This window comes from Acipenser ruthenus, chromosome 1 (genome assembly GCF_902713425.1).
Source record: "Acipenser ruthenus chromosome 1, fAciRut3.2 maternal haplotype, whole genome shotgun sequence".
Classification (NCBI taxonomy): Eukaryota; Metazoa; Chordata; class Actinopteri; order Acipenseriformes; family Acipenseridae; genus Acipenser; species Acipenser ruthenus.
In genome coordinates, this window is record NC_081189.1 from 19,430,736 (window position 1) to 19,574,914 (window position 144,179).

Sequence of the window (144,179 nt, forward strand, 5' to 3'; positions counted from 1 at the left end):
ACAGCACTCACTTTGGAGTGGTGACTGTGTTTGTATATTGTGTGTGTATTTAATACCGTGTTTATTGTTTCGGGACTGAACCCCTGGGTTAACCTGTGTAGTACACAGCCTTGTGTACTACCATTCATTATTATTTATAGTGGTCAAGTGATTTTGGATTATAAAATAAAACAACATTGCACCTGGATTATCGTTGCCTGTCTGTTATTGATCACTGCATCACTCCTGCACCTACACACTGCAAACCACTTTGCCACACTTCCAAATAGGGCTCAAGTGTTAACAGTTTAAATAAAATAAAACAGTACCTGACTGGAGGGCAGTTTTACCCACCTACTGGTAAAAATGCAGATTGCATGAAACAGATAACCTGGAACTAAGTTCAGCACACCAGTATAAGCAAAATTCCCTTTCCAGTGTGCCTGCAATGTCAGAGGGGTGTCAAGATGCTCCCTGAGTTAACTTGTTCCAACCGTTGTTCATTCCCAAAAACAACTTTAAAAAGTTGACCCCTTGACCCAATTACCATCTGAGATAATGTATGTGTTGGCATGGCTGTAACTAGCTATGAGGACACTGAGGTCATGTCCTTGGTTGGTTTTTTGCATCATAAATGCTGATGCTCATATAAAAATGATGGTAAAGTACAAAAGACTCCTTAATTTTCTCTGTTGGTTTGCCATGAAACATAGATTTGTAGGTTGAATAGTAAATACCAAGCAGTCATATAAATACTGCCAGCTATAGCCTGAAACCTAAGTGTGACCTCAGTAGAATGTCAGCTCTGGTTATGGCCCTGTGTGTGGGTGATCTGCAGACAAACGGATGGTACATCAATGGTATGTTAAGAGCGACTATAAAACGTGTACCCAAAATTAAATACAACAAGGCAAAAAGAAAAGACAAAACAACAAGTTGCCATGAACACCACTGTGCGCTGCAGCCACTACCAGGGAGGTCCTGCTGGCACACTTCCTGTCTAGACGTTTTAAATGGGACTAAAAATCCCCCAAACTAATCTTTGCTCTGGATAATAATTAAAACCCTGATCCAAGTTCCACACACGGTGGGCAGAAGTTTTTAGTTTCTCTACACAAGACAGGTTTTGTTGTCCTAGTCCTTGGCTCCTAACCAGCCAGTCAAGGAACCCCAGCCATCCAATCCTCGGCTGCGATTCCCTGTAAACAAGCTCTTCTGGCAGCGCGCCTCAGGCAGAACGTCTTGTTCTTAAATAACTATTTACAAAAACACAACACACCACAGTATATACATGTGCAGGGCCTCAGCCATTTAGTTTTCTCTCATTAACAAGTAGTGAGTTGAATATAGGAGGATGTTTTACTGATAATAGAAAAGAACGGTGTGCTAGGTGGAATTTTAAGAGAGCAAATTGGGATTTGTACGCTTTTAAATGTGAGGAGGTCATTAATGATTCATTAGTTTCTAGTGATGTGGATGGTTTTTTTTTGTGAAAAGGTGACTGCAGCAATTATTAATGTGGCAAATGAGTCAATCCCAATTAATAAACCTAGGAGCGAGGATGCAGTTAGCTAGAAGTTAGAAACAGGGCCTTGGTTACAGTTAAAAATAGTAGGAATTTTGAAGACTTGATGGATTATAAAAAAAGAAGGCCATAGCACAGAGGGTTATTACAAGGGCAAAATAAAAGTAGTTGGAGAAAATGGTGTGGTGAAATCAGTGACACAACTTCCATGGGAGATGTGTGGAGGAGAATACAGTGTATGAATGGGTTACAAAGTGGTTTTAAAGAGATTCCGATACTAAAAGGGGATAAAGAGTGTGTAGAGGGCAGCAGTGTGGAGTAGTGGTTAGGGGTCTGGACTCTTGACCGGAGGGTTGTGGGTTCAATCCCTGGTAGGGGACACTGCTGCTGTACCCTTGAGCAAGGTACTTTACCTAAATTGCTCCAGTAAAAACACAACTGTATAAATGGGTAATTGTATGTAAAAATAATGTGATATCTTGTAACAAATGTAAGTCGCCCTGGATAAGGGCGTCTGCTAAGAAATAAATAATAATAATAATAAATAATAGATGATGAAGAGAAGGTGTTGGTTGAGGCTTTTGCTAAAGTTAGCAGTAGAATTGGAGGGAGGAATTTAAGGAAAGGAGGATAGAATTAATAAGGGAAAAACAAGGATATTCTGGAGAATTCAGAGGAAGTGGAAAATACTATGAATATGAAGTTTGGTATAGAAGAAATTAAAAGAGCTTTAAAAGGGAGGAAAAACTGCATCAGGATAGGATAGAATTTGTTACATGATGTTAGAAAAAATGTCAGATCGATGTTTACTGGTTGTGCTACAGCTGTTTAATTTAGTTGGGAAGACAGGTAGGATTCCTAATAGTTGGAAACATGCAGTAGTGATTCTATAGGAAAGTCAGGTAAGGATGTAAGTAAGCCAAATTCATATAGGCCAATTTCCTTGACATCTGATTTTGGAAAGATAATGGAAAGAATGATAAATTATAGATTGTTGTATTTCTTGGAAAAAAAATCAGTTGTTGGAAAAAATTCAAGGGGGATTTAGAAGTAACAGATGTACAATGGGCCAGATTTTATGTTTAGTGTCAAAGGTTCAAAAGGGGCTTGTTAATAAACAGTATATGGCAGCAGCATTGTTGGATATTGATAGAGCATTGATTTGGCCTATATTGGATTATGGATGTATGATGTACGAGGAGGTGGTCAGTAAGGATTTGGGAAAACTGGATGTGGTACAAGCTATGGCTCCTAGAGTATGTAGTGGAGCTCTGTGTTCATCTCCGGTTGCAGCATTGCAAGTAGTTACTGGGGAAATGCCACTCTATTTAAGAAGGAAAATGCTGAGAACTGGATGTTGGGTTAAGGTAATGAATGGAGATGGAAATCTTGTGCAAAGTATTTTTTAGCCTTTTTGGGAATATGAGGGAATGAAGAGAAAAAGGAATGTGTATAATAAAACTATTGGGGTGAGAATTGAAAAATATATAGAGGATGAGGAAACACTGAGATACTGTTTAGGAAGGGCGAGATTAAAAAGAGTACAATCTAATATTAGTCTGTGGTGTTTTAAATCTCCTCTGATTGATTTAAATTTATTGAAAGAAAAAGAGAAGGCAAAGGGCAGAGGTGGATTTTGTAAATGGGCATTGAGATGGGTAAATAATGATTATTGTATATCTTTTACAGATGGGTCAAAAAATACAGATAATGGCAGGATTGCAGCAGCTTATTATATACTGGAATTCGAGGTGGGAAAGCATGTTCGTATTACAGATGATGTGTCAATTATGACAGCAGAATTGATAGGGATTATATTGGCATTGGCAATGGATTGTAGATGTCAAGGTGAATAGAGCAGTCATCTTCTCAGATTCCTTATCAGGTTTACAGGCAGTAAAAATGGAGGGGAATGCTGTTTTTTTTAGGTTTGTATATAATTATAGTTTGGATTCCGGCTCATAAATGATGGCATGTGGGCAGCAGTGTGGAGTAGTGGTTAGGGCTCTGGACTCTTGACCGGAGGGTCGTGGGTTCAATCCCAGGTGGGGGACAATGCTGCTGTACCCTTGAGCAAGGTACTTTACCTAGATTGCTCCAGTAAAAAAAACCCAGCTGTATAAATGGGTAATTGTATGTAAACATAATGTTGTAACAGTTGTAAGTTCCCCTGGATAAGGGCGTCTGCTAAGAAATAAATAATAATAATAAAGGAATAGATGGGAATGAGAGGGTGGATATGTTAGCTAAAATAGCAGTGAAGAAAGAGGAAGTGGATATGGATGTGCAGTGTGGTTTAAATGACTATTATAAAATCACTGAGAAACAGATTATTAATGAATGGCAGAATATATGGGATAAAGAAAAAAGGATAGGAAGTTTTATAAGGCCTAAAGTAAGGTTACAGTTAGGGAAGGGTGGTATGGGTGGAATAGGAAGGAGGAGATAGCATTAATAAGGCTTCTTATACGACATTCAAGACTTAAAGAACACTTATATAGGATTGGAGCGCATGAGACTGGGTTATGTATGGAATGTAGTGTAAAGGAAACAGTAGAGCATATGATGGTTGAACGTGTTAGAAATTGGGAGGTGAGAGAAGATGTGTGGAAAGAATTTAGGGCTTTCAATATTTCCAGTATTTTTTTAAAGGTGATGGAGGTAAAATAGATCAAGGTATCGAGTATTGGAAAATATATTAGAAAAAACAGAAGATTTAAATATATATAACATGTAGATATTTTAAAATAAGTGTTCACAGCAGTTTTAATTGACATACCTGACCAGTAGGTGGCGACAATAAGTTTCGACAGAGACTTGTTGGACATAAACTAAATAGAAGTAGTGATCGGTTGTAAAAAAAAACAAAACAAAAACAAAAACAAACAAAAAAAAAAAAAACAAAAAAGCTCTTCCTAATTACAATTAAAATACTGGTCTGTATTCATAAAGCACGATCGTAACCACTTAAATGCTTAAGGTTGCATTGCATCGTGAATTTAATTCCACTTAAATATTTAGTATAATTGTTTGACACTGTAGCTTTAAAAGAGAATGGCGCGTAATATCTAAAAATAACTACATTACCCAGTGTTCTGTGCACCATTGGCAGCTGTGCGCCGGCGCAGTCAGTGTACAAAACTGGTGAAGTCGAGTGTTCAGTGTTTGTAAGGGAGGATGAGGTAATGTTTGAAATTATTAATTTGTTAGTGATTGTTTAACTGCATGTTTTCTACGAGTAGGAAGAGTAACAAAGCATAGGTTTATTGAATGATGATTATTTCACGTATTTTCTTTGCTGTTATTGAAGCAGCCGTGTTGTACTTACTGTGTATTCATTTCCTATTCCAGTATACGGCTGAAACTTGCCTATAAAACCCGACTGTGTTGCAGTTAGTGAAATGTGCAGTTCGGAATACCAATACAATTATGTGGTGTATAATGTATGTTTCTAATTAAAGCCCTTTGTAAAATCGTCTTTACACTTGCGGGATGTTAAGAAGAAAGAAGTGACTGATTTGACCGGTTAAAGATTGCATATTCCTGGTAATAATTTCAAGGAAATCACAACGCATTATCATTAACGTACAATTTGTTTTGGTCATGGCAGCTAAAGACCACCCTGTGTGTGAAAATATGTCGATGGTTAGGAACAAAATATGCAGCACTTCAAAGATAACACTGACAACAGCGATTCTACTTTCTGTTTTGCATTCTGTACTAAATTTGGACGATTATGAATTATTGGTTATGCAATTTATAACCTGCTGCTGCACAGCTAAACTAAATTTGCGTGTAAACAAACAATGTGGTTAACGATGTGTTCAACAAGGTCTACCTTCAGAAAAGTATAATGCGCAAAATATATGGCAAAGGAAGAAGTTACCACATTGTAATGTAAAATTGAATATGAATGTGCAACACTCGCTAGCTCAAAAATTGTTAATGTGTTTTTGTACTGTCTGTATGATATGTATGCATTGCAGAAGACGCATCTTTATAAAGTATTTAAAAGCCAGTATTTTCTCATCACTTCATTATGATACTTGCACTGTGGGTGCATGGAAGGTGTTCGCTTACTGTACCAGAACTTTGAAGACACACTGTGTTCTGTAATTGATCAGCATTCTAATACTATATCTTCAGTGTAGCAGACACTTTGAGGTGTGAAATCTTTTTTTACTTAATTCTGAGAAATAGTAAAACAGACTATACGTCTTCAAATTGCAGTGTTAATACAAGAATCAATAACTCTTAATTAAACGATCTTGTGGACACCCCTGTAAATTGTATACATTGAGACAAATTAGGATTACATGTAGTAAAGCAGAATATGTAGTCTATTAAAGAGGGCAGAGATGAATTTAAAACGTTGCATTGTAACCTAACAATGAAGAAGTCAGCTCTGTAACCTTACTGATTAATGCAAGGTTTTTCACTGCAGTCAGCTGAAATAGTTTTGCGGAGGCGTTCTTGTTAATAATGTGTTTGGAAATTGTGTACATGTAGCCTACCCTTCCAGATAGATAGTGCTTTTCTGACTCTGCTCCAGAGAGACGGCATTTCTTTGATATTTTCAACAGCATTCACTTTAACTTGTTTCCCTGGATGCTCTATTAGAAATATTTCTTGCAGCAAATACTGCAGGTATGTAGTCTGCTTTATTTAAACCATCATGCACACCTGCTGTAATATAACAGTTTAGTTTACTGTACAAAAATGTAAAGTTGCTGGAAATGCTGCCGTGATCTTGCCTATCACAATGGAGGGGGACTGGTTTATTTAAACTCAACCCTGCCCTTGTTTACAGGCATGCATTTAATGGTACGGTACATTAAACTGTTAGCTGTGTCACACACTTTTTTGCTTCGTAGGAAAGAGCTTGTAGCTGATGGAGGATACATGATAAAATATTTAATGTGTATCGCCAAAATGTTCCTGTGTGGCTTGTGGAAAGTGGTAATCCGGTCTCAGTCCTCAAGCTGCATCCACACTGGACGTGATCGTCACATCTCTTTGGCAGAGGTCGCGTCGCTTTTTTCTCTGATCATGTTTGACTTGCCCTAGATGCATAAAGTACAGTGGCAATGGGGCAAGTCAATGACAATACTATCTACAAGGCTGCGTGATCATGAAACCCACATGACTGGAGACAAGCATATATTATCTCTCTCTCTCTCAATACACACACACACACACACACACACACACACACTACATACATACACACACAAGGTATTCCATTGGTTTGTATATAATGTCTGAGCCGATATCTTTTGAAAACATGCCCTGACAACCAATGGAATACCGTGTGTGCATTTAAATAAAAAATGTGCACTTTTGCTGGCTTTTAAAAATGACACAAAAAAGGTCCCGCATTCACAAAACCTGAACATGTGAAGTTTTGTGGCGCTTCACCAACAAACAAAAATATTATCGAGGTCCTACTACACTATACGTTGTAAAACAAAGCCAGCAATACATTTGTATTCTATGTGACACATCCCAACTTTACCAAGCTCACAGTTTTGAAGATTATGAGCCATATGTGTTCACCGGACTGTTTTAAAAGGAAAAACTAAATAAAAGTAAATACTATTACTGGTATTTCCAGTCTTTTGGATCGTTTCCAAGTCGCGTCTGGTGTGGATTGACATTCGGCAACTTCGCTTGCTCGCGTCGAGTGTGGATGCAGCTTCACAGCTAAAACTATCTTTGTGAAATTTAAGCCTAAACTATATAGAACAATAAGGTAAATAGACAACAAAATCACATTTAGGTTACAGTTGACGCTGTAACTGAATAAGGCATTTTCTCCACTGAGCTTCCAGTACTATAGTTTCTGTGATTTAAAACTAAATGAGATGTATTTAATATACAATGTGTGTGTTTGTTTGGCTGGAGTGATGGTAGATTTTTACAGTTGTTACAAAACAGACTGCCTTTGTGTACATCTTGGGCTTTTATTATGTCTGTCAATGCAAGATCAAAAGTCAAGGCAGTTTTCTTCATAGAGGAATAAATCATTTTAATGGAATAAAACAACTACCCAGAAAAATAATTCCTTAAACTTGGTTCTCTCTAGTGTTCCGTTGTCCTATCCAGAAATGTGTCTTTGCCTTTATCGTAACTCTGGGGGCCGGGGAAAAAGGAAATGGAACATTAACAGCTTCACCTGTTTCTCTGAGGTTTACGCTTTTGGTAAATCTGACCGTGTGTGTGTGTCTGTGTGAGTAGAGGTCATTTCAGCTTGCCAGCACAAACAAAGGGGAATACAATGTGCAATCTGTTTCACTGCAAATATTTAACAAAGGGAATACTGTAATGTAATTTACATTACTGTAGTTTTAGGATCTTCGATTCAGAACAGGTACTTGGGAAGGAGGAATCTGGCTTCTGTAACTTTTCCCTCAGCTGTACCTTTTTGGCATCTACCCCCTAAATTTCCGGAAAACAAGAACAGAATTCTGAGCCTTTTTTTTGGGGGTGGTGGGGGGGGGGGGGGGGGGGGCTAATAATACTAGCCTAAATATGTGTGTTATCTTGTTTTGACTTGTGATTTCAATGGCTGGGCTGAAGTTTACTGTACTTGAGTGAGATGGAAACATTTAATTTTCTCATTTGTACTGTTTCTAGCATTGAAAGTTCCCACAATTTCGCCCCACTGGGAAATTGGCCCGGACAACTAGAAGTTTATTTTTTTGTTGTCTGGCCATATCTTCTATAATAGATGTTCTCAGTGTAACACTGTTCTTGAAAACAATACCCCTACTGTTGTAAATGTTTCCTGATATAATGCAGAATACATTCAACAGTACAATATGCAGTTTTTTGAGAACATGCATTACTGTGTATATCTTTAAATATTTCTAACATTTTCTGCTGTTTTTATACAGTAGTATAATTTAATTTCAAACAAATTATTGAATAGAAACCCTAATTGTAAATAAAAACCTTAAATGTTGAGCATTTTGTTGTTGCTGGTATTTGCAAGGGGTTGCAGTAAGCAACAGATACTGAACAGAACCTCCACATGTCAAGTTTCTTACCTTGGATATGCCAATGAAAAGATATATCCGGTAAATCAATTTAATACAATGTAATTAGATTGCTCAATACCCCTCCCACATGCCCTGTAACTAAAATATTGTACAGTGGGGTTGGATATGATAAGGGGATTTCATTGCAGTTGGGCTTGGCTGTTGTCATGTACTGTGTTTTTTTTTTTTAAATGTATATGGTATACTGCTACCTCATTAGTGAGTACAGTGATTAGTTTGTATAAAGATAACTGTTAATTGTCATCTTCAGTCTTCCCCTGTGACAGTTACTTGGCAGATCTTTCACACTCAATGATGTCAGTCTTGTTTCCTATCACTCTCTGTGATTACAGTAGATTTATTGAGCTTGAAAAAAGCTGATCAGTTAAGGTTTGAGATATACTCCAGTTTTCCTCTATTCTGAACAGGGAGTTACTGGCTACATATCCTTTTTAACCTTAATCTTTATCCCAAAAGTTTTGAGACACAGAATTTTCTCGTTAATGGATAAGCAGAAATGGGCCATAAATTGTGCCTGCGTCCTTAAGAATCAGAATCTGTTTTCTAGCTAGGAGATTACGAGTCTAATAAATAGTCTGATGCAAAAATGCCAGTTCAGATTTGTGGACTTGCTCTGAAGTTTTCCATTCTTTTAAAAGGGCTGCACAAAGGCAAATCATGGTTTTACAGTACTCGCAATCCATTGTCTTGTGTTTATTCCATCCCTTTCATTGACGGAACAAAGCTAAAACAGTTACACACGTTGTAACAAATAAAATCAAAGTGCTCAGCTTGTTCTATACAGACCCTGTTGGTTTACAGTCGGATCACACTCTGGAAAAGTCTGCAATGTTAAAAGCAGGCTTTTGAATTGAAGGAGAGAGGATGTCTTAAAGCCATACTTCTAACATGCTGCAGTTGTACCTGTTATGTGCAACAGTTTTTGCATGCTGCAGTTGCTTCTGTCACACTAATACAATTCTGTCAGTTAGCTGAGCAACATGCACCAAAATGGACCTGTTATGATGCTGCAAGTAGTCCAGGTGTTGCTTAAAACTGGTGTTGAAATCACTAAACCGCACAGCTTGCACCTTTCACCAGTTTCTCAACATGGAGCCAGTAAGTGCTTTGAGTGTTTGATGCTCAGCAGTTTCAATCTTATTTGTTACTGTCTCACCAGTCTTCTTGCCGTCTGTCTGTCTTCGCTTCCACAATTAGCTTAGCTATTTTTATTGCTTAAAAAATAGTCACCAAATGCAAGTGAAAAATAAACTGTTGTCATGCCCTGCATGAGGTGACAGGTGTTTTTGTTTCGTTATGCTCCTGTCTCGAGGGATATACAGTAGCATGCTTTTACTATCCGGTTAGGTGGTTGACTGTGGCTCTCCTTTCTCTTTTTCTGTGAAGGTGAAGAAACCGATTGTTGGAAATGGCTTCAGGTGACATGGTACCTGAGCATGCCAAGCAACACAAGCTGAAGGAAAAGAAGCCACAGGCAAAGTCCCTGGAAGGGGAATCGGAGGCCGATGGCGCATTCACTTTCGAGGCTCACGAAGCTTGGAAAGATTTTCACAACTCTCTGCGCCAATTTTACGAAGCAAGGGAACTTTGTGACATCACGCTAAAGGTAATAACAAAAGAACCTGCTTGCCACATTTGCTTTCACCATAGCCATGTGGGTTAGAGGTGCCTGACCCTGAAAGTGGTTTGTAGTTTGCCTTTCAACTTTACATGTATCATATCTTGTTGTCATGAATTTTATTTATACAAAATGTACTGTAACATTAAATGCATGCCCCCAGGATATTGTGGTTTTAGTGTGTTGAGCTACCTCATTTTGCTTTCTAAGTTGCTAGAGAGGGCTGTATATTTAGTGCAATGCAGGATGTTGTGGTTAAACATTTCTATAATACTGAGTCATTGCAATTCCAAATGTGTTTTTCTGTTTTGATTTTATTGAAGTTGCTGTCATAGTAAGTATGCAGTTCTGTTGTAGCATTATGTTATACAGTAGGCGAGTAAGATAATTGTATAGAAAAAACCATTATGGAATACTGGTGAGCGCAGAAACAGTTTTTGTGCCTCTGTATTAGGGATGGGAATTTTAAACGTTTAAATGTATAAACTCTAAAGAAGTGGTTAAACGTATATTAATAATATGCTAGACTTTTAACCGGTCACGTGATAAATGTCACCAAACTGACCATTACATTTGTTATAATAATGTCATAGAATGATAACAATACAGTGATTGAAGGGCAGTTTGTTGTTTTCATTGTCACAACCTTGGTATTTTTTCTCACAGTTCTTCAGGTTCCAGTAGAAATGTGCTGGTGGTAAACTATGTATATTAAGTTTATTTTTTCCCTTGTCATATGTACTGGGATCTGTAAATAGTTAGTAATGTAATACCTGAATGTACAATGCTGTTAAAATAATTGTCAATTCACCTAAGCTGCAATATTACTATGTTATTTTGTTTGTCATCATTTCTCATACCTAAACCTCCTGTAACAAAAAAGTACTGATCGTTGCTTAATTACAAGAGTCAACTTGAGTGCTTATACACTACCCTCCCTTTTATTGGTTTCTTAGTATTTATTGTATGTATAGAGATGCCCGCTTCTCATTTACTGACCCATTGTCTCATACAGATCGGCAGTAAGCTGATACCATGCCACAAGCTGGTACTGGCCTGCGTGATCCCCTACTTCAAGGCAATGTTCCTATCTGACATGGCTGAAGCCAAGCAGGACCTGGTTGAGATCAAAGACTTTGACGCAGATGCCATCAGGGACTTAGTGAAGTTTGCCTATTCTTCCAAGCTCACCCTGACTGTGGACAACGTGCAGCCGCTGCTCTATGCAGCCTGCATCCTCCAGGTGGAGCTGGTGGCCAGGGCCTGCTGCGAGTACATGAAGGCCCACTTCCACCCATCCAACTGCCTGGCTGTGCGGACCTTTGCCGAGAGCCACAACCGGGTGGATCTGATGGACATGGCGGACCGCTACGCCTGCGAGCACTTCAACGAGGTGGTGGAGTGCGAGGACTTCCCCTGCGTCTCCCCGCAGCACCTGCGCACCCTGCTCTCCTCAAGTGACCTCAGCATCGACAACGAGAAGCAGGTCTACAGCGCAGCCGTCAAGTGGCTCAAGGCCAACCCACAGCACCACGACGCCTGGCTGGATGAGATCCTTTCACAGGTAAATGCCACCTTTTGATTCCAAACACTGCTTTATTCACAGTACTTTAAACATCCATTTAAAAACTCTTGAGATACAACGGTAAGAAACGGTGTCAAAGAATTACGTGTTATTTCTCGCACAGTCCTAAATTTGCTATTTATTTTTAGTTTTGATCTTTATAGTTTTGCCTCAGTATTTTTGAAAAGCTGGATTGACAACATTTAGTAGATAGCGTCTGTCAGCTACCACTGATAACGGCAAAACACTCTAAAAGAAACTTATAGAAAGAATCAATTGTCAGAGTTAAAACGTGTTACTCACAGGTTCGTTTGCCTCTACTGCCTGTGGACTTCCTCATGGGAACTGTGGCCAAAGAAGAGATGATCAAACAAAACCTGAACTGCCGGGACCTGCTGGATGAGGCCAGAAACTACTACCTTCACCTGAGCAACACAGCTGTGCCAGACTTCGAGTACTCCATACGCACCACCCCCAGGAAACACACAGCCGGTAGGAAGGCTGGGTACTAACAAGGGGAGGGGGCGGGGAGGGAGTTGTGAGAAGGAAGAGGATTGAGACTATAGAAATATACTGTAGAAACCATGTGCTGTTGTGGTTAGACTTCAGAAGTACCTCATGAAATGCAGATGGTAAAATACTGTCTTGCAGTGTTTTCCTTGGAATGCTTAAGACAATCTTCGAGTACAGTACAAATTAGTTGTGTGGTTTGAGTTTCTTTTTTTAAATAAACAGGTGTTTTTCTCCTTTTAAAATAGGGTGTTGATTAGACTGGAGTAAGCATTTTTTTTTTTTTTTTTTTTTTTTAAATATGCCCGTGTTTCTTCCTGTCAGATTTGTATTGATCAGCTGATCGGCTATAGGTTCAGTGCTAAGCTTTGGGTCTGACAGTATCTATTTCAAGCTTGTTTTCTCTGCTCTCTCCCCTGCAGGCGTCCTGTTCTGTGTGGGCGGGAGGGGGGGATCTGGGGACCCTTTCCGCAGCATCGAATGTTACTCAGTCAGCATGAACAGCTGGTTCTTCGGCCCAGAGATGAACAGCAGACGGCGACATGTGGGCGTGATCTCAGTAGGAGGTGGGTGGTCAGAATAAGACAGCTATCAGATCCCATCTCCTGAAGATTGCTAAGTTTTAACTTCAAGGATTTATTTGTACATCTTATTGCACGTTGCTAGCTGTGTTTTCTATTTTGTTTTGATTGCTCATCTAAAATTGAAATTGCTGTGCAGTGTATTTCTAGACTATCTGTTTCCAGACTTGCCAGCTGAGTGCTCTTCTAAAGCAGCTGCCGCTTACAATAAAATATAATTATGTAGTGTCAGTTTAGTGTTGGTTTTTCAAGCTTCATTTGATTTTCATAACATTTTATTATCTCCATGCTGTTATATAAAAAAAAAAAAAATACAAACTTGATATTTATATTTAAACGTGTTAAAGTAAAGAATACAATTTTTGTTTTTATTTATTTTGTAAGTTTTCTAAACCTACCTAGCTAATGGCAAGCCCCCTTTTTTATATATGTATTTTGTTTATTTATAAATGGGTCTAAAATGCAAGTTTGATGAGACAATTGAGGAAGCTGACTCAGATTTTGTTGTACGAGTTCTGGGGGAGTGAAATGTAATCGCTTTGCTCGTCCAGCTAAGTCACATTGAAGAAAACACTAACTGTGTGACGGGCAGAACTTCATTCAAACAGCTGATTTAAATTTACTGGTCTGCAGTATTTTTATATGTAAAGAAAAAGAACAGATATGTGTTCTTGTTTAAAGTATTTGCTTTTGTTTGATGTTACTGATTGGGTAGGGCTGTGCTGTTTATTTTCTAGTACAGTAGTCTCCGTGTATAGGAACACCTCCTAAGAGAACACTTGGCTTGCTTCCCGAGGGGTGTTCTCTTAGCCGGACACTACTGTAGTATCTTGGAGCAAAAATATCTCAGTAACATGCATTGCTGCACCTGGATCAAATCTGCTTTTGTGATCATGATTTATTAGACTATTTTAAATGTATTGTTTATTTTCACAGGTAAAGTCTATGCGGTCGGGGGACATGATGGCAACGAGCATTTAGGTAGTATGGAAATGTTCGACCCGGCGAATAATAAATGGATGATGATGGCTTCAATGAACACAAAACGGTAATTATAAAACTGAAGCAATAAAGTACAACGGACACTGTACACATAGCCCTAGCTGCAGCTGAGAACCTTTAATAAAAGACTAACGCAGAGATAGTGGCGTATTGGCAGGGGCTGAGTCCCTTTACACATTTGTTCTAAGTTTGTGTTTTCAGCTGCTGTAGTTCTGCTAGGTTTATACTGTCTTGCAGCTACATCACCAGCTTTAAACAGAAGGCTTGGTAAGTCTGGCTGTACTCCACACACGAGTGATGATACTTTAAAACTATAGCAAATAAACGCATTGAGTTATAATTAGGGCTTCTGATTTTCAGTTTTAACAAAAAAAAAAAAAAATGCTGAAACACTCCAGGTACAAAAAAATGAAATCGGTGTATATGAAATAAACACGGGGAAAACACTGGAAACGGTTACTCAGTTAATTGACTTTACCCCTTTCCCTGCGAAAATAAAATAACATACAGTAACCTACAAAAAAAAGAATGATCTTTCAGTGCAGATGGGCAGTGTCCCGCCTTCCTGACTTGTATCTATCATTAATTCGTTCTAAATACTTTAAACCCACCCCAACTACTGAGTGGCAGCACATTCCTACATTTCTATTGGAGGATGGTAACACGTGTGCAAGATTTAAAACGAGATTACAATTACTAGAAGCTGAGGATTGTTCTTGCTCATGAGATTTAAAGGTATATTACAGTTCCAGCATAGGGATTATTTACACGCTTGTGAATTAAAAATGGTGTCAATGTAAAAAAAAAAAAAAAATGCCTAAAACACACACAAACTCCTGAAGAATATGCCAGTGACCATAAGGATTTTGTTGTGGAAGACAGCGAAGGAAAGAAGGTACAATTGAAGTGTGGAAGTACTGTTGAGTTCATACATATTGTGACAGAAAAAAACACCCAAGAATTTTAGAAAGTAACCGAAAACAATAATTTCATACAGTATTAAAAAGCGAAAGCCCCGAAAAAACCTGATTTACATTAAACTCGAAAATAGCTAAAAACTGAAAAACATAAGCCCTAGTTATAATACAGAGAACAGTGTTTTGGAAAAATCTGGGGATGCAGCATTATACGACAAAAATTCTAAATTCCACTTCAGTTGAAAATCTTCCTCCCCCTCACTTATTTGAACAGGAGAGGTATTGCTTTAGCTGCATTGGGAGGACCTATCTATGCAATCGGGGGACTGGATGACAATTCCTGCTTCAATGACGTGGAGAGATACGATCTTGAGTGTGACCGGTGGAGTGCTGTAGCTCCCATGAACACTCCCAGAGGGGGAGTTGGCTCTGTGGCACTGGGGGTAAGCCAGTTGATTTTAAGCAATTATTTTGAAGCGGGCATGAGTCTGATGTATCCATCAATTATCCCCCTAATTATGGTGTTCAGCATACAGCAAATTGGGCACTAGACAGTGAAGAGATTATCTCTGCAATGAATGCCAAAAACTGCCCTCAACACTACAGCAAAAACAGATTTCAAAGCAGTTGCTTTGAAAACTTAATGGTTTAGCTCTATACCAGAGTGTGATTACTCTGGATCTGTTACTAGACATTTAAAATGGCATTTATTCAATAACAAAGTTGTGAATGAACATGAGCGAGCCTTTAATATTGCCTTCTGTGTAAGGAAACTACATTTATGTATGCATTTCTCTGTATGAAGGTGTGCACCCAACAAGGATTTAAGCAGAATTTAACATGTTTCCTTTATTGATTCCAATAATCAAGTCACACTTTTACAGCTTAATCATTTTACACAATAATGAGGCCATTCGTTATTAAAAGACATTAAGCAATGATATATTAGTTACCAATTTCTGGAAGAAGCATCGGACATGGCGCTGGTGTGTGTTCATGGAGGATCTGGTTGTCTCTCAAATGCACCTCCAAGTGTCTGCTGTTTTATACAGTTTTTACACCCCTTTGCACGCAAGGCTTAATTGCTGGCTTATCTCTGTGTGTCAACCATATCTTGACCAGACAACTCTTACTTGCACCAGGTCAGGTGAGGTCAGTTCTGCTCATTTTATTGCCCATTTCTCAGGTAATAACACATTCTAGCAGCATACACTGCCCACATGCATCTGCACTCTGTCATAGTTTTGTACTTCTAACCTTTAACTCTGTATCTTGTGTATATTAATATAGACCCATGTGTATGCTGTGGGAGGAAATGACGGTGTGGCCTCCTTGTCTAGTGTAGAGCGGTATGACCCCCACCTGGACAAGTGGACAGAAGTGAAGGAGATGGGGCAGCGGAGGGCTGGCAATGGAGTTGGCGAGCTGAATGGCTGCTTGTATGTAGTGGGTAAGTGTTAACAGGGAAAGTAATGGACTCTGTTTTAAATGCAATCAAACCATTAGTTTAGATAAAAATGTGATACTTGTTTGTTAAAAGCTTTTAATGAAACACCAGTAACTGCTTTCTAAGTAAAGCATAGGTTAAACTAAATGTAGTTATAAAAAGTGTGTTGAGCAAGGAGTCCTAAAACTGATAAATATTAAACCATTTTAGATTTTCCAAGTTAATGCTATTATACTGCAACTGTTGTAAATCAAGAAAAATATTCTGTCAGATTTATGTTTTATGCCTTCTTATTATTGCAGCAAATTTTAAACATGCTTATATTTTCATAAGCTGCTCAGCTTGCCTTATACTTGTATCCCTTCATGTATGAGCAAAATCCCTTTATGAAGGCATGTCATACAGGGAAAACATGAAGCGCCCATTATTTATCTGTAGTGCAGACCAATGACTGAAGTTAAGCTATGTAGGATTTTTAAACTTTGAGATCGCTGTGCTTGTAAGAAGACTGTCCTTCAGTGCTTGTGAAATGCTGTAACTAGGCATCTTGCTGCCCTATAGGCGGGTTTGATGACAACTCCCCTCTGAGCTCTGTGGAGCGATTCGACCCTCGCACTAATTGCTGGGAGTATGTGGCAGAGCTCACCACGCCACGTGGAGGGGTTGGAGTGGCCACAATAATGGGGAAAATCTTCGCTGTGGGGGGGCATAATGGAAATGTCTACCTAAACACAGTGGAGGCCTATGATCCTGTACTTAACAGGTAAATACAGACCAGAGCGATTCTTAAGCATGCTTCCTAATACGTACATGTGCCTGTATTAACTGTATTGCCTCTAAACTGTCTATCTTAAGTTTAATATTATAGTCATTCTGCTTGTGTTTTCATCCAGAGGTTATTCATTGATCATCTGTTTTTAAGATGTCTGTTTAAGGGCGTCAGTATTTAGATCATAGTGTACTGCTCAAAATATTCTAAGGTTCATGTGGCTCAACTCAGTGGTCTCTTGATGTTGGGATGACCCAGCCTGTAGAGTTCCCTTACAACTAGCCAGCTTCTCTAAGTTTTAAGGTCATCTGTAACATTGTTGCCATGACAAAACAGATTTTTGAAGTGAGTTGTCACATGCAAATCATCTACCCTATCATCTACAGTGTAAATAAGGATTTGAGATTGGTTCCATTGCTACAGATTATAAAAGCAATCCATATAAAAATAATTACAAATTGTTTACATGTGTTTCTTTGTTCAGGAGTAAAATAAAAAGTTATATGAGCAAGGAGTGCTCCTCCTTTGCTCAGTCACAGACCTGAAAAAGCATGAATATAGACTATGATAAGTTTTTTTTTTTTTTTTTTTTAACATTTTTTAAAGCTTTTCTGCAGCAGTTCCTTCTAACGGGGCTTTCCTTTGCATTACAGGTGGGAGCTGGTTGGCTCAGTCTCTCATTGCCGGGCTGGGGCTGGCGTTGCTGCGTGCTCCTGTCATGTCAGCCAGATCCGCTTTGTGGGTCAAGGATCCAGCAATGTTGCGGACTGCATGTGAACCGGCATCCACATCCATGTCTGCTTTAGTCTTTGTTGGGGAGAATTTGCATAGTAGGGCATATCGTAATCTTTAACAACGCAATATGCTTGCCGTTGCAAAAACTAAAATAAAACACACCACTTGTAGTTTAACATAGGAAAACTCTCCACCACCTGCAAAGCGAGAGCTTCACAAATATAGAAGACATTTTGGTCTTCTGTATGAAATGTGATGCATTGATTAGGAACCTAGTGAAAAATATGTGTTCTTACAAGGACATTACGCTGGTAGTAATCGCTGCCTTTTAGATGCATGCCAATTCAGGATTGCTGGGATATTTGGCTTGCAAAAAGAGCACATTTCACAATGTGGGGGGAAATATATTTTTGTATTTTCCAAATAGTCAACACATACTGTATATATTTAGCCTGTTTGTTTTATTCTCAGAATAGATTCAGGGTCACAATAATATGTGTTTTTAAAACAATGGAAAAACTCTTTTGAATGTTTAAAATGTTTGCTGTTTTTGCCACTGCTTTAGATCTTGTATACACCCCATACATTTTTTTTTCTCTGATCTAATTCAAGCTTCGTTCCTGATCTTGCCTCTACAGTGAGACCAGTTCTAAGATACATATGAAGTGATGCTTTTTGTTTTTATTTTACATCAGCATTTTATTTGAGACTGAGAAAAGCAGGCTTGTCTATGTAAAAGAAGCTCAACACACAATGGCAAAAAGAGTATTTTTGTAAACTGCTGAAAGTGTTCTACACAATGGCTTTTGTGCTGTTTTATTTGCTGTTAGTGTTCAGGAACAGAAGAATATTTAATATATGCTTAACCTATTAATGCCACTTGCAGACAAGAATTCCATTATCGATCCTGATTTGGAATGTGTGATTTAATGATGTGATTGGGGTGATTTACCATATACTTAGGGAGATGCTGGACACCAGAACTGTAGATTATTTCAGCACAATTCACCATTGAGTTGGTTATGTCACTTTAAACAATTCCTAATTTATCAGAAAATGAACTGTGTGTGACTCAGTTTTTAGTTAGAAAACTTTCAGTTGGATTGAGTTGGTTGGGTTGGATTCAGTTCTGGGTTTGATAGTTCAGCTAAAGGATTCATATATGATACACTAGAAATATTTTAATAGTAATAAATACATTGTGGCCTCTGGCTGTAAATAAATACAACACGGTTCTTCAGATGCACTATTCCCAGTTTATTGTTTTTTTTTTAAATATGTAATTAGTTTTGTTTTTGCTTTGTGTGTGTTTTTCTTCTTTTACACAAGGTTTGGCAATGTTTTACAAAACCGGCAAATTAATTTTGGCACTAACCAGGGCACTTCTTCCCTGACTGCTTTACTGTTTGAATGGGATTGGCAGGCAGAACAGGGTGTTGTATCATGTTTTTTATGTAATAAAACCATTTCTACTTGTTGTCTTTTTCATATTCATTGGATTGATTTTTTTGTATATGTATAACTTTTTTGCAGGGTTGTGTCTTATTAGTAGTGCCGGGACGAACACAGGATTTTCATGTTCAGATATTCGCTCATAATTTAAGTATTTGTTCGGATATTTGCTCATAATTTAAATATTTGTTCAGATATTCACTCATACTTTGAATATTTGTTCGGATGTTTGTTCATTTTCGAGTAATAAAAGCCATTACATTGCTCTGAACACAGGCAGAGACGGCATAGCAGCAGGGTGTGTGTGTGCCTTTATTTTTACAGAAAGACGTTACAATATGTCACGTGTTAAAGTAGAAAAATATCCCAGGAGTAAAGAATAAGTTGTGTAGGCCTTACTTTACACCAGTGAATTAACTACAAAACAAAGGATGCCAAATAGCAGTTCAGGTTAAACGTTGTTTAGTTTATTCCTGAAATAAATTAGTAAATAAAGTTGACACCACATTTTATTTATTTTTAACTATTTTCTTTTTCTTTTCAACCATTTCTCAAGCGGGGCATGATCGTATCTTTTGCTGTTTTTTCTCTCTTCGAATGGATATTTATACAGATTCTTAATCAACACCTTTTGGCAATTTTAGCTCAACTCAAATACCAAGCACTGAGCACTGGTGTTTTTTTTATGAAATCACATGACTTGAGCTCAGTATTTTGTTATCCTAAGGAACAATACTAGTCAAACAATCAACAAACCTATCTGCTCACTATTTAAAATGTAAATAACATTATGTATGTGCCCAATTAGCTACTGATGTTAAACTTAGTTGTGTTTTCACTGTGCATCAGTGTGTGTGTGTGTGTGTGTATATATATATAGATAGATAGATAGATAGATAGAGCTATATATATATATATATATATATATATATATATATATATATATATATATATATATATATAATTGCAGACAAAAGTATTGACACACTACGCTTAATATACAATAATAATTCAAGAAAACATGTTCCATACAAGCATTAAGTGAACATTAGCCACTAATTAATATGACAGACCAAAGTACACCATTTCTGGTAGTTTAACAAACACTATTTATAATAAAACAATAGCAATTTCAAATAGTTTACTTTAAAAGTCTGTAATGTAATAGAACGAATTTAAAAACATTAATTGATTGATAACCATTACACAGTAACTAAGCTGCATTATAAAGTCCATTGCCAGAAAAAAAAGACCATTATTTCCAACATCTGTTGGTGGGTAAAAAAAAAAAAAAATGTTTTGGCAACACAGCAGATGATAGTCAAGATATTGGGAAGTAGGAGTCCAGCAACAAGCAACCAAACTAATCCAGCTGCCAAAAAGAATGAGTTATGAAGATCGGGTGAGGTAACTGAATCTATTTAGCCTAGAACAAAGGAGGGTTAAGGGAGACTTGACTGAATTTTTATCAAATCCAAAACAGATTTACCAAAGTAACCTTTGCCAGTACTTGAAGCACAGCACAGAGAACAGAACCAGAGGACATGGTTGGGTTTGAGTGGCGACAGAATAGACAGTAGTGGTGAGAAACTGGAATGGGTTACTATGACGCCACGTTGATGAGTCAGTAGAAGCAGGGGAGGTGACATGGACTACCACACTCGGTGGTACAATGCAGCAGTGTTTGTTTATGATTTTTCTAAATAAGGTTGGGTCTCATTCTGCAATGCCAGCCCATGTCTCCCAATTTTAACAGAGAATTCGGTGCAGGAGCCTCTTTAATCACAGCTTATTTAGATATGCCTCGTTATTCATTGATGATTCTTTTTTTATTTGATCTGCAGGTGACTTTTGTTGCGCTTGTTACCATTAACCTAGCACTCATAAACACAGAAAATAAAGTTAAAAAGGTAACAAAACAAGATGATAGATCCTCTATATAAAGTTTTACTGTGTCACACAATGTAGCCATGTGACCTCTTTGGACTTTGTGAAGTGACACTGTCATTCACCAAAGGGCCCATATAGTTCTTAATTCTGTACCTTAAGGTAAATATTTTACTACCAGGTATTTTTTAACACGTAATTATGTAAGCTACATGTTTGTTTGTTACCGTTATCTAAATGTAATACATTACCTGTTTTTAGAAAAACATTTTTTTTATTATTATTTTTATGGTTTAAACTATCATACTGGTTTTCAATAAAAATAAAATTGAACCAATTATGTCCTCAGTTGCAACACATTCAACCACCCTCAGAATTAAGTCCATGTTCTGCAAGTGTGGTGCATTTTGGGTTCAAATAAAACTGCCTGGTCAAACAAGCAGCTTTTGTTGCCAGCAGCATGAGGGAGACTTGTGTTGCCAGCGGGTTGCCTTGTGTGACCACGCTGGTCAACATGCTGTCCACAACTCCACGACAAGACGGCAACGTGCTGCCCAGTTTAAGCCACTCGCGTATGACCACAGTATTTACAGGACAACATGCAGGCAACAAAAAGTTCCATCTTGTGGCCGTCATCGAAAGTTGTTTGTGTGGTTAGGCCTTTATGGTTCAGTGAGTGTGAATCTTCTATCTAGCCCAATGTGTGGTTTGGATAAAAGTGTTATGACCATGTCTGTGTGCAAAGATTACACAGGTTTGAATGAAGGTCATACCTTTTTTACAGCCCCCACTCTTTGGACTTTCTGTTGTTTAAGAAAAGTCTTAAATCCCCTGCAAGCTGCCCAGTTCTGCTGAGTGGTGGCAGGGTTGGTCAGAGCACTGTTATAATATTGCAAACACAGTGGGATGTACAGAACGTATATATTACTATAGATCAGGAATTTGATGATACACAATGCAAAGTCTTCTCATTCTCTGCATGTTTTGTAGTTTGCTTAGATCTGGTAAGTGCATCATTAACTTGTACACATTATAATGACTCAGATTAAAATGTCTTTATTTTCTTATTATCAATGGTTCTATTACTTTGGGGGAAAAAGTGTGAATTCTTTACATTTCATGCTTGGTCAGTTGACATAATTGGAAAAAAGATGGTTTTGTAGAAGAGACATTGTAGTTGGACTGTGCAATTTCTGTATTTTAATTTGCAACAAAATAGTCAATAGTTTGGTCATATATGGTATTTAAAGGATAATGGTAGAATGTGGCTTTTTTGTTTAAGTTTGGAAACCAGTTTTACACTTAACAATAAAACTGTATATCTAGTGTGGGGTACTTTTTTTATTATTCCACTTAAGTGGGATAACATAAGTGGAGTATACTGGACTAGTTTCGTCTTTGCTTACATTCCAATCCAGTGGTGTGTATGTATATATATATATATATATATATATATATATATATATATATATATATATATATATAATAACTTAGATAGTTAATATACTTGTATTTTGAAGTAAATTCTAGATTCTTAACATAAAATGTTACAAAAAACTTATTTCAGACTTGTCATGTGACTGTAAAATCAATTTTGTCCTGGATGTTCATAGTTTTTTTTTTTTAAATCCAGTAGGAGTTTACCTATTAAGAGTACCACATAGTTAATGTGTAAAAGTAAATCTGTGACTCTTTCTGGCATCAGTGACAATGATGACTCAATAAATGCTCTCCATTTTTTCAAGTCCCATGTGTGTGATTCAGCAGTTCCTTGAGTTTATAATTCTTTTTTATTTATGGTCAAGATTAAATGCTCTTGGACAGATTCTCCAAACTTTTACATTTTTCTGAAAAGAAAAAAAAAAACACCAATTACTTCTGAAACCAAAAAGAAACAACAACTTAAGAATACTGACAAGCCATTGCATAACATGTCTCAGCTGTTTATTTCTGGTTTGCTAATGTTATTGGATGTATTGTTCAATTCTGAAAAACAAAAAAGTGCTACTAATGACAACAGATGTCCTGAGAATTTAGCCCAGTCCCCATTAAATATTTTAAAATGCAATTCCCAAAACCAAATGACTGTACCTTATTGACATTTTCAGCTACGGGGATGATCACATATTTTGGGTCAAGACTTAAAAATGAACATATTGTACTGTATCAGAAAAAAAAACAATAAATCCGAAAAAATACCCCATAAAACAAAAGCTTTATAGTGATCAAAAAAAAACTCTTTGCCTTTAGCACTTAGTCAGACCGAGGGGCAGTGTCAAGATCCTTGGAGACCCTATGATAACAAATGCTACTACATCTCAAGTGACGTGAAATCATGGCCGGACGCAAGAAGCGACTGCGAGATGAGAGGGGGTGATTTAATGAGCATCAGCACTGTGCAGGAAAGGGTACGTGGAAATCTCAGCACCCTTTTTGTTTGCCAAAACCCAAATTACAGAATGAATTATGTTAACCCATAGAAAACAAAATGAATACATTGACACACACACACACACACACACACACACACACACATCTATCTATCGAAAACTCAATTTTAGCAATGTCCTAAACCAGTCATTGTAATCTGGTAATATTATTATTATTTTTTATTATTCGTTTATTTAGCAGACGCCTTTATCCAAGGTGACTTACAGAGACTAGGGTGTGTGAACTATGCATCAGCTGCAGAGTCACTTACAATTACGTCTCACCCGAAAGACGGAGCATAAGGAGGTTAAGTGACTTGCTCAGGGTCACACAATGAGTCAGTGGTTGAGGTGGGATTTGAACCGGGGACCTTCTGGTTACAAGCCCTTTTCTTTAACCACTGGACCACACAGCCTCCTAATATTGTCTGTATTATATTTATTATGATGCTCTTATCTGTTGAAAATAAATATTGATACAACTCATATAATTATAATTCCGTAGTATTGACAGAAAATTAGCACTATATGGGAAAATTCAATGTTACTTTTGTATTATCTGTGTTTGTATTATTATTATTATTATTATTATTATTATTATTATTATTATTATTATTATTATCATTATTATTATTATTTTAACATATTTACTTGCAGACATGGATTAGGACTCAGATTGGGGTGTCTAATATCTATTGGATTGGTTTGAATGATGTCGTCTCTGAAGGAGTGTGGGAGTGGTCAGATGGTTCTCCTTTTCTTGAAGAGCTACAGTAAGTGAAAAGCATGTGCCGGTCTTACTTGCCAAACCCAGCGAGGGGTTTATTGTCCTTACATACACCGGTTCACCAGTTAGGACATTTGAAGGCCCCATGTTTGAACTGAATGAGATAGCTTGGTGTTGGATTCCACTCTACTCCTGGGGGTGTAGATCTTGTGATGTCACTCTATTCCACAGGAACTGGCGTCCCGGGCAACCTGATAACTGGCAGGATAACGAGGACTGTGTCCAATTTGCAGCTTCTGACTCTGCCAGGTGGAACGATGAATTCTGCACTGTCGCTCGCAATTATATCTGCAAAAGACTGACCCGTATGTTGTAGTTTCTTTTTCTTTTTTTAAAAAATAAAGCTTCGTAGTACCTTAGTCCTGACCAGAACACTGTGGTACCAATGGCTCATTCAGTCTTTCCTTCCCAATTAGAAAACCTTGTGTTGTCCTTTTAGAGCCACGACTGCTTTGCCGTTTGAAGATTAGGTGGTGGGGGATGGGGTCATATCTAATGAAACACAGAAAATTGCAGAAAAGGCTAATTTGACTAGTTCACACATTGCCTAACAATTTGTTTTAGTTGGATTGGTACACATCATCTCTGTTGGGCAAATCCTACTTTAACACAATACAGAGAGTAATGTATACAATACATACAAGCAAGATGTGAACATTGTACTGTAATTCTTGAACATTGTACTGTAATTCTTGATATGTATTTTATTTTGTATACAACTGTAAGTCATCCTGGGTAAGGGCGTCTGCTAGGAAATAAATAAATACAAAATAAAACATGTTTCCTTTCAGCAAACCCACCTACACAGTGCGATACTGCTAACGGATGGGAACTGTTTGGTTCAAACTGCTACAAACTGAAGAATGAGCCTCATAAATCCTGGTTCTCAGCAAGAAGGGACTGTGTTACAGAAGGAGGGGACCTTGTGTCCATTTTAAAAGAAGATGAGGAACACTACGTTATCAGCAAGATGGATGCTTCCTCCTTTGATGTCTGGATAGGATTTTCAACTCTGGTAACTGTTTTATCAAATGATACATGCACAGTATACCTATATGTTTGTAGTAATCACTGTGTATGGACCTCTTAGACATAAGGTGCCATTTCTCAACAGGTTTTCTATTGTAAATTAGAAATGTACAGACTGCTAACGGCACAAAACAGCTTGAACAGGTTTTGCTGAGAATTTCTTTGATGTCAATGCATGCAGGTTAAAACACATGTTGTAATACAGTAACAGCTAACTAACGAAAAAGTGATATTTAAAAAACTGTACTGTTACTGAAAACTCATCAGCAACCCTCAGCATCACTAGAGCTTATTTTAAATACATGGAAAAATCAAGCATTATCTTTAGAACACAGTTTCCATCAAAAACTGGTACAAACATTATACTGGAGTAAATGCATTGTGAATGTGCTCCATTGTTATTTATAGAATTAACTCCCATCTTGTGTTTGGTGACAGAGCTGCACACCGTTCTCCTGTGAAGTTCAGCCCAACAATGTGAATTTTCTTTGGTCAGATGGATTAAGTTCCAGTCCCAGTTTTACCAGCTGGGCAGCTGACCAGCCTGACCTAAGGTAACATATACAAATGCAGTTCTCAGTGTTATTCATTTACAGGCCAATGTAGTGGAGCTATCAGCTGTTGGAGTTTCATTGAAGCTGTTGGATGATTTGTTAAATCAAGGAAATCGGTCACACCACAATACATACCAACGTGGCCATAACAACAGCAAAACCTTTGTCAAGCAAAACATCTCAAATTCAAAGCCTGGTTTGTAATGCCATTTGTTCTAAAAAGCTATTTTACTGTAGAATACTACATTCGTTTCCCAATTTAGGCAGGATTTGTTGTTACTAAGGAACAATGGCATACGACAAAGTCAGGAAAATTATTAGTGACAAAAAACCATAGTTACTGCCAGGGAAAAGACCACTTTAATTACTCCTTTTAAAACATATGTTTGGCCATCTTGACTGAAACAGAATTGTTAACCCAGACCTGAATTCAATTAACTTTATGGCACCACCAAAACAATTATAAAAGTATAACTGCAACATGGCAGCTTTGCCATTTTCACTTTCCAGATTGACTATGGGAACAGGAGTAACCGGAGTGATCCATTTTTTAAAAATGTGTTTCTTAACAGCTTTAAGGAAACTGGGATTTGCTCTGCTGTCGTGAAAGACGAAGGGGCCGATTATGGAAAATGGAAATCCCACCTTTGCCGTCACGAACGGCCATACATGTGCAAAAGAGGACTTAACAGTAAGTTGACTGAAAAAAAACATGAAAGCATGTTCTGCCCCCAGACCACATAGAAGATCAAGCTAATTAGTTCATTTTGGGGCTACAAAGTATTTATTTTATAAATGTTGTCCCTTTCCACAAAACTTTATTTCAACATTGTTCTTTTTAAGACTGCACTTAACACAGACTGTATTACATTAACCAAAACACAGAAGGGTATTTGAGTAATGGCAATGAGAACCACTCTGAATGATTGCAAACATCACAGACAGGTAACACAGAGAAGAGGACACTAACACATACTGTATCTACTTTGAAGCTACACTACTTACTGTGTTTTGAGAAATGAGAAAAAAAATACAAACCATTTTCGAAAGCAGTCGAGGAATGTGTAAAGTATGCATTGTTATGTTTTTAATTTTGTGAATAGGGTTCAGTACTTAGATTACTTCTGCTTTCTTCTTTTCTTGTCTGACAGCGATTTGCCCTCCCGGATGGATCGGCTTTGACAGTCACTGCTACTGGGTTGTTAGTAATCCTAATCTTCTCACCACTTGGTCTGAAGCCCAGGGCGAGTGCTCACGTTTAGGGGGCAATCTGCTGATAATAAACAGGTAAACAATGCTTTAGTCTCTTTCTAATTACCAGACTAGGGCTTTGTGTCATAGAGCTTCCAAGGCACTATTGAAGACATTTTATAGCCTAGATAATTTTGTCTATCAAAGAACTACTGCCAGCACTCATATCCTGGATATGTATGGCTGATCCTAAGGGACATCTGGTGCTGCTCTTCTGGACCTTTTACCCTGCTGGAGTCAGGAGACGCTAGTAGTCTTAGGGGATGGAGCGAGACAGCTGTGGAGGGTTAGCCTTTATTGCATTTAATTTGTGTACATAATACAAAACAAGAGTTCAGGTGCAGTGGTGGCTAGGATGTGCACATTTGAATGCAATATGCAACAAAGAATTGTATATGTTCTACTATAGAGACCCAGTGCAACATACACATTTTGATTAACCTTCATGTATCCTTCAGACCAGTTCTGTTGCAGAAGCACTCAGTAGGCAAGGGAAATCTACAGATACAGTTATTTCAAAGCCATTGTTCTGATTTTGTAACCCACTTTCTTTCTGAAAACAGATGGGTTTTTTTAGCTAACTTTTTCTAATAGTTTCAAACCTTTTCTTGTCTGAATTTTGGCATCCCTGCTGTAATAAAAGATACAGTTTTAGGTACTAGTGTATAAATTACATTTGTAATGCTGGCAAAGTGTTAAAGACACCAAGTCATGTCTGCAGTGGTACAAATGCAAGCTATGTTTATTGAGCCAGTATTTCAGCATCCATGCTCCAGTGTGTCTCTTTTTGCAGCCAAGCTGAACAGTACTTCATTAATGGGTTTCTGCCAGATCTACTGCAGAGTGAAGTGCCTGACATCTGGATCGGCTTATCTGGTAGGGTACTTTTTAGGGTAATCGTCCAAACTCTAGCCTCCTCACCTATGTAGCAGATCAGTGCTTCCATGTACTGTGACTTGTAGTGGAGGAGGAGTGGCAGTAGGATTTCCTAAACTCTGCAACTGTATTTGTTATTCTTATGGCAATTTGTCAAATGTAATCCCTCTCCTGAAGTGAAAACGAATCATCTGATAAGTGGATTAGCCTGATGTGTTGAAGTAAAGGCTGCTTTTGTTTTTATGGATTGAGACTCCTGAATCACTTCCAGTTTTCTCACATGTTTGTTCACATACTGTATGCCTATGGCAGGCAGCTAGACCTAAAGAGCAGCTCCTCCGCTCATACTCAGAGCACTTAATACACAGATTTAGCAAAATAATAAAACATGCAATACATGCGTACCTGCAGTAAGAATCATTAAGAATGATTGCAAACAGTATAAAAAGGTAAGGGAACAGTAAGTTACTCTTTAAATAGTTTATTTATTGTTACTTGTTACTTTGATAGTCACCAACGCGTACAATAGCACTGTTTCTTTGTCTGGTTTTAGATCAGGATGCAGATGGCACGTTTAGATGGGTGGACAGAAAGGACATCACTTACCAGAACTGGGCTGTTTCTCATCCACACAACGTTCCGCATCTCTGGGACTGTGGGCAGATTTATACCGGTGCGGATGAATTGAATACCAGCTGTACTGCCATGCATTATAATTCACTTCATTAAGATAAGCACTTCATGACATGTGATAATACCATTCTGTTTGCTCTAGGGTTTGGGGATTTCACAGCAGACAGTTATCAGACCTTTTCTTATTCACAGGTAATGTCGAGGGAAAGTGGGAAACAGCCAACTGTTTCAGAAACTTGGGGTTTGTCTGTGAAATGGCTGGAGGCCAAAACATCCAACCCACTTCAAAGCCAGGTAAGAAGGCTTAGGGGTGTCAGTAAAACACATCCCCCACCAAGGCTGTACATTAGAGCTATCAATGTGACACAGAGGTTGATTACCATGAAGTATATCAGAAGTATAGTATAGTGTAGAATAAGAAATGGCCATTTGAGACTTGGATATCATTAGGCAAGCAGTTGTTCTTGGATATCATTAGGCAAGTGTTCTAAAGATACAAGTTAAAAAAAAAACTGTAAGGGTGATATCCAGAGGGACAGAAGTATACCCGACAATAACCAATAACTTATGATAAGTAATGTTAATACCAAATTTTGGATAAGTGTTTTTTTCAGATATATGCAAATGAATAAAGCAATGAACATATTACACAAATACCTATGTCTTACCATGTCCATGAACTTATTTACTGTACTGCATGTTGTCTGTATGTTTGCTTTTTTAATCAGATAAGCACTGTGACCCAGGGTATCTTCTCTTTGGTGATTCCTGTTATCATTTTGAAAGTGATTTTGCCAAGAACTGGCAAGATGCCAAGCAGCAGTGCCTTAATGATGGAGGAGACTTGGCAAGCATCCACAGCCCAGAAACACTGAGTTTTCTGACAGGTAAGTTCATCTCTTGTAAGCAAGCTATTTTGTATGTCTTTCAATTACTTAAATAACTGTACAACCTCATGTATAATTACAGATTTAATAATAGAAATAAGTTCAGTACATGCTTCCATAGTTTAGCCTTCTGCTGTGTACTCTACGGTAGAAAGTACTGTATCTATAGTTTCAGCAACAGACACACAAGCTGAAACAAAAAAGCTATTGAATTCATATCATATGAAATAAACATGTACATATTTGTAATATTTAATGGAGTTAAAACATTCTTTAACATGTGACAAAAAATAGAAACTATAGGACAGCTACAGTATATAATATTTGTGCTGCTAGTATAGTGTTATAGGATGGTGAATGTCTGTGTGTGTGGGTAACATCGGCACAAGTAAAAGGGAACTTGAATACAACTTAAAAAATCAAGCTATATTAGTTTATTTAGTCCATTGTCATTTTTTGAAAAGAGGGAAAAGGTTGATGAAGAGAATACCGTTAAATGCCACCGTTTTGAACTGCAGTGCCTCGGGTTGATGTCTTGAATAGGGCTTCCCCATGATGTTTCATGGAATACGGAAGGTGAACTATGCGCCTGATTGGCTGAAAGATCATGAGCAGTCTATACATTACTATAATCCTCACTTCTTGTCTTTGTAGCACACATGTCAGGTTCTTCATGGGTGGGGCTGAATGACAAACAAGCTGAGGGAACCTATGTGTGGTCCGATGGGAGCCCAAAGGTTGGTAAACACAGACAATACAGCATGTCTGTCTAACCGGCTGAAAACCCTTTTTATCTTTAGTGGGGCATGAAGTACAGTATCACATTGAATTGAACTAAGATGCCTAAAACCAAACTAAAAGGTTATTAATGTCTCAGGGCCCATTTAATGACCAGCCCCTGTATTCTGATCATGTTTGGTGTATATTCCTTCCAAGGATTTTGAAATTATCTGGTCTGAGGGTCAGCCTGATAACTGGGAGGACAATGAAGACTGTGTGCAACTCTATGGCCCTGATGCATGGACACCGGGATTCTTCAATGACCAGAACTGTGACTACTCTTACCCCTTTATATGCAAAAAAGGTGACTGTTTTATACCATCAATTAGGGTGAATTCATAGCTAACTTACTCAATCTCTTTCACAGTCTTCAGTCTTTCATAAAACTTCACTGGACATTGGGGTTAAGACTTTTGGTCAGCCATGAGTGTGATTTGAATTTAATAAGTCAATATGCTGTTTATAATAGCCCAATTCCAATAAAGTACTGTATCACCTAGAAAAAAAGAGACATTACAATATCCAAAAGATACAGGTAGGTCAAATGACAACAAAATATGTTTTTCAGGTAAAATACACATTATATAAAACAAATGGTTTTCAATAGAAAAGCAGAAGTTTTACTCTATGGACCAATAGCAGAGCAACAAGAATGGTATGTAATGTGGAACCAAAGTGGTTAACTTACATGTTAATATTTTGACAAAACAATGGTACCACACAATGGAACTACAGTTTCAGAACCACTGTGATATATAGATTCCAAATCCATTGTGTTATGCCATTCCTTGGAATTCTGTGATAAACTGTTACATGTGTTATGGTTTGTAATATGGTATCCTAATTGTATTTTTCCAGTATAGGCTATGACATCTTGCTTCGCTAACCTTCACTTTCATTGTATTTTACAGGGGAAGGGCATGGACCAAGACCAACACCTCCACCAGGCCGCCCAGGTCATTTTCAAATGTAGCTCCCTTACAATGTGTGAATTTGTGTGTATGATGGTAAAAAGTCATATCAGTTCTTAATATTTTTCCCCTATTATCCAGGTTGGACCCAGAAATGTGGGTATTGGGACTCAGATCCATTCAATGACTACTGCTACCTGTTCCAATCTCTGTCCTTGAAGACCTGGGCCGATGCTCGCAGAGACTGTCAGAATCAGGGTGGAGATCTGGTTAGCATCACTGAGCCTTTCGAGCAGGCTTTTATCCAAGGTAGTGTACAAGCAGCTACACAGTGTACAAGCAGCTACACAGTGTACAAGCAGCTACATAGTGTACAGGCAGCTACATAGTGTACAGGCAGCTACATAGTGTACAGGCAGCTACATAGTGTACAAGCAGCTACATAGTGTTTACTACAACTAAATAGCTGACTTAACAGTAGGCATTTAAAAAAAAAAGAGATAAGGTTTAACAAGTGTCGTGTTTAAACAAAACATTCATAAATAGTATTTGAACTAAAACAGGAATTTTTTGCAGCAACTTAATTTCACTAATGGCCTTCAAGGTCCATTTTTGCTGCAATAAATGTTTGTGCTTCTTTTTCTTTTAATGTACGGCACATGTATGCACAATTTTGCAGATTTTTAATAAACGTGAAATTAGCAAACATTTCTTGCTTGCAAAATGTTCTTGTTTTACAGTATACTTTCTTCTACCAAAGACTACCCAATAGACCTGGTACTATAGTCTTTTCCAACCCATTGGGAGCTGTGAATGGGATATTCCACTTCCAAATCCGAAGAGTCCTATTGGGGAGCTCAATGAGCCATTTATGGCTCAAGTGCTAGCTATTGGACAGCCATGTGCTAGTGTTCAACTGTTAAAGGCAATGTAAATTAACATATCCAAGCACAGCAAATACAGCACACATGTACCTTCCTCTGGTGAGTGAGGAACAACATCTTATAGTCCTATTAATCTCTGTCAAATAGAAAGTTAATTTGTTATTACCTTAACACATTCTGCCACAAAAGCTTGAACGGTTATATACTGGAAATGTGGGTGTTACTGTATCTACACACTGTGTAATTACTACTTTCCCCAAACACAGAAACATGTTCTAATTTTGTAATCCACAGCAAAAATATCGACAGTACCAACAGGCGTGGCACTGTGGATGGGTGGCCATGATTCAGTCAGCGAAGGTGGATGGCAGTGGACGGATAATTCCCCCTTTCGTTACATCAACTGGTACACAGGTATGACTGGACTCAGAATGGCAACCATTTTAAACATGTTGCTGCTATCCTATACTATAATAGCTTTAAAAGAAAGTACTGAATTACTCCATAATTATTTAATCCTAGCCTCATGTGGCACCCAGCCTATAGGGCTATTCATTTGACTACGCCACCCCTCAATTATACCAGGAGTAAGGGGAGCTCCGAGTTACCAGATCTCCTATACTGTGATCCCCGCCTGAGTCCCTTCCAATTAAATGAAAGAATAAAGCAATACAAGTGCCAACAAATCATAATTGTGCTCAAAAACCAAATCGTGAATAACTATTGCCACACAAACACCAGAAGGCAGTGTGATCTGCGGACGCTGAATACAGACTTCCTAAGCTTTAGTTTAGAGTTTCTTTACAAACACAATACTATAGCGTCAGATAGCTTTTGTTTTTACCGCAAAGAGTTGCACTCAGATTTATTAGCATAAAATGTATTAAACACTATCACTCAATCAATCTGTATTTTATATAGAGCCTTTCATAGTGGACCACCATCACAAAGCACTTTACAAGATGCAGTAACAACAAGAAAATTCATAGTACTTTAAATACAGAGAAATGCATGATACATGATATACAGTAAAAAAAAACAATGCATAATACATTAAATACAGTGGAAAGTGCATAATACATGATATTAACATAATACATGAAACAGCAGCAAAAACACAGTAGCTAATAGCAGATATCAGGCTTAATGAGCATGGAAAGCAAGAGAGAACAGGTAGGTCCTCAGAGTTGATTTAAAGTGAGCGACGGTAGGAGCATCACACACCAAAGCTGGGAGAGAGTTCCAAAGAGTTGGACCCATGAAGCTAAACGAGCATTCTCCAAGAGTGGGGCACTTTTGCTTGGGGATAACAAGCAGGCCAGAGTCGGGGGACCTCAGCTTGCGGGCAGGGACATAGCGGGTCAGCAGGTTGAGGAGGTACTCGGGACCAGTGTGAGGAAGGGCAATGTAGGTGAGCAGGAGAGTTTTGAAAATAGTCCTGAACTTTACAGGTAGCCAGTGCAGCTGGGTAAGACAGGGGGTGATGTGATCATGTTTTTTTACATCTGGTAAGGATCCTGGTTTATGGTGTGTGCCAGGGACCACCATATAGAGAGTTGCAGTAGTCGAGACGAGAGGAGACAAATGCATGACAAAGTATCTCCGCATCCGGGGGAAGGCATACTTTGGGGGAAGGCAGCAGCAGACAGTTTCTGAGGTTCAGGGCAGCTATATTTAGATTCTTAAGTTGAGTTTTAGATCCTACTAGAAGGAGTTCAGATTTGCTAGTGTTCAGCTGAAGAAAATTGGCAGACATCCAGGCCTCGATGTCTTGAATGCAAGCAGAGAGCCGGACCATGGCAGAGGGACATCCAGGGTCGAGTTTTAAGTAGAGCTGGGTGTCATCAGCATAGGAGTGAAACATGAGGCTGTGTTGGTGGATGAGGTGACCCAAGGGATGCATGTAGATACTGAAGAGAAGGGGCACAAGAACAGATCCTTGGGGGACACCACAAGTGACTGTTTGCAACACCACTATGTCCAGCATAGAAAACAGACTGCATGCGTCCGGATAGGTAAGAGGACATCCAGGAGAGACAGGTTCCAGAGAGTCCAACATACTCCTGAAGGCGGTCAAGAAGAATGCCATGATCTATGGTGTCAAAAGCGGCCGTTAGGTCAAGGAGGACAAGCACAGAGGGAGCACCAGCATCAGCATTGAGCAGGAGATCATTCACAATCCGGAGCAGAGCAGTTTCAGTACTGTGATGCGGCTGGAAACCAGACTGTAGAGATTCAAGCAGATTGTTGTCCGTGAGATGATTCATCAGCTGACTGGCTACAGCCCTTTCGAGAGTTTTTGAGAGAAAAGGGAGATTGGAGATGCGACAGAAATTAGATAAGTTAGCCAGGTCAAGGGAGGGTTTTTTTAAGTACCGGCGTAACTCGGGCAAGTTTAAGGGCAGCAGGAACCGAGCCCAGGGACAGGTTGAGAGTGTGCATAATGGAGGGAGAAAGATCAGAAGCACAGAGACGGACAAGGTTAGTCGGCCAGGGGTCCAGGGGAAATGTGACAGTAGTTGATTTCAACAGTAAGCCAGAAGCATCAGCAATGGAGAAAGGAGAGAAGGAGGAGAGGGCAGGAGGGGCAACCAGAGGAGCGTCAAGGTGGTCAAGTAGTAAACTGCGTTTGTGGTGGGAGAGCGTAGAATAGATGTTGTCAATTTTGTTCCAAAAGAAGGAGGAGAAATCATGACAGGTAAGAGAGGAGGATGGACGGGAGTTGGATCTGTCAGTGGCTGGATGTAGGATTTGGTCTTGAAGAGAACATTGGGTTTAGCATGTCCCATAGTTATGATTTCAGAGAAGTATTTCATCCTGGCCGTGGCAAGGGCACGACTGTAGCTCGCGAGATGATCGGTCCAGATCTCTCTGTGAACCGTTAGTCCAGACGACATTCACTTGTGCTCAAGCTTGTGGCAGGCAGACTTAAGCAGTCAAAGTTTGAGGGTGTACCATGGGGAGTTTCAATCTTTCTTGACCGTTCTGGTTGTAAGCGGGGCAACAGTGTCGATGATATGAGTAAGAGTGGCGTTGTAGAGGGTCACTGCATCACCAACTGAAGACGGGAGAGTACCAGTTAGAGGGGATGCAGAGACACATTTCGAGAGTTTCAGAGGATTCGGCAGATTCTTGGGACGGAAAGAGACAACAGTATCAGTAGCGGAGGAAGGAGCAGGGAGATTAATATTAGCAGTGATTAAGAAATGGTCAGAGAGAGAGACATCTGAGACGGAGAGATTGGAGACATCAAGACCCCTGGTGATGAGCAGATCCAGGGTGTGTCCTCTGGTGTGAGTGGGGACGTTGACAGATTGAGAGAGTCCAAGACAGTCCAGAAGCGTGTTGAAGTCGGTCATTTGGGGGGAGGAAGGCAAGTCAACATGAATGTTGAAGTCACCTAGGAGTAGGATTTTGTCAGTAGAAGTGCAGACGAGGGAGAGGAATTCTGAAAACCCGGCAATAAAAGCAGAGTTGCTCTTAGGTGGACGGTAGATAACAGCAAGGATGAGGGACATGGGAGAGGGCAGCTTGATGGCGGGATGTTCAAATGAAGAAAAGGCAGGCAAAGAACGAACTGAGGAAGCGAGCACAGAATTTGCAATAACAGCAGTGCCCCCGCCTCGGCCAGTGAAGCGAGGTTTGTCAAAAGGAATAGAACTTTGGGGTGGCTAGATGCATAGATGCAGCGAGTGCATGTCGTTTGCAGAGTGCCAGGTTTCAGCTAGACAGAGAAGATCAAGATTGGTATCGGTTATAAGTTTGCTGAGAAGCAAAGATTTGTTAGTCAGAGAGCGACAATTTCAAAAATGAGATTTTCAAGTCTGTAGCGGGCAGCATAGGGGGGAGAAGGAGTTAGTAAGTTCAAGTCTGTAGCAGGCAGCGTAGGGGGGAGAAGGAGTTAGTAAGGGTATGTGCAGCAGGTACTTACCAGTGTTCATTCTGGGAGTGGAGAACGAGTGAGCCCGCTGTGTCCAGGGGATCCAGAGGGATTTGGAAAAGGTCCTCGCTCCGACTACCACAGCTCAGACTGCCCTTGGACTTGTGGCCCTTAGACTGGCTGGCGCTCAGATGGCTAGCGTTCTAAGACACTGATTGCCAATTTATACTATCCTGTAGGCCTGGAGCCGTATACTTTACAATAAATTTGCATCAACCTCACAATTCAACACGCCCCAAACACAGTTTGGATCACTTGATTCATTTTTTTAATTTTTAATTTAAGTGCAGGCTGCTTACCTAAGCAAGCAACGATTATAACAAATAAACTACAATCCACTTACCTATTTAAACGCCGATTCAAACAGCAACACGAATTCCAGCTAAGGGAAGAAGCAGATACCACACGTGTTTGCAATTATACCACTAATAGGGAGTAGTATAGTCAAGTCGGGTGTTTTCCTTTTTTTTGTAGCAAGCATAAGAAAACACACAAATACTACGCTCATTTTATTATACGTTAAAAAACAAGTAAACTGCCTAAAATCATTTAAAACAAAAGAAAACAAACCACACATTAACTCGGGTGAACCGAAATGATCAGTCTCCTTTCCAGACTGTTCATCCTACTAAATAAAACAAAAATAAAAAAGAATAAAAGCATTTAGAAACAGGGGAGACCAGCGTTATATAGAGATGCACAAATTGTTAGGAACGTTGCAACAATTTGATTATTGATAACAATTAATAAAATGGTCCCACCTGCTACACCTCTTATGAGGGTGGCTGTGTCAGGACAGAGCAGGTCTCTGAGGCCTCCCTTCCCACCACAGCCTCCCCCTGCCTCTCCTCTGACACTGACCCGCCTGATGAAGTTAGTATTTAAGGGCTCACAAGATTATCATCATTATTATTTCTTCATCTCCACCCAGGCAATCCCGATGACTACTATGGAGAGGACTGCACTACAGTACGAATACGGGATGGGTACTGGAATGATGACAACTGTGATTTCCACCGAGGATACATTTGTAAACGTCGAGGTATGGAGCTCACTTTCCTCCCATTTGTTTTTATTAGAGTCGAGAGGGTGATACTTCATCACTGTGTGCTATGAAACTTTATTTCATTGCTAAATTTGATAAACTTCAGTGCATGAGGCACACCTATATCGTACTGCATGTCCATGCAGTATTTAGGCTTGGAGAGTGCAGTACAAACCTACAGCAATGGCAAATGTTTTGCATCACCTAGGATTTTAGGATTGAGGCATAATAATAAAAAAAAAACTATACAAACATAATTTCTGATCTTTTATTGAACATCATGTAATCAAAGCAACTACAAAATGATATCGCAAAAGTTTACATTTTTCAATTTGTCAGTTTTTCCGTTAAGTATATGGGAAAACTACAAATGCTGTATACAACTGCCATCGAGTTTTAGGTAAAAGGCCCTTTGGTTAGCTTCCTGATCAAAGTTTTGCATTTTGCATGGCAAATTCTAGCAAATACTTTGAATTGTGAGTAAGGTTTTTATCATACAAATGAATGATCTTGCCTTTGCTTTCTATTTGTTTTTCTGCTACAGGAAATTCCCCCCCTCCTGAAGATCATCCACAAGAAGGTAATATATAATCATATACTGTGTAACATATAGTAGCAGTACTGATGGGCAGCCCCTTTAATAAAAGCATCTGAACTGGTAGGGTGATTTGGCTGCTGTTCTTGGACATGTTTGGTGGTTTCTTGCTAAATTCCTGCAACGTGCATTTGGGTTAGGACTGGTTGCTACAGGGGGCTGGGCCTGTGATGTCAATGAGATTCAGGCTTGGAAAAGAATAGCATAAAACTCAGGATACAAAGAATAGGGTATTCTACAGTAAATGGGCTAAACTGTTGTAGTTATTATATCCTTATAACTATAAAACGTTTAGTCATAAGATATGTATAAATGCTCATAGATGCAAGTTAAAATTATTTGACAAACGTTTCAACGAGAAGCTTTTATTGGTGTTTTCTGTCACATACTGTACTACTGACTGAGATTTTGACATAGTTATCATATCTGAATCTACTGTATGCCACTTCTTCATTTGGAATGTTCCTTGTATTTATATTGCTCTATGTCTGTTGATCAGGTGTACTGCAGATATGTGTAAGCAATACTCCTCAGGTGTAGTGTGAGGCAATAATGAGGTTTTGTTCGGCAGCCACCAGAGAAACATTGTGCTTGAAACTGTCCCTTCAACCACCAGGTCAAGGGGGTGGTATCTGTGCAAGTGCAAATTACTTCACAGAAAGCCAAACGTTTATTCTCCCATTTTGTTCCAGGCTACACAACTGTCCACATCTGCCAGGATACCAGCGCCACAATCACATGCCCACACAACAGTGTGATCCGCATACAGGCTGCCATGTTTGGGAGACAGAGCTCCACAATTTGTCCACTTGAGTCTGGAACATCAGGTATGGCAAACAATGCAGTTCTTGCAGTGAAGTTTACGAGGCTTTATGTTATATTAAAGGCAGTGAAGCCATTTTTGTGCACTGAATGGACTGTAGAGCATTACAGCCAAGTGCCAGTGTGGAGAAATAGAGCCCATGAATGTAGTTACAACACTACAGGCTGATATTTACTGAACTAAGCTTTTTCAGTGCAAAATTCAAAGTAAAGCAAATGTTTTAACTGGGAAAAAGAGTTCAGCCCCATATAATCTAAACCCCTAACATTTTATAGGCTAGGTCATTTTAGTCACAGTATTCTGTTTTAACACATCCCTGTTAATAGGAGATTTCTAATTTTATTGAATTCTTTCTCCAGGTTCCTGTCTCGTGGAAAACTCCCTGGCAACAGTCCGGCAGTTTTGTGAGAATCGCAATCACTGCTTCCTCCTTGCACATGCCGAACACGACCCCTGTCCTGAGGTCTCCAAGTACTTGGAGGTGGTCTACAGCTGTGAGCAGAATGGTTAGAGAAATGTATTTGGTTTCATTTGTACTGTATTTTAATTTGAGGAGCAATGTACAGCTATTTATAGAGTTACAATACAGTGTGTACCACGTTATTATATTCAAGCATCTTACATTGCATTCATCTTTAGTGATTTTCTATGGAAGGCCATCTGGGTTAAAAACGTGTTATTTAGCACATGTTTCAAATATTTAGTACAGGTATTGATTTGAACCAATCAGAATACATAAAATAGTACTTGTTCTAAATAAATGTAAATGAACTACGCATTTTCTACGTAGGGGCTGGTCATTTTACAAGTACCTACGTAGGGGCTGGTCATTTTTCAGTAGTACCTACATAGGGACTGATCATTTTACAATCATGCAGTGTAATTACAAGAGTAGCCAATCATCTTCAGGATAACATCTTTTTAATTTCAGACATGAAATACACTTTTAAAAAATCAATAAGGAAAATTGCAAATCCTGGCGGCGAGAGATTTTTTTCTACGGTGCAAACATAGATTTGCTGAGTGCTGCCGACTTCTTGAGACAGACAGTGTTGACCGTGACACAGTTCAGTTTGTATTAACAATGTACACAATCGTTTTTTTATTTTCTGATTACATTTATTTCAGTTTTACACTAATATATTGAGTTACCATAGCTAATATTAGATTCAATGCCAGATCTTTCAACACTTGTTTAAAATTACATATATGTTACAGTGGGGTTACCACAGAATTAAATCGATTTCTAAGGCTCTGAAACCGCCAGTTGACACTCGTCTCGGAGGATCCGGGTCTATCCATCTTTCACTAGACTTTACCCAATGCCAAGTCGACATACCGCAACGAATTGGAGGGGAATGGCAGATGTAAGGCGACTTTTAGTATGCGTAATAATTACAATAACAACATGTACTAAGTCAAATTAGAATGTGTACTAAATATTTGAAACATGTACTAAATAACGCGTTTTTGATGGCCTTCCATAATTTTCAGGTTCCTATTTTATGGATTTAAACAATGGTAGTAATTATGGTTGATTCACCACCCTTTAGATAAATTGCATCAACTCCACTGAGCTTGTGCAACTTATTAAGTTATTAAGATACAAACAGTGCTGCAGCTAGGAGAGAATTGCAGTGTATTGAGCAACAGCTTGTCTTGCCATTTAGAAACTTTCATTCCCTTGTAGACTTTATCATTCATGTTCATAGAAAGCCAAAACGTTTTAGAAGTGGTGTTGCATTTACAACAGATAATGTGTAAACCAGCTTCTGAATGAAATACTGCTGTTTGTATGTATAATCTTTATTGACATAATTTACTATCTTGTGTACACAAATTGCTTCTCTGACTTTTGCCCATTTAGTTTGTGTGAGAGGACTTGGTATGGAAGATGGGAACATCACTAATGGGCATCTATCAGCATCTTCTTCTTCCAGTAACCATGGACCAGACCACGCCCGCCTCAATGGGAACTCTTGCTGGATGCCCTCCAGTGCTGGTATACCTCCGATTGTCTTTGAATTATAAAGGTTAAAAAAAACAAACAAAAAAAACATGCCTGCATTTCAGTCTCAAATGGAAATAAAAGTGAATTTCCAACTTTTCCCTAATTTCCAGAAAGGTTTTCCCCATTACTGTATTCTGAGACCATGTGCTATGTGTAGTGTGCATAAGCTGCACTGGTTATTACAAAGCATCTTAAACACTGCTACGAATCCAGGGATAAGCAAAGGTCAATACTTCATTGTGAAGAAATCCTTCTGGTATATCCCCACAGAAATGTAAAAACAGATACTATACTGGCTCTGACAGTGACTATAATCAGTGACACTTGGTCTTGGTCTTTATTACTGGTAAAATAATATATCTATTACTGTACTTCGGCTTTTAAAAAGACAGAGTTCATCAATACAGTTGCTACCGTCTCTTCCCCGATAGCGAATTCCTGGATCCAGGTGAATCTGGGTGAGGTGAAGAAGGTGACTGGAGTGGTGCTGCAGGGGTGTCCTACAGATGACCACTGGGTGAAATCCTACAAAGTACAGATCAGTGCTGATGGCTCAACATGGACAAATTACCAAGACACGGTAATCATACATGCAAAGAAGTGGTATTTGCTCATTGGCTTTTCTTGAATGGGAAATGTTCAATCAATAACAAGTGTAGTAAGGGGTCCCCAGTGGCTCACCAGGACCAGGCAGGAGTGCAGGGTGAGACATATAATCAGGAACAAATTGGCAGGGCATTGTTATCCTCATTGTGCTTCAGCGACCTCTACTGCTCAGACACCCAGTGAGTTCAGGTGGATATTTCCCAGTTTGGGCCCTTGCCTCCAGGGTTCAGTAGTCTGCCACAGCAATGACAACACACAGTTTAGAGCTCACCTTTAGTAGAATGGTTCTTAATAAAGAGTATTCAAAACAGTATCCACTCCAAGACCAACCTCCAGTTCCAGTTGAGGTCAAGTTTATTTTGTGGTGGTTCACTTTTGTATAGCTGTAATAAGGAGTGTTTCTCTTGTTTACTTTATGATCTTTCATTAAAAATAACTCAACAAGGCCACAAGGAAGAAGCCATTTATTTAATACAGAAAGTGTCAGATGTAGCTTTCCTGATATGATTGTGATATTTTGCCACTGTGAATTTCCAAATGTACAGTTATCTAGCCATGACCTTGTTTTAACTGTAACGCAAGCTGATATTATTTGGCATGCATGGTGCTTATTAAGTGTAAATAAATTATAACACACTGTACAGTATTCCTATCTTGTATTGTAGGATGTACAATTAGATAAGTACTATACAATCAAACTAAAATGCCCCTTTTAAGTATTTTTCAATTCAGTGCAGCAAAATTATACAGGGAAATCATTTTTTTCTGTTCAGGAATTCACTGGTAACACTGACCGCAACACTGCAGTGACTCACCTGTTTGGGCAACCTCCTGTAGTCCAGCACATCAGGATTCTACCACAGACCCACAACATCCAGCTTGGCCTTCGCATGGAGATCCTGGGGTGCAGAGCAAACTGTAAGCCACCAAAATATCAATTTATTTCCAAGCTCACATTTAAATAAAAAGGGTAACATTTGTAAGAGACCTGTTTAATTTAAAACTGCTTCCATCAATGTATTTATCTTTTAATCCACAGATACTTTTACGTGTGGGTCCATCCCTGCATATAGCTTTGTTAGCGATAGAACGACGTAAGTATGGAACTCCCTGTCAGAATACAATGCCCCCGGTGTAACAGCATGTACAGCATGTCTCCTTTCGTAATAAGGTCATTTAATAACTGCTAATGTCTGCTACAGAATTTAGCAGGAAAGTTAAAATCAACACTGTGTACACTGTTAAGAAAAGTCAAGAAAAATGGATGTACTTGGAAGATATTCCTAATAAGAATACTACATTCATTTTCAGGTTACACTGCCCTGCTGGATGTGCAACACAATACTACAGCGTGTATGGCTCTCATGTGTACCGTGGGGTAGGTAGAAAACCTAAATATATCTATCTATATATATACTGGCCAGTTTTTCTACCTAATTTGAAATGGCTAGTTTAAATGTCATCTCACTGCTGCAACCCACTCACCAGTGTTTAGTGCTGAAGATGAGCAATGGGCAATGTCAAGTCAATTATTGTTATTATTATTTATTTCTTAGCTGATGCCCTTATCCAGGGCGACTTACAATTGTTACAAGATATCACATTATTTTTACATACAATTACCCATTTATACAGTTGTGTTTTTTACTGGAGCAATCTAGGTAAAGTACCTTGCTCAAGGGTACAGCAGCAGTGTCCCCACCGGGGATTGAACCCACGACCCTCTGGTCAAGAGTCCAGAGCCCTAACCACTACTCCACACTGCTGCCCCCAAGTACTGTGAGCAACAGATGTTACTAAGCTACTGCACCCTGGAGACAAGCGCCCAGCCTGGGTAGCCTTAGCCTGGATTCATCAGGCAGCTGAACAGTTGTTTTCACTGAAATGTATCCCCAGCCCATTTTCTTCCATAACCCTCTAGGAGCACAGACAGATGCTTCAATGATTCAACTAAGAAAAACAAAGTCAAGATAAGAATGTGCTTGAACCTCTGGTTCTTGGTTATCCAAATGATATGGGCCGGTACTTAGTTATTTGGTTTCTCCTTTTAGGACTCCAATATCTGTGCGGCTGCTATTCATGCTGGAGTAATCCTCAATGAGAATGGGGGAGAATGCACAATGCTGAAAGAAGCTGGGCTCTCGCATTATTCAGCATCCACTAGAAATGGCATCACTACCAAGCAGTAGGTCACACAGTACAGTCTGAGACTGAGTAGAATCCTGTATTCACAGAGCGTGGTGGTACACAGATTGAATGGATTGTGGTACAGTATAATGATGGAACCTACAGTATCAATCCAGCCATGGCAGGCACTTTGGAGCATGGTGTGTGTCCCAGTTCTATCCTCCAAGTCTTTGCTTACAGCCTATGATTGCAAATTCATTAAACACCCAGATAAGTGGAGAAAAGCAGCAGTTTACTGTCAGGATATTTGCGTTTTCTATTTTGTGCAATGCTCAGATATTGACTGAACTACATACCTTACGCATTAACGATATTTACATAAGTCCCTTGTTGTTTTTTCTGTAAAAAAAAAAAAGTTTTCCTAATTTATATTTCACTCAACACCTGAGCCCTACACTTGCTTTCCTGTAACACAGGAAATGCAATTATACAGTAGCTTGCTTGTTAAATACAAAATTACCTCTTTTTTTTTTTTTTTTAAAGAGTTGTTACAGGAACCCCCAGTAGCAGTCCTGCTGTGTAATTATTACATTTATGTGTTCACAGGTATGATGGGAGTTATTCACACTCTTTCAAATTTGCTGATGGAGGTATGTTGCATTTTACCCTAATAGAGAATATCTAATACAATACAATAAACCTATAAACTGTAGATTATTATGGCTCTCCCCAGTCTCTCCACGGGTCGAGAGAGTTTCTAGTACGTTTTGGGAGTTGTACAGTAAGGTCCACAATGAACAGTTGTGTGTTTTTTTTCAGAAATGCGGTGTGCGGGTCCAGACTGGTATGAATTTGGAGATTTCTGCTACAAACCGTTTAATGACAAACAGACCTGGTTCTCTGCCCGCCAAGAATGCAGGAAGATCGGAGCAGAGCTGGTGTCCATTCTCTCCCAATCAGAGCAGAGCTGGATTGAGAGCTACCTTTACATGGGTAAGAGGGGGGAAATGTAACTGGGGTTGGGAATAACTTGTTGATCAAGGACAGAACTAGTACATGTGTTGCTTTTTAACTGGTCTGATTCAAGAGCCTGCAATGCTGGTTAAAGAGACGATTCTGTTGCAAGGTTTTTATTAACTGGAGACGGATACAAGCAAAATTGGTTGGGTTAGGCGGTTTGATTTCCGTCATCCAAAAAAAAAAAAAATTCTTTGTCATCTTTAACCTATTTGCCCAAGGCCAGTCAACAATACCAGTCAAAAATCTTTGTGACATGTAAACTATTCCAGTTTATTTGATGTTAAAAGTATGCTTGAGAGGAGTTTGATTTATTTCACAAAAAAGATGAAAATTGCCAGAGGACCTTTTTAGTTCAAACTTTATTTTAGTGTTTTAAAACATCAGATTAATTTACCTCCATTTAAAAGTCAAGCAAATTTCTTCTTTAAATTAACTGAATAGTCTTTAAAAACGCAAGAAATAAAAAAATGAACAGTGACAAAAATGACAAAAAAGTTTTTGGCAAAAATTACAAAAAAGTTGAATAGAAGTCTCTTTAAATGTCTTCAATGTCTTTTTTTTTTAAGCTACCAGTGATATGTGGATTGGCATGAATGATCTGGAAATGCAAAACTACTTCATCTGGTCTGATGGTCAGCTGGTCAGATTCACTTACTGGGATAGCGGGCGACCCACCAACCATAATACATATAATAAAAACTGTGTAGAAATGTTGTACAAGGTATGGCAATGCCAGATAACCATAACTATAATGACCAAAACAGTGGTTAAACCCGGGTGATTTATAGACTAAACTATTAGCAATATCACATGCAATACAAATAAAGTGGGGGTTATAAATTCAGAACGGTGGTGTTAGGATCCGCCATGTCTAGATCAATAAAATAGACCTCCTCAGATGCTCATGGGGAATACAATTAGTCCCTAGTAGATATTTATTTTAATGATTTTCATTGTTCACATGAATATCCTGGAGAGAGAGAGAGAGAGAGAGAGAGAGAGAGAGAGAGAGAGAGAGAGAGAGAGAGAGAGAGAGAGAGAGAGAGAGAGAGAGAGAGAGAGAGAGAGAGAGAGAGAGAGAGAGAGAGAGAGAGAGAGAGAGAGAGAGAGAGATTATCCTGCCATGCACACTATAGATCCACTTACTGTGCAGCAGGTATTAGGATCTTATTTAAGTGCAGCTAAAAAAGCAAGGACGAGGCTCAGGTGAGTCCCTAACATGAAGTATTACAGTAGATTGTGTTGTTGGAATGAACTCCTTCAGAACTGCCATATGTAAGACAACCCCACTAAAACGAATGTGTTATATGGAAATGTGTCTTACAAAAATGATATTGGGCCAAGATCGTGGCTGCACAATAGGAACACAGTGTGCTTTTTGTCCGAGTTATTTTTACAAGACCTATTTTGAGGTCTCCAGTGCTGAAGACTCCTCGGACGTAGTCTGTACATTTTACACATTTAGTTTTACATTTATTTATGGAGGACAACAACACTGCAACTTAACAGTTATAATTGAACTTAATAATGAATCTTTTTTTTTTAGAATGGAAGATGGAATGATGTCTCATGTTCGGAACTGAACACGTACATCTGCAAACACTCCAAAGACCACTACCCAGCTCCATCCATTTCACCCACTGTCTATGGATGCCAAGAGGTAGGGGCTGCTGAGGCTGAATAAAGAAACCCAAACTTAGTCTGTATCACTGACCATTATTACTTCTCACCAAGACAAATTCACACACAAAGTCCCTTTTTAAATTTATTTTTAAATCTTTCTAGGAGAACGTTTAATTATTTTAACTTTATTGCAAGAGTCGTCAAATGTATATATTACAATGATATCTCTATTATTATTATTATTATTATTATTATTATTATTATTATTATTATTATTATTATTATTATTATTACAGATAATAAACTAACTACATATAAAATATTGAAGCTGGGAAGCGAGACCCTCTACATATGGTACCAGGAACTGAACGAGGCCGTTATAAACAAGGCCTTCAGAAAATGGGCCTTTTCTTTTGAACTTCAAAATCGGTTCAGTAATTGAGCTTTGGGTGAAGAGATTTCAAAATGCCTTGGGTGTTGTTGTTTCCAGGGCTGGGAAGGATACCGTTATTCTTGCTACTGGCTTGAAGAGACTCCTCTGACGTGGTCTGCCGCCAAAACTTTTTGTCAGTCAAAGAGCAGCACATTACTTCACATCCTGGACATGTAAGCCCTTAACAAGCTTTCCATAGGAAAAGCAAAGCAAAGTCTATAAAACTTAATGAAAGCATGACAAATGATATCTGTATGGTAAATTAAAAAGAGGGCATACCATGATAAACTGGAGTAAATGCATAGTATAACCATGGCAAAAAATGCAAGTTTACTCTACCAATTTATCATGGCAAATTTTTGTAAGGGACAATAGTGGAATGCATCAAATAAATCAGATTGCCCTGCTGCTGGTAACTGCTGGCGAGCTGATTGCCAGCTGGTTTCTCTATATGTATAAAGCATAGGTTTACAACGGTTAGATTCATTTATGAGTGCAGATAACAATAAGTGCAGTTTAGATATTGATTTCTTAACCAGAATAATCGACTGAATCAGACCAGTTAAAAACCAACACATCTACCAGCTCTGCCCTTGATAGACCAGTTATTCCCAACAGTAAATGCATAACAACAACACAATTACGTTTCCATAGCACAAATCATGTGACAGCTGATCTGCCTGTCTTTTTACATATAATATTATTTTTATTGAAAGAATGGGTTCATGCAAGGGCTGATTTTGGCCCTGCACTGTGTGTTGTATCAGGAAACTGTTTGAGCATTTCTCCTCAGAATACTTTGTAAATGAAAACACTTACTATAAAAACAGTGAACGTGTTAACTAGTCATGTCATGTTGCAAAGCATGTATGTTGCTTTAATTAATGAAATGACTTTTATCACTATCAGTTAATTTTCTTCTTTTTTTTAATCTCCTAACAGCTTTGAGCAGTCGCACTTCACTTACAGGCTGACAGAGTACTCTGGTTTCTGGTGGATTGGCATGCGGGCAAAAGGAAATGCTTTGGGGGGCGTCGATTATGAGTGGGACAACAAGGCCCCAGTCACCTTCACACACTGGGACCGAGACCAGCCAGGTAATGATGGTGGTCGAGGTCTACTTACATTTGTTATTGAGTTTTTCACCAGGTATAATACAGGATCATACCATCTCATTTTAAAAGGGGTGTCCTGCTCTGTTTAAAATCAAAATATTATTTTCTTGGAAGACTTGAAGGTGTTAAAACAGAATGATTGTTTTTATGACATTTATGACCTCATATATATATATAGAATATATAGATATAGAGAGAGAGAGAGAGAGAGAGAGAGAAGAGAGAGAGAGAGAGATTTGATTTCACATTCCCAATAGTCCTTCAATGAGAAAATATGAATATTTTTTTCCAAAGCAATTTTTAAAAATACACATAAAAAAAAAAATTAAACTTCACACTTCAAAAATTACATTACCATAAAGAATGAGATTTCATCCAATTGCTAAGGAGCTAATTTTTATACTTTAAAAACATCACAGAAATCCAAGTTACCCCCTCCCCCTCCCCAAGTAACCCAGTGCATGTGCTCGATAATACTAATCATTAATGGATTTGGACTTTTCCAGATAACCAGGAAGGAAGTTGTGTTTCCATGACATCAGGCCCAGCTGGAGGGTTCTGGGATGACCAGCCTTGTGATTCCTCATTCCCTTTTGTGTGTGAGGCAGAGAGGAACGGGATTTCTCCCCCACCTCCCATCACCACTGAGGCTCCGTCTGAAGGCTGTGCGAATGGCTGGAAATCAACCAACGGGCTCAGTCACTGCTACAAGGTAAAACTGTGTATATGTCAAGGTGCAGGCAATAAACAATACAAATGCTTTTAAAATGATTTCATTATAAATTATACCTGATTTGTACTTTATAAAAATACATAAATACTGTGCCTCATTACTGTTTTGGAGGTATTTATTTTCAAACTGTTCATAGCAAAATCCGATCAACTTGAATTGCTAGTAATTCTTATAAACTGCTGAGAACACTTGTGAGTTTTGCAGATACAGACCAGATAAACAACACAATGAAAGGATACAGTTAGTAGAACTTGTTTTAAACCATGAAATCTGGTATTACACTGGGTTAACAAAAGTTCTCAGTTTCCTTCCTTTATTTCTAGGATGTTAAAGATCTGGCATGAGTGTAGTAACAGCAATCATAGTTAAAGAAAATACATGTTTTCTGTAATGTGTTTCTTTCAAATGGAAGTGCGCGACGGGTAAGACTTATGGAACGACGTTCTGAGCTACAACCACTTTATAATAAACCTCTGGTGGCTTTTGAGGTGGGCTTTGAGGTTCAACATTTGTCCAAAGTTGTAGTTTTTTAAATAGACAAAGTCTTACTAAATGTTACACCTACTGTAGGACTTATAAACCTGTATTGGATGTAATTTGCTTACGATTGTAAGTCGCCCTGGATAAGGGCGTCTGCTAAGAAATAAATAATAATAATAATAATAATAATGCATTCTAGACCAGTAATACTTTCTGTGAACTGTGAATATGCCTTGTGCTGCAGTTTTTCCTAAATGACCACTCCAAGAAACGTAACTGGCAGAGCGCCCGCCAGGACTGCCTTTCCAGAGGGGCGGAGCTGGTCAGCATTCACAGCTCGGGAGAGCAGCGCTTCCTCTCCTCTGGGGACGTTGGCAGGACCGCCTGGATCGGACTCCAGAACGACCCCTTGAGTGGAGGTAACACAGCATTCAGTCTCTCTTACCCATCTAGGTACTAGAAAACTCCATTGCATTCATGTCAACAGCCCCTATATGGTCGGGACAGTCACGATTTCCTAGGAAATTTCCCGTGTCCCGATGCATAGGAAGAAAATCCCGATACTTATCCTTGGAAATTCTTCACAGTTCTTCAGGGCTTTCTCTCTCTCTCTCTCTCTCTCTCTCTCTCTCTATTGGAGAAGCATATTGTTTCCTCACTGTTGCTGCAATATGATTTGATGTATATGATTATAAGTAAAATGTGGGAGCCAATGGAACGTGAAGGACTGGAGTTAGCCACACCCTTCATTTTTGTACAGCATTCGTAGGTTCTGAGATATATAGTAAATAAAGTCAGCCTGTCAGGTCCAGCAAATGAAAATGGCATCAAAGCAACAAAAAAAGAAAGTGCTCGTTTAATAGTGACTGGAGTAAAAAATATTCATTTATTCTGCGCAGTAGAGTTAGTGAAAAACACGTGTTCTGCTCTCTGTGCAGCTGACAAATCTGTTGTTTCATTATGTCTATTTTTACTATCACGGTGGTCATGTGGTGTTTGGTTGATGGGGGGAAGGGGGGGGGGGGCTATTACTTATATGATGATGAGTGGTTGCGTGGATGTGTGTTTTTATGCATATGGCCCAGCATCCTGTCCTGCTGAACAGTTTCCAAATGTTGGCAAGTATGCCATTGTCTTAGTAGGGCTGTAAAAGGGGTGTGAGAATCTGCTGCAAGTGAGTCAGAGAGTCAGAGGGATTGCAGTCAAACGCCACACAGCCGACCAGGTTTATTTACAATATTTACGAATTTAATTCACTTGCAGGTAGCCGCCACTAGGGTACCAGCAATGGTGCTCCTGGGGAGGGATCAGGCAGGTGGACCCACGTAACTTTACCAACATAGTGCACAGGCGTGAATACACAAACAAGAGTGTAAACAACAATACAAAAAAGAAAAAAAAAAACACTGCTAGAAAATAAAATAAAATCCCCTAACTATTCACTCTTCTAAATGTAGTCCCAAAATCCCTGGTTCCACACACATGTGCCGCTTCAGCCAAGCCGTCTCAGACTTGCAGAGAACAAAACAACAGGATTTCGAGCTCCTTTATATAGCATGTGGCCAGGGCTAATTGATCATCAATGAACCAATTAGCACATGGCCACATGCCACACATATTTTAGCATGGAGGCGATTCTAGCGTGTTTAACACATAATTGTTTTTGTTTAAAAAAAAAAAACTAAAAGAACAACAAAATACACTATTTACAAGTGAGGACCACAGCCCTGCCATAAGTGTGGATATGTTTTGCTTTCTGAATCAATGTCAAACACAAGAATGCTTTGGTCTCCTTATCTTTACAATTGAATGCAATAATAAAAATCATATACGTGCTGCATCCAACTGATTTTCTCAGGCAACGCTCCTACCATGATGTTAATCTGTGTGATTTCGAACCTCCACTTTGAACGACACTCTGATGCACTGACACATCTCTGAGAGAATTGGTTACAGGAATGGGCATCTCCATGGGAGGAGGATAATATTGCTGTTGTGTAGTTGGACTGGAGACATCTGGAGCAATATTGACATGGTTTCTATAAACTCCTAGTTATTATAGCAAATTGATTCCCTTGTGTTCCCTTGTGCAAAACGAATCCATGTATATGATTTATTAAAATGTTATATATTAGGTTTGCTGTAGTTATATAGCGTCTTTCACTCTCAAGGTCAGCTGTAAATAGAATAGCTTGAACTACAGCAACCACTTATATATGAAATACACTCTACTCAATTACAATTAATTATCAGAATAATTAACATGTTCAAGACTGATAATTCGCTCAGGTTCCAATTACATTTGTTTTCGGTCTTTTGTCTGTTTTTTTTATCTCTGGAAAACAGTAGATACAATACATATATGCTTATGTTTTACCACCCTTACATCGCCATTCTCTGTATGTGACATTCTCTGTCTTCCAGGGTATCAGTGGAGTGATGGTTCTCCTGTTGGCTTTACTAACTGGGGGTCTGGAGAACCCAACAACCACCAGGGCAGAGAGAACTGCGTGGAGATGGGGATCAGGTCAAACTACTCCTACTGGAATGACCTTAACTGTGATGCCGTGAAAGACTGGATCTGTGAAATCCGAAAAGGACAGGCGCCCATTATTCCACCAGTTCCTCCCCCTGACATACCAGGTGTGTGAAGCAGGCTGTTAAAAACACTGCCGTCTGGACTTTTGACATGAATTTAAAGAAAAATCTTACACAGAAAAATGATTTGAAGAGAGTTTGCAAGGTGTTTAAATTGTTCGACATGACTCTGTGATTATTTCCTTCAGCCTTTCTACACAAATGTGTGTACTACTGGTGTTTACATTTAACATTTTTACATTTTTGGTTATTCTATATTTGCCAGGATTGTGGTTATACTGGCCCTATACATAAACTTTAATTGACGAGTTGTTTAAATAAACTATGGTTTGAGTAAAGTGTAATATGCAGGACACGTCTAGAATGTTTCTAATGCAGTCTAGAACGGTTTTATGAAAATCTAACTTTTTGTAATTCATCAAAATCGAAATAACCTCTTTAAACAACCCATGACATAAATCTGTGTTATTAAAGTGTAGTCTATTTCAAAGTTAGTCTTTCTCATGAGAACAATTTGGTAAGAATATTAGAGGTGGTTTGACAAACACAGTATTTTAAGCTGTTCTCTTGCCTCTCAGGTCTTAGACACAAGTACATCATTTTATTACTACAGCTCTGGCCAAAGGTTTTGCATCACTCTAGACTGAACTAATTTCGCTTCATAAAGTTGATGAAATCTGCTGAATAATGTTACGTTAACATATTGAATTTGAATACCACTTTGTAGTTTTCCATACACTTAACGAAAAACTGCCAAATTGAAAAATCTGACATTTTGATATCTAACATGAAATACTGTACTACTTTTATGGCTTCAGGTAGACTTTTGCAATATCATTGTGTAGTTTCTTTTATTACAAGATGTTAAATAAAAGACGACAATATTGTTCATATAGTTTTTTTTTAATTGTCTCAATCCGAAAATTCTTGGTAATGCAAACCTTTTGGCCATAGCGGTACAGCCCTTCTTCATGCTTAATTGAGAAAGCAGTTACATACAAACCGGTTTCTTGTTTCAGCCATTGAGTGTGGAACAAACCCAGGCTGGAGGAAAAATAATGGCATGTGTTACTATTACAATGACACGGAGATCACTGACCTGTACACCGCGGCTCTCCGCTGCTATGAAGAGAATGCACGGCTGGCCTCCATTGCTGATGAAGAGGAGCAGAGCTTCCTCACCAGCATGGTGTGTATACAGTATCTAGTGCTTGACATCCCCCAGTTTGAATTTCCCTGGACTCGTGGACCCTACAGTTTAATAGGAAACTGTGCAAACCTACAGTATAGAGGGGTTATAGCTACTAAGATAATTCTATACATTCATCTCAATTATATACATTTATAATGGAATACCTACAGTACTCTATGACCGTTCAAGGTGTATCCTCTATATGTAAAAGAAAAACGACAAGAAATAGCCAAACAGTACTCTGTGCTCTGGAGTTTTTGTCTCATCTCATCTCACTTACGCCCACTTTAGAGGCTTGTTTTGGAGCACTGGGATGGTATTACTTAAACAGCAATCTGCGGCAAATATCCCTAAGGTGTATTATGCTTTTACAAGGTCTTTACTTGCAGTCAGTCTGAGAGCCTTGTAATTGCCGACCGCAATGCATTTTCATTTCACGGAACAATTACTTTACAATGAACCTTTTTATATTGCATTTAGTGACCCAAAATGAGATTTTGTGAAGCACAGTTAACATTTAATATCTCTGGAGATGGACTGCGTTTTCAAATACCCTTCACAGTGAACAGACTCAAACATTGATCAAGTAATGGAATGGTTGTGCTGCTGGATCTTGTTTCACGCATTACTTAACAGTGAATCGCATGCCAGTACGTCTTGCTGGTTCCCCATTGCCTTACTGTATACCAGGAGCCATTTCTCTATTGAAAGTGTTTTTCACCCCATTGGAAGATTTTAGCAGGAGTCACCTTTGAAAGTCCAAGTATTAGAGTAAAACTAGCCTCTGACCTGTAGTTGTAATGTTACTGCTAGGTGTAGAAAGCTGTTAGAGTTGTTGCAGCTAACTAAATAATGAATCACTTGTTATGCACCTCTGTTCGCTATAGGTCGGTTTGCAAAGACATATCTGTTTGCAAGCCTTGCTCTCAAGTAACCTTTCACCTCCTTGGTTATTTTATTGGACAGTTAAATTCTCCCCAACTCCTTCCAGCTGCTATTGACTGACATGCTTTTCAGCCAGTAATATGTTTTGACCCCAAAGTCACTGCTGAGATAAAATGACCCAAGGAGGTGAAACATACAAGTGAGGCAAACAAACTTAGAACTTTCTTTAATCTAGGCTAGTACCAGATATCATGTTTTTAAAATGAAAACACACGTTTGCTGTAATACATGTTTGCTCAAAGCTGCACATTTGAGATGGAGCAATTGAAGTGCATGACAGGTAAGAGTTATGGAATTTATTAGTTTACTATTTTGATTACTACTAAAATACTACAGCTACTAATGGCCAGAGGTTAAACCAGTATAAGTAGATCTGGGTTCACTCTCAGACTCTAATTCTGGTTTGTATTTCCAGGTTGGAACAGGAGCAGTTGAATATGCCTGGATTGGATTAAAGGAAATGGGTGTTGTGGGAGGAGAATACCAGTAGGTTAACTACAGTATGCAGCATAACTTCAACAACGATGACAGTGAAACTTAAAAGCAGCTATAGTCAAGTTTCAGCTTGTGCCTTCATACCCACTTTATACCAATACACTCAAATATTGAAAAGGGAATCTTTCCTACCCTCTTTATAGTCAGTGCATATCTGATATCTTAAAACTAAATCATGCTACTTGTATGTCTTTAGAAATACTAAAATACATTTTATATTAAGTGTTTAATGGTTATGGATGTACCTTAATGTCTATCCACATTGTATTGCAGCTGGCTAGACTTTTCACCAGTCACTTTTGTCAATTGGGCACCAGGAGAGCCCAATGACGCTAATGGAGAAGAGCAGTGTGTTCAAATGAGCCGGCACGCAGGTCTGTTTTTTTTTAAGAATGCCACCCCTTGAATTAGTCATTCTACATGGATGTTTGTGCTGCATGCCAATTACAGTATGTAAAGCCCAAACCCATTATATGTTCAGGTACCTTGGAAATTGCTTTGAATTTTGAAATATGTCTTTGAATCCCTGTATTGGTTTCTATAGGAACGTGGTATGACATGAACTGTGGCAAAACGTCAGCAGGATATGTGTGTAAGAAATATCCAGGAGATAGTCATACTGCTCCCCCTCCTACTCAGCCATGGAGTGGACATTGCCCACAAGGTAAGGGCGCGGGGGGGGGGGGGGGGTGGGGGTGTGGGGGGGGGGTTGATACAATGTTTGGTTTTAATACCTTGAAATAAGCAGATACAAGTTTTACAGACAGCAGCACCTGCTGTACTTCTACTTTGTCCCTCTGTCTAATTTCTTGGTCACATGGAAAGAGACATGAGCACACAAGTCACTAAGAGTAGGAGAGCCAAAGCCTGAACAGCTCAACTCCTGAGGAACTAGTCAGTGCTTTTACAGTGACTCCAATGTTTTCAAATGTTCAGTAAAGTTTCTGCTTTTCTTTGTGTCACTTTTTAAAGTAGAATGCAGATGAAGTACAGCATTGAAATCTGGGAGCGATTTAGTCCATTAGTAGCTTTAAAAAAAACATTGAACAATCTAATTCAGGTTTACCATAATGTGGGCATTGTTTATATAGGAAAGTGACTACAAAATGCTTGTAATTCTTATCAGGCAAGTATTACAATTTGTTGGCATGTACAAAGAAAATGTAATCACTTTACAAAAAGGAATCTCTCTGCCTTGTAATTCACATTGCTAGTAGTGTAGCTCTACTGTACCAAATCAAAAGCTATATAAAACAGTATATATTATAAAAAATAACATGACAGAAAGTGGCATGGAATGGATTCTTACTCGGGTGGTGTCCGGTGGAAAGTATAGGTTTGTTACACAGTATAGCTAATCATAAGAAATTCTTCTTCTCTAACTTATTAATGTGTTGCAATGTTTACTGGAAAGTACAATTTAAAATGATGTTGATGGTTTGTTTTCAAGCAGCTGCTGTACTGTGTGTGTTTGGTTCCCACAGACTGGCTGCTCTTTGGGAATAAATGTTTCCTATTTAAGGGAAGACATGATGGGAAGGATGAATTCCATGCTAACTGGACCTTTGCTCAGACATGGTGTGGAGACCAGGGAGGAGACCTGGCTGTCATTGATAACCAATATGAGAATGGTAACAATATTAAACAAAATAGCAACGGCAGACTCCGTTTAACATGACAGTGCTTTCTATTTCTACATGAAAGATCTGTAAACCTTTCATCGGCGGAAAACTAATGCCCTATTCTATTCACTGTCTCAATGCACACCGCTCTCCCCTTACCTCGTAAGACTTGACTGATGTAGTTATTTTAAAGGTATTAATAAAGAGACAGCATAGTTCTGGAGGCCAGACTATTGTAATTGAAAAACTAGCTTGTAAAAATAAACATGATAATATCATGTTACTACCTTTGTAAACCATAAACTCATATTGCTGTCTCTTGCAGATTTTGTTGCAAGCTACTTGGAGGATATCCGAGCCCCCGTGTGGATTGGCCTGTCTGATGTTCTCCATGAGGGGAAATTCACCTGGAGTGATGGAAGCCAGGTGCTCTACACCAACTGGAACGCTGGGGAGCCCAACAACTTCGGAGACTCAGGGGTGAGATTGGGGTGTTTACAGCACTGGCAGTAGAGGATTGCTACAGTAGAAATACCAGTGAAATAAATGTGCAGTACCAAGAACAGCATAGAATTACCTATTGGTGGGACAACTGAATGTGAGACTGAAAAAAGTTTCAAACTCTGCTCAGGATTCTTCATGGTTTTCTCATCATACTAGATTCTCAAAGATATTTGCTGGTCAGTTGTTCCAGCAAGGAAAAATAACACCCCATAAAATAACCTGAATCGTAACTAAACAACTCGTTTAGGGGACTCTAGGTAGTCTTATGATGCTCTGGTTTGCTTTAAAATTGTATTTGATGTGGTATTTTTTCCTTTCAGAATTAAATAGCTTTGATAATCCTAGCCCAAAGTATTTTATTACATTTCATCCAAGTTAACACATTTTGGCTCATCTTCTTCTTTGGGACAATGGTAGAATCCGTAGCAGTAGCTTCAGTTTCAACTCGCTGCTAATCAGTCATTTTCTACAACTAGGCAGTAAAAGTTCCAATATTTGAAGTTCTTGTAATTGTCACTTTTGCTTGCCCCAAAGAGGAGCCTCTGCTAGCTGTATAGATAGCTGTATCTTGTTTCTAAGGCCTTGTACACACACAGCCTAAATGCAGTAGCGAGTTCACCTTTTGCTCTTAATACAGTTTAAGTACACACACAATTTGGCTGCAAAAGGCAGTGACAACTGCATTAGTTAATCCTGTTCAGAAGAAGTAGTGAGTCTGGTTATTAATTCAATTTGGTTAGTTAATGTGCAGTAACACTGTGTGTGTGTATTAAAACTTCACGAAAACAACCACAGTAGGTGCTCTGTGGATTTCTGCTCAAGTAATGCTGTCATCGTTTATCAGACATTTCCGTGTGTGTATATGTGTGTATGGGACAGTTCGTATCCCCAAACGCCACAGTGCGACCGCAACTCGTTTTTCCATCGATACCGAACGTCTCATCTGTGTGTTTCTTTTGGCACTCCAGGAAATGTCTCAGTAAATGACAAAGACGCATATACCACTCCTTAGACATGCAGTCATTTGGAGACCATTCAAGTCATTCCCACCAGCCTTCTGGTCGGAAGATTGGCCAAATGTTTCTATCTACCGTCACGGTACTGCAGATCGTAACCACTGTATTTAGCAGTGCAGAAAAATCAAAACGGTGTCTCCGCTGGTTTTGCGGAAAAGATCATAGCTGCGCTTGACGAGCTCTCGATTGATTACGTACTGTACTTTCTTCCAAAAGCATAAACAAAAACAAAGCCTCCGTGCTGCCGCCACACAAACCTAACGAATGTCGTGTAATGATGGTCCGAGTTCAGTTTTTAGTTTAAACAGGGAGAACACTCACTTCAGTAATAAAAGGCGTGTGTCAAACAACCACAACGCGTGCTGTTTGTAATACCAACCGCAGTGTGTGTAAGAGTGAGGCCTTTGTTGGGAGTAGGAGTTGTAGTGGCAGTGGCTGTATTATTATCATTCTAGATTATAGAAACTGTATCTTGTTTAGCGTCGATTTAAATAACGGTAAGGATTTAATGGAATAATTAGAGTCCAATAGGGGGTGAACAGTGCCACGTGGTTCTGTTCTGCTTGGTATCATTTCCTATAATACATTGCTCTCCTCTGCGGCAGGAACACTGTACCATGATTGCACATAGCCACCGGGAAACAGGGCGCTGGAATGATGGAGGGTGCCAGTCTAAGTTAGGATTCGTCTGCTACAGGAAAAAATGTAAGAACTGAATTCTCTTTCTTTGCTATAATTCTCTTTTTGTGCTATAAATATTTTCTTCCTAGCTGTGCTGCTAACTGTTCCGAGGGCAGGCAAGGCACTTACAGCATGTTATACTCTTTTAAGGATTTTAGCAGCTAGCATCTTTAGTGATATGTGAGCTGTCATGCTAAAAGCGTTTCTCACTATGCATTTATCACAAATACTTCCATGAATTGGGTTTGTGTAGAATTTGTACCCATCAAATCAGGAAGACTTAAAGTTAACTGATCCAGTGCACACTTCACTGATTTTGCATCATTAGGCATATGCTAATTTCTAGACTTACTGGGGAATATGGATACAGAATACAGTGCTATAATCAATATGACTCAGTTTAAAAAGAAGCGTGCAGCAGTAGGAGACCGTAACGTTACAGGGAGTTCTGTTCTATCGTTCTCATGACATCTCCTGCAGTGGGACTGAAATTCTGTTAAACAATCTGTTTTCAATACGTAGCAAACAGCATACCGCCACCGCCCCCCACAAAGAGCCCATGCCCGCATGGTTACACCTCTTGGAAGAAGAACTGCTACAAGCTGGTGGCAGAGCCTGAGCTGCAGGCCAGCTGGCAGGATGCTCAGGCTGCCTGTGAGAAGGAGAAGGGCAGCCTGGCCAGCATCGACCACAGCTATGAACAGAACTTTGTGGCTGGGGTTGTGCTTCAGGGGAGAGTTGATGCGTGGATCGGACTCAGGCGCCAAGTAAGCACAGTCCTGTCATCGTTAACCACATATCACTAAGCATTGACATTTATTCCAACCTTATCATACAAGTTAACAGTCTGAGCACTGCTGGTACTTTTACCAGGAGAGCTACAAGTCATTCCCAGAATGCATTTCACATGCATAGACCTGGAATGAGAGCTAAAAAAAAGCAAAAAACTGTGTGCTGATTTTAGAAGTTAATACACTTACAGTGCTTTGCTATGTAATATTTATCGAATAATTATTTTACAAAGCATTGCAGTCTAATTAGAAAATAAGTAATAAAACAAAGAATAGTGTTAACTCATAGACAAACAATCCTTGCTGGAAAGCACAAGCTGAATGTGAGGTTTAACATGACACAAGTACTGTACTCAACAGAAGCCGTGACTTGGCATATATTTGGCAGGCTGACTAACCTTAGACTAGTCATTTAATGCCAAGAATAGTGTTGAATTTTTTGAAACACGGTTTTAAAATAAATCTTTAATTTAGTAGTTATAAAAAAAAAAAATGAAAACGACCTAATGTCCTAATCTGCGAAGCAGCATATTCTGAAGTGTTGTATGTTATGCCAGAAGAACTGTGATCTTCCGAAAGGACTCAATTGAGTGAGAATCTGAATTGGCTGGTTAAATAAAGGACTGATTGAATCCATACTGTAATGAAGTGTCTTTGGTATTGCAGGGGGATGGCTCTTACACCTGGGTGGATGGTTGGCCGGTGTTCTATACACACTGGGGTCCAGGGGAGCCCACCAATCACAATGAAGAGGGCTGTGTGACCATGCACAGCCCACCACTGTTCCACTGTTGCACCTGGAACGACACCTCCTGTAGCCAAAAACAAGCTTACATCTGCAAAATTACCTCAGGTAAGTTTACACATGTAGCAAATTAAAAACTCATTGAGGTTGTGTTATTAGGATTAAAGAGAAGCAACATGCTGTATTTAGCTGCTTCTTAAAGTGCTGGGTGCAGGCAAATGCAGAATCCTAATACATGCTGCAGTCATGTCAACTTTATGAACATAGTAAGAAGCCTAAATAGTATGAACTGGTATCCAGCATGTATATATAACACAGGTTTACAGCTATTAGATGCATTTAGTGTAGGCAACATTTGATTGGCTTTAGAGTTAAAGTGATTTTTAAGTTGACTTATTGTTTTCTTAAACTTGCTTAACCAGCTCTTCAAACCAGCATTACTGTCATTCTCTTGAACCAGCTGAAAACCTGCAAACTGTCATCCCAGTGCAGGTCAAAACAGAAACAAAATGAAATCATTAGGCCTGTAAGCTTCATAATCTCTCCTTTTGGCGTTGCAGAGAAGCCTCCCCCCACTCCAGCACCAGGAGACGGTATGTGTCGACAGGGCTGGCACACCTATGGGCGTTACTGCTATCTTGTTGTCAGTGAGAAGAAGGGTTTCTCCTGGCCGGATTCAAGACATTATTGCCAGATGGGAAGCGCAGAGCTTGCCTCCATCCACAGCCGAGCAGAAGTGGAGTTCTTAGTGAAGCTTAACTACACCAGATACCACAACCTCTGGATTGGACTGACCAAGGATAGCTCATGTACGTATTGTCATGTGTGTGCTACTTTGGCGTGATCCGATTTATAGTCTGCTTGCAATATTCCTTCTATCAAATGAGTCCTTACAGAGTGGATTGAGAAATACCATTGTGGTGCCCTCATAATACCAGTGAATAACCCAGACAAAACCCTAGCAGAACGATCAGCGGCATTGTGATACTATTAGTACTGTGTATCACAATATAAACCCCAGTGGTACCAGTCTACAAACGGCTCATATTGTTATAGCTACCCAGTTAATGAAGGAAACTAGAGTATTAACCCATTAAGGCATTAAACATTGTCAAAAATGTAATGTATCAACATTGTAATATACCAAGAGTGTCACTGTATGTCTTTCTCAGATGGATGGGCTTGGACAGATAAATCATCTTTTGGTTTTGTGAACTGGGCCCCGGGAGAACCCAATGAGATATTCCACCCTGGAGGAGGCGCTGAGAAGTGCGTGGAGATGTACGTTCAGGACGGGAAGTGGAACGACAACAACTGCCTGGAAAAGAGAGGCTTCATCTGCCGCCACCGCCAGTGTAAGAAACCAGTGTTCTGTTCCTCGAAATACCCACTTCCTTAGGCACAAAGACACTCGTCCCCGGGAGCTGCTGGTGGTAAGGTACTGGAGTGGAGGAGTTCAGAGATTTCTGCTCTGCCTTTTTTTTTATTTTTTTTTTATAAATTTAGTCGTTGCCAATTATTTTTATTATTTTCTCCCAATCTGGAATGGCCAATTATTTTATTATGCTCAGCTCACCGCTACCACCCCTGCGCTGACTCGGGAGGGCGAAGACGAACACACACTGTCCTCCGAAGTGTGTGCCGTCAGCCGGCCGTTTTTTTTCACACTGCGGACTCACCATGCAGCCACCCAAGAGCTACAGCGTCGGAGGACAACGGAGCTCTCGGGCAGCTTACAGGCAAGCCCGCAGGCACCCGGCCAGACTACAGGGGTCGCTGGTGCGCGGTGAGCCGAGGACACCCTGGCCGACCTAACCCTCCCTCCCCCAGGGCGACGCTTGGCCAATTGAGCGCCGCTCCCTGGGAGCTCCCGTCCTCGGTCGGCAAAAGAATAGCCTGGACTCGAACTCGCGACGTCCAGACTATAGAACGCATCCTGCACTCTACGCAAGTGCTTTTACTGGATGCACCACTCGGGAGCCCCCCTGCTTTGCCTTTTGTATTAATTTTGGTTGAGATACTGTAAAGGTTTCTTTGACAGTCTGCCATTGCTTCCTGCTAGTATTTCCCAGAAGCACTGCCTGTAAGTAACCTGTGTGAAGTAAGCTTGTTGAAGCCACTCACTTCACCCCTAAAAATAACCCTACACTGTTTCCCACCTAGAGGAGCAGGTGATGGGACTCAAATTCTGTAACACTTTTACTTAAGCCTTATAAAGGATCCATATTTTTTTCTTCTTGAAAAACTAAATAACTCTAGCATCAGTTTTATAATAACACCGTAGTTCAGATTAATGGTTCTGCATGTTAGTATTTTTGTGAATTGCATATCAATACACATCTTGACATTTCTGCTTTCAGACTACCAAACTGATGGGAATGGTGGCATTATAATCCCTACGGACTCCCCAGGAAGCAGCACCGGTCAGTACAACTTTCAATATGGTTGTAATTGTTGTTTTTTAAATATATCATGGCCTTTGTTCACAAGCAAATAAAGAATAAGCAGGGGACCAGGGTGCTATCAGCTTATGTGTATCTATTTAAATACTAACTTTTATGTGTATGTGTGTGTGTTAAATCTGGTCCCCAGTTAAGCTTATTTTCACGGGCTGTAATAATTTAATTGTTATAAATGTGAAACATTAAAGCCAGTTTTGTCTCTATTAGCAATACAAATATTTACTATGAAAACCAAAGCAATTCAAATTGTTTACAACTACTGTAATTGTTAAAAACAATGATTGTGGCAGCTTGTGGATTGGTGACATCAGTGCCCATGGTTAAATAGTGATGCCCCTGTTTGCCCTTTTTGTCAGATGCTGGACTGATTGCAGGAATCTTGATTGGGGCTCTCTTGCTCTGTGTGATAGCTGGCCTTTCCTACTATTTCTTCAAAGTGCGTGGGGTGAAAATCACTAATTTTAAGATTGATGTGGTAAGTCAAACATAACTGTTTATTACATAATAACTGAAGAGCCTCAATCTGTATGTCTGAATACCTTTCTAAATACATAGTACATACATGGAAGCCTGCGTTTGTACCCAATATCTGTATTGCTCATAACATTTGTTCTTTAAACATTTTATTGAAGTAAAGTTGAATAAAGATTTTTTTTTACATTCAAAGTTAAGGAAGGTTCAGCGAAGTAGAAACTATGCAGATTGTATGGGGTTTGGGAGTGGAGCAGAACAGACAATTGCTGTGCACTTTTTTTCTCCAAACCATTTCCCCCAGAATAAACAGAGAATGCGTAATTTAATTTAATTTGCAATACTAAAAATAGAGTACAGTACATTTCACCATTCAAAATCTGTTCACTTTTGTATATATATATATATATATATATATATATATATATATACACATATATATATACACACTGTGCATCAAAAAAACTCATTACTATTATAACACATTTATTAAAAAAAAAATAAGGTATATAAATGATGGACATTGTCGAAATGTTTTTGGTTTCTTTTTAATCACTTGTTCATTCATCCTTGCCTATGACTGAAGCACATGCACTTAATCACACTGGATATGGAGTGATTCAGCTGTTGAATTGCAAGCTTGAATAAAAGTAATAAAGAAAATCACAGAAAAAAAAACAAATGTGCCACGTCTGTCAAGAGAGCAGCGCCTTCATGCAATTGGCATGTTGGAGGCTGGACTAGGGCAGAGTACTGTGGCTCACAGTCTTGGGTGCTCACAGCCAGCAATTTCAAACCTGGCGAGACAGTATAACCAGACACACACTGTCAATGACAAGCCACAAACTGGGAGACCAAGAGTCACCTGCCCAAGATTGACAGATCATTTTGCAGCATCTTTTTGATGTCAGTTGTTAATCAGCACAATAAATAGTCACTGCACCGGCTCTAAAACAGAGATTGTCATTTTCCGATCACTTCTAGTGAATTTTATCCAAATATGAGACAAGTTTCTTTTGATGCTCAAATATAAATGATAAGTTTCTTTTGATGCTGTGTGTGTACATATATATATATATATATATATATATATATATACACACACACACACACACACACACACACACACACACACAGAGCATCAAAAAATAAAATACATATATAACAAACATACCACTCCGAAATAGGCAGCAAGAATTTAGAACCATGGCTAGCCACCATAATACTGTACACATAAGCACACGTGCCTCAGTAAGTGCACTGTGCTGATTTGCTGTACATTAGTACAATATCTTGATATGTCAATAGCCCAGTGTACAGGAAAATTGACTCCTGACATAAAATGTTGTTTTTTTTTTTTTTTTTTTTACTCATTCAATATAGTGGCGACAGCCTTTGTTTACCAATTGCATTTTTTGTGGAGTTGATTTGTGGATCTTGTCAGACAAATTTTGCTCCAAGACGTCTGTATTATGTAGATTCCACATCAGAAACCCCACATGCTGGCAGATACCGTACATATAAAGTGCCACATAAGTGACAGTTTACATGAACAATGCATGTCCAGGGTCAGCTCTTGCTTACCTGTGTTTAATTCATACAGTAAAAATGAATAATTCTGGCTTGCAGCATTCATGCGTGACTTGCTGTGAGAGGGTCTGCATTTGAGTTACAGAAAGTTACCACTACACCAGTCACACTAGGCTTGAGCGTTGTTTTTTTTTTTTTCTTACAGGAGGCTACATCATTTTTCATGTGTTTGGCTTGCTCAAGGAACCTTTTTAAGCTGTGCCTAATGATCATTAAATACTAACAATAGTTATCTACAGTACAGTGTGCATATTCTTACTTCATTTGTTTAAAATGGTTTAGAAAGAGTGACTAACTTTGGCTTTCCCGTTTTTAAACACAGCCCAGTTTCAACAACCCTAATTTCAATGGAGCTTCAGAAACATAAGCCTTTAGATCATCATCAGTGGTATCAGCCATGAGAAGAATCAACACCGTAAATACATATTGAAATTCAGCTCGTCCGACTGAGCGGCTTCTTCAAATGACTGACTAATAAACTATGAGCTACAGGTCCTGAAGATTATTGTGAATTAACTTTGTCTTCTAATAATGTGCAGTAACACTGTGATTTGACATACAATTCAGAGGAAATAATGTATAAAGTAATACTATAGTCTTCTGCCAGTTGTTAATGAATGTATTTTACATTAAACTGTGTGTTTTGTATTTGGAGATGAATATAATTTCATAATGCAATGAACATGTGTAATGTACAAATAAACCTTTTCATTTGTATGCAGAGTCATTTTTGTAATTTATTTACACAATGTTGAATTATATTTCTATTAGATTGTGGTCCTTAAATGCACTGCAAAATGAAAGGCACCAATACTGTGACCCACAAATGTACTTGTAGTTGATGAATCCTTTTGAGTTAAAAAGCATTAAAAGTAATAGTGAACATCCCTAGACTCTCACTACTTACTGCACATCACGGTTCACTGTGTATTGTAGTGTGCTGTTGAAAATGTATTTTAAATAACAATTTCAGTTGGTTTGAAGATGACCCCGCCCCCCGCCCCCCGCCCCCCGCCCTCCGCCCTCCGCCCTCCGCCCTCCGCCCTCCGCCCTCCGCCCTCCGCCCTCCGCCCTCAGCCCTCAGCCCTCAGCCCTCAGCCCTCAGCCCTCAGCCCTCAGCCCTCCGCCCTCCGCCCTCCGCCCTCCGCCCTCCGCCCTCCGCCCTCCGCCCTCCGCCCTCCGCCCTCCGCCCTCCGCCCTCCGCCCTCCGCCCTCAGCCCTCAGCCCTCAGCCCTCAGCCCTCAGCCCTCAGCCCTCAGCCCTCAGCCCTCAGCCCTCAGCCCTCAGCCCTCAGCCCTCAGCCCTCAGCCCTCAGCCCTTAGCCCTTAGCCCTTAGCCCTTAGCCCTTTGTACTGAGTCGTGAAAACACCTCCTTTCATAGCGTCTTACAGGCCCACTGCAGTTTGGCAGTCGCGTGATGAACAGTACCACAAGCTACAAATCACGTAATTGAGGAAAACATGTAACCTGATTGTCAGGATAAACATCACTAAAAGTTAACAGATGATTGCAATAGCTAGCTCAGTGACAATTTCCCTGGATTGGGACTGGCATGTGACCCAGTTTGTAAAACAAAATGTAGCAGTATTGCCTATTCAGAAGGTTTATAAAAAGGAGTTCTGTAACATTTGATCTAACTGTTTTAAAAGGCAGGTGGTTACCAAGCATGAGCTCAAAGCAGAGTTCTGCGATGAGGCATATATATCAAGAACATTAGATTTCCCTGCATGTTAATGTGCAAGTAAAAAACGGTTTAGATTTTTTTTTTTTAGAATAAATCAATCCGTGTGTTTTATCCCAGCAGGGCTCAATAAAACCAGATCTCTGCAGGCACCACTAGACACAGCATCAATTAAATCAGTCCCATTCTTATCAAAAAAAGTTTAGATTTACTTTGGTTATGAGTATTATGTTTTTTTTGCATTACTATATAGAGTATACTGTATATACTTAAACCCATCCCAAAATAGAAATACAGATGTGGATAACAATCATTGCTTGTATTTGCTCACAAAGTAATATTTACTTCTAGGTTTCAATCCAGTTTTTACTTTTTTTTTTTTAATAAAGAGAAATGTTCTCCAAAGATAAGAATCTCAGACTTTGTTCTCTTTTATTGAAATGTGCCCATGCTGTGAATGGCTCTCAATGTCTTTGGGCAAAGCGTATATTCCTTTAGACTTCAGTCTTATTGCTGCAGTCAGGCTTCTTTTTTGTGAAAAACATTGCGCTTCCAAAGGTTATGTTCGGATGAGTATTTTGGCTAACGATGAGCATCCTTGATAGGTTGCATATTATCTGCATGAGAGGCTACACCGGTCAATGATCCTCTCAAAGCAGTAAACAGGGATGTGTAAAATAAATAGCACTCCGACGACCTTTTTATCTTTATGTGAGCTTTTATTATAATGCAGAGCGAGTACAGAGGTTTTTTTTTTTTTTTATGGAGGATCAGTAATACAGTGATAACGAATGTGCTGTGGTATTGATTCGAGAGATGTGATAAGATAAAGAGTAGGGCACAGAATCCTCGACTGCTTATTGCTTAAGTAACTAAAAGAATGCAGGTGCATGAACGGATAAACCGGCAGAAGGTTGCCTCCCCAGGTTCTGCTACTCTTGAGGTTAATGGAAGTTAACAAAAAGCTGACTGTTAAACAAAACTTTAGTGGCACAGTGCCACCTGGCGGACAAAGAACAAATTACTTTTAAAATGTACTATTATCTGATCCTCTTTGTTGAGCACTAGCAATGAATACAGTTTTAAAGCATAATCAGACTAATACAGTTTACAAAACCTTGTTTATTTTTTTTTGTTTTTCAAAGCACTTTTTAAATCTAAGATTTTTTCTAAAATACTTTCCTCGCAACAGAAGCCCTCTGTTGATATAGTTATAAAATGAAAAGTGTTTTGCGCTGTTTCCTTTTGTTTTTTTTAAGGTCAATGATTTAATAAAAGAAGTCAGTTATGTGCAGCTCCTGCTCGGAGTCAGTCATTCAGCGACAGGCTGATGATTTAGCTGTGGATCTTTGTGCTGTTCGTTTATCCAAACTGCACGGTATCACAGGATAACTGGATTTTGAGTCCCAATGGAACTGAAAGGCACAGATTCTACTTGTCACGTGTGACAAATACTGCTGGCACTCGGAATCCAATGGCTTCAGCCATTATCTTATTTCCCCCAAAAAAGTGAAGCAAAATGATTTGTGTGTCAGCTTTAATGTTTACATTGTACAATTTTGTTTACATTTAGGTCTGGTCAACAGGGCTGAATTTTACAGTCGAACCATCTACCAAAATGCATTTACAACAGTTCATCTTCATTTACAGATACTGAACAAATGCTCTGCAGGCACAGCTTCTTTGAAAAGAAAAGAAAAATAAATCTTCAGCAAATTTTCAAAGTAAAATAAACAGCCAATCAGTCTTTCTACATATCTGTACAAGACGGCTCAAAATAGTATTCACACAAGTTCTTGAATGCAACTTCCTGAAAGTAGCAAAAACAAAACTTATTTGCACATTTTCCCACTATAATAAAAGTAACTGTGTGACACCGAAAGCCCTTTTACATGTGTGTGCATCTCTATGTATGTGTACAAAAGCATTTACATTTATAGAAATATACAGATACCTGCAAATACACAGAAAGCACTTCATATACTTGCCTCTGTGCACAAAACTGGTAAGACAGGCTGGCAACTTCATTTGGAATTCCTCAAGGTCTGCCTAACTAATGCATTTTAGTATTGCTGAATCTGAAACAGCTGATTGATCTTAATAGACTTCGCAGCCCTTTCTCAATTTAAACTTAAAATTGGATTATTACTTAATATGTCAACTACGGTTTACCAAAAGGTGAGGGGTGTGGATAAAACCTGTACAAGAACTAGCAAGAAAAAGAGGCTGCTACAAGTTTTTAAAAAAAGTTTTAAACATGCAGCCATTTGTCTTGTTCCAACTTTAGAATCTCAAGTGTATTATTGCATGTAGTGTATATATAGGGCTGGTCTATAAAGCCAAGAACAGTGTGTTTACCATAACAAATAAATGAGCAAGTAATGCACAAAATCAAAACACTGGAATACACTTTAACTGGAAGTACCCAAGAATCTGCAGATTAAAAGGAAAATACAATCTAAATAAATACCGTCATAAATATCTGAACACCATTTCATACCATACAGTGCCATTCTGTAAAAATATATACCATGAAAACAATTATACTTCTGTCTTTTGTGGTTCAATATCCTTGAATCACTTTGTGTTTTAAAAAACAAATGACCTCCCCCTCACCCTAAACCCTGTAAAAAGCTTAGATTCTTATTAAAATGAAGCCTCAGCATGAGTTTGAACTGAGTAATTAGTTCAATTCAGTAGCTTAATACAGAGCTTTCAAACAACATAAGCTTTACTGGCTTGCTGAAGCCTTTTGGGCACTACACTAATTTTTAAGTAAACTTAATGAAATCTCATCAATTTTAAATGGTAAAAAAAAAGACTTGTTCACAAATACTTCCTGCTCAGAACACCTCAGCTGTTTGCTAAATAGAAACTTAACGAGATTAGTTAATAAAAAAAATAAAAAATAAAAAAAAAGCCAGAAAAAGGTCTGAGGTCTTTAACTAATTTCTGGAGAGAGAAGGCTAACATACTGTTCTAAATTCAGAAAGTGCAACAGATCCACAAAAAAAAGGTAATAGGGAGCAAGTAGTAATCAATGCTTTATAGTCTATTGCAACCTAAGGCATGACAACCATGTTTAGTACTGGAGAACAGAACAAATGGAATATGTAGCTATTATAAAGAAGAATATATTGACAATAATTCAAAATAAATAATAAATGAAATTGTTTGAGCAACAAAAAAAGACAATAAATATATCTACAAATACTTCTACATTTTATATTATATATATTAGTATAAATATATAATATGCAAATGAAACAAAGGCCAATATGGACCCAATTATCTCCTAGCAACCAGCCAAAGAATTTCCCTGAACCTAGGTCTTTGCGTCACACACAGATAGAAACCACAAATTAAGCTGTTGCATATACCACCATTACTGTTTTTCTTTTTCACACAAATCTTCCTGAAAAAGAGTATCATATTATATATATATCTAGTAAGGATTATAAAATCAGTGACTTGACAGCATAACAAGTGTCTTTAAGTGTGCTGGCACGGGAACTGCCTTCTTTGGCAACTGAGAGAATTGTATCTCTCTGGGGGTTGGAAATCTTAACTGTAGGTTTGCTGCTGAATCAAGCATGTCTTCTCATAGCAAGGGATACTAACAGGAATGTGTTTTTTTTTTTTTTAAAAAAGGTAGTAAGATCTAATTAGAACTAGCAATATGACTGAACAATTTGAAAACAGCACCAGGAGTGGCGCACAATGATCGTATTCTTGCTAAAGCTTAAATAAAACAGGGTGATTGTCTTCCCTGTGAAACAGTCATGTGCTGAATTAGGTATGTACAATAGAAAACAGCTCACAAAGCTGCTGTGCGGTCAGGCTGAAGAGAGAAAAGGCACAGATGACTAAGCCACGTTTGAAGGACTTCATTATTGAAGCACAACAAACTAAGCAATAGGTACCCCGATGTCCAGATTTGAAAAAGACAAGATTATTTTTCAATTGGCAGCACAGACTAACACAGCATGCATGTTACACAGTGCATTGGGGTTATTATGAAACATGTTACAAAGGCTTTCGCTAGTTTGTCTTTGGTGTTCCTTGTAAGAACATGAGTAAAGAAGTATGTTGTTTTAAAAAGGTGACTTAAAAGCATATTTATCCAAGACCATTTTCATGCAAATGCCTAACACTGAAAACTATATATTAGCAACTAGCAAAGAATGACTACATAGAACTGGAACCATGTGGTCATATTTTGAAACATGTGTTCTTGTAACTTAAATCTTACAGTTTACAGTGCACAGGAATCCAACACTGGCAGCCTGGCTGGCACCTGTGAGTGCTACTTCTGAAACTGAAACCCATGGGATGGTTTTCACCTCTACTGCCTATAAAGAGATCTAGCCAGCAACAGAATATTATTGTCAAATATAGGAACAGTGAAACTGCATTCAGTAACTGAGGGGTGAAAAAAGCACACGCACACAAAAATCAAGTACCTGAATTCCTCTGATATGTATTTAACACCTTTCTTGAATTTGGCAATCCTGAAGACCAAAGGATATATCAAATGCCTATTAAAATATCCAATAAGTAATACTGTGCCAGAAAGGCTTCACATATCTGGACGATGGGCTTTTGAAATTTTGGCCACATTGTTCTAGTATTTGCTCAAATTGATAAATCTTGTTTGTTTATCTTTTTCTATTTTGTACACAAATGTGGTGAAAAACAAGTTAGTGTTTTGGACAAAGCTTTACAAACACACTTTATATTAATTCTGAACTATACAACTCTGCACCTATGTATACAATAACACTAGTGATCAATGCAATCCTAGTTCATGTTTAAATATCTGAACTAAAAAAACAAGACAAAAGAAATAAACAGAAGAGGCAACATTCTTAAACAAAACATTTCATCAAATAAAAGTACAAATAGAACAAAAATTGCACATTGGGCATGGTTATGCTTTTTATTCCAAAATAGACTTTTCTATTTTAATATGCTTTCCTTATAAATTAATTTGATTAAACTGCAAACCATTTGATGATTATATATTATATATATATATATATATATATATATATATATATATATATATTAAACACATAATTCCTAGCAGATGCTTCTCAACTGTAATCTAAACTACTGGGAAAGAAGTAAATATCAGTGATTCTAGATGTTGTCGATTTATTCCCTAGTCCTCTGGGTCTTGCTTTTATACATGCTCAGGCTGCGTGTCTGCTGGAGATCAAATACTGACTGGGAATCAAATGTGTTCAAGTCTTCAAATACTCCCTACATTATTCTAATACAATGATACATTTTTATTTAGAGTTATCCCTACTGACAATGCTGCATTTCAAAATCAAGAAACTAATAGCTGATTAGCCAACCCTATAGTGTTTTAAATAGCAATGTTTGACAAATAGGATCTGCTACTTAGTCTTTGCATACCATCCTTCCATGCTGCTTTTCTGCCTCTAATACAAAGAGTATATTCACAAAAAGCAACCCAAAACAGCTTTACTTATCTAAGGCACACAATGTTTAAGACTGGATTTAAGGAGCTTCGTGATTTGTTTCATATTTAAATCAGCCAGAGCTATCCAATTCTGTCAGCATACAAGGTGACTAAGATGAATACTTCCTGACATACTGTACAGAATGAATCAAATAACCCTTGATTCGCTCAGTGCCAGCACTACCAGCCCTTAAAGATGAAGGCTCTGTATGTAACCACATATAAACAGTATGTTTCATGTTGGAATCAGAACTCACTACAGAATGCATTGCAGTGCAAGCAGGGGATCAATACCTGTCTTTTCGCAGAAATAATTTAAGCATGCACCTCTTTTTAAAAAAACAAAAACAAAAAAAACACAGCAACAAAAATACATTGTTACCAGGTATGACCTTCAGTTAGAGTTCACCTGTACTTTCACCTTACCCCATTGGAATGTGCTGTGACCAAAACAGACTCCCTTGGAGAAAAATACTGCTGACTTTTTTTTTTTTTTTTTGATGGAGAGGTTGCAAAAGGTAATCAGGATGGTTTGCTGGGGGTTGCTAAATAACACATATGAAGTTATAAATCACTGAAAGGTGACTACTGACTGCACCAAGACTAAGACATTACATTTGAATAATGGCTGCAGTCTATTTTGTTGTTTGATACTTTAAGAAGCCGATATTAAAATGTAATACCAGCTGTGAAAGTGAAAGTACAGATTTGTCCTTTTGAACTGATGGTGATGTATGGAGGCATGCTTTAGGAACACATTACAACAAGAAAAGAGGCAGGCGGTTCTTGTCATTGCCTTCATATGCAACAGAGAGCAGTCAGGGTTCCCCAGCAATCAGCTCCATATGGCAGGCTATAAGACTGTCTATCTTCACCAGCAGGATGAGCAGCACCTGAACATCACCCCCACACCCACCCCGAGCATTCAATACCCAGCTCCAACTATATCACACAGTTCACAATAAAATGTATGGACCTCAGCCAACCAGGGTTCTGGAGAGATTTCCTGACACCAGAAAAGTTGATATGTTGTGAAAGAAGATGTGCAACTTGTAAGTACGAAACCAACACGGGCCGGTTTACTTTCAAATCCCATTTTCACAGACCCTCTTTGTTGTTGACCAGTACTGTCACAAGAACAGCCTCAGCATATGAAAGTGATCTCCATTAACAATAAAACGACTATAAAAATAATTAAAAAAAGGAAAAAGGTAAATGTTGAATGGGTGTGAGGGTGTGAAAAAAGAAGCAGTGCAGGATATGTTCCTAAACCATCCATGCATGGCACCTTTGGGCCATCAGATGCGCTTGTGCTACTTGCAGTATGTAGCCATGCTCCTATTAAAATGGTTTGATGATGTGTGTTGCTTTTGAGTTGTTTAAATTGTATATTTTTTTCCGTTCAGTTAGTGTTGGAGATGCAGTCCTGATTTAGAAGAGATGAGATTTTTCCAGTGTGGTATTTCTGTCCTAATGTGCAGACCAGCTAAGCAAACTAAATATCAAGACCGCTATACATTGATCCATCGTAAAGGGAAATAAAATAAATTGTACTTTTTTGGACTCAAGGGCTGCATTCTTGCAACTTTGTTCAGTTTGTACAAGGCAACTTCTGCCGTAGCTCTGAATCTCATATTGAAGCTGGTCACAGAGCTTTTCCTTCCTCCACTCAGAAAAAAGTGCAGGTCTTGTTTCTGTGGCTACTAAAGTCCAAACAGAGCAGGGCTTTTTCTTGGAAAGAGAAAAAAAGCAAAAAAAAATAAAATCTTGGGCCCTTTGTTTATGGCATGTTTGTGTCCAGTCTGAGCCAATGCAAACCCTGTCTTGTGAAGCGTACTAGAGCACTCATGCTGGTGGTCAGGGACAGAGGGCCCATCGCTGAGTCGAGTTCCACAAAGAACTCTGAGGAAAGAAAGAAAGAAAACGTTAGGTTATTACCAAAACCCTGGTTCCTTGAAATAGAAATGTATCCATTACCGTATGGGTATTTACCTTCGAAAGACCCTAAACCTGAATAAGATATGTCAAAGCTGCTTGTAGAGGCTATGACGCAGTCATGGCCCGCCCAAGAGGGCACAAAAGCACTGCGGTCACAGACCTCAACATCATTTTTCCTTCAAGCCTGCTGCAATCATGGGTGCAGTGACCTTGAAGGTTAATGGTTACATTTCTATTTTAGGGAACCAGGGTTATGATAATAACCAAACGTTCCCTTTTAAAGTACGAAATGTAACCATTACCGTATGCGTAAATGTACCAAAGACTGAATGTGCCTGTGGTGATGACCTCCCTTCTGGTGACACAGCCCAGTGCTACACCGAGGCGTAGCTGGGCAGGCTGTTTCCACTAAGAGAGTGCCTTAGACAGTGTCGAGACACTGTCACTAGGCGGTCACGGTTCAACGTAGGCTAAAAAAACCTTCTGTTGAACCAGGCCTGCAGAAGGCGGATGCGCAGGAGACCCAATGGAAGGGTTTGGGAAGCTACAGTCATCAAGCCCTGAAGTTTCTGGAATGTCACTACCGTGAGTGCTCTGTTGACCTGAAAGAGCTCCAAACAGGCAGCTATTCTCTGCACTGCCAATCGAGAGAGTGGACAGCATGGACCTGGTGTCCAAGCACACTCCTAGATAGGAGGCTGTCTGAGACGGCATGAGCTGGCTCTTCGCAAGATCCATTAAGGCCCAACCATAGAAGGTGGCCGGTGACAAATCATCCAGATAATTGAGGACACTGATGCCTTTCGGAGTCTTAATGTGGCAAGGATAGCCACATTAAGGATTTCAAAAGAAATTCCAGGTGCACTGGGAGACACACGGGAGGGATGGTAGGCTCATCAAAGATGGACTGCCTTGTTTCGCCTTCTGTAGGCCAGGGCAGCTGCAAGATTGCAGTGGCCCTCTTGATCAGCGGTAAAAGCTCTATCTGACAGGGAGAGCTTAACCACAGGGGACGGTGCTGTCAGACTGGCGTTCCCGTCTGAGGACTCCATGTCCTCAGACGGGAACGCCAGCTCCTGTTAGCTCACCTCATCAGAGGCAGCGATGGACAGTATGACCTCCTGTGGCCATTCTGCACCCGTAGCCCCCTGGGGCCGCAAGGGGACAGGACGCACTGAACGTTCCCGCAGTAACTCTGTGAGAACCGTTCCTTGGTGGGAAACAGCTGCCCAGAGCATTTCTATCTGCTCAGAGTCCGTCGATCGCTTTGAACATTGACCTCTTTCTTCCTTGGTGGAGGAGAAGCAGAGGAAGATGAGGAAGGCCGTGAAGACTGCTTCCTGAGGCTACTCTCCTGGGTGCGTCGTCCAGTCTCCTTTGGCACAGAGCCATGGGGTGAGGAGGCAGCCACCTCTCTAAAGTGGTCACTAAAACGGCATCAAGATACTGTGGGAGAGATTGCAAGCCTTAACCACAACCAAAGAAAGTATCTTGGTCCTACGCAGTGCTGCAGTTAGCCCGGCAGCTGCTCTCACTACACATGTGCCATAGCACTGTGATGCAGACAGGAAAAAAAGACAATGAGAAAAAAACTTCAACAAAATACAGTAATTTAACAATTACATAAATAATATAAAACATCTCGTAATTTTAGCCAAAGCCAAAATGAGAAATAAGTAACTCCAGCCGGAGCTATTGCAGACTGGGCGGACAGCCAAAGTCAGCCTTACACTGCTTGATCCCTGGGAAGGAGCGAGAAGCCGCTGGCTTCACGCGGGGCACAAGGCTGCAGAGGGACGTAACAAACAGGCAGCAGTGTACAAATCCGCATAATTAGTAAAACTAATACAACGATTATTTATAATATCACATATATACTCTCCTGTCAGTCCTTGAAAGGAAAAATGGTGTTGAGGTCTGTGACCGCAGTGCTTTTGTGCCCTCGGGGGCGGGCCATGACTGCGTCACAGGCTACGAGCAGCTTTGATATATCTTATTCAGGTTTCGGGGTACATTTCGCACTTGAAAGGGAACAATGAAATGAATATCATAATAAACATTGAACAGAACCCCTCTGGAGGAATGTGTAACACCTCCCATTCTTTACCATTATTTTTCTTTGCTAGTGCATCCGCCTGTTCCCAGATATCGTGGGCAGTCAGGAAGAGGGAGGTGATGCTGATGTAGGATGAGGCCACCTGATTAATCATCTGAGGGATGGTGACAGACATTCCAGTGCTCCCCCCATTGCTGAGGCTGGATCCGGGCACGGACCCGGCAGAGCTGGCAGGGGATGGCATCGGGGACATTGGGGAAGGCGTGCCAGAGCTTCTGATAGAAACAAACACATGTTTCATCTATGAAGAAGGTTTGTAGCTTGTAGGTCAACGTTTGTAGGTAAATCATGGTAGCTGGTCTTAAATGAATATTCCCCATTTAAAAACAGCAACGTTTAATGAAAGTAATATTTATAAATGTGCAATTACCTCGCAACACAAGGGGAAGGAGCTTGTGCTGATCGGGAAGAACTCTGTAATTAAAAGTAGGAGATGCATAAGGAGGAAGAGTAGGAGGCAACTCAGGGAGAGACCAATACATTATGTTGAATAGGTAAAATATGCAAAATATTTACCTTGAAATGTTCTGTGAGGGTTCTTGAATGCTTTAACGCAGCCTCTTTTTTATAGCGAAACATTGCCATGTGGAGAAGAGACTGGCACCGCATGCTGAAAGTTACAAAGAAGCAGATTGAAAGATAACCATTGTTCCCTTTCATTTATTCTTAGCTTAAAAGAGGAAGTAGCAGGTTTCTGGAAAATATAGCATTACATGTTCCCATGTGTTGCTACAACTGTTTAAATAACGTACCTGACAACTTTTTACACTTTAACTTTAAAAGTCTTTCAAAAAGATATTTTTGCTGTAGTGCACGGATAGTGTAAGGATTATTGCCCACATTGTCACAAAGGTAACACAGCAATAACAATCCATGATGTGGTACGGAACAGAAAAGCCAGAGCAGTTAAGTTTTTTTTGTTTTTTTTTTTGGTTTAATTGCTCTTCCTGCAGTGATTTACAGCAGTGTTTCTCAACCACGGTCCTGGGGGCCAAACTGTGTCTGCTGGTTTCCATTCCATCTGAGCTCTCAATTACTTAACTAGAACCTTAATTGAACTGATCATTTGCTTAAATTAGACCTTTTTAATTGTTTTCAGCTCTTAAACAGTTGCAGAGTTCAACTTAGAAAATGTTATAGCTAACTTGAAATCTGCAACTGCTTATGAGCTGAAAACAATTAAAAAAGGTCTAATTAAGCAAATGACCAGTTCAATTAAGGTTCTAAAGTAATTGAGAGCTCAGCTGGAATGAAAACCAGCAGACACCGGGGGTCCCCAGGACCAGGGTTGAGAAACACTACTTTAAACCCTAGTGCTCTCTAGCAGTCATTTTGAAAAGAGCTTTGTTAAAAAAAACAGTTTAAAGTTATAAGTAAGTGTACAAAGTTGTCAGGATGTTAATGAAAAGAACAATTACAGGTACATTATTTAAACAGTATATTTTTCAGAACTCTGCTACTTACTCTTTAAAATCAGTTAATCAGGAATTTTTAGACACTGAAATAACTGTTTAAGGAGGCCTACTAAATCAAAGCAACATCCTTCACACAGAGGTATCAGCTACTTTTTCTTTGCAAACTGCTACACTGTAGGTGTTTGAGAATTATACTACACTTCCATCATACTTAATGGAGAAATTATTACCATAAAACTGCAAAGATTCTCTCTGGTGCAGGAGCAGATGGGTCTACAAAGTTTTTTAATTTCACTATGAATCTGAAAATAAAAGAGAATGCATTTGTAATACCTGAACCAAACAATTTTTACAAACAGCATTCATCTCCTCTTGGCAAAACAGACAAGTGGATTATATACCTAACAGTACAACAATTATAGCACAATACCTTGTTACATACCTAGTAATTTTTATATATATATATATATATATATTATATATATATATATATATATATATATATATATATATATATATATATATATATATATATATAGGGGAGCAGTGTGGAGTAGTGGTTAGGGCTCTGGACTCTTGACCGGAAGGTTGTGGGTTCAATCTGGGGTGACACTGCTGCTGTACCCTTGAGCAAGGTACTTTACCTAGATTGCTCCAGTAAAAACCCAACTGTATAAATGGGTAATTGTATGTAAAAATAATGTGTAAAAAATAATGTCATGGTATGTAAAAAATAATGTGATATCTTGTAACAATTGTAAGTCGCCCTGGATAAGGGTGTCTGCTAAGAAATAAATAATAAAAAATAATTAATTATATATATGCAAACGTGGAGAGATGTGAAGTAATAACAAGAATGAACTGTTCTATTTCTTGATCTTATTACTTACTTGATTAAATCCACAGTTTCAGAGAACATGGTATACGCCGACTTTGGTGTCTGGGGGTTGGACTCCATGGATATTCCACTCTCAATGAACGACAGAGCAGCATCCAGGTAATTGAAAGCTTTTCCAACTTTGTCCGACTTCAAATCAATAAATAATTGTTACTACGTATTTGTACTTCTTTATGACGTATTTTTGTTTATTTTGTTTTATTTTATAAATGTGTAAAACTTTATTCCCAAGTAAGAAAGCACTGTTGATTTGCAATTTTATAACACTGTGTATTATTAAATTTGCTGTAAATGTACCAAAAAAGAATATGTGAAGTTTCTGTTGCTTGTACTCCGCGTCCGCATTTAAATAAGTTCCAAGTTTATAAGCTTAGTGGTCATCCACCAGTAGTATATAGCCTCTGAATTGTAGCAGATGCTCTCTGAGGTCTACAAATACAGCACAGGCGTGTGAATTAGTGTGCACAGTACTTACCATGACATCAGCCTTGTGTTTTAATTTTTTGGCCTCCTTAATGTGATGCTCCACAGGATACTGCCTGCAATAAACCACATACAGTATTACAATGAAGGAGGATCTCCATCTGCTGACGAGTGCTTAGATTTTAAATGAATACAAACTTGTGAAACATTTAACTGTGTCAACAGTGCCCATAATGCATGAAGTCAAATATTTCTATTAGCAGAACAATCTGCTCAATCTGTGAATACACACCAGTGTCAAATATCTTGCTAGATTAAAAACCAGGCAAAATCAAAAAACGACTAAATTTTCATATCAGTTTGTTTTCTGAACTTAATACATTAAATGTTCTTACTTGTTATCAAACTTTTGTAATGGTCTTGCTGGCTTTGAGCTTTCATTTGGCAATGAAGGCACTGGAAAAGGAGTGGAGGAGCTCTGTGAAGATTTCTGTGTTAAACAAGAAACAGAACATTTTGCATGAAAAATATGCAAGCGGGATAGCTGACTATAATTAAACTGTATAGTGAACACATAATATTGACAACTTAATTATTGTTGTGTAAGGAAATATCATACTGTCACCTAAATCCTTACATGTTTGGCATTCCAACATCTTATTGCTGTTACCTAATTACACTTTTACAATCACTACAAAAAGTACAAAGCCAGCTAAACAAAGAAAAGAACCCCACTTAGCACATCCCACTCAGATTCCATTTCAACATATTTTGGTTCTGGCCACACTAGTGCTTAACCATTTCCACCACTACTATCGCTAGTTTCTAAGATCAGCCATGAACAAACACACGCAGTGGCAGATCTGTGAACTCACTTTGCTGCTCTTGGAGTGCTCTGTGTGTTTCTGCTGGGTCTTCTTGTGCTTGACAGATGAAGGGCCGACGTGGCTGCTCTTGGCGTTGCAGGCACCGGCTGTGCTGCTCTCACTGCTGCACCGCTTGTACCCGGCCCCCTTGGGAGGCCCCTGTGCCGGAGACACTGGAGGGGGCACAGGCACTTTCTTCATCTTCTTACTGGCGCTCTTGGGTACCCTAAAAAAATAAAACCAAACAAAAATGATAAAGTGCAATTGGGCATCAGTGACAGAATAATCCTTCACTACTCGTTTGTGAACATATATACACACAGCTGCTGAAAGCGGGAGGTAATGATCACAGAAAGTCAAGGGACTTTTTGTAAAGCGGGGATTTCTGTCTTGCATGATACCTGCTAACTGTATTACGATACCATTTGACCTAATAAAAGTAGAGTTTCAAACATTATATAACTGTGCAGCAAAGCCTTGTAAATCTGTACTGGAATGAACTAGGGTTTCATGGCATTCTTACAGCATATAAGTACAGTAAAATGAGAAAAAAACACACATTTTAGATCTGTTCATTACTGAAACATATATTGCAAGAATCATATAATACAGCTGTATGTCAACTATAAAAGACACTATGACCAAGGGTGGGTCTGTATATGGCCAGATTAAAACATTCAGTGGACACCACCAGTAATTAATCTTTATTGAATGAATCATGGAATACAGCAGTGTACCAACTACAAAAACACTATGCCAAAGCATTTGGTCTTTATCATTGACATAGCTAAAGGTTACAACAATGTGGCAACTTAACTAAAGAAAATAAAATACAGGGGTGTACCAACATTTAGAAAATAACTTGTCTCCATGCAGCAGAAATGTAAAAAAAAAACACCTCACATGACTTCAATATGGCAGACACATGAAATCACCATAGAGATTTAATACAACCCTGGAAATATAAAGTCACTACTTCAAATGGTTTCCGAGACATAAAGCTTTGAATATGGCACCATTTAGGCACAAACATTTAAGACTGGTGATTAATGGCAGTGCTTTCCCCAATCTACATTTCAAACACACAGCATAGATCAAGCTGGTAAGTTCAAGAGCAGCTGACAACACGAATATTACACTGAACAGTCTGTTCTAAAAGAAACCAGACACTTTCTGCTGCCCCTACATGATGTGCTCATGGAGAGAACAGAAGGGCACCGCTCAACGCATGATCTGTAATGAGAGAGGATGTGTGCATGCACTGTTAAAACACTTGATTACACTTCGGATTTTCAGGGAATCACCTGGAATTCAGAGATGTATATGCAAGACATGCACAAACTATTACAGTGCTATTCGATGAAGTTGCTGCCATGTGTTGGCAGTTCATGTGGTGTAGATCAGTCTGACGCCTGCTGCGGTCTAGCTACAATTAGACCACGTGAACTACAGAAAATGTACCAGGAAGTAGTATCTAAATAGCATTGTAGCTGCATTTGCATCTGGTGTGTAGTTAACTTACTTGGATTTTCCTGGACTTTTAGGATTTGAAGATGATGGCTTGATTTCTGTATCTAGCTTTGGCCTCTTTATTCCCAGAGATTTTTCATTCTCCACAGCCTAAAAAACACATACAAAATAGGCAACTGAACATTACAGCATACGCACAGAACTGCCATGCAGTTACACCACGCAGGACGGTCAATGTCCCGACAAACATGTGACGGGTTGCAAAAATGTTGCAAGACTCCAGCCTTTCATCGCTTCCCTTGATGATGGAACTTTTCCTATGGTGTAGAAAACCACAGATTTGCCCCTAGATTGTAGCACCTGAATGGCAGTTTCAGTCTGATGTGCACATCATAAAAACACATTCATTTATTAGGGTATTTACAAATCTGATTTATAAACCAGAACTGCAATAGTCATCCTGATTTATAAATTATTGGTTGTACTTCTGATATAAAAAGGTACTTCTAATACATAAATTTGAACATTTCTGAATTGTAAAGTTTGTAAACCAGAAACAAATTTTGCACTGGTTTATAATCTGTGCCAATGCACTGTGAGGTCTGTACAGTGAATCAGCGCCAGTACTGGCTGATGTAAAGGAGTGCCTTATAAATCGGGGACAAGTTGTGCGGATTCACTAGAATTACTGCTCCTACCAATAATAATCATCATCCCAGGGAGTACCCTTCGGTACAGAACCTGGATCTGCTGGACGCTTCCTTGTACCTTTATATTTAATTGCTGTCTGTAGACACGAGAACATTTGTGTCCATCATAATGGCACATGCTATACATTTGTGTGCTTCTGGAGTTCCTCACCTGGCACTGTTTAATGAAGCTAATGAATAAGCCTCTACCAGTGTTCAGGTTTACTTTAATGAAGCTAATGAATAAGCCTCTACCAGTATAAATGCATGGGGCTAACTTTACTCCACCATTGTTTCAATTTAGAAACAAACCTAAAACAAGTGTGTTGCAGATTATTATTATTTTTTTGTAAAATGTTAAATAAATGGGAACCAGAGAATAGTGCAGTTAGACAGTTATTTAGGTATCTGTTTAACAAGGGTAGAATACTACTGGTGTCATACTGGTTGCTTTCACACTGAGCTGTCATGTAGCTAACACACCAGTTGGGGGACATTTTTAAAATTGTGTACATTGTGTACTTGTGGTGGAAAAGAGAATGGACAAGTAAAGAAAAAAATCTTAAGTAGAAATACATTTAAGGTTTGATAGGTTTGAGTATAATAATGATTAATAGTAGGTAGATGTTAAAAAGGGGAAATTAAAATCACTGGTTTTGCTAGCATCAAAAACATAAGACAAATTCAACGTAAATCTAACCAACCTGTCTCTTTTTGTGAACCTTGGGGGGAGCACTGTCAAGAGTCAATTTCCCTGCCTCCTTTTTCCTCTCCACCGATGGCTTTGGGAGGGCAGTTTTCTTTTGGTGGCTGCCTTTGCCAGGCGGCTGTGGGACCCTAGACAGCAGGCTGAGTTGGATCTTCACAACCAGTGCCTGGGGGGCCTTGGCGTCTCGGAGCGGGGACAGCAGCCTCCCATCCCCGATCGGGGTAAGCGCTCCGCCCTTCCTGAGGCAGTCCTCTTCCTGGTTCACAGCCTTATCGGCACTAGTCCTCACTGCAGAGGGAGGCTGGCTCTCAGCCTGGGGAAGCCGAGAGCACACCGCTCTGCCCTCCCTCTCACAGTGCGAGTCCAAGGCAGGCTTAAGAGTAGCCGTTGGTTCTTTCCGTTTCTTCTTTTCGGAAGGAACACGTTTAGGGGGCTTGCCAGTCTCAGTTTCCTTACTGGGCTTCTCGTGCCCATTTTTCGTTTTAACCTTTGGCTTTTCTGTGGATGACTGGTCTTTACCTTTGGGAGGGGCAGGCTCGCTTTCTACCTTTAGGTCCCCCCGGCACTCCTCCGGCCTGGGTACCTTGGCAGATTTGCAAGGCTGCTTTTTGCCAACTGACTGTCTCTGGCTGATGCCAGCCCTGTGTGCCGGGGATTTCTGCCGGCTGCCCTTGCTGTGAGAGATGTCCTGTATAACCCTAGACTCCCTGCTGCTCTCCTCATGAGGCGGGCAAGACTCGTTCGATTTCAAGCTCTCCTCTGGGTTGTCACCATTGCTGTCCTGCACTCTGCTCTCCTCAATGTGGCTCTGAGCAGGGTCGCTCTGGCTCTCTGGATGTGAACACTGTTGGTTAACCTTGACCAACCAGTTGTCCAGCTGCCATTTATTTGCTGTTGGAGCATCAGGCTGTAATAACGAAGAAAAAAATATATAGAGAAGTCAAATATAGTGCATGTTTTTATTTTCTCTTTTTCACTTTTGCAAATGTGGACAGATACAGGAACTCATTTCCTGTGACAATACCTGCAAATTGTCTGCCAGTGAGCTAGAACCCTCTATCTGAGAACTAATTCAGCAGTGTTGGAACAGTCATAGCACAGACCAGAAAAACAACAACTCTGGACAAAAGCTTTCCATTTCCATTGGCTGTCCATTTCCATTATTTTTATGCGATTGCTTTGAGAACAGGACAACAGATCAATAACAAAAATATATATATTTTCCCCTTCTCTGTATGCCATTTTCTTTTGGCAAATTAATTAATACATCACAGCCCATATGAAGGAATTACCTCTGTCAATGCTGTAAGCTCAGCAGGCTATTGCAGCTGTGACATTCATTTACATGAGAAAGGTCAAGCATTTGCATTACAGCATGACTTACTGGTGCTTCTCTCCGGCCACAACCTAATCCTACAGCAAGACCGCTACTGGACAAGCACTAGTTTGAGCAGTGAGTTTTAAACTTATATTTCAGGAACTTAAAATGCAGGAGACATTTACTCTCACGTGGCAACACCTAGTATAACCATAGCAGGTGTAATCCAACTACCTTCAGATCAGACAGGGCCTCAGCCGGAATTTAATTTCCCGACATTGGAACGCGATTCTTTTAAAATGACAGCACTCAAGTCTCTCCAACTCTCTACTTCAGAACAATGTCATGCAGACTGACCTAGTTCTTTCTGTCACACAATATCCTCAAAAATGTACCACGTCTCGGAGCTCAAAGAGCTGCTGGCTGCATTTTCTGACAAGCAGGCTGAAAATTCCCCACAAATCTGTTGTCATACTGCAGGGCTTACATTAGCGCAACAGCCTCTAGATCAAACTGAGAAACCTATGCATTTACCACAACTTTGTCTTATGGTTGCTGTCAACTTCCTTACAAGACTGTATTTCCATTTGTTTTCCTGACAATGCCAAGAGTTGCCTTTTAATATTGTGTATTCAGCTACAGCATATTTTAAAGTGGATCATCAGTTATTGTGTATTCTCTGTCTTAAGATCTGCAGTTTAATGCTACAAGTGCTTCAGTTCAAACATTAACACAACACTGGCCAAATGCAGAACGCATATTCATAACTAGATTGGGTACTTTAATACTTTATTAATATATCTGCTCCATCATGAAATGACAGAAAGCTTTATAAATTCCCCCAGCCTGCTTTGGTTTAAGACATGATCTTATAAATTCATGCAAAATGCTAACAAGTTCTTACATACTGTATGCAATATTTTTTTTTTCTTCTCTACAGATGATTTACCTAAAATGTAAATTCTACCACGCATGTTGTAGAAATTGACTATGTAAAGTAGTTGATACACAGAAATCTTCCGGCACTACTGTAAGCATACAATACTAATATACTGTATTTTGCATTAGTTTACCGGTCTGTAGTTTTGAGTGGGAGTTATTAAAAAGGTTGCACAAATAGTACATTCAGGGTTCAACATTAACCATGGCACCGGTAGAGAGCGCAGTTTGGCCGGTAGTTATGTAGCACCACAGGCCCGACTGGGCTGGTTACATTTTTTAACTGTATAATGTATATAGTACAGTGCACATGGCTTCCGTTTCATGAACGCACGAAAATGGGTCAGTGTGCCAAAAAGCTGAAAACCGAATTTACAAACCCATTTTTATAAACATACGCCATCCCCCCCCACCCAATAACAGCGTAATTGAACTTGTCCGAACTTTCCCAATTTTTTTTTTTTTTTTTTTTTTTAAACAGCTAAAAGCAACCAACTGTACCAAAAAGCCAAAAGTAAAGCGTTTAAATCAATAATTATAAAGAAAGAAATTATGAAAAAAAAATTGATGAAAATAGAGTGGAGTGGAAGAAAGACTTAATCTGGCTTCATGATGACAGTGAAACCCAGACTCGCAGATAAAACAGCAGCTTTTTTGTTGGGAATTCAACATTTAGTTGCCCTCATATCCAGTCTCACAGTAATAGTTTGCAAGATAGCAGGTGTTTGTCTGCTGCTGTGACTGCAGCGAAAAAAGATGCACCGATGAATACCCAGATACGCCACGTGGAAGCTGGACAACGGGATCGAATTGTCCAACGTTTTGATTTGGGGTACAATGTGTTCAGGTCAGAAATGCCGTTCACAATCTTTACAGGTCTCATTCATATCAGCAGTAAGATTGGCGCTGACTTGGGAGAGGCTACAAGTGACAATGATCTGAGAAAGATTATTTTTATTATGATTATTGTTTCAATAGTATTTATTATTAGGATTAGTATAAATCCGTTAACCTTTTAGCGTTGCTGTTACCATGGTAACAGCTTGGTTGAGGGTTTGCTTGTAAAAAAAACGAGTATCATTTGTATACACACATTTTCAAATCCTGAATACAGTATTTTCATTTTCTGACAAGCACGCTAATGTGTGCATGTTAAATGGCTGAAATAATACGGCATATATTGAAAGGCTTCGCTTAGCCTCTTTTTATTTGAGACGTGGGCTTTCTTTGGTTACCGTACACATTACTAAACATATGGAAATGAAAAACCATCATGAAAGAAAATGCATGCAAGCTAAAGTTTTTTTTGTTTCCCTTTCGTTTTTTTCAGGACTGAGTCTGTTTGTGTTCACAATGCAGTTTACAAGTGCACTCGGCTCATTTATATGGTGTGTGAACTGGATGTATACCATATCCTGCAAGGCATATTGAAAGATGGTAGCTATTAATGTATTGCTCTGGTTTTTAATAGCATGTTTTAGATTCTTACGTTGTTAAATTTATTGGATGCATTTCTTGAATTACTGTCGGTATTAAAGTAATTTGAGAAAAGATTGAATATATTTTACTAATTTTGTGAGTTTTTGTCAAGTTCGGCAAGATTCTGGTGTCACTGTCCCTGTAGTTTAGGATTACCAGATTTCCACAGTGAAAAACAGGGAGGTTTTTTTTTCTTCTTTAATTTACTGATGCCATAGCAACTCTGAAGCCAAAAATAACGGTATATAAAATAACACAACAATAGTTTAAAAATTAAACATCGGGTGAATTTATTCCAGTTGATAACTCATTATACTTTTATATTGTCATCTAGTCAAAACATGTTAAATGTACAAAAAGCCAGATTTAAAAAATAGATCAGCTATTACCATTTAATCATATGGTATACACAAAATTGGAATGGTTAAACAAATAATCCATAAGATGGTTTATTTTATTTTTGAATGGCGCCAACACACAACCTAATACATTACTCTGCTATTAACTTGCTGAACAGGGTGATACAGTTTTGTACTTATTATTGGGCCAGTAAAAATTGTATCTGGCCAGTAAAAACACTACCTCAGTGGCCCAAGAGGCCAGTAGTAAAAAATCTAAAATGTAGAGCCCTGACATTAATGGGAAATCAATTTTTAAACTCGCTCACCTTTACCTCAGGCACTGGCGGGCTCTTCTTTGGCTCGCGCTCCTCCTCCTCATTCTCGCTGGAGCTGCTCTCGCTCTCAGTCTCGGAGCCCGAGGTGCTGTCTGACTCACTCAAGCTCTCGGACTCGCCGTCGCTGGAATGTGCCGACGCCACACTGCTGCTCTGTGGGGCACTGGAGGTGTAAGGCAGAGAACCTCAAATCACACAGGGAGAAACACCAACTCCCAACTAGCAAACCAGTTCTACTTTACTAACAACTCAAACAGAAAGTTTAACAGTAGTTGATACCATTTTTTATTTTTTTCGTTTGGTAAAAAGGATTGTGACATACTGCAAGACACTGATCAAAGTTTCATAATTAAAACAACTGCAAGTGTAATGTATAGAAAATGACTCAAAGACAAAAAAAAATTTAACTCAAAGACAAAACACAAATTAACAGCCATATACTGCAAATAAAACTTTCAAAACCAAAAAGGGTTTACTACAAGTAGCAACAGTTTATTATATGTTGTCAGTTAAGGGGTTTAAAGTTGAAACAGTTCCTCATAAAGCAATCTTTGTGTTAGAAACCAGGTATTGCTCATGCATAATAGTTCATATCCCGCTGTGAGCAAATATTTTACTAAACTTCTGGAAAAATTGCTGATTTTACATTTGCAGGCAATGCGAGTTCTAGGATTTTGGCCTAGGATACCCTATTGCATTTTGAGTTGAAATATGACAAGCAAAGCAAAGCAAAGCATATACACAATCAGTTATATCTACTTCTTATTTGGGGCTGGTGGTTAATTTTTGCAGCAGAGCTGTCACCTCCTGAGACACCGCAGCAGTGTCTTGTGGGTCTGTGACTAATGTTGTAGTCACGCCCCAAAAAGGGGGGGGGGGACCGTGCTTGAATCTTAGGAAATAGCCGGTCTGAACAGTAGTAAGCACCTAGATGTCTGTGGTTCACGGACACCAATAGTCCAGATTGCTTCCCTGAGAAAGGGCCCTGGGCCTGTGGCAGCAAACTCTTAGGCCTGCTGTTTTTATTTTTAATTTGGAATTCTATTTATTCTGGATTTAAATATTAGTAATGAAGAGTGTTTTAGGATCTCGTAACCGCTATCAAACCTGAACTGAAATATTCAAACTCAAAACTTTAATATAAATAAACTATCAAAATAACAGCACTTCAAAAGACTTAATGTTTTTTATTTAAAAATTGTTACTACTCTGCAACTATCAAAACACAAAATGCTGCGTAGTATCCAATAATTAATTAATTAATTATTGCAAGTTAAACCTCAAAACCCATTTGCACAAACATACAGTAATGAGGAGTGTCAGATGTTGCGTATTGCTGGTGTTTCTTCGTACCTACGTGAGTGATATGGACGCCTTTTTGGTTAAGGTGGAATTTCAAGTTTTGTTAGTAAAAGTTCAATGTTCTCTACTAAAATCAAGGAATATGCGACCGCCGTGACTTAATCCCCAGTCTTACTGATAATCAACCAAGTAAACGTGCGACCAAGTAAACTGGTTACTAAGCAACCTGGCTCAAAGCTTTTAGTATGTCAGTTAAAATGCCACAATAAACTGTCAGTGAAATACAGTATTAAAAGAACCATTCATTCATTAAATTATTAAACAGGAAAACACACACATGGTATTGAAATAATATTTCATAAACGTTCAGGGAGTATCCATTATTATCCATTACCTCCAAAATAGTAGCTGCTAAGGCCAAATCGTAGCCGTTGGCATCACTGTACTGTACATATAAAAGTGGCGGTGTGGCTCTGGGTGTGCAACCTACCTCCTATGTATGCTGCAGTTTTCTTGTACAACACCTACGCAAAAAAGCAACATTGTATTGCACAGCAAGGAACAATAAGCACAATCTAAGTATATCTGACAGAACCCTAAAAAAGCTTTATCACCTCTTGCAATTTTATTTTATAAAAAGTAGAAGTCATAGATTTCTAGAAAGACAATGCACTGAAGGGGATTCGCTGGAACTGGAACCAACATGAACCAATAAACAAGGTTCATAGTTGACGACCAACAACAACAACAACAACAACAACGGAACTGCAGTATCAGTGCTTTCCAAAACTACTTATAGTAAGTTGTTTTATTATTTTTGTTCAAGAAATGTATAAAAGAAAATAGAGCACAATAATTACCTGTGACAAGCACATATTGGAACCTAGCTATCCGAGTCTGTCCCTCTAGGGACTGGAGCCACTTTAGCTCTGAGCCTCTAAGAGTATCACACCGGTGCACCCAACATCACTGTTCTATGCATTTAATGGAAGTTTATAGGAAGCTCTCTACAGATCCATAAAAATCATAACACGGTGTTCCAAATACACCAGAGAAACTGTTTAAATGTCTCGATATACTTTTAGTTCAAATAGCTTCCCAATGAGGAGTTTACTGACATTTAGTTTCAATTGCATTTTTTAAAAATACACAATGTAAAACATTGTATTTTGTCCCATTAACCTACTGGTGTGTTTGCATATTGTTCTATGAGCCATTGTTTCCATATACTGTAGGCACACACAATATACATTGTATACATGCTTATTCTGTGTGCATATATAGAGTTTATATTTATATATAAAATCCATTATCCAATTTATATACTGTGATTTTCGATTTACACGTATAGAGGAAAAGCAGCTCATTAAAAACTGCTTGTGGCCCAGACATCTTGGCGCAGCTAGCCCCTACAGACAAAGAGATGCTTTTTCTGTCAGCATATAATAAGACCCCATGCGAAGTAAAAACTATACACCAAAAACTGTCCTTTCACACTCTTACCCTTTGTGTTTCTAACACCACGAAACCACAGGTCTACCTTTAAAAATAATCACCCCATGTAAGCAAGTGGACAAGTACAGCTTCCAACTGCAGCAGGTCTTCTGTCTCACGCTGCAGCTACAGCAAGAACTCAAGCCCCATTTCACAGGCACTAATTGAGACTGGAATTACATCCACAGGCCAAGCTTGCATTTTCAATGAATACCAAGTGATGCAGAAACGGATCCTGTACTGCTACTACATGTTGTAAGTGAGATGATCAATTGGTAAATAAATGATCAAATCAGATCACTTGGGGAGGGGGGGGGAGGGATTCTGGTTCCAGGTAGGGGTGTAACAATACACTATGTATCATGATATGCAGATCAGGATAGTAAATGTATCACAATAGATGTGGTTGTCCCGATTGGCTGCTTGTATGATGCATAATAAGATCAAATGGTCATTTAATGATGGACCATTTTGTGGTACAGTTTCAAGACAAGTACTGCTGTACAGTACCACGGTCAATGTTGAAAATAAATACAAAATTACATTAGCTTGCAATACTATTAATAATTTGAGTTAAACACTTGTTTTTGTTCATATGGTAAGAATGAATATAGCATACTTGTAAAAGTTCACTTTATATTAAAACAGAGCTCTGATTTCAGGGAGTAATGACAAGCAGTACTTACGATGATCCCTGTTGACAGTTTGATGGCGGTACTTTTGAAGATGAATCATAGTGTTCTGAAAAATAAAATGCAACAGATCTATGAATCTCAATCCCTTATGCACTATAATAAATCTATAATCTTTTTGGCATTTAAAACTAAACAAAATATTTCAAAAAGGAAATATCGATCTTGTTTTCATTTTGCCAAATTGTGCTGTAAATGGACAGAGCAAAGGGAGAAGTAAAGAAATGCCAAAATTACAACAATACAAGACTTCAGGTTAGGGAGCAGCAATGATGCATATATCTATAAAAAAAACAATAGTACAAGGTTTCTAATTTAAAACATGAAATTACTTAAACAAAAAGAAAATAGCATTTTATGTCGATCAATTAAATACATTTCAGATGAATCTCACACTATATAACGATGTTCATCCTTGTACTTTGGGTACCACAGATCAACAGCTGTTGGTGTAATTAACAGACATACCCAAGAACATAAATCACTGCCCACAGTTTAAAATAAAACAAGCTGAGGTTCCGTTGCTGCTGAATGTTTGAAATCCCAGGGCCTTTCAATAGCAGCCTGCGTGTCCTGATATGGCTCTGGGTGTGGTGTATAATGATATACGACATCTATATATGAAGTCTTTGCTGAAACTTACTTTGTCCCACAAAACCAGAATGGACATGCTGAGATTCCTAGAAACAAAAACAGGAAAAAAGTGTTTGAGGCTAAAAAGGATCTCCACATTTCCTGCTTTTTCTTTCAAATAATTGGCCTCGCAGGAATTAAAATTTTCATTTTACAGAAACTGCCTACCCAAGTGCCCTCTTCACAGCCAGGCAAAATAAATCATTATTACTTAGATACTTCACCATTAATGAGTTTTAATACAATGGCAGGGATATTTAGACACATTTAGATGCAAATACACTACTTCAGATAGTGGTCTTCACCATTGTGTTTCATCTTTAGGCAACTGACTTTAAAACCCTCTACAATCAAAAGCAACAAACATATACAACTTAAGCTGCTACTTCACCAAGGAAACGTAAGATACTTCTTATTTTTTTACCCACTAATAATCCTGTGGCTTTAAAACGTGGCTTTACTCACCTTTGCTGGGAAAGGAAATTTTGAAGGCTCCGCTGTGCTTGGTGTATGTATGGCTGTCAAGGGTGGAGGCCAAGAATGGGTCATTTCCTATAATAACAATGAGTCAGAAGAAAGACAGAATGAGAAAGTATCAAACAAGAGATACAATTTCATCGTTCACCCCGATCATCTACGCCCCTTATTTCCAGCTATGGACATCCTCAATAGCTCTTTTTACAAAGACGACAAATCATCCGGGACCAGCAGTGTAATCATTTGCATCACTTCACACACTTGTCGCCAAAGGTCATTTTGGTTAGAGTTTTATTTGCATTAACAAATGCATGATCCCAGTGGTTTATAAATCAACACGATAGCTACTGACAAAGTAAAACAAGACTTATTGACAGTGTACTGTAGCATAATTCTGTATTCTATTATAAAAGGACACATTTTTTGCAGTATGGATTTGTTTTCTCAAATAAGAAATAATTTGGATACCAGTTAAAATAGTCAATATACAAAGCGAGAAAAAAAAAAAAAAAAAACAGGGAGGAGGGCAGGTCAGCAAGCTGTAGCATCAAAATATTTGATGGCAGTTCTGTGAAATAAGGTGTTTTGTAAGGCAATATACAGGTCTGTCATGGTCTGTATTTAGTAGTTTATGAAGCTGTACTACCCTACAAGCTTTTTAATCTCTCTTCATACAAAAATAAATAAATAAATAAATAAAATCAAATTTAAGTAAAATAAATGCAAACATTTTCATATATAAGGATGCAAATAGTTGAAAGCAGGCTGGTGTAATTTGGTTTAGTTTGTTATGCAGGACACCGAGTCAAGTCTTGATTTGTAGGCAGGAATGACCACATTTTACAGCATTTGCTTTTGCAGAACAAAATAAGTTGTGTTGCTTTTATGTTGACGCTGCCCCCCCCCTCCCCCTCCACACACAGTATCATGTATATAATATCTCTGTGTTTGTCACTTTTTTGTTGAAGTTTCATTTTGCTTACCATAGTCTTTACTTGAGATAGTTTCTTTAACAGTTACAGTATAATTTGTTGAACTTTCAAAACTGATTTTTAGAGGAGCCTATAAAAAATGCATAAGCAGGGATGAAGAAATGGATTACTGCAGCATATTTACCCTTAAAATGTCTTCTACGCAGTGGGCTTCATTGGACAGTGTCTGAAAAATGAAAGTACAAAATAAAAGAAAAACATTTAGTCAAAAGACAGGACAGACAAACAGTAGTTAAAAGAAACAAAACCAAAAGAGGCAGAAACAGCTTCACCAAATTCTGGCAAGTGGTTCAAAAGATAAAGCCTCACAATACTGTGAAAAATACTGTAGGTCACCTTGGCCTAAAGTCACACTGAAATAATTTCTTCAAATAAATTTCAATGCAAGTACAATAATAAATGTGAGCGCCAACGGGGTCGATTTAACTGGTAGTGAATCTACTGTTTACCCAAAGGGCTTTTTTTAGTCATTCACACAACAATGGTATTTAGTAGGGATGGGCGACGATATGAAAATCGTATATCTATATCGTGCATGCATTTCGAGATCAATAATATCGTTGTCTTCCAAAACACAGAAATATAATAACCCAATTGCAATATCAAACATATATAGACGTGAACTGATATGTACATATGGAAAGCAATTACTTATTTTAATTTAGTGGTGCTTTGCTTCACAATATCCATGGAAAAAAACAAGGTCTTGTTATACTGTTTTACTATTTCATCATCAGCCACCACAAAACCTAAATATTTCTATACTTCACTGCACAGACTTTAGCCAATCCGGAAGCAATTGAATCATCAGCTGCTGTACATCATGCTGACTCACAAAACCTCTAAGAGTATTAACCCTTTGCAGTCCATTTATTAAGTTTGTGTCAGACGCGTCAGGTCCAATTCATTGCAGTTAATTTTAGACGCGCGGTTTAAAAGTATTTTTTTTCACAGTCAAACGGGTTTAAAAGGCTCTGTATATCAACAAAGCACTAACTAGGCATCTCCAGCCCCGCCCCACCCTTTTGTTCGCTATCGCTTCCACATATGCTAAGAAATAATAATAATAATAGTCATACATACCGATCGATCTCCTGATCACTCGTTTTATCACCAAACTCCTCAATAATGCGATCCAAGTCATTATTTTATTACTATAACATCAGGGGCAAGTATGACTATTCATGAGATACGCCCTTTTTTTTCTTTTGGCTTGTCTTGGCTCCTGTCGCTCCCACTCGGCCATTGAATGGTTTTCTCAGCTTTTTCCGGAGAAAAAACGACTAGAAACCCGTTTTTTGCATCTTTTTGATGATGTCGGACAGGGTCCGACATTGGACCTGATAGGAATAATTGCAATGTCGGACCAGGTCCGACAATGGACCGCAAAGGGTTAAGGACGGTGTCATGCCGGATTCTGCATTATTTTGAGATATGTTTCTGTGTTTTAAAAGTACATCTCATTTATAATACCGAAAGTTCACATTTTAAAAATACATTAATAACACTATGTAACACAATTTTTGTTCCTGGGTAGTAAGTGTTATTTCCTAATTGCTTATGCCTCAAAAGTATAGAAAATGGCTATTATTCCCCACAAACTTTGCTTTTGTGACCAGGAGTGATATTTTGAAATTTACCTATTTCCAATGAGAAAACAGGCAAATTTGTTCACCTAAAGTCAGAAAAAAACAACATATGAATCCAAATTAACATGTATTTATACTAAAGTAATACAAAAATGACTACAAAAGATTTAGAAGTGAGTAGTTTTTCGAGATTTACGATTATACTGTAAATCACTTTCACGAATCAGCCCCCAAATGTAGTTTCCCATCATGTTCTCGTTATACTGTCCTTCATTGACAGCTCATCCAGGAGCCTCAAAGCCGTGCTGCTCCATAATGGTAACAAGTACCCGTCTCTTCCCCTGGCTCACTCGGTGCACCTCAAAGAGGATTACAACATCATCAAGACCTTGCTGGACGCCTTGAAGTATGATGAGTACGGCTGGGACCCCCGGAAGGTGCTGATGCCACCACTGCACATCAAATTGGGCCTTATGAAACAATTTGTCAGAGCTCTAGATAAGGAGTCGGCAGCCTTCAAGTACCTTCAAGACTTCTTCCCTAAGCTGTCTAAGGCAAAGGTCAAAGCCGGTGTCTTCGTCAGACCACAGATAAAGATGATCCTGGAGTGCAATGAATTCCCCAAGAAGCTCACTAGTAAGGAGAAAGCGGCTTGGAACAGCTTTGTCGCAGTGGTTCGGGGCTTCCTGGGCAATCACAAGGCCGAAAACTATGTGGAGCTGGTTGAGACTCTGGTGAAGAACTACGGCACAATGGGCTGTAGGATGTCCCTCAAAGTCCATATCCTTGATGCTCATGTTGATAAATTCAAGGAGAACATGGGAGCGTACTCGGAGGAGCAAGGCGAGCGCTTCCACCAGGATATACTGGACTTGAACGCCGCTACCAAGGACAGTATAACGAGAACATGATGGGAGACTACATTTGGGGGCTGATTCGTAAAAGTGATTTACAGTATAATCGTAAATCTCGAAAAACTACTCACTTCTAAATCTTTTGTAGTCATTTTTGTATTACTTTAGTATAAATACATGTTAATTTGGATTCATATGTTGTTTTTTTCTGACTTTATGGGAACGAAAAGACACAAATTCGCCTGTTTTCTCATTGGAAATAGGTAAATTTCAAAATATCACTGTCCTGGTCACAAAAGCAAAGTTTGTGGGGAATAGTAGCCATTTTCTATACTTTTGAGGCATAAGCAATTAGGAAATAACACTTACTACCCAGGAACCAAAAAAAAAAAAGAAATTTGTTACACTGTGTAATAGCGTAAGTAATGAACCGCTGAAGCATGTGCGCTTCTCAAAATAATGCAAAACGGATGGCCAATGGTGCTTATGCAGCATGCAAATAACATAGCTACCTCTGTGACTATGAAGGGGAATTCAGTTTAAATCAATGTATTTATTTAGAAATTATACTTATCTTTTTTTTTTTTAAATGTGTAATTAGTTTCAGCATTGCTCTATTGAACTATTTCAGTTAGCGAGCATATACTGTTTGCGTGTCATTATAATTACATTAGCGCAGTCAGTTTATAAAAGTACTCTCCAAACTAATCCAATTATTTTTTCTGCTACATGTTTGTAGTGTCAAATAAAAGACAAGGTGACAGCAGAAATCAGCATAAGGGCCGCTGGTTTATATCCTTGAAGAATGAGAAGCCGCATACCGCAAAACTTCAATTAAATGCCTGCCGCGTTTATTCACAATATTTGCCAGCAGACCCGGCGCGTATTGGAGACCACTAGCTTCACATGCTTCACGCGGTCATTGAGAAGCCGCTAACACACAACCTTCTAGCAACATTGTAACTCAATTTAAACATTCCAGCAACTTTGTTAAAAGGTTGTGTGTCAGTGGGAACTAAGTAACAGTTTTGTTTAATAACAAAGTTACATTGTATTGCACGAGTATAAAGCAAAGTTCAGACTTTCAGTTCTGTTTTTGTTATTGCTTGTTGCATTGACAAGTATTATGTCTAACGCTTCTACTAATACATATAATACACAATAATAAACAATTTTGTTTTACTTATAACAAAACTGTTTATGCACTAAAGTGTTATATGCAATTGAATTATTTATGTTTGACGAGTGTTTCATAAGAAACCATGGTCATAACTGTCTGAAATTGTTTGTGTGTACGTATGTATGTATGTATGTATGTATGTATGTATGTATGTATGTATGTATGTACGTACGTACGTACGTACAGTCACCCTTGGTTAACTCAACTGGTGGATAAAAATAAAACGTGATTATAATGCGTTTGTATTTTTAGCAGTATTAACGATAAAAAGTATGTCTCTGCGAGCGTACATTAATTATTTCGATATATATATCGATATCACGATATAGAAATTATTGATATCTTATATCATATCAAAACATCGATATTGGTGCCCATCCCTAGTATTCAGATAAGCTGCTGTTTAGATCAATTGAATAGTATTTGGGTTACCATCTGGAACCAAAAAGTCACAGGTGTACAAAACAGCATTGCAACGATATTTGATTGGAGGATAGGATGTACTGTAATGCTGTTCATTTGGATAACCAAAAGAACAACAAAAGCAGCAAATATATCAGCCTTTCAGCATCAGGTGCTGCAAAGGAAGCGAGCTAACTGTGTAAAAAGGACACAGTCATGAAAAAAGACCTTACTTTGTTGTCTTGTTTTTATTGCATCTACATACCGTGTGCCTTGAACTTGCAGATTTATGTAATACAACCATCTCATAAGGAACACATCCCAGTTTGAACCAAGTCAATACCAATACAACTACAGTACAGTACATAAAACAATACAAGCTCTGCAGTACAATTCTTATCTGTAGGATTATGTAATAAAAAAACAACTTCTACTCTAGACTCACCTTATAGGATTTCCGGAATAAAACAAACATTTTGCAGGAAATTAGTCAGGCCATTACTGTACTAAAAATTAGAAAATTACAACTCGACATTCTGTTACCCAGCTGAAAAAAAGGATTTATACTAAGCTCTACATTACAACCCCACCAGTCTCTACCATTAGCTCTTTGAACAAGTCGCTCTCGTGTAGCAGTCTTATCTATTGTATCTGACATCGCATGACCGGGAGTAAAAAGCCTAATGCGGGACTGGTCTGTAGTTTAAAAGGGTTTAAGTACTGCAAGCACTGGATGTACTGAACTTCTGTTTTCTGTGTGGGTGAATGAAAGGAACTGAACATGAAGGAACTGAATTTATAATATATATATATATATATATATATATATATATATATATAATAAACCAGGTACTGAGAAGCAGAATGTGTCCAGCAGGTCATATCAAATGGTATAATAAAAGTATATATATATTTTTTTTACACTCTAATGAATGGACATGTACATACTGAGCTGCGCAATGGGTTCAGACAGTTTACTGTATATATCACATGCTGTACATTGAACAGCATGTGGCATGCCTGCCAGATCAGAGACAGATGGAGGGCTTTTAAGAAATACACGCTAGTAGTTTAATAAGCAACTTTCAGATCGAGGACCAGGGCCTATAAATGTCTTGCAGAGCTCAACATTTATTAGTAATGTGTTTTGTTTAATTTATTTATTTATTAATTAATTATTATTTTTAAATTTATCCCATGAGGTTAAGGGGCACTGTGCTGTGAGAGAATTTCAGATGTGAACCACAACTGGTCTCTATTTTTTCTACTGTGTAAATTAAAAATTCCACGGCACCATTTTAAAAGGATAGCAGGCTTGTATACCCCAGTGCCTTGGCTAAAATCCAGTACAATTGTGGCTTGGCTTAATTCTCCCTTTGCTTGGCCATTTTCAGTTACAAAAGGCAGGGTGAATTCCACTGTATTCTTGTGTTTGTGTTGCTATGTACTAAATGTACATACAGGTATGGCCAAAGGTTTTGCATCACCCTATAGAATTAACAAATTTTGCTTCACAAAGTCGAATGAAACCTGCTGAATAATGTTACATTAAAACATTAAAATGACATACAGCTTTGTAGTTTTCCATTTACGTAACGTAAAAACTGACAAATTGAAAAATGTGACATTTCGAAATCCAACATGAAATACTGTACTACTATTATGGCTTCCGGTAGACTTTTATGATATAATTTTGTAGTTTGTTTGAGGCTGAAGTTATGTGCAGTAGATTTTGATAAACACTAATGCAATTCTGATAGCAAGCTACCTGCCTGCAATAAAATCTGCTGCAGCTGGTAAGATCTGTATTGGTATAATTCCTCATCATGGCATTGCAGTAAATGTATCTGTAAACAAAGCTGGTAGCAACATGGTGTAGAATTAATTGCTCATCAGTGACAGTGGTAGCTAACCAACAGTGACGTTGTGGAAAAGACTCAGGAGATGGTGACAATTGAACACATTGTGAGTTTGATGGGCTGATATTTTAAATCGGAGGTTCTTGCTTGTGCACCACAAGTACTTCTGCTTGGAGGAATACTACCTTATCACAAGCCATCTACTTCAGACTTTGGTATGTTGAGATGACATGTTCACCAAGCTTATCCCAATTTAAGTGATTAATGTGATAGTTATCATATACCCCGAAACATTTATGTGAGCAACTTTGAAAAGTCTTTAAGGAGAGCCATAGATATAGAAATTGGGCAAATCACCAAACCCGACAACAAATGCAACTTAATGTAATCTTTAAATCTGGCCCCAAATCAGTCTGTGTCCTGTCCTTCTACAGACAGATTTATTGTCACTTCTTGTTTTAAAAACACAGAACATACTTCCAATAAAGGGTTACACCATTTTTTCCATTGGTAGGTACTACAGAAAAGCTCCACTTGCGTGTAAAGGTCTTGTGTAAATACTGAACTCACTAACTGGCTCCGAGCCTCCGCAAGTGAAAGTTTACCCACATTATATCAGTGATACTGTATACTACACATAGAACTCAACCAGCAATCAAATAAACAGACAGCTTCTTAAGTTTAAGGACACTAATAAATACTAGCAACTCATTTACTGTAGATTGGAGTTATTTTAAAAATGCAACTATGTTGATCTTTAGGACGATGTTTGGAATGAGGTACTGTGTACTAATTTGCTTGTAACAGCCGATGTCAGCGATGAATGAACACTCTTCTATTAAATAAGTGCCTTTGTGGTGTAACCCTTTATGCACATGTACAGTTAATGCAGTTCAACACATAGGATCCACACATTTCTGTAAAAATATTCAACAAAGGGTAATGTTGTTGAACATTTCTTTGTTTTGCAGTAGCCACCTTGCTGGACAGTAAGGTTTGTGGAAGAAACTTGGAATTCTAACAAAAGCAATTGTTACAATATGCTTGTTGCGTACTGTAATTAGAGAAAAAAGCAACCATGAAAGAAACCGTTTTTTTTTCTAAATAACAGGCTGAATACTGCCTGTTACTTACAAGCTGGCCTTCATCAAAGCAAGCCTTCTACAAGTCATTAAATCAGCAGTGGTCCTGGAGGATTAACTGTACCAGGACCACTGATCATTATCTTTAACTTTATATCTTCCATTAAAATATTCCATTAGTCACAGTATTCATGGTTCCAAAACAAATATCTAAAACATCCACCAAACAAAAACATCATTACATTTTGAACAACTTCCTTTTACAGTTCAGGACCAATAAATCCTGGCTGTATTAAGTAACTGAGAAGAACCATGGAGCACCATTTTCAATGGTGCACAACTACACCAACACAGAGCTCCAGATGAACGGTTTTGCCCCGAGAGCCAATAGCTCCTAGGTAAGGCTGGGTATCGGCAGTGTCTTCATGATACGACACGGATCACGATACGATACATTTCACAATATAGTATATGAAGCACGAAACAAAAAAATATATATCACACAATTGTCTCATTTGCTTGTGCAAGTGTTTGCAATAACACTGTAAAGCACTTTTGGCCAAATAAGCTTCATGGCCTGTTTTGCTTTTGTTTGTTGTCTATTCTTTAAAATACATTCCTTTTAAAACAAAATTACAAATCAGAGCTCCAAGTTTTTGGTCTTAGGAGCCAATGGCTCCAGGTCAGAAAAAAATTGGTTGCCAAATTTAATTGCTGGGTGCCACTTCAGGAGCAATTGGTTGCTACCATATTAAACTGCTTAAAATACAACAACTCATTAAGACACTAAAGTGATACCAAAACAGTAAATGTCTGTACTGACTTGTTTGTTGCCACATTCTAACGAGTGGTTAATCAATGCAGCTGACTGCAATGAATTCAGTCAGCATGTTTATATTTTAAATATTTTGCAAGCGTTGTGTCGAATTGGTGACGGCACCTCTAATTGTGTACAGTGTAACATGAGAAATAGCATGCTGCAGCTCCCATGTGTCAGTGTGGTCCTGATCTGACAGCATGTAACACTGCCAGCTCTTATGCTTACATGTTAGTTTATTTTCAGAAAAAAAAGTTTAGTTTTAGTGAGTTTGTTCTGTTATTTATGATATTAAATGCACCACAGCAAGCACATTATCATATATTTTAGATATTTCCATCCAAGCCATTATTTTTCATTCCCACAATCTGAGCGCTAAATTTAGTGCAGACCTGTTTTTCTACTGCAATCAAGTAAGCTGCAGTACTTTTAATTGTAATTCCATAAATGTTTTTATTTTTCCCCCCCCCATAGCAGTACACCTCCCAATTACAGTCCCAAGTACTTCTATGTGTTCTGCTTTCACCGTTCTTAAAATGGTCAGTTTGAGAACAGCTGACCCTGCTTTAGTATAAAACTCAGCTACATCACTGTTTTTCATGACGGTAACATCTTAAATGGAATCCTACTTATTTTAAAAAACACAGTCCTTTCAGCCATGCATTTTTGACATGTATCTTTTTGTGTTCCCTGAAAAGGGTTGGAATGGGCCAAGATATGCGTCACACTCTTTTAGCCGTCACTGTTGTCAGACTTTTATAGGGTTGGATACGCGAGTGCTGACTGTACTTTCGAGGACATACTCCCAACCCCAGCCTGCTGTACATTCCCTACCACGCTGGGAGAGGCAGGACAGTCACAAAGTCAAGCATAATATTTGCCTTTAACACACCTTATCATATTGCACACAGTCAGAGTGGTTTAACCTGGGTGTGTGCCTCATGGCAGAACAACATGCTTCAAGTTGCCTGAACTGGTCTTGCAAGGAGACCAAAACACTCAAGCCCCCAGTAAACATTGGACTTCAAATGAAGCAGATACATACATCTGTATGAGTCTTTACACAGAAGCATGATAAACTGCCTTTGTTTCTCTGTCAGGGCTGCCAACATTTAACAGATTAATAGGATGCGAGGGCAGTTACGATAGTTTTATAAAATCATTATGATTCAAAATTCACTGTACAGTACATCAGGACAATTTCTCATGTGCTTTACTGAACACAACAGAATAACCTCCTGATAAAACATGACATGGATCTCAAGGTTTATTTCATGTTGTTGGGAGACTCCTACCATTCGATTACAGAGACCTGCTGAACCTGAAGCTGATGTTCCTATGAAATTCCATGACCATTTCAAACTCTACCACAGCCAACTATCTAAAAGCCAACTATCTGAGGCTTTGTTATACACAGCACAGTTGATAAAGTGACACATCCCATGGGTCAGTCCATTTACTCATCCTTGCCAACCTTTGTTCCCAATGGTTTCTAATAAAAGTAGAAAGACGAGGCACACCCTACAGTATCTTCAATACTGAATAAACCATGCAATTAATTCATTAATTATGAAAAATAACTCTCCAGGTTAGGCAGCAATGATGTGTTTTAATCTTAAAATAGTAAAGAGAAAATGTGTCAGTCTGTCAATATTGTGTAATAAAATAAAAAGCTTTAGTATTGTATAGTAGTAAAGTTAAATTGTGTCTGCCTGTGTGTGTGTGTGTGTGTGTTTTTTAAAACTGAACAGTGAGTCACCCCATAGCTATCTGCCCAGGATTAGTTTGCTCTTCAGTGAAAACTGCTTGCTTATTTAGCAGCCAAAGCTTTAACTTGTCAGGGTTATCATGTGCAGGGACTGTCAACGACCGGTTCACAGCTGCAGGTGACACACGACTCAGGAAATGTAATTAGTTGACACACATTCAGAAGGAGAAAACTCTAATAAATGGATGCCAGGAAAAGTACCATGGGAAAATGGCTTGTGGCCATCAGGGGGAATTGGGGAGATAAAAATCACAATTTACAAGTGAATGAAAGAAGCAAACTGGGCTCCACTGTCAATGCACTGAGGAGTCCACCAAACAAACAGGTCTGCGGTAACTCCAGATAAGCTGCAGAGTAAATATGATTGACTGTTACTGATTAATGTTCTTGGAAAGGCTCTGAAACATTCAAAAACATTCATGTGTTTTTAATTAGTTTTTTCAATGAGAGCATTATTATCCATCCAGGATTAATCCAGAACATCACGGCCAACTACAGCAGTGTATTTCAGTAACAAAGAAATGCACTACAACATCCCCAAGATTAGGTTTACACAATTCAGTCCTCCTCCATTAAACCGTACCACCCTTTTCAGATGCACTGATTCAACGCAGCATATTTTCAAAACTGATCATGCCTCTTTACCACTGACTGTACACATCATGTTTTGCTACTGTACTTTTACTATGTCAGCACATCCCAGGGGTCTATACAGACACTAGCACTTTGAAGGTAGGGAACAGGCTAATTATTTTAGCCTAGGGGGTTTTAATTGTTTAGAGCATTTAAAACACCTGGAGCAATAAAACAATACAAAACAAATGCTGGTGTGAACCACAAACTCATACACACTTCACACATATTAGTGTCCAGACCGAGGGAACGGACTGCAGTTTGTACAAGCAATAACAACTCCAGTTTGGAACAGGCTATATATTGTAACCTAAGATAGATGTGGTTAGCTCACTGATTTTACACCAGTATGAATTACACATATTTTGACCCAACTAAATTTAAATATTCTACATTATCACCACAGTTTTTGTATGATAACTGATAAAACTTTTTTAAAAACAATACATTTTCCACCGTCTTGTCCTAGAGCAGTCTGCTACTAATGGGCAAAAAATGTCCCCTCTTTTAAGAGTACCACCAGTATTGTAAGATATCTCATTAGAATCACTAGCACTTATTAAAAAAGAGCATGGTATCTATTTAGGGATATCAAGATATCTAGTAAACATTTGGTCTGAGTAGTGGGGTAAAACAAATATACAGTACCACCCCAAGAACCACAAACCAGCTGGGGTAGTCCAACACCTTTTACACAAGTTTACCAAAGGGGGCTGAAAGTACAGTTATAAATGTATAAGCTGGTGTTGTTGAAAATCAAGCAATGCTTTTTTCTTCACAAAAACAGAAGGGTAAGGACCCATGTTTATTAATTTATCATCTGTAGAAGATATGTTTATATATGTACAACTAGTTTGCACAGGAAGTCTGTGCTGCATTTCTCAAATGTAATTTGGAAGAGGTGTCCATAAAAAGTATGGCTATTGATGTCATTTTGAAAATAAAAGGTGGCAGACTGGCACCCCAAGGGTATGTGCTATGTGGACTTACTTTCTGGTACACAATACACAAGACTTCTCCTCTTTTTATGGGGCTTGAAAATTAACTGCTAAATAAAGTTAAAAGAGGCTGCACAATGTGTAAAGGTAAATATTTTCATGTTGTCTATTAGGTACAATTACATGTGTGCATGCTGCTTTAATTCACCCCTGCCATTTAAATAAACAAATCCCATTACTAACCTCAATGGGCTGGGAAGGAATTTTCAGTTTGGACAGCTTGACCTTGGCATTGGTTTTCATGTCCGAGAAGGTTCCGTAAGACTGCTCGTGGTAGTCCTCTGGGGGAGGTTTCAGTTCTGGAGATTCATTTGGGGCTTGGTCTTGCCCATCCATTGGTCTGACATAAGCTGTAGGCTTCTGTTGCATGACTGGATTTACCTTGGATGGCAATGCAGGTAGGAAAGTCTGTGAGGGAAGAGGACCTGCTTCGCTTAAAACAGAGACGGAAGAGTGAACATCCCTTTTGTTGCCATCAATGGACACAGTGACCGGGTTCCCAAGAGGGGACTTCCTGTGGCCCTCCCTGCCCGGAGCTTCAGAATCACTTGGCTCAAAGGAATGTAAGGGGGACAGTGGCTCGGAAGGTGGGGATAGAGCAGATAGTAGCATGGGGAGCTTGGCACACTCCTCCAGATCTGGCCACCTGTCACTCTTTCTTTGGTGACCACTGCTACTGTTGCTCTGCATCTCCTGGTTACCTTGGCTAAGGTCTGGACCTTGGCTCCAACTGTGTGATGATAAACTGTAGCTTTTGGACTGCTGACTGGAGTGCCCAGAGGAAGATGGCCTCTTCTGGTACTGGATAGGGCAGCTTCCTGGGGCTGTGGCGCTAGGAGGGCCCCCGGAGCGCTGAGGGTTATGGAATGGGGGATGTGTTCTGTCTGGGAGTGAGAGGCGGTCAGTTTTTCCTTGAGAGGTCAGGGGGAGGGCACTTTTGGGAATGCCGATTAGATTCTGGTGGGACCTGTTGCTTATCAGCTCCTTCACCTCCTCGTAATTACCCAGCATGCTCTGAATCCAACTGGACAGCTCATCTCCCTTGCTGGTCTGCAATGACATTTCAACAAAACAAAGCATCCAATATTAAAGAAAAATGCATGCATGGGTTAAACTTTAGCTAATCGCACCTGTGCTTTATACTGTGCTTAAATGTGAGGCTGAAGGTTGGATCCTTCCTGGCTGTGGTTGCAAGTTGGTGACTGTCTGTCTGCCTGCCTGCCTGCCTGCCTGTTTGGAGGATTAACAAGTCTTATCAGTACAAAAAATAAATGCAGACTGGCATGAAAATCCAGCACTCCCTAACTGACTCCACCCTCGCCTGCTTACAGTCTGCTTTTCACCATTACTGATACAACAGTATGTAATGCAATACTAGTGTTTGCATTTAAAGGGGAAACAGTCTGTCACTATACTGTTGGTTTAAAATGTCCATCTAACAATACAAAAGTCTCAGTGCACTTGGTAGCAAATACTGTAAAAGCAGGGTTATCCAGTTAGTCCTTTCCAGTGTGTAGTCTAATGGCTAGAGGAAAGGGCTAGGAGACAACAAATCAAGTTCAAATCCCCATCTTAGACACCGTGTAACCTGGGGGCAAGTCACGGAGTCATCTCTGAGTTTTGGTACCACTCAGCTTTAAAACGTGGAATTGTGGGGTTGGGTTGTAGTTGGGTTTGTAAAATCACACCTGCTCTGCTAGACTGCCGTTCCAAGTCACACAGAAGAGATATACACTACAGCACAATGCTATAAAAGGGAGCACTCATCTTTGTGGTCATAACACACTGAAAAAACTTCTGAAAAGACTCCTAAAAGCTGAAATTCTGAAATGATTCAACCACACAGACACAGCTCCAGCTGAGTAAACCCTGGAAATTGAAAATCTAAAAAAAAGAAGTAAAGCAGGTTTTAAGGTAGTACTATACCTTATATGGCTCTCCGAAGAGAGGGGCGCATTCCAGGAAAGGCTCCTTCTCCTGGTGAACTTCTTGATTCCGACGCTCCCTTTCTTTAATGCGTAGTAAATTTCTGTCTTCATTGTAAAAGCTGAAGAATTTAAAAAAAGGCAAAAAAAAAAAATAGAACACATTTCAACCTGCATATTCGGTATTTCACATTTTGCTGTGTGGCAGCAAGTGCAAAAGGTCACGCAGCATTTAACTGCTCTGGTGCTAATCCCAGAAGGATTTATATACATGTAGAGATCTTTTGCTTGTTTTTGTATCTGAGATTTCTAAGCCGACTGCTGTGGCTACAAGGAACGGCTGAAGTGTGATGTCATGTGCTGTGTGTTGGGGAACGGCTGAAAAACAGTTGCTGTATAAGGAATCAACATTGACAAAGTAGTAAATTATTTTATATTGTATTAATTTAACAAGTTTACAGAACACTACAAAATGTTATGCAAGGTGTCATGAATGCTGGGTGATCTGCAGAGTCTTTACAAAGTTCTCAAAAAAACTACTGACAAAAAGGTTAAGCTGTTAAAATCAAAAGATTAAGAGTGCTGCGTGACAGAGCTATTGAAGGTTTTGCCAGATGTGGGATCACACAGAAGGAATGCCATATGTCAGCAGAAGTGTATTGAAAACATTTCACATTCAGAAGCTAAACTCAATTTCCCAAAACAATGTGTCAGTGTCCACTGCGGATAATAATAACTCTTATTTCAAGGAGGTTACAGCCTGAGGGACCATCCAAAATTGTCATCCTTTTCAGGGTGTTCAGAGCGTTAAACGAAGAGGGGTTGTTTGTGGGCAGTGTATACTTTGATTAAAAAAAAACAAATTACACTTTTACAGAGCTTGAAATATTCAAAATGCTTTCCTGTAATAATACTACAGCCACCAGAGATGTCCCTTTTGTCAGAGTTCATGACATTTAACAACTGGTTGAGAAAAAGGATCCTGTTACAGTAGCACACACTTCCTTCACACAGCACATGGGGGGAGTATAGAAAGGAAATGAAGCATCAACAAGTGCTGCTTATATTTCTCAGCGTTTATGTTTAAAACATATTTTTGACATATCAAGTTCATTAAATGTTTTTAAAAAACGTAACAGTGTATATCATGGGCGATAATTTTAATGGCAAATGGTATTACAGTAACACTTCTTAAATTAAAATACAATTAATTGTTCAATGGTGGGAAAAGGGTGCTTTTATTTGATATACTGCAAATAATTCAAACAAACACAATGTTATGAGGTACTGTACAAATAGCAACGATGGTAGAACCTCATACATACATGTAAAATATGTAAATTCAAGTACTCCCTGCTTTCCAAATTCTCTTTTGTTTGACACCCAGCAAAAATAAGGTTTGCAAATACATGCTCCAAATACAGAAGATTATTTTACAGTTGAAAGTGTGTATTTTCACAATGAGGAGTAATTTTATGCTGTCTACACTGGCTGTATTTATAAAAGGTGCTCCTTAACCACTTCAACACCATGACGTACGTCAAATGAAAACCCCACTTACAGTACCATGTTGTACGTCAAGTTTCCCATTCTATTCTATGAGCAGTTTCTCAGTCTAGCGTTTCAGGTTTCATTCCCTAAGGCAGTGCTAGTACTGTGGAATGTGCAATGAAAGTCGGGGGAGGGTCAGGTGATATTTGTATCCAATTGTTGTGTAGAGATTCCAATCTACCTGTGGGTGTTTAGAAGATATATTGCGGGAAGCCATTCAAGTGTGTGTGTATATATATATATATATATATATATATATATATATATATATATATATATATATATATATATATATATATATACACACACACAGTACTGTGCAAAAGTTTTAGGCAGGTGTGAAAAAATGCTGTAAAGGAAGAATGCTTTCAAAAATAGACATGTTAATAGATTATATTTATCAATTAACTGAATGCAAAGTGAGTGAACAGAAGAAAAATCTAAATCAAACCCGTATTTGGTGTGACCACCCTTTGCCTTCAAAACAGCATCAATTCTTCTAGGTACACTTGCACAAAGTCAGGGATTTTGTAGGCATATAGTCAGGTGTATGATTAAACAATTATACCAAACAGGTGCTAATGATCATCAATTCAATATGTAGGTTGAAACACAATCATTAACTGAAACAGAAACAGCTGTGTAGGAGGAATAAAACTGGGTGAGGAACAGCCAAACTCAGCTAACAAGGTGAGGTTGCTGAAGACAGTTTACTGTCAAAAGTCATACACCATGGCAAGACTGAGCACAGCAACAAGACACAAGGTAGTTATACTGCATCAGCAAGGTTTCTCCCAGGCAGAAATTTCAAGGCAGACAGGGGTTTCCGATGTGCTGTCCAAGCTCTTTTGAAGAAGCACAAAGAAACAGGCAACGTTGAGGACCGTAGACGCAGTGGTCGGCCAAGGAAACTTACTGCAGCAGATGAAAGACACATCATGCTTACTTCCCTTCGCAATCGGAAGATGTCCAGCAGTGCCATCAGCTCAGAATTGGCAGAAAACAGTGGGACCCTGGTACACCAATCTACTGTCCGGAGAAGTCTGGTCAGAAGTGGCCTTCATGGAAGACTTGCGGCCAAAAAGCCATACCTCCGACGTGGAAACAAGGCCAAGCGACTCAACTATGCATGAAAACACAGGAACTGGGGTGCAGAAAAATGGCAGCAGGTGCTCTGGACTGATGAGTCAAAATTTGAAATATTTGGCATAGCAGAAGGCAGTTTATTCGCCGAAGGGCTGGAGAGCGGTACACGAATGAGTGTCTGCAGGCAACAGTGAAGCATGGTGGAGGTTCCTTGCAAGTTTGGGGCTGCATTTCTGCAAATGGAGTTGGGGATTTGGTCAGAATTAATGGTCTCCTCAATGCTGACAAGTACAGGCAGATACTTATCCATCATGCAATACCATCAGGGAGACATCTGATTGGCCCCAAATTTATTCTGCAGCATGACAACGACCCCAAACATACAGCGAAAGTCATTAAGAACTATCTTCAGCGTAAAGAAGACCAAGGAGTCCTGGAAGTGATGGTATGGCCCCCAGAGAGCCCTGATCTCAACATCGAGTCTGTCTGGGATTACATGAAGAGAGAGAAGCAACTGAGGCTGCCTAAATCCACAGAACTGTGGTTAGTTCTCCAAGATGTTTGGGCCAACCTACCTGCCGATTTCCTTCAAAAACTGTGTGCAAGTGTACCTAGAAGAATTGATGCTGTTTTGAAGGCAAAGGGTGGTCACACCAAATATTGATTTGATTTTTTTTCTGTTCACTCACTTTGCATTTTGTTAATTGATAAATATAAACTATTAACATGTCTATTTTTGAAAGCATTCTTACTTTACAGCATTTTTTCACACCTGCCTAAAACTTTTGCACAGTACTGTGTGTATATATATATATATATATATATATATATATATATATATATATATAATATATTTTACTTGTTTAGTTGTAATTTATATAGCAGCAATATAGGGCAGAAGTATGGAGTAGTGGTTAGGGCTCTGGACTCTTGACCGGAGGGTTGTGGGTTCAATCCCAGGTGGGTGACACTGCTACTGTACCCTTGAGCAAGGTACTTTACCTAGATTGCTCCAGTAAAAACCCAACCGTATAAATGGGTAATTGTATGTAAAAATAATGTGTAAAAATAAATGTGTAAAAATAATGTAATTGTATGTAAAAATAATGTGATACTTTGTAACAATTGTAATTAGCCCTGGATAAGGGCGTCTGCTAAGAAATAAATAATAATCATAATATAGTTTTTAGCGAAAGCTAAACATGGCAACGTATGTGAAGAGCGACAAAGGGAGTGATGAAGATTTCGAAGTTGGTTCGGAGGATTTCGATACCAGAGACAGTGATGCTGACTTTTCACTCAGCGATGATGATGAAGAGGATGTGGATCCAAGAACAGCAAGGGACTGGGTGTTTATTACTGATCCCTACCATGATGCCAGTCCTCCATCATTTGATTTTGCACCTGTTTACACAGATGTGCACCCCGCCGTGGAACTTGAGAGTTTGCGTTCTCCATTGGAGTGCTTTTTGGCTTTTGTTCCCTAAAAGCTAATCACTTACCTTTGTGACTGTACAAACAAAAGAGTATGCAGCTACTTTACAGGTAAGCCAGCTGCAAACAGGAAGGTATTTGGATTGAAAATGGCAGTGCTGTGACGAAATACTATCAAAACACAGTACTGGGTACAAGGCAATGAAGCAGACGTCTGCGGCAGCCAGATCCATCACAATGCCTGCGCAAAGTAGCCCTGTACACGCATTTGTGACTATACCTCCAACACAAGGGAAGCAAAGACCGCAAAAAAGGGGCAGGGTCTGCTACGAAAATTAAAACAAAAGAAAGGACACAAGAAAAATATGCAGTGGTTGCAAAGGCAGCCCCGGGTTCTGTTGTATTGAACATTTCAATAAATGGCACAGAGCAAGTCGATAATGGCACACGTTTTCATGTTTTGTTTTTCTGATAATTACTGTTTACTGATTATTATTGTTATTAGCAGCGTTTTTGTTTTCATTGTTCAAACAAAAAATAAATTTAAAAAAGAACTTGTTTTTATATCTATATTGAACATTATTATTATTATTATTATTATTATTTATTTCTTAGCAGATGCCCTTATCCAGGGCGACTTACAATCGTAAGCAAATACATTTCAAGTATCACAGTACAAGTATTAATACAATTAAGAGCAAGATAAATACAATGACTTTGGTTCAAGCAAGTACAAGTGTGACAAAATACAATTCAATAATGCAGCAGATAACAGTGTCAGTGACAGTAAACTCAGGATATGATTAAATAGAAAATACTACAGATTAAACACTTGGCAGATTACAGTACCTCCAGACCCTCATCTCTCCCTACACCCTCACTCGACCTCTCCGCCTGCACTAGAAGACTAGCTCTACCTCCGCTACGCTCCCCTGCCTCCAGAGCCCGCTCCTTCTCCACCCTTGCTCCGCAGTGGTGGAATGACCTTCCTACAGTGCCCAGATCTGCCCAGTCCCTGACCACATTCCGGCGCCTCCTCAAGACTCACCTCTTCAAAGAGCACCTGTAGAACTCCTCTGTTTGTATCCTGGGACACTATCACCCTTCATGTAAATGTGCTTTATTTTGCTCTTATCTGCCCCCTATTTTACTGCATTTAATCCTGTACTTCAGAATACTGTAATCTGCCAAGTGTTTAACCTGTAGTACTTTGTATTTAATCACATCCTGATGTAACTATCACTATTTAATCATATCCTGATGTAACTATCACTATTATCTGCTGTATTATTGAATTGTGGTTTGTCACACTTGTACTTTGCTTGAACAAAAGTTATTGTATTTCTTGCTCTTATTGTATTACTTGTATTGTAACACTTGAAATGTATTTGCTTACGATTGTAAGTCGCCCTGGATAAGGGCGTCTGCTAAGAAATAAATAATAATAATAATAATAATAATACTCTGAAGTACAGGATTAAATGCAGTAAAATAGGGGGCAGATAAGAGCAAGTAAAGCGCATTCAAGGAAGGGTGATAAGTGTCCCAGGGGAAAAACAGAGGAGTTCTACAGGTGCTTTCTGAAGAGGTGAACATGGGTATGTATTACACAGGAGCAGAAAGCTTTAATGAAAAACACAGTTTAGGTAATTTATTTGTGTTTTATTCATCATCTGTTAACATTTTATAGCAACTACAGGTTTATAAACATTATTATTATTTTCAAAATCTGGTACCTGGGAAGGGATTTCATTTTTACATCTGGAGTTGAAGTGGTTAAATCTGTTTCAAATTATTTTATGACATTAAAAACACAAATGCTGTAAACAAACACAAAAAAGGTGTGCTATTCATGCCGTGTTAATAATTCAAGCTTATTAAAATGTACAAATGTGAACTGAGCCAGCCTGTTCCACAACATTCCATTACACACAGCTGGAGCTCGCCTCCTAGAAGCCTACAGTAACTGTTTGTTTTCTTCAAAATGTACTAGCATTCTCCATTACTGCCACACTGCTAATCAGCCTCAAGTACTGCACACTGCTGCTATAAACAGATAGCATTCACAAACCTTGGTGTTACAGCCAAAGTGGCAACCACAAGGTCAACATGCAGAGCAAATTACAGGAGATAAGTCGCAAGGGCGTGAACACCCTAATCATTTTAAAAGACCAATATGTAAAAACAGTTACTGTACTGTAGCTACTCTGAATGCGCGATGGCCGTCTAAATACTGTTTTCAGAGTACAGTGTGTCTGTATCCAGTGCAATTAAAGCAAGTGGGTGTTAATAAAAAAAAAGATCAATATTGGGAACTATTCTATTTTCAGGGCACTGCTCATCAGATCTAAATGTAAAGTATGAAATTGTACAAAATATTACATTGAAGTAGAGTAAATTGTGCAAGAGCAACACAGTCGCAGGCCCTGTAGGACTGTATAATCAGTTTAAAGCAATTGCAGTTATCAAAATAGTTCCATACATTTTCTCAGTCATGCACATTCACTCATAATATAGGTCTGAAATGTTTAGTGTTGAAAGAAACATATGTTTTAGCAAACATTTATTTTAGAACAGGATATATCTGGAACTAGACTAAGGTAAAGAAAACTCTTGCACTTCGTGGGTCATTTCACCTGGAGAAATGGCCTCCACCCCTTTACTGGTGTCTTTCCTGTCAATGAACACATTAGCTGCTTCCCCTATTGACCGACATGCTTTCAGCCAGTAACATTCTTTGACCCAGAAGACACTGCTTGGGTGAAAACCAAGGAAGTGAAGCAGTAACAGACTTCCTGGGAGGCATGGCTTGTAAACAGGGGCTTGTTTAACCTGGTGAAGAACCCTACTGTATAGCTTGTTTTAAAATGAGACATATGTACAGTTGTTAATGGAAGTGCAAAAATAGACTCGTTTTAATGTTACATTGTTTTATTCCTTTCAGAAAAAGGGACAAGCTGTTCACTCGCTTTTGGTTTTTAAAATATTTCTTAACAAATGTAAGAACAACTCCCCCACCCCCCAATCTTTGTTTTTGTTTTGCTTCCTTGAGCTAAATCACAGCTCACAGAAGCATTCATATAAACAGTTGTTCACTCCCTAGCAGACAGAGTTCAGTAGTTGTGCTGGATTCTTCAAAATAAAAAACAAAGTACTGTAAAGTATGTACTTTAGCAACATTTCTACACAGCGTTCCCCAAGGCTAAAATGCGCGCATTTTTCGCAATAACTGGCAACAGCCTTCACACTCAGTTTACTAACTTTCACAAGTTATTATCATAAATATCAACCTTAACCGAGACTCCACCATCTCGAGAGCATTCTTGCAAAGCATTAACATAAGCATATTTGCGTCTGTCTTGCAGCTGATTCTCCGATTTCCCTCTGTAAAAATGCACGTCACATTCCTGTACAGGGTGGGCGAAGCAGACGTCTGGCGAAGCAGACGTCTGGCGATTCTGCCTCAGGCGTCTGGCGAGTGCTGCTCATGAACTTTGCAGTATAACTGAATACTAAAATCAGTGAAGCAAAATCATTCTGCATTATTTAGAAGTATAAATACTCCAGTAAACAAATAAAAATCACAGTGCTCATAATTTGATGTTTTTTTGTTTTATTTCAGAAATATCAAGCATTTGAAACACGGTACAAATTTGTGGCATAAATGTATTAAAAATATTAGTCGAAAATATATACATTTTAAATGTATCATATAGTAATTGAAGATGAATTTTGAAGTGAATTGTTTTTCACTCCATGTCTCTGCTGAAACTCAACATGGCAGCTGCACCAACAAAGAAAAAATTGCAGCGTTTCAGTAAGACAGGGCTAAAAAAAAAAATCTGATTATCTATATCAGTTTTGCTGTCATTCCATTGATTATGTAGGAGTCAATACCATTAAAAGATCAGATTGCCAGCAAGTGGTGTAGTCGACCCAGAAAGGCGCTGTACTTTTTTCAATAGGCAGAACCTTGACTGAAGACAACTTAAGAATCTTTAACATATATATATTTTTTTTAATGAAAACTGTACTGCGCTCAGGCGGTGCTTTCCCGATGTAAGCCAAATTAATTGCGCATTTAATTATTGTTTTGTTTATTTCTTTACATGCTTCCTGCCTTTAATAACGCTATCATTAGCAATATTAAACCGTGGCCGTTTCTTAATTACATTATATTATCTGACGATGAAGAGACAAGCTCAAAGCTAGTTTTCTAGCTATACATTCAAAGGAAATGTATCGCTTTACTGTGTAAGGGATGTAGTCACTACACTGCACACTGTTTGTTTCATAAAGACATTCTGTCCGGAGACACACCTCTTGTTATTTGCTAAATTTAAAAAGGCAGAATCAAACAATTGGGAGGATTAATTATGCATTTACATTAAAGGGGCGCTATTTAAATTACAAATCGGGTGACACACAGCACTGAACCTGCGTAGAGCAACAAGTCTGTTAACAGTGCGCCTTTCTTTTTAAAAAAAAAATCAGTGTTTGATATTTTATCCTGGTTATTGTAATGCCAGTAAAACCTAAATTTGTGCAGTACTGTCCATAGGATTGCTCTCGCATGACATTGCTGGACTGTTACTAAACTGTTTCATATTTTTTATTGTTAATGTAATGCCAGCAATAAGATAATCAGGTCTTTTCAAAACACCTTCATTTGTAGACTGAACTACATTGTTATCGGAAGACTGTAAATATGATTCTCACAACTGTGCTGGACATTTGTTTTCTGATCTGTTGTAATATAATTTCTAGGTTTTCCTGCTTATTTTAATGCCAGCAATGAGCCAAGTGATGTCTATAAACATTATGACAGGTTTGAGGTGTCTTCAGGTGCTTTACTTACAGAAGCAAACAAACAAAACAAAGTCTTATTGAAAATCTTGGCTTTAAAAATAAAGAACTGTGGTAATATTTATTAATTTACTTATTTTAACTATCAACATTATATTTATGTTCAAACGCCATGTTTAATTATTAATACGTTGATAAAATGTGTGGGGGGGGGAGGGAAACAGGATTTGCTATTCCCAAAAATTGAAAAATTAGTAGCCCTAAAGATGGTTACAATTAAAGCAATTATATGCAGGCTGCCAGTTAAGCATGCAGTCTATATCTATGATAACTGACAGGGTTGCATTTATGATAATAACTCAGACAGGTTTTATAAAAATTCTACATTTAGTTTATATACTATACATAAATCGGAGGATGATTCAGAATCCGAGGCAGAGGCACAATAAATGTCTTGTTTAAATTTAAAGCAAATTGTATTATTGTTGAGATACTTGTGTTGGAATATTGTTTCAAAATTGTGTAATGCAACAAAAATAATATATTGAAAGGGTTAATGCGTGGCCAAAGGTTTTTCACTGATAATTTACACCCTCCAAGTCAAAACGGCAAGTTTCTCAGTATCCAAAAAGCTTAGAGGGAACACTGTTTCTACAGTATATCCCATGGCGAGGGTATCACATTGTCAGTACCATTTAAAAACACCCCCAAAGCATGAACAGGATCAAGTAACCCATGGTAATAAATCACGACCAACTGAACAGTACATTCACAGTATGTATAATATCTTCACGTAGCAAGTCCAGGTTTAAACTAAACTTCAGAAATTATTTCTCTTAAAAGAACTGTACAATCAGGAATAAAATGCATTCCTTGCAGGGATAACAAAACAGCAGCCATTTTACCCAGCAGGCTTTGCAACATTTGCAAGGGCAGCAACACTCCATAGCTTTTGGGCATTTTTTTTATTTACAATTTTTAAGACCTATTTATTTTGGACTTTTTGGCACTAGACAACCTATGATGGCCACAGATTAAACACAGTCCTGTACTTGTGTATTATCCTAGCATCCTGCCTAGATTACTATTGCCTGCTTTGGTAGGAAGTCCTATCAAATATTTTGCACATTACCCATGTGAAATACTCATTACTGCATCCCTTAAAGGAGACTTCAAGTCTAGGCTGGGGGACTTGTGTATGGGTGGGTTAGTATAATGTAATGTTAATTTACTGTTCTTTCTCTACATGTAACACAGCAGTGATAGAAACCCCCCTCCCCCCAGCCAAAATAAACAAAAGAACTGCCTTTTCTATTATCTTTAGTAAACATTTTGAAAGAGTCATTTTAAAATCAACCCTGTTACACCATTTCCCCTATATACAGCAATATCCTTTGTCTAACAATGTATAACATTTTATTTGCTATAAAAATAGGTCTCATTCTATACATTCCATAAGTTGCTTTCATTAAATGACAACTAACTACTAGTGCTGCTGGGTTTAAGAATAGTATAAAACAAGCAAATAACCATTGTGGACAAACAAAACAACTTATCAATCCAACTCACGCAATTCTTCAAGGAAACCCAAACCTGCTGGTTAAGCAGGCACTGCTAAATGAGGTGAATGCATTATCGCTAAATGCCACTTGACGCTGCCATAGCAACTAGTGGCATAGATTGTTGACAGTATGTGGAATACAGTTGACTGCCCATTAATCACCCGTGTTGCCAACACAAGCAGTCTCAAGGGGCGCATTTTAAAGGCTTTATCACCAGTATGGGTTAACAAACTAAAAATGTAAAAAAATAAAAAGTCATTTTTGTTCTGCCTAAAACTGAGCTCAGAAAAAATAGTTCTTAGAACTTAAATAACCAAAAATGCATTCAATTAAAAACAAAAGTGATTTATAGGTGTTGAATTGAACATTGCCAGTGAAAGTGCAGTTTTTCTTTAATTTGATTAATTTTTACTTGTAATTCTTGGTTTATTCATTACATTTTAAAGTAAAATATTACTGGCCATTTTCATCATGACACAGCACAAAATGAGTCTGCCTTTAATCACGCATACCCTTCACAAGATCTGCGACAGTGCTGTTTTTATTTATTTATTTATTTATTTATTTATTTTTTTAAATTGTCCTTAGTTGTTATCTGTGGAAGTGACAGGAGGCATCGATACCAATACCCAGTCACTTATCACACTGACTTTGTGGTTTATTTCTTGACAATGTGGAGAACTACTGGGCCCGTGTTATGAAACAATTTAAAACAATGCATGGCACAGTAGACGAGATTATGAAGAGAAAAGGTACGACATACTCTGTATCAGATCACACAATTGTGCAGGGGGTGTAACCGACCAAATGGAGGAGTACAGGCATAGACCGGGAGCAAAGGCAACAAAACAACCATTTAACCACAAGAGACTCTTATGAGCCACCCATAATCTATTTTTAAAAAGCTTAAGTTTAAGATATTTAAAAAAAAAAAAAAAAAAAAAAAAAAAACCTACGCATTTTCAGAATGGTATAGGGAAACGCTGTAGTTGTGGCACAGTTCAGGGAGAAGGGGCAGAGCGATCAGAATGGAGAGTTTGGAATGCTTTTTTCACTACTTGAATTAGAGTCAGAGTCAATGACGTATGGATTCAGACTCACTCAATCTCACGTACACTTCGGTTTCCCAAAAGGTCAACATTTACATAAACCTGGTTAGTTATTTTTTTTGCAATAAATGGCTGCCTTTTTTTTATTTATTATTTTTATTATTTTTTAATGGCTAGAGGTGTATGGATATAGGGCAGCAGTGTGGAGTAGTGGTTAGGGCTCTGGACTCTTGACCGGAGGGTTGTGGGTTCAATCCCCAGTGGGGGACACTGCTGTTGTACCCTTGAGCAAGGTACTTTACCTAGATTGCTCCAGTAAAAACCCAACTGTATAAATGAGTAATTGTATGTAAAATAATGTGATATCTGTACAATGTGAAATAATGTATAATGTGATATCTTGTAACAATTGTAAGTCGCCCTGGATAAGGGCGTCTGCTAAGAAATAAAATAATAATAATAATAATAATAAATGGATATCTACTAGTGATTGGCCCCTTTCAGAAAATAAGTTTCAACCCATGGTGATATGTTGTAATAACACCCCCATGTGACCTGTTTTGACCAATCAGGCACTTGACCCATTTTATAAGCCATATTAAAGTACACGTCTGTCTGGGTGAGCAAAAGTGAACAAAAAAAAAAAAGTGACAGCAGACAGGGATTCTAGAAAATGTATTCATTTCAAATTATTTTGCTAAAAAAATTGTGCACCTCTATACTGTATCTGGAATCAAAAACTAAACTCTAAAAAGTCCTATATTTTGTTGGCCCTCTCTAAATACTGTAAAAGCAAAGTGACATACACACTTCCATATGGTCAGACAGCCAGCTGTCAATGGCGTGCTAAATAATTCCCTTAGCATGCTTCATCACAAAGGGATAAGCAGTGGTTTATGTAAAAATGCAAGCTTGATTTGCAGACCGACACCACAAATATCCCCTTCGCATGGGATATCCCCACAGGGGCTAAAATGTTTATGGTTCTAAAGCCATAGAAGTAACTGGAAAACATTAATTTAAGTAAACACTGACCTCAATGCTCACCAGAGCCCACAGTAATAAATAATGTAACATAAATGAGTACTAAACCTTGACCAAAATCTAGCATATAACGCAGAGGTTCAACGAAACGTGACTGAAGCCAGACATACTATTAGCATGTTCACTTCGCAGACCACACAGGAGTCTACAGTATGACACAGCGTCATACTAGAGGAACATGGAAGATTAATCGTAGTAATATCAAGTGTACTGTAAATCAAGGCTAGCGGGAGAGCGATGGCCACATACTACAAGTCAAAGACTGAAATAATAAATCTTGACTATAGATTAACTAGACACACATGCTTTACAAGAAGTCATTGAAATACCATGAATCTATTTATATCTCCCAATGTTTCAGATTACACTGGCAGTGTGGAAGAATTTGTTGTGGAAAATAGTTTATTTTTTCAACTCTAGGAGCAATAAAAGGTCCTACAGTCTATCTTAACATTTGCTGTGTGCATGTGAGAAAGTGTTTGGAGAGGAGGGGGGAGGGTTAGAGACCTTGTTGACAATACTGTATCAGACAGTAGACTAGGGTTATATTTGTAGTGGTATACTGGTAGTACGATATTACTGTTATACAAAACTATGCATCACCCATTATTCACGTTTTCTTACCAGCACTATTCACCTTTACAGTGTATATTCTCAAGATAATGGATTGTTGCAGTGGGCCCTTCACTCAAACTTATGTTTCTTGAGCTTCCTCAATTAGATTAAGACTTTTAATGCATGTCACAGTGGAGATATATTGTATACTCTACACAGTATTTAACAGCACGGCTACAACTTTCCAATGCAAAAAAGGTAATATATTGCAAATACTTGCAAGGTACATTACTTGGATAACAGACACAGAATTATCTTTTAATGGAATCAGGAGGCAGTGACAATACATGTAACAAGCACTGCAACTTTTAGAAGTAGTTCATCCATCTTGAGAGTCTAAGTCAGGTCTTTAAAACAAATTGAAAATTATTTGAAATTAATAAGATTGAAATGATTTGCCAGTAAAACTAAAACAAAACAAAAAACAATAAAACTCTATTTGAGTGACTTGAGAACAGTAATAAAACAGCAGTCACTGGCATTTGCTTGCTCCCTGATGCCATCTGCTCTGGCAAATGAATTACTCGTAAAATTCCAGTGTGTACCAACCAGACCCTCCCCTATCTCCTATTCCAAAGGTTACTGAGCAGGTGTGAAAAACAGAAATGCCAATTACATTTTTTTGTTTTTTAACCTTAGGAGACCCTGACCCACTTATTACTAACTACCCTCATATTCTAAAGCAAAATGGTCTCGCTGGCAGGCTTATGATTAATCTTAAGTGAAAAGTTCCATGCTCTCGGGCAGCTCCCACGTCACATAGAACGTCAATGGAGGCCAGCATTTACACTTGACCTGTGTTGAACCCTGGCCAGTGTTTCCTGCTGCCTGTCAGCCGTCCTGGAGGTCAGAACCACAGGTAGCAGACAGCTCTAAGAACACTCTGTTCTGCTTCTCCAGACACTGCGGGAGACCTCTGCCAATAACAGGACAGGCAGGCAGGCAACAGCGCGTGCTCCAAAAGAAGAGCACACGCAGTACTTTATAACAGCAGACTGCTCAAAGACAACGCCAGCAAGCACCTTTTTTTGAGGAACAAATGTCTGATTTCTAGTTTTTAAATAAATAAAACACATACATAAATAAATAAATAAATCTTGGGTCGACTGCTTCTCTTTTGTACAATAATATTAGTAAAATCACAGTCAAACTTGATTTATTATTATTATTATTTGTTTATTTAGCAGACACCTTTATCCAAGGCAACTTACATAGACTAGGGTGTGTGAACTATGCATCAACTGCAGAGTCACTTACAATTACGTCTCACCCGAAAGACGGAGCACAAGGAGGTTAAGTGACTTGCTCAGGGTCACACACCTGGTTACAAGCCCTTTTCTTTAATCACTGGACCACACAGTGGTCCTGGCTGACATCCTTACAATGTGTTTTTGTGGTTATATACAGTAGCATTAAAATGACATGCTTTCAGCCAACCAGAGAGCAAAAGTCTAAATTTAGAGGTAAACACACACCCTTGGTTTTCTATTAATCACGTAAAGAGGTTTTATTAATCTGTAAAACTACAGTACAAGTGCACCAAACTTGGACTTACTGTAATTATATTGTGAAATTCTTACGCATGTACAGTAGACTACAGTATAAAGCTGCACAAACTGATTATTCGGATCAAGCTCTTCATAGGGTCATTGGTGTTGATTGTGGTAACTTACCATTCCAAGAGAGACAACTGAAGAAACAGCGGCTTGGATTTGTGATGATTGCTGCTTTTCATCACTGGTTGCACTTGAAATGATAAAATGAACCCAATTGACACCAATGACCCTCATCCGATTCCTGTGGAACGCTCAAGACGTGCAGCACTACTACAGTATGGGGTTTAGAAGTTACCAACACACGTGCCGCTGCCTCTACACCAGCACGATCTTAGAGCCAAAACAAAAGGCTCAAGATCATATTTGCAAATACACAGCAACGATGGCATTTGTTATGTGGTTGGGAGTACCAAGAATATTTCACATACAGAGTCAATAATGCAAAATAAAAACACTTGAACCCTTAATTCATTTTATCTTCATCATTCTGTAACTATTTTATTAACAGGTAAAATATCCTTCATACATTTCATGAGTTAATGAAGGGGAGTCGCCATATCCACCAAGAAACGGATGCCTTTCTTCAGGCGCAGCGTTAAGCAGACAAAAAACTGGACAGTGACTGATTACAAGCAATACTTGTCTACCATGTGACGGTGAATGTAATCAGCACAAGCAAATTACACACCCATTCTTGGTGATTAATGAATAAAAATGTTCAACCTTTAAATGCCTGAGGAAGCTTTATGTTACAAACACAAACAAATAGTTTCACTTGCTCAGTGCAGTGTACTGTATACTGTATATATACTGTATAGGGCTTAGAGAAGACACAGAGGAAACAGGTTGTTTAAAAATATCCCTGTTCTTTATTACTCTGTAAGACTTATGAGCATCTAGATATTTCCCCATATTCTTTCCTTGTGCTTTTACTAGGGCACTTCAAATTATCAGCCGCATCAAATCCTCTGGTAATGCAACTGACTTATTTCAGTCGGAGATGTAGCCTTATTATGCAATATGTAGGTCTATTGTGCTCAGAAAGCATACCATTTTAGATTTGTTCTGGGAACAGAAAATAGAACATTAAGTACAGTATTGTGTTACTGTTAACACAAGGGTGAAATAACAAAAAGAGGGCCGCTAAATTTTAGAATGTCTTTTTGTATGAACCTTCAGTTAGTATGCATCTGCTAATACTGAGTCAGCAAAGAGAATGAGGTTATCTTATGCTAACAAATGTAAAATGAAAACCTCTCCGAAAAATGAGAAAGGAAGAGCTTTTACTCAGATTTCCAAACAAAAAAATTGCAACATTCAATAGCAAGACATTCAAAATATTAGAAGTGGAAAATACAGCAGAGTAGCCTCCTAAACTTTCTTAGAGTAATGTAGTTATTTCATGAATAAGGATGGTGGAACGAGTACCTGAAGCGAGGGGAGATAGGAATGTTAACGACCAAATGAAATGTGAACGAACGTTCGCAAGAATATTAATGACACTTGTTGAATAATATAAAAGCAAAATACCATGCCACCACGATGACAACTTTAATTAAACTGCAATGATATTCTGCAAAACGGCAAAATACTCCACAAAGACACCTCTACAGGAATTCCCCTGCACTGAATTCTTTCTCTTATCAGGTTTTGTATGCTGGTTTCTTTGTATATAATGTCTGTCTACTTTGAAATTAAACTATAAAAGTGGGCAGTTCTGGCAATTCCAATTTACTAGGGCAAGGGGGAAAGTGATTCAAACGGTCTTAATGGACTACTGTACTGTACAGAACTGTGTTATACTATAAAGCTGCGATCCAGATAAGGTTTTGGATCATAGAGTAATTTACTGTCCAATTTAAACACTGTGTGCGTAAACTGTATTTTGGGGGAGTAAGATGCAACAGTACCTTGAAGTCAGAGTACTTCCAATAAATACTGTACATACTTTAATGCTAACTTATGGGTAGGGCTTGAACTTTTCGGTTTTTATTTTCCAAATCTATACCTCCCTTTAAATGTTAATTAGTTTTGTTAAGCTGTCTCTGCATCCTAATAAGAGAAAACGACTAATTAAAAAGACTGACTACAAATCAAAGAGATGATAAAATGATGGACTTGCTATTTCTGTTGAAAATAAAATGTCAGGACAACTCTGTTAAACGAGTAAAAATAACAAATGCACAACAATAAACTAAACGACTGCAAGAATGAAATGCAATTAGGATAAGCGATGAGCAATTAACTTCATTTTTCATGTCTGTTTGAAATCAAGATTAAGCGAAACAGAAATCGGTCTCAGTCAAGATATGAATGTAAAAGCAAGCGACACTGTTTTGTAATTAACAGCTTTTTCTAAGTTTAATTAAGAAACAAAATCGGCTCAAAATAAGTTTAAAAGGCAGCCATGTTATCAAACATAAAACCCCAAAACTTGAAGACCTACTTATGGGGTATACAACTACAGCCTTATATTGTAACTAATGTTAATTTGAACTACTGCATAAAAACTTGGGTCTTATTTAGTCCTGCCTTAATAAATAGTCAGAGAAGTTGCTATTCTCGGTGTAGTTTGCTGCTGCATTCACCGAGTCTCCTCCCACTACTACTAGGCTGTTAAAGTTGTTTTGTTTTCTGCAAATCTTCCTTTCTCTGTCTCTTGTGCTTTCCCTTTCCAAGTCGACAGACTATTACAAAAATAATAAAAATACTGCACTAATGCAAATAAAGAAACGACAATACTGTTTTCCTTATTGATCGCCTTGCTATAAAGCATCCTAACTCTCTCCAAACACAGAATATTGTATTTCTTATATAGATGTTTTCTTGCATTGCAATAAACTTGGATAACAAACTATTTTGTGAACAAGCACTTTCGTAAAAGTCAAAGAATAACACAGTACAGTATGAAATAAATTGTCCAGTTTTGTACAGTAGGACGAACTGTACTCTGCTCTACTACAGGTTCTATGGAGGAAACACTGCCGACATTTTAGCTTCTCATGTCCAGCAGGGAGAGATAATAGTCCAGTAAAGCCCTGGACACACTGCCCGATGCGATCAATAGTGACGCGTGCAGCATGTTATGCTTTACGATGCAATTTTATAGGATTTGTCAATCGATAGCACAAAAAGTTTAATATTTTGCAATGTGATTCGCTCACATTGGCCAGTGTGCTATACCCACTCGCAAGTCTCAAAGTCAGCAACCAATGAGTTCGCTGCGTTCAGACACGCATGCATTCTCTCACTATAACACACACAAGGTATTCCATTGGTTTGTATATAATGTCTGTGCTGATACCTTTTGAAAACAAACCCTGACAGCCCCATAGCATTGTACTTTTTAATTATTAGATGAAATGATTAATTTATTATTAATAACGTTTTAATTAAATTATACCTAATCACATTTTCATTTACAATGAAGGGAAAACATAACACTGTACATGTTTTCATTATAAGCATTTGGGCGACACAGTGTGTTCCCTACATTGTAAATGAAAACGTGATTTGGTATAATTTAATTAAAACGCTATCAATAAGAAATTAATTGTGATTGTAGCAGTAATATTTTGTCCAACAGTTAAAAAGTACAATGCTTATGGGGCTGTCAGGGCTTGTTTTGAAAAGATATCGGCACAGACATTATATATAAACCACCTTGTGTGTATGTGAGTGAGTGAGTGAGTGAGTGAGTGAGAGAGAATATATGCATGTCTCCAGTTATATGTGGTTTTCACGATCATGCTGCCTTCTAGCCAAAACTGTAGATGGTACTGTCATAGCCTTATGTTTTTGCTTATTGTCATTGATTTGCCCCATTGCTGCTGTAGTTAATGCATCCAGGGAAGGTCCAAACATCAGAAAAAAATTACAAAAATTGTGTGATTTCAAAATTCGGGCAGTGTGCGATGCCCGCTCGCAAAGACTTTTTTGTGACGCGACCTCAAATGATCACGTCAGAATGGAGAGGTGCTCGTCAATAAACATGGAAAGTCTGCCCTCCTCTTTACATGCCGAGGATACCTTTTCGTTGTCAAAGGGCTTCAAGTCAAGGTGCTTCTGCTTCGGGTTGGAAATGGCTGAGCCTTCTGTACATGCTTTAAGGTAAGACTGTGCTTTTTTATATCACTAACCTTTACAGACAGTTCAGCTTTGCAGTAAACTACAATAGGCCTTGGTCGACTTGCCTTCAACAGTTTTATCCATCTCAAATTGCGTCCGAGACTGCCACCCCTCTCGGAATCGCTGAGGGTATTGTGCTTTGTCTTTTGACATCTCTATTTGAGACAGACTGCAAAAATGATTTTAAAAATGAGACAAAATGACCACTACTGCTTTTCACATGTTCCTTTTCATAAACTACCTGCTACGAGTACGTAACGCAACAACGTGCATAATCATAGGCAGTTTATTTACACAGAGAATTTTTGAGGGTCTGGAACCAACTCCCCAATAATGTTGTTGAAGTTGACACCCTTGGATCCTTCAAGAAGCTGCTTGATGAGATTCTGGGATGAATAAGCTACTAACAACCAAATGAGTAAGATGGGCCGAATGGCCTCCTCTCATTCGTAAACTTTCTTATGTTCATCAGGACATGTAACATTGTGTGGACGTGATGATGTCTCCGTGGCGTGCATCAGACTGTACTACTTCAGGATGGGAGAAGCGTGATGTATTGAGCTGCTTGCGACTGATGTTGTGACTATACAATCTGGCGACTTCTTTCTCTGAAAATCCCTGTTGTCTGCAGTGAAAGTTGCTTGATTTGTCTCTTGTCGCTTTGACAATGTTTTTTGTCACTAGGGAAACCCAAAAAAACGCTAGATCTTGTGACAAAATCGCTAAGCTGGCAACACGCCCTGGAAGCTCTTTGTATTAAGGTTGGGTTCACTGTGTGACAGGAGTTGCATCCAATGGGGGGAGCTGAACAGATCTTTCAAATTCCAACACACTGGATCTGTACAGAAGTGGATCCCTTATAAGAAAATGATTTACTTCACCTTCCAATAACAGCGATTGTTGCACAGGTAAAAGCACTTGCACTACCAGAGCACTCAGATTTCACATTCTGCTGCCAATTTATTATATTCCAGTATCTCTGCCCATAGACTAGCCTACATTACAAGAGCTGTCCGGATTAGGCTGCTGATAAATAATTGGTTAAGTTTATATATTTTACAGTACTGTTCATACTGCTCTTAAAATGAACTGACACAATATAAAAGGAAACTTCAGGCAGTAGGCCTAGTTGACAATTGACGAATGTTAAAATCTCAAAAACTACAATATAAAGTGCTAAACCTGTTTCATCCGTTCATACTTTCCTGTTAAGGATTTGTAACTGCAAAAATGAGGTAGGAATCCATTGTTATATACTGTGCTAGTCGGCGCCCCTTTATCAGGACGATCTGGAGAATTAAAAATATCCCCAATTAAACGACAGGCGTCTGAGTCATTAGTCAATTTTTTTTGTTTCTAAATGTAAAGCAAAAATAATAAATCACATCATAATTACATGTTAAATACAGAATTAAATACGAGTCATTTTTTTTTCTTTTTTTTCTTCTTTTTTTCTTTAATTCCTAGGAACAAAATTAATCGCATTTTTTTTCTACATGACATGAAAAATAATAAAAATCACATCTTATCAAAAGGCGAGGCACCTGCGATGTTGACACGCCAACTTTCTTTTGCAACAGCAGCCTGAGAAACCACAGGAGATTCCACCTCCTCAGAGTTCAGCGTGGTTTACGCAATTTACGCAAGTCACAGGGTAAATCACGTACTCACTCCACTGTGCTAGCGAAACCGTCTTGCTCAGAAAAGCGATCTCCGTTCATCATTTGAAAATACTGTATCACAATTAAACGAAGTGGCATTCCAATTAAACGACAGGAGTATAATTGGGAAGAACCATCTTCCAGAGTTGAATCCCAAGCAGACATCCCGATTATCAGTATCCCGATTAGGCGGCGCTGACTGTTCTCCTGACTTGCTCCGTCAGCAGAATCATTAACATAGCCTGTCTGAATGTTGCAGAGTTAACACACACACACACACACACACACACACACACACCTTGCCTTACTGATAATCAAAGTCAAAATCAGCTAGTTTTTGTTTGTACAAACGATTGACTAGGAGTAGAAACACTATTGTTTAAGAGTTGTGTATTTGTAAATGTTAGTGTTTGACATGAACAGCATTTAGATATATCGTAGTACGCACACCGTAGACAAGCTAGGATTCTTCCAGAAATTAACCCAAAAGATCCATAAATGAGACTGCAAATAAGTTAAATGATTTATGCAGTGTTACGAAATTAACAACTGACCAATTAGTACTGTGCGCTACAATAGTACTAGTAGCATGTGAATTACTATTCACATTTAACTTCGCAGTCAGCTATGCCTGGTATAATTCTCTGTCCTTTTTCCAGACATCATCGATTTTCTAATGATTTTTATTTTCTTAAATTAAGATGGACGAGAAAATAAATGTGTACATCCTACTTTACATTCATTTAAACAGTTGTTTTTGTTTGATAACTCACAGTATACATTTGTTTATATATATATATATATATATATATATATATATAAAAAATAATTAAAAACCCTTACCTTGACCGAGCAGCCATGGTACAGTTTATAAACCTAATTTTAAATTGTTTGCCATGAGCTTCTGTATAACTGTTCCGTTACAATGGGTCCATCGTCTGTCTTCACATAATTTCCAACAAAACAGTAACCCTAAACTAAATTCCTTCCCCGTACTAAATCGTAGCTTCACCAGCTGGATCCTTGGGACAGTACTGATTACTCGAATTCAGATAACCATCCGGGAACTCGGCCTTCTCTAATGGTAAAGTCCAAAGAGGCAAGTAACCCTAGTTAATCCATCATTAAAAAAAAACACTTTGATGTCACTCCTACTAGTTATACTCTATTTGAAGAAATGTATTTGACAACATCACACCAACGATTGCATGTATTAATTATTTTTTAAGACTGTCTGCTGAACACGAACACCCCTACAATAAAAAGTACACATGGTATGGTCGCCCTACCTCCTATTATGGGCATGTTATTCTGTCTAAGCAAGCAAAACCCAATGGTGTATTTGGAAAAGAACAGCTTTGGCGTGTGTGGTCCTCAGCCTATCAGAAAATGCATGAGAACTGAATGGCCCTTTTTTGCCAGGGAACCTGCACGCTCACACGTATGGTGCCAAATCCATAACAATGTACAAACATCCAGTAGGCCAGAGAGTTCCTGCATACTTGGCACTTTTTCATTGCTTTACAGGGCTACTACTTTTCAAGAAATATTTAGCATGGAGGGCCAGGGGCATGCACAGTATATATAACATACCACCTAGTCATTCTGCATTAATGGGATGCATTACTGATGGATCTAACATTTTTATGTATTGTACAAGACTTGTAGTTAGTAAGAAATAGTGTCTGTCATTATATTTTAACCACCTTTTTTGAAGGATAGGTCCAAATGCACCAAATGAGCAATGCTTGGTATTTTGCATGAGTACCATTACCAGGCATTAGAGGGATACAGTTACCTTTACCCTTCACCTCTTGAAGAAAACCTGGTCCCCAAGTCTTTTTTTTTTACCCCAATTTTAGCATCTTATTGCAGGGCCTCAGTTTGCAAAATCAAAAGCACCAACTAGACTGCTTTAACATTCACAGAACAGAAATGGTTCAAGCTGCTGTCCAATGGGAATCTCGTTTCCTTCCCTGGCACATGCAATAATTGACGAGAGAACCACAAGAGTGTCACAGTGAGCAAATAGAACCTGGTCATCTTGGCTGTTTAGTTCTTTGCTCCATGGCCCGGAGCAAACCACACTGCTGTCTTTGTACTGAAGCTTTGATGTTTTGTTTTTTTTCCCAGATTTGATTAAACAAAATGCCAGTTCAAAGCTTCAGGGTCCTTTAGTGACTTAAAGTTCACTGGAGTAGAGGCCAAAATAAAATGCCTACATTTGTAACAACATAAGAAGCCTTCCAGACAAACAAAAATTAAATACTTGCCAAATTTAAAAATATCATCAAGATCTGAAGCTCTTAGCATCCTGTGGCTAAACTAAACGCAACGACTTCCTGTCTCCGGGAGTTGTTTGGACACCAGGTACTGCCAAAAAGCTGTTTAATTTTTTTTTTTAAAAAAAGTCTGACTTGCCTTTGAGGTGTAATAAGAGTATCACATTGAAAACTAAAAGATGTAACCTTTTATTGCTCTACTGAGCCATTTCAGAGTGTTGCAATCAACAAAACTGGCTTTGCTAGATACCGTTCTGGCTGCAGTAGATGTTATCTCCCAGCATTATACAGTAGGCTTACCCAGACCAAGTAGCAGCAGCCCACACATATACATGCATCTAAACATTAAAACCTCCAAGACATGACCCAATAAATTAACTTAAGATTAAAGTAACAAGGATACAATGCAAAATTAAAACTATTGCAAGAACCTAGCTTTGCAAGATTTAATTAAAAAAAACAGACTTCTGTATTCTGGGTGGGGAAGCCCTATAGTCCAGTTTGTCTACAGGTCCCAAAGGGTGTTTTTTTCTTGCGTTTCACAAAAACTACTCGGCACGCCACTTGCTTTACCAATATTCTAGCAAACATATCCATTACTGCAGTCATTTTTTTTTTTTTTTTTTACTAAGTACTGTATCCAACAGCAACCTGTATATCAAATAGTATGCCCTTGTAAAAGCATTAGTCTATATACAGCTTCCATAATCCCCAGATTCTAGCACTCAATAACTTGTTAAAGACTCCTAACCAAGAAATAGAAGTGTAAGGGTGCCCCAAGTCCCTATGGTCCCTAGCAAACTTCATCACAACTGGACATGCAGTTCTAGATACATGGAAACTTTACAGTGTGACTTACAGTCGACTCCACTGCTTCAGAAATACAACTCCTGTTGTGAAAAATATATTTAGTGGTCAAGGTTTTGATACTGAGGGTATTGCAAATTAGGTTTAAATTAAACCCTCCAGGGCTTTGTAGAAAGCCTTCTGAAACGCACATGGATTTAATATCCCAGTTGCTGACAGTACAATTAATAGGCAATTACCTGCAGTGTTATTTGCAAATTTAGTGCCTAGCACTAGCAGCCACAAAGATTTCCTTTCAACACCTGCGGGAGGGAGGGGGGGTATAACTCCTAAAACAGATTAACTTGCCGTGTATTCTCTAAAGCACTCTTGAACAATTCACTTTATACTGCGTAGTAGAACTATATGCTTCAGCTTCCTGGACATGCTTCTATTTCTATAGTAGCCATATATGACCAACATGTAAATCTGTAATGATACAATCAATTAAATCAATAAACAACTTTTCTTTTTATTGATTATAATATTTTTCTGTGCACAGTAGTAAGTTCTTGTTGAGTAGGACGCTGTTCTCTATAACACAGGACGTGAATTGCGTGTGTTCCAGACAAGCCTGGAAATATCTGCAAGCTCTATTAATAATGACAAACCAACGACACAGTGACCAAGGAAAACCAAGCTCATGTCATCTGCAATTCAGATCAAGAAACTCACTCTGCAGATCGTGAGTGTGCCAGCTTGGGGCTTCCTCCTCCTGAATGGGGACTGCACTGGTATTCTCCAATGCTGAAGGCAATGCAAGGTACACTGCCTAACAAGGAGCAGCTTGCTCACAGAAACTTCTCAACGGTTAGTGAACAGGTACATTTAGGGACTGAATCTAAAATCTTAAAAACAAAGGCTGTTTTTATAAGCTTTTACAGCAAAAATCTTGGTACTACCAAAAAACAAAACAAAGCAAAACAAACAAAAAAAAAAAAAAAACAACTGTCATTACAATTATGAAATATATGAACTCCATTCTTTACCATAACTTCGAGGAACACAATATGCATGGATATTAACGGGTGATTCCTTGGATATTGCTAGTGTGTGGGTTCAATGTTCGACTGCATATCCCCCTTCCAAGAACATTCTGGACTAAATTTTTTGGATTAAATCTGACCTAAATTACTATTTACATTTCAAAATCAATAAAAGAAAAAGAAAACATTGGTTCATTTAAAATGATATAAATTTGAATTAATAACCCATCAATGAATGGAGTGTACATACAATCACATGTTGATAATAACAAACTTCAGTGTTTTACACCCAAACAGTGATCTTGCAATGATTGTTGCGGGTCTGCAGGTTTTCAATGTCAATTTGCGAAATGCGAGTCACTTGGGTAGTCTTCACTGTGGGGGTCATTGGACTGCACAACACACAACCCCCCCCCCCCCCCCCCGGCCCCCCGCATTTCCTGCCAAGGTTCATTTTTGTCTATTTCTTATACATCTAAAACTGCATCTGCAAACAGTCTCACGGTGGCATGCACTGTGTAATCACATTTTTAACTTATTTTATTTTTAACAAACTGCAGAGCCCCATTGAAAAAACAAACAAACAAATAAATGCAGCCAGCCACAAGCTGGTGAAGCACTGGCCCTACTCCAATTTGAACATCCTTCCCTAGTGGGTATCAGCTATTTTTAACTTCATGTCTATCTGAACTTCAGTGTAAGACCAGGTCAAATTACACTCTCAGTGAGAAGCAGCATTGAGAGCCTCAGAACGCTTCCAACCATCAACTTCAGTTCAAAGACAGCTGTTTTCTAGCTGCACCGAAGCTTTAAGAACAGCAATTAGCAAACAGTAAAAGGTAATATATTTAATGTTCATTAACAAAATGCAGCAACACTTGTTGGCAAGACACCGTTTAAAATATTAACAAAAATGTCAGACAGGTTTTCATAATCCTCTGTGATCACCGTAAATGGCTTCCTTCACTTTTAACTACATTGTTGGCCAATATATCTTGACAGCTTCCATTCAATTAACATGGCCATTGCCAATTTTATAAAAAAAAAAAAAAAAAAAAATCCAAAAATCCATTTAGCTAAAAAAACAGAAGTAGCTTCACTCCCACCCTTAACTCACGGGCAGCCTGTAATTAAAATGTCATTCTCTTGCATCAATTGGAGGTAAATATGCTTAAAAGCCAGTCCCTCTGGCCTCTGGAAAAACCGCTACAGTTGCCAGAGCAGGGATCAAATGTGTATTGAGCATAGGATTGCAAACAGGCAGAACACACCGAGCTGACCTTTTCATATGCAAACCGAGTCTGTGAAGCAGCAGATACAAACAGGCAGCTCCAACCTACACAACCTACTCTCTCCATGTGGATTTACAGGTTGACGTGCACCATTATCCCTTGAAACATTTGAACTGAAGTGCTAATCCGGCATTGCCAACTCAACGATAAACTAGGGGATGGATAGGCTTGCTGCAGGGCATCCCTGTTCTTGTTGATATGCCCACTAAACGGGGGCTTGTGGTTTAACAGTACTTCAAACACTAGTTCTGTTGATTAGTGTTATTCACAGTCATACTTCACACAAACTGGGTGACGGGATGCATAAGAAATAAATGATCCTACTCTGAAACAAGTAGGATATAATTAGGGATGAGTTGGTCAGTTTTTCCAGCCCTAAAACACATCAGGTTAAGATCAAGTCAGAGTACCTAATGTAGCTCAGATCGACATTGCTTTTAAAACAGATTCAAGAATAAATTTGCTTCCATCTTAAGAGGAAGAAAGTTATTAAATAATGTAATAACTATATTTTTTATTCTGATCAACACCTATACAGTATAACCTGCTATATGTTAACTTTTTAGCTCACAAACAATAATCAACGTCACAAACTGTTAAGTCTAGAACTCTTACATTGTGATTTGCATAGTGTTTTTGGTACAGTACCGGATCAAATGAGCTGGCGAATCAAGAATTGCATTTTAAAATGCACATCTAAACAGGTTTCCCTCAAAACATTCCTTGAACTGAACAAGGTTTTAGGAAAATGTGCATTTCATAGACACAGCGGGGGAGTTGGATAACAATCCCAAGGATGGGTTGAAGTCAGGGATTGTTGAAAACATACTTACAATATGAAAACAAAAAGTTAGTCATGAAGATCCAGGGTGTTAAATTATTTTAGACCATCAGCCCCCAAGTTTGTGCAAAGGAGTATGGTTGTCTCAAATTACCTGGGAAATCCAACCTCAATAATTGAAAAGTTCAAATATATGACGAAGCTGCATCAATAACAATATAGAACAACTCTGGTAACGCAGTTTACTGAATACAGAATAGCTAGATAGGGAAGAAGTGATTCAGTTATGCAGTTCACAAAAAGTTACATAATGGCATTAAATCAGAGAAAAACAAAAAACAAAGGGCTAAATCAAACAATCAGTTTAACGTCCTAGAGTACTCCAGTGTATGGTAATGTTATGTAAACCTGTTTATACTCATCAAATCAATTCCTTGGAAGTTGGTTGAAGATTAGGTCCTTTAACGGCGGAGCAGGAACAGTGGCGAGCTTGTCAGTGCATCTCTGTATCTTTTTCCAACTGCAATCACCAGCAGGCATCTGCGAGATTGTTATTGTATCCAAGGTCATAGTCTAGCTGTTTAAACACAAACCCACAGCTGCTCTAAGACAAGGCACAGGCGATGAAACACAGATAAAGTGTTGTCGGTTCCAGTCCAGTTTCACTGGTCCACTTGACTTTGTACTGTAGATCAAACATCTTCCAAACTTATTCTCTCTCGGGTTAATTATTCCAATTAAACCTCCTTCAACTAAAGCTTGACATCAGCACACTCTGCTTTGTTAATGGAGGGTCCTTAGTTTTATAACCCAGTAGTGGGGTCTCAAAGGTATCTATTGTACAATAAAGTTAAAGGTTAACATATGATGATTTACACAGCCGCTGCAACGCTTAATATTAACGATATTGAAAAAAATGTTAGAGAAGTTTCTTACAAATCCATTGTTTGTCAAGACATGGTCCCATGCTTTAGAAATAGCGGCTCCAGTTTTCAACACCATCTCTAAAGACAACCAATCAGCAAGAAGTAACTTGTCCTCAGACCTAGATTTAGATTTGTTTACAAAACACGTGGGATATAATGTTCTAGAAACATTCTCAAACTCTGCATTTTTATTTTTATTTCTTTATTTCTTTTTTTTAAATTTAGTCGTTGCCAATTATTTTTATTATTTTCTCCCAATTACGGTCGGCTCACCGCTACCACCCCTGCGCTGACTCGGGAGGGTGAAGATGAACACACGCTGTCCTCCGAAGCATGTGCCGTCAAGCCGACCGCTTTTTTTTCACACTGCAGACTCACCATGCAGCCACCCAAGAGCTGTGGCTCTCGGGCAGCTACAGGCAAACCCCGCAGGCGCCCGGCCAGACTACAGGGGTCGCTGGTGCGCGGTGAGCTGAGGACACCCTGACCGATCTAACCCTCCCTCCCCCCGGGCGACGCTCGGCCAATTGTGTGCCGCCCCTTGGGAGCTCCCGTCCTCGATCGGCAAAGGAATAGCCTGGATTTGAACTCGCGACTTGCAGGCTATAGAGCGCATCCTGCACTCACGTGGAGCGCCTTTACTGGATGCGCCACTCGGGAGCCCCTATTTCTTTATTTCTTTATCTATTATTAATGTTTTTATTTATTTATTTATTTTTTTAAGAACTACTGAAACATTAGCAACATATTTGAAACCTAATTATTTTCAGAAGTGCAGGCAACAGCTGTTTTTGGAGACCAACACACCTTAGACTGATTACATTATATTAGGATGGGAGTATCATCAGCCCCTAAACAAAATTCACAGCAAGAAAAAAGCTTCTCCTTTATCGGAATACAAATGCAGGTGTAATACACTCTTCCTAGGCCGATTCCAAGAGCCAACCCAAAACCCAGTAAGGATTAACTTGTATCTTAAATCATATAAAAACAGGTTGTCACAAAATACCAACCTCTCACCTGAGTAACAATAAAATGGAAAATATGGAAAAAAATGGACAGGGGTTAGGTGACTGTTCCAGGTGGCGATTTTAGATGCAACATTAAAGATTACTTAATATTTCAAAAGTAATTCCGCAGCCCCAACATCAATCTGCAATAGTGTACGCTGCTGCATGTGGACAGGTGTTGAAATGCCACAAAAAATGCCAAGGAATTACCCAAAACGTTATTAATTAATCACATCAGACTATTCCACTTCCACACGGCTTTCTCAAGAAACAGCATAAAAGCCATTTGAAAGACTGGGTCAACTCTCAAAACTAACTCATGAGTTACTTAAAGTTTGTCTGGACGAATTAAAACAAGTGTTCGAGTACCATATGCCATGCCATGGCTACTGTACACATTAAAATAGAGACTGCAGTATTATGAAAAATGAGGTACACTGTACAACATACAATTTTTTTTTTTTTTTTTTTTTTTTTTTTTTTTTTTTTAAACAGACGGATTGATAGACAGGTTACTCCAAATACTGATACTCTCAGTCACTTGTGCTAATCAACCTCCTTGCCAAGGAAGTTTCAGTTAAGTGATTCTCTAGATATTTGTAAAACATGCAGATGGACACAAGCACTTCCACTAATCTCCATTGGTGGAAACATCCCCATGGAGTGTAAGAAGGTTTCAACAGTCTAAAAACGTTTCAATAAGTTGGTTCCCAATAGGAATTCACAGTCTATATTTACACTACCCAACCCAATTAAACTAACAAGAGAAGTCTAGCCAAGCCTCAGCAGACTACTGTACTGCACCTTTGCATCTAATCCAATCCAGTCCAATCCAATCCAATCCCCTGGCACCAAAACAGTCCCCGATTGAATTCTATTAAAAACGCAGGTAATCGCTCGGAAGAGCAATTGATTAGAGAGCAGTTTTGTACAGACCTGGCTCAAAAATAATGTAATATAAGATTCTCTCGATTTTTGTTCCCAAAAACCTCTCTCAATACGACTTACCTGGACCTTTTTTTAAATTAAAATAAATAAATAAATAAATAAAATTCCAGGTCTCTATTGTCCTGCTGAATCACTGTGGCAATGCAGTTATATTGCATATAAAAATAGACACTCAAGCGAAGTTGCCCCAGGAAATGTTTTGTTATGAATGACTAAACCCAAGTCAAAACCTAACTTTCAGCAGCTGTAAACTGAAATGAAGAATAACCCTGAGCACGGTCTTGGGATTGCAGAACAGTAAAAGGAAACCATGCCAGATCCACACACAACAGATCATTCCCAAACACTCATGTATCTATCTAAAAGAAAGTTTTGGGGTTTACCTGTAAACACACAGGGCAGCTAACACCCCAAATGGGAGCTTACTGTACTTCCCCTGTCTAAGAGCAGAATTATGTCAAATCAGCAAGGGAGTGCACCATCTGATCTAGTCTTTGGGGTGGGTTCCATGGCTAAATTAAGCCACTGTTTTTGTTTCAGTTCATTGTTTGCTACTGTTACAGGGAATTGACAGCAAGGCGTTGCAATAGCATGTGTTTAGGTCCTATACATCAGCACTGAGCAACGTAAGTGGGTTTAGTTTAAATAGAGGCGGCAAGATCTCCTTAGATACTCTATACAGTGTATACAATGTAAACAATCCTGCCTACACAAAGTGCCATCAGCCTGGGATTTTTTATGAGCAATAAACAGATTTTTCTTTAGGACAGAATAGTAATGAAAAACATTGTCAACTGAAAGATTCTGGGTACAGTAGGTACAACTTCTGTATGGTTGTTCCTATAAAACCATAAGAATATGTAGGAGGAAACCAACTTTGACAAGCAACTTGGATTGAGTACGGACAATTTAACAGGTTGTCATCAGCTGTTCTACACTAGATTATGGTACTTTTGATCTTTTATTCCTGCCTTCTGTTTTCCAAAAGCAATTTATTGTTTGAATTATTTTGAATCAGACTAGAATTCTTAAATAAATATATGTTACTTGATGGCAGTTTGCATTTGGGGTGGAATTAATGTGCGATTTGTACTAAACCCATATCATATTACAGTAGTCGTAGGCGGTGCTCCTACAGCAGAGACTACTGTATTACCTTCTCCTTCAGAATTTTGATCAAGTGTAATTAAACACCCAAGTAGATTGATTGTTATCTTGACCTTTTTTTTCTTTTTCCTTTAATAATTACAACCTAATGGCTTAGTTAATATGTTGGAGACTCGGCTAACAAACAAGTGCATTATTCTTGCAGTGGCCGTCTGTGTGCCCCAAGGGAAGGAGAAATCTTGCCTGGTTAGTTAGTAAAGAAAATCTCACTGGAATCTGAATTGGCATCTGAATACAGCTCACCTGGTCAAATAGGGTATGGCTACCTGTAGCAAAGTGGTGGATTGTGTACAGGTGCAGGAGTGATGCAGTGCACAATGAACAGACAGAGAATTGTAATCCAGCTGGAAACAGTTTTTAATGATTATAATCCTGGTCTGGTGACCAAACATTAACTCCAGGCAATACACAACAATGTGTAATGCACTGGAAGTAAATAAATGGGTTACAGTCCCAAATAATAAACACACATATCTTTCCAACAATGCACAAAACACGGTCACCAGTCCTGGGTGCATGCTGTAGTGCTTGTGGTGGGTGATACAAGTTTATTTGTGACAAAAGTGAAGTGCTGTTCAGGGTTTTGTGCTGGCCCTTGTTGACAGCTCCGGAACATGATAGCCGTCTAATAAATCACAAACAAACAATTCTAGACAAACAAAACGAAACACTCACGGTACCTCTATCACTGGGTCTCTCACAGGTCCTTACAGTTTAAAGAATTAAACCAAATGAAGGAACAGATTGCAATTCTCTGTCCCCTTTTTATGCTGTCACACATGACCCCTTGGTAAACGAGTGCAACCACCTCTCCAATCTGCGGCTGCCACATCGTTTACTTTCCGGATCAATGCGTTCTTGCAACGGAGTCTCGCCTTCATCCAGACTGGACGGCTTCCCGACCCTGGGAAAGAACTCTCAGACCAGCCCGTCCAAAGAACTCTGTTCTCGCTGCTTAGCGCTCCCACAGGTTGGGAGGGAGATTTACAACCAAGAATCATTGTCTTTCTGTCACACTGCCAAAAGCCAATTCTCCTCACTGAAATTCATCAATAGTTCAGAATTGCACGAAGTGGAATCTAAAAAACGGCACATTGCAACAGTGCTTGTTGATAAAACAGCAGGATAGGTCAGGTGTTAAAATCCCAGTCTTGTTCTCCACATGGTCAATGATTTCTGGTGCATAGCCCTTATTATCAGCAACTGTTTCTCAGTGCATTGCTTCCACAGTTGTAGATGTAATCTCCCGGTAACTTTTTTTTTTTTTTTTTTTTTTTTTTAGCAAGTGTTCAACAGATACCTGAGACACATATAAAACACCATTTTGTTTTTTTTCTGCAGCTAGTTACTGTATTTAGTTGCTTAAGGACCGGATCTTAAAGCACAGGAGGGTCAACAAACCTACAGAAAATTTTGAAAACTTTGAATTTTCAGTAAGAGAGGGACTTGTAAATTCTTCCACCTTATGCATTTTAGTGCCTCATTATGATCAACATTGGAGCACTAGCAAAATATGCTTACTGTTAATTCTGTATTAAAACTCGGCTAATTGCATATTATACTCTAAATTGTTTTTATGATGACCTCAAACTTAAGTGTTGTGTGCAAGCAGAAGCAGAGCTGTGAAACTCATGGCTAACATGAGAAAGTGTCAGGTGATGGTAAAAACGCCTGTATTGAAGCCCCATGAACATGTTTCTCTACGTGGGGGGTGAGCTAGACAAGTAACGCCGGTGGCATTTTAAATACTGCTTCAAAGACTTTCCTACAAAAAAAATATTAATTTATGTAAAACATTGACATCAGAGGTCGAGCAACCCCCACTATTTATGTTGTTATAAAAAGAGGACAAAAAAAGACATGAAGAAATGTGTCCCGATTCCTGATATACACTAAAGATGCTTTTAAAAAAGGAGTCCAGTGAAGACTTGAATACTGTATTACTCCACCTTTGACCTCCAGAACCTGACACCTCACAGACCGGCTCTGGACTAGGGGCTGGTGTACAATACACTCAATCTCGCCCGCTCTTTAGAAGTATCTCCTTACACCCAGAAAACACATTCTGCAGTCTCTGTAATTCCATGAAACTTGAACCAAGAGCAGAGCATTGGCTATTTGACTGCTCCACTTGGTCCAAAGAACTCGTTAGGTTAATGCTTCTTAAACTGCCGACCAAATGACACTTCTGTAAATCTGTTGCAATTCAAGTGGTGTTAAACATTTTTTAAAAGCCTTAGCTTTCATATTAACCCTGTAATGCACTTTGTTACAGAGAAAGGCTATTTATGTTACTAGCTGCTATTTATTACTAAGGAAGGATAAAAGGAAGGATTCAAAAAAATTGCTTTTTTTGTTTTGTTAAAGTATCAAGCTCTGCACCCAAGTGTTTTTATACTAATTTTCATTAATAACATTAATCCCAAAGCAGATTACCAAAGGGTACACCTTTAATGTTTACTGTGTGCAGTGTAAAATTCCCTGAGCTCCTACAGTTCCCCCCTTCCATCAGATTATATCGCTAACACCGTTTAAATCAAGAAACAAATTAATAAAATATAAAATACGCTAGAGGGTGTAAATGCTTCAGATGAGGGGTTGAATCATGTTTACTGGGCACTGCATGACAGATGTTAGATGTATCAAAGCCATAGCTATCGTGCACATTTTGGTTTTATTCAGTATCAGTCTCATAAAAGATGTGCTATAAAAACAGTTATTTAATCTCCTGATGGGAAACCCATAGAACTTAATTTGGATCTAATGTTTTCCTTTTTAAAATGGAAAAAAAAACAAAACAAACAATATAATCTACTCACTTGAGCTCACATTCCAAGGTGTAATGAGAATTCAACAATATGGGATCATTACTTACTGTTTTGGAAAGTGACTTCATTGCCAACCTTCATATTGAACGTTCTGAGTTTATGTAGAATTCACAAGCTCTTATTGTTTCATCAGCCTGTGTTCCTTTTCATTATACAACACAATACTTATGCTTACCATTTGAATGGTAAAGAAATCATTGGAAATGTCTGCAAACATCGTGTGATTTTCCTGTGTTTAATGTAAGCTCTGAATCAACGCAGGGTTAATGAAGTCTTGACATTAAGCTGTACATAGCTGGTGCACGTCAGCCGTTTGCCATCACCAGTCTTGTTGTTCGACCCTGTGATACGTGGGTATAGCACTTTACTGCCTGTGAGAACTGAGTAAAACTTCTCATGCTAGGGAAATAAGACCAGATTTGGTCAAGGAAATTACGTAAGCTAGCTGTATATCTGTGCTGTACGAAGCAATTTCTTTGGTCAGGTCCGGTCGGCTCAGCAACTAACATCTACACTGATGCAGCTCAGATATTACACCTACCGTATGCTGCATGTGTTCTTTTATTTCAAACAACCAGCCTTGAAAAAAAGATATACTGCAGCCCTGAAACAATGACTGTCATTCTTGATCTGAACATCGACTCTGCCACAGCCAGCAGCTACATATTCAACACTGCAGCACAACACTTCAAAAAGGGGTACATTGGAAAAAGCTTATTTTATCAAAAATCAATGTGAAAAGCTGCCTATTCACAGTGCCATATGAAATCAATGAAGTTTACAAAAAAAAGGTGATTTTTCAACCACCAATATAAAAAAGAAAGAAATCTGAAAATTGATTTGCAAGAATTAACACTCCATTATAAAAAATATTAAAAAAATGTTGTAAGAATTATTTCCATGAAAACAACAACTTCGATGCGGCAGCGTGAAACAGCCAGCATGAAACAATTTCAACACGTCCTCCCCTTCCCCTTTTTGTATTATTATTTCATTCCATTCTGATTCATGATCAGGAGGTTGGTCAGCTAAATAAAAATAGTATTGGTGATGTCAATACATGGCCATTATCAGGCTTCATGTAACAAAACAGTAATTCTCTGAAGAGGACAACTCTCGTTTTAGAAAATGTGTTAATGTAAGATGTTTGGTCTTATCTAAGGATTTAGTGATTCACTGGAAGCAGGGCAACCAAGCTCAGTGCTGTACGTTCAAACTGATCAACTGTCTACAGTCTTCTTCCTTCTAAATAAAATAACTCAAGCTTTTTCTAAAAAAAAAAAAAAGTCTCATTTCCTGAGTAACAAAAAATGAGTATTACTTCAAATCACCCCTAATTATTTTTGCAAGGTTATGGAATGGTTAGGCAAAACAATTTTTCAAGATACAGTAAAGCAGCCTTTATTCAGCATTAAATGAAACACACACAATAACTGAATCTGTCATAGAACCAAAAGGTTCCAGGGTCGTCAGATAGGTGCCATGGAGCCAGCTTTATTCTCACAATACAAAAATAACTTGACACCTGGTACCAAAATGTTGTTTCCATACTCCCCCTCCCCCCCCACAAAATACGATTGTACATCAGATTTGGCAACATTTACAACACAGTATATCAGTTTCTTATCCCTGGACCATGAGGAGAGTGCGAGAAGTGAAGGTCTGTGTGCGGATTTTAAGGGTGTGCATCTGCATCAGAGACAATTTATACAGTAGAGCCGACATCAGGTGTTTGCAGACAACCTTTGAGTGTTTAATTTATAGCGTGAAAAAGTGTGCGGTCTTTTTGAAACAGCAAATTATAAACTCCCAAAATGATTAACTGGGGTGGAAATCAGTTACAACAGATACATTTGATTTGTATTACACCCAAATTGTTATTGCCAGAAACTTGTTTCCATGGATTCCCATTATACTCTGGCAGGGGCATTTCAATTTAAACTTAAGACTGGCAAATAAACTTTGCACTGGTAATTGAATAAAATGAAGGACTTTGTATTAGAAAGTATTTGAAAAAATGTCAAAATGAGTTTCTTAAATATAGGCCTATAAAAGAAACAAATCTATCCAAGTATGTTTACAAGTACTGTTAAGAAGCCATGTACAGGGGCTCCCGAGTGGCGCATCCAGTAAAAGCACTCGCTAGAGTGCAGGATGCGCTCTATAGCCTGGACGTCGCGAGTTCGAGTCCAGGCTATTCCACAGCCGACCGTGGACGGGAGCTTCCGGGGGCGGCGCTCAATTGGCCGAGCGTCGCCCGGGGGGAGGGAGGGTTAGGTCGGCCAGGGTGTCCTCGGCTCACCGCGCACCAGCGACCCCTGTAGTCTGGCCGGGCGCCTGCAGGCTTGCCTGTAAGCTGCCCAGAGCTGCGTTGTCCTCCGACGCTGTAGCTCTGAGGCGGCTGCACGGCGAGTTCGCAGTGTGTAAAGAAGCGGGCGGCTGACGGCACACGCTTCGGAGGACAGCGTGTGTTCATCTTCGCCCCTCCCGAGTCAGCGCAGGGGTGGTAGCGGTGAGCTGAGCCTAAAAAAAAAAATTGGGCATTTCAAATTGGGGAGAAAATAATAAAAACTAATTGGCAACGACTAAATTTAAAAAAAAAAAAAAAAAAAAGAAGAAGCCATGTACAAGAAAGGAAAAACCTCAATCACTATAGAAAAATGAAAACGAAGTTCCTTGAATTACTATGACCAGTGGCAGATTACTTGATCAGATGGAGGGAACTGAAAGCTAACTGCAATAGATCAGTACACACCAGCAGCCTATTGAAAGGGAACAATGATTTGAAATACTGGAACAATAATCGGTTTGCAGGCTTGCTTGATTAGGTGCACATCAAAACACAAAAAAAAGCAGATTAGATTTCCTTAGAAAAACTTGCAAGCCTTGTGCAAGAATTCTTACTAAAAATAGAAGGCATTGCAACAGTCAACTTCAAGCAGTGAGAAGGAACATACACTACTGTTATTGCGTTATGCAATGTTGCAAGCGTCCAGGGTTCATCTGACAAGATCCATAATCCTAAAACGTAACCAGTGAGGCTGTGTGGTCCAGTGGTTAAAAAAGGGCTTGTAACCAGGAGGTTCCCGGTTCAAATCCCACCTCAGCCACTGACTCATTGTGTCTTTCGGTTGAGACGTAGTTGTAAGTGACTCTGCAGCTGATGCATAGTTCACACACCCTAGTCTCTGTAAAATCGCCTTGGATAAAGGCATCTGCTAAATAAACAAATAAACCTAAAACAATGCCTACTTCTTTTACTGAGATTCGCATTTCACATGCTCATCCACAGTTTCTGCCAAACTAGACAGCTGCATCCCAAGTTGTAAAGTCCAGTATCTCACGACATACTTATTTTGTTAACATAACTTTATATAAAAAATAATTAAAAAAAAAAAAAAAAAAAAAAAAAAAAAACAGTTATGAAAACAATCATTCTAGTATGTCTTTGACAAATGTTCTCTAGATTTATAACAGCTTAACATTTAAGTTTGACAAACTGGTTCTAGCAATATTATATTTCCCTGTCTTCGAGTCTATGTTCAGTTGAACTAGTCAGAACTCCAAATCAACAGCTTGGTGGGGGTGGTGATGTAGAGTAAAGCCAATATAAACAAACATTCAAGTTAAGCAGAACTCCTCCCATTATGGAACAGGATTAAAAGGGATCAAATCCACTCACTGCCAGTGTTGCCAGATTGGGTGGGTTCACGCCCAATTGGGCTTGTATTTTTTGTATTGTGCGTGAAAAAAATGGCATTAGGCAGGTGCCTATTTTTTGGGCTAGTTTTGGGCATTTGTGCGGACATTACATTTGGATATATTTTGAAAAGTTTAGATATTTTAGATATTTAGTAATAACCCATTAATAACCTGATATTTAGGTTTGAGTTCTATAGTTAAAATTACCCGACAGCATAGAAAATCTGTGTTTTTCCGCAGCAAACCGATTCCTAGGATCCCTGGTAATTAAGCACATAAAACACAAAAGAGTTGCAATTGCAAACAGTGTAGTTGCTATTTGTTACAATGGGGAACATAAGAGGTGATTGTGATGTCACAACTTACGCTATGATTGGGTGGGTTTTCAGGAAGTGGGCGGGTTTTTGTAAAAATAGTTGGCAATCCTGCTCACTGCCCCCAAGCACACGAAGAGCCCACAGCAAGATAGTTGTGGTAATCATCACTTCAAATGATAGATTCAATTTTTATTGGTTTGCAGTTCTGCGTCAAAGAAAGCTTACAGAATGCAGATTTGAGAGTCGTAAAGTGCTTTATCAGGAGGCAGACAGAGAAATGAAATGGCAATTAAGAAATAAGATGCGATACTGGTTTGACATCTTTATTCGGAGAAGGTAATGGGATGGATCACAAACAGATGGAAACAAAATGCACTACTAGTCAGTTCAGAATGTATCACTGGCATATTTTGAAATGGACAGCACTGCAAACAACACTGGCAAAAGAAGCCTCATGACAGAAAAGGCATGCTGGTATCAGTGCCTCTTGAGGTTACTCTGCAGCTCACATTAACTTCTGAGCACATAATGGGCCCTTTATAACCTGGGATTGTTGTTGCATTTTTTTCTTTTCTTTAACAGTAGTGCCCATCTGACTTTCTAGTGCTCTTCTCTCTTTTGGTTCTTTGCTTGTTGTTTATAATTGAATTATAAATTGGCACCTGGAAATATTTTAAGATAAAATCTTGCTGCTGCTTCCTAGTACCTAAATCACTTCAGAAAAAAATCCAAAAGAAGAAAACGGACAGTAACACACAGCTGCACAGGTTTGTGGACGCTGTCCTGTTTACTGGCGTAGTTCAGTACCTCTCTTACAAGCGTGTCATCAGCGACTGCGTGTTCAAGGCAGTGCTAAGCCGTATATATGGGCAGCAGTGTGGAGTAGTGGTTAGGGCTCTGGACTCTTGACCGGAGGGTTGTGGGTTCAATCCCCGGTGGGTGACACTGCTGCTGTACCCTTGAGCAAGGTACTTTACCTAGATTGCTCCAGTAAAAACCCAACTGTATGTATGGGTAATTGTATGTAAAAAATAATGTGATATCTTGTAACAAATTGTAAGTCGCCCTGGATAAGGGCGTCGGCTAAGAAATACATAATAATAATATACACAATCCCAAAGGAATGCTGCAATTAAGAAAATTGGTCGTGGCCTTTTTTTTCATCACCACCTCAGGTAATGATGCTACTCCCTTTGTGTGGGATCTATCTTTTTTCCCCTCTTATGACTACATAATTCCACTGTGCCAGAAATGTTACACTTGTAAAAACGTACAATAGAAGCCCAGCAGTGCTGTTTAAAGGGAGTTCTGAATATAGATTTGTTTACATATTGAAGGAAGTTATTAGCTAATAAAGTCGATGGACAGTAGTGAACAAGAAGCTTTAAAATTTTGTTTTATTTATTCATCTTTCCTTTGTCTTTTTATGATGTTCACATTGGGAGTGGTTCTGGGTTCTGTTAGTTAATATTGAGTTATCAGTGAACATACTTCCTCAAACCATGTGACCTTTCAACTCTGCTGACCCAACCTACTCTACACATATAAAGAGAGGGTGAGGAGGCGAGACCAGACAAGTTGAAAGAATGCTTTACTACATGATTTTAAGGAAGTAGGTTCAGTTGTAGACAGGTAAAAAAAAAAAAAAAAAAAAAAGGATACCTCTGTATTAGACCAACAGCACTCCCAACCAACATAATTTAAAATCACCATGAAGCAAAACGAAAGGAGAAACAATAAATAAAATGGTAATTGAAGCTATATACTCCTTAAGCTCATAAAGACTCATAATAAACAGCTATGGTGAAGGTATGTAAACACATTGGTGTTATCCTACCTGCTGCTGTTGCTCGGCACGTCAGTGCATGCCATCTTGACCGCATAACAGAGGTGTCAGCTCATCTGCAAGGTTAGAAGAACGTCATTGACAAACAGAAAAGCATTTGTTCATTTCATTAACATCCTGCCAATTTTAACTGAATCACGTAATGCCAACTAAACTAGAGGATGTCAGTGGCTACTAATCATTATTATATCAACACAGGCACACACCCCTGTATGTAATA

At 38.7% G+C, this 144,179-nt stretch overlaps 3 protein-coding genes across 12 annotated transcripts in view; 2 read left to right on the top strand and 1 right to left on the bottom strand.

The window, feature by feature from the left end:
- Positions 1-4,589: 4,589 nt before the first annotated feature.
- On the top strand, positions 4,590-19,185 carry LOC117400827 (kelch-like protein 8). The gene is made up of 10 exons (XM_034001146.3): positions 4,590-4,686; positions 9,952-10,171; positions 11,199-11,747; positions 12,053-12,239; positions 12,680-12,823; positions 13,775-13,886; positions 15,032-15,200; positions 16,048-16,207; positions 16,766-16,967; positions 17,627-19,185. The coding sequence occupies exons 2-10, from the start codon at positions 9,974-9,976 to the stop codon at positions 17,748-17,750; spliced, it is 1,845 nt and encodes a 614-aa protein (XP_033857037.3). The 5' UTR covers positions 4,590-4,686; positions 9,952-9,973; the 3' UTR covers positions 17,751-19,185.
- A 2,322-nt stretch (positions 19,186-21,507) lies between these two features.
- Positions 21,508-64,448, top strand: LOC131739475 (macrophage mannose receptor 1-like). Its single transcript, XM_059033929.1, has 50 exons — positions 21,508-21,619; positions 23,298-23,455; positions 24,134-24,249; positions 24,435-24,568; positions 25,055-25,278; positions 25,731-25,846; positions 26,419-26,537; positions 26,998-27,133; positions 27,891-27,973; positions 28,527-28,646; positions 28,799-28,900; positions 29,335-29,493; positions 30,148-30,230; positions 30,430-30,577; positions 31,185-31,229; positions 31,326-31,493; positions 32,363-32,482; positions 36,940-37,050; positions 37,598-37,633; positions 38,341-38,475; positions 38,831-38,977; positions 40,339-40,473; positions 40,914-41,062; positions 41,862-42,006; positions 42,128-42,182; positions 42,400-42,466; positions 43,140-43,273; positions 43,822-43,865; positions 44,035-44,208; positions 44,802-44,956; positions 45,782-45,895; positions 46,349-46,464; positions 47,234-47,388; positions 47,913-48,118; positions 48,864-49,038; positions 51,044-51,262; positions 52,237-52,406; positions 53,770-53,840; positions 54,123-54,223; positions 54,394-54,513; positions 55,334-55,480; positions 55,797-55,951; positions 57,597-57,696; positions 58,195-58,439; positions 59,130-59,316; positions 59,769-60,017; positions 60,381-60,563; positions 61,569-61,631; positions 62,027-62,145; positions 64,054-64,448. The coding sequence occupies exons 1-50, from the start codon at positions 21,508-21,510 to the stop codon at positions 64,096-64,098; spliced, it is 6,570 nt and encodes a 2,189-aa protein (XP_058889912.1). The 3' UTR covers positions 64,099-64,448.
- Positions 64,449-70,467: 6,019 nt separating this feature from the next.
- LOC117409413 (AF4/FMR2 family member 1-like) overlaps positions 70,468-144,179 on the bottom strand; it is an 84,953-nt gene continuing 11,241 nt past the window's right edge. For 2 of the 10 annotated variants that reach the window (XM_059018721.1, XM_059018706.1), the window contains exons 2-20: positions 143,951-144,015; positions 104,538-104,658; positions 102,795-103,661; positions 91,554-91,595; positions 90,426-90,512; positions 89,971-90,007; positions 89,322-89,376; positions 85,831-86,002; positions 81,423-82,334; positions 80,082-80,179; positions 78,569-78,785; positions 78,089-78,183; positions 77,746-77,809; positions 77,263-77,399; positions 76,603-76,674; positions 75,474-75,567; positions 75,328-75,371; positions 74,949-75,172; positions 70,468-72,805 (exon numbers count right to left, since the gene is read on the bottom strand). In XM_059018721.1, the coding sequence (XP_058874704.1) occupies positions 72,684-72,805; positions 74,949-75,172; positions 75,328-75,371; positions 75,474-75,567; positions 76,603-76,674; positions 77,263-77,399; positions 77,746-77,809; positions 78,089-78,183; positions 78,569-78,785; positions 80,082-80,179; positions 81,423-82,334; positions 85,831-86,002; positions 89,322-89,376; positions 89,971-90,007; positions 90,426-90,512; positions 91,554-91,595; positions 102,795-103,661; positions 104,538-104,658; positions 143,951-143,985 (3,495 nt within the window). In that variant the 5' untranslated portion in view covers positions 143,986-144,015 and the 3' untranslated portion in view covers positions 70,468-72,683. Of the gene's footprint in view, positions 72,806-74,948; positions 75,173-75,327; positions 75,372-75,473; positions 75,568-76,602; positions 76,675-77,262; positions 77,400-77,745; positions 77,810-78,088; positions 78,184-78,568; positions 78,786-80,081; positions 80,180-81,422; positions 82,335-85,830; positions 86,003-89,321; positions 89,377-89,970; positions 90,008-90,425; positions 90,513-91,553; positions 91,596-102,794; positions 103,662-104,537; positions 104,659-125,871; positions 126,110-143,950; positions 144,016-144,179 lie in introns of those variants that run through there. The other 8 variants (XM_059018742.1, XM_059018728.1, XM_059018722.1 and 5 more) reach the window with 8 other exon arrangements.

Bases quoted from the DNA above. Each gene is read 5' to 3' on its own strand.
- LOC117400827 (XM_034001146.3), top strand. From the start codon at position 9,974: ATGGCTTCAGGTGACATGGTACCTGAGCATGCCAAGCAACACAAGCTG. The intron at 10,172-11,198 runs GTAATAACAAAA...TGTCTCATACAG, and splicing joins TTTGTGACATCACGCTAAAG to ATCGGCAGTAAGCTGATACC. The intron at 15,201-16,047 runs GTAAGCCAGTTG...ATATTAATATAG, and splicing joins TTGGCTCTGTGGCACTGGGG to ACCCATGTGTATGCTGTGGG.
- LOC131739475 (XM_059033929.1), top strand. From the start codon at position 21,508: ATGAGGGAGACTTGTGTTGCCAGCGGGTTGCCTTGTGTGACCACGCTG. The intron at 28,901-29,334 runs GTAAGAAGGCTT...TTTTTTAATCAG, and splicing joins CCAACCCACTTCAAAGCCAG to ATAAGCACTGTGACCCAGGG. The intron at 52,407-53,769 runs GTGTGTATACAG...TTGTATTTCCAG, and splicing joins AGAGCTTCCTCACCAGCATG to GTTGGAACAGGAGCAGTTGA.